Source organism: Aythya ferina, assembly GCF_964211825.1.
Source record: "Aythya ferina genome assembly, chromosome: 1".
Taxonomy (NCBI): domain Eukaryota; kingdom Metazoa; phylum Chordata; class Aves; order Anseriformes; family Anatidae; genus Aythya; species Aythya ferina.
In genome coordinates this window covers 70,691,426-70,834,609 of record NC_140296.1, presented here as the reverse complement: position 1 = coordinate 70,834,609, position 143,184 = coordinate 70,691,426, and the positions used below count along the sequence as shown (strand labels likewise).

The 143,184-nt window shown below is 44.1% G+C and overlaps 4 protein-coding genes across 6 annotated transcripts in view; 1 reads left to right on the top strand and 3 right to left on the bottom strand.

Annotated features, from left to right (window-relative positions):
- The window catches only part of JADE3 (jade family PHD finger 3), a 54,159-nt gene extending 28,481 nt beyond the window's left edge, over window positions 1-25,678 (bottom strand). Inside the window, exons 1-4 of one of the 2 annotated variants that reach the window (XM_084521635.1) lie at window positions 25,568-25,678; window positions 11,396-11,448; window positions 1,318-1,377; window positions 161-243 (exon numbers count right to left, since the gene is read on the bottom strand). In XM_084521635.1, coding sequence (XP_084377761.1) covers window positions 161-243; window positions 1,318-1,366 — 132 coding nt within the window. In that variant the 5' untranslated portion in view covers window positions 1,367-1,377; window positions 11,396-11,448; window positions 25,568-25,678. The remainder of the gene's footprint in view (window positions 1-160; window positions 244-1,317; window positions 1,378-11,395; window positions 11,449-25,567) is intronic. The other variant, XM_084521636.1, reaches the window with a different exon arrangement.
- A 3,766-nt stretch (window positions 25,679-29,444) lies between these two features.
- On the bottom strand, window positions 29,445-47,234 carry RP2 (RP2 activator of ARL3 GTPase). The gene is made up of 5 exons (XM_084498067.1): window positions 47,018-47,234; window positions 39,053-39,718; window positions 37,299-37,413; window positions 36,065-36,150; window positions 29,445-32,928 (listed from the first exon to the last, which is right to left on the bottom strand). Exons 1-5 carry the CDS (start codon window positions 47,159-47,161, stop codon window positions 32,845-32,847), a joined length of 1,095 nt encoding a protein of 364 aa, XP_084354193.1. The 5' UTR covers window positions 47,162-47,234; the 3' UTR covers window positions 29,445-32,844.
- Window positions 47,235-59,468: 12,234 nt separating this feature from the next.
- Window positions 59,469-121,935, top strand: SLC9A7 (solute carrier family 9 member A7). Of its 2 annotated transcripts, XM_084535288.1 has the most exons (17): window positions 59,469-59,822; window positions 86,398-86,597; window positions 87,860-87,937; window positions 88,594-88,670; window positions 89,655-89,767; window positions 91,085-91,190; window positions 91,478-91,619; window positions 94,479-94,584; window positions 94,970-95,058; window positions 95,189-95,302; window positions 98,464-98,575; window positions 99,836-99,989; window positions 105,981-106,040; window positions 109,388-109,451; window positions 112,077-112,159; window positions 115,154-115,259; window positions 120,192-121,935. In XM_084535288.1, the coding sequence occupies exons 1-17, from the start codon at window positions 59,543-59,545 to the stop codon at window positions 120,438-120,440; spliced, it is 2,133 nt and encodes a 710-aa protein (XP_084391414.1). In that variant the 5' UTR covers window positions 59,469-59,542; the 3' UTR covers window positions 120,441-121,935. The 2 variants fall into 2 exon arrangements, with proteins under 2 accessions (XP_084391414.1, XP_084391415.1); XM_084535289.1 differs by lacking the exon at window positions 105,981-106,040.
- A 12,614-nt stretch (window positions 121,936-134,549) lies between these two features.
- On the bottom strand, window positions 134,550-140,599 carry CHST7 (carbohydrate sulfotransferase 7). Its single transcript, XM_084535311.1, has one exon. It carries the CDS (start codon window positions 140,507-140,509, stop codon window positions 139,082-139,084), a length of 1,428 nt encoding a protein of 475 aa, XP_084391437.1. The 5' UTR covers window positions 140,510-140,599; the 3' UTR covers window positions 134,550-139,081.
- Between the last annotated feature and the right edge of the window lie 2,585 nt (window positions 140,600-143,184).

Below are 143,184 nucleotides of genomic sequence, written 5' to 3'. Positions count from 1 at the left end.
CATTACTCACAGGGTGAGGAAAAACAGTGTCACGGAGCATCTGACAGGTAACAAACTAACGCGCTGGCACCGGTTCAAAGCTCGCTATTTCAAGCCTTAGAAACTTGAAAAACACATGACAAAAACCTACCCGTAACCAATCTTTAACCCTGGCTCTTACCTCAGCAGGTTTCTTTTGTTCATTTGCTGGTGTTTTTGACTTGCTCCTGTATTTAGAACAAGACGAGAAGGAAGTGGAGGGACCTGTTAAGAAAAAGAAAAGAAATAAGAAACAGAACCATTACAGCTCGCTTCAATTCATTTAATTGCTCGGTGAAACACAAGGCACTCCAATCTCCTGAATTATGATCGTTCTTGACAAGATGTGGGCAAAAAGCTCTTCTGCAGTCTGTAGGCTTGATTACAGCTCCTCCTGTTCCACTTGTTCTTTGTAAAACCACAGCGCACCGCGTTTATGGGTACATTCTGCTCTGCCCGACACAAGTGTGAGTAAACAGAGACAAGCATGCAGACCACTCTCCCTCATTTCCTTCCTAGCAGAAGTGGAAGGAGGAGCACAACTGAGGACAGAGCTTGCAAGTGCTAGAAAAACAAAGTGAAAAAAAAAAATAGCAACGATACTAAAGGGTGCTGATGAGAGAGGCAGAAAAGTACAGCGTGATGCCTAGACGTTCCTGGGCACGGTGCTAGTTCAGTACATGGCTGAGTCGTAACGAATGTGGCAACCAATCCTGGGTGCACGCAGCATGGTCAGATGGGCACGGGCTCCTAGGAAGCAAACAGACCCTGCCACGCAGGGGTTCTCTGCGGGCACACGAGGAAGGTGCAACCTCAGCCAGACATGTGCCAAGGAACTCTTAAAACAGAACTTCACTGACTTGTCTACCAGGCCACAGTGTAGAAGGTGAAGAACCAGTGTCAGATACTGCAACACATAAAGGCTCGGACTAAAGGCTGAGGGTCTGTACCGCATGAGACAGCAGGACTTTTGTATGGCCCTAGCCATAGGAAAGCTTCCTCTGGGCAGCAAAACTTCTCTCGAATTACAGATTTATTTTTCGCAGCTCTGAAAGGGAAAGGCACACAAATTTCTCCTCAAAAGCTAAGCAGGCTTAACACCCCCCCAGATTTACAGGACCCTTCGCCTGCTTTTCCTCCCCTAACAGGGCTCAGAACACAGAAGACTGGGGAAGGCGAGAAGAAATCAAGCAAGAAACATTGTTTTAATTATGGGAGGTGAAACAGTTTGCCCTCAAACCACAGAAGGAAACCACAAGGGGGTGACAGACCAAAGAAAAACTAGCACAGGCTACTTACTCTCATTGTCTGAACTGTCACTGGTGCTCAGATGCCTGTGGCGTTTCATCCTGACGCATCCTACGGAGAGAAACAGAGTTGGTGGCGACCATCAGAAGAGGACAGGCTGCGTGGACCCCGACTCGCAGGACCCAGCACCCCAAAGGCAGGAGTCCCCCAAAAGGAGAGCTGGCGGGGGTGAAACTGCAGCAGCCAGCGCCCTCCAGCCCCTTGCTGAGCGGAGCTGCAGTGCGGCCAGGCGTGGGTGCAAAACGCAGCTCACCTGCAAGGGGAGGAAAACCAAGCCCAAAATGAAGTGAAAGGCAGACGTTAAAGGGGAGTAATTCCCCAAAATGGTGAGTGACGGCACTGAAATCACCCTGTCACAACTTGGGGGACCCAAGAGCTTGGCTCTGAGAGGCCTGACAAACTACGGAGGGTATCAGTGAGGATCTGCGCCTTTTTTTTTTGGGTTTTAAACAAAACCCAACCCCACGCTGCGTAAAGGGAAGAAAAAGGAAAGCGCAGCTAAATAGCCCGCTTGTTAAAGCCTGCACATTAGTTACTGTACAATGGGTCTTGAGATTATCCAAAGACCGGGGGATAAACAGGATTTCCGGATAAGAAAAGCCTATCCAAAGGCTTTGAAGAGATTGCGACCCAACTGTTTGCAGCAGAATTGTTTAATTTAGTGGAAATTTTCAGCAGCCTTTATACTTAAGAGCATGAGTTTGATCGGCGCGTTTAGATACAGTAATCAAAGTTTAAAACTATCCTTTGATCTCTCTTTTATAGAAAGCCATTGCCCACGCTGCTGGAAGCTGAAGAGGAAAACGACGCATGCATTTGTCGGCTGGGTCTACGCACAGCACCTCCGAGTCAGGTATTTAACCGGGGGGTCCGTGGGTAACGGGACAAGGCATCGCAAGGCGGCACGTGCAGCACTTTAATAGCCTTAAATCACCTACAGAGTCCCACCAGGAAACAGCTTAATTCACGTTAATTCCCCTTCTCAGCGCCCAAGCAGGCTGGGGAAGCAAGGCAGCCACAGCACACAGGAAGAGCCTGGGTTAAAAAGAGGACCCACAGCGCTGCGGGGTTTCGCTCCCACCGCTCACCGTTCAGCTAAGAGGCTGCAAAGCTCTCCGGGGCAAACGCTGCCTGACGTGGCCCAGAGGAGCTGTTCTTTGGATGTGCTTTGGTGGCACCGGGCTTGAAATTAAGCTCTAAGTAATGAGGGATGAAGACGGCCACTTCTGTCTTGCCAGCTCCAGCAGTTTAAAGGCTCCAGGCAGGAGCAGCTCAAATGGCATTGCCTGTGCCATCTCCTTCTCTGCCAGCAGCCTCCAGCTCTGAACAGCCTGGTTGCCAGATCTTCAGGCACATCACAGGACCTTGGGACGTGCCGAGAGGACGCAGGTAGGTGTGCACAGCCACCTCCCCATTGCCACTGCTGAGCAAGAAACGCAAGCACTCCGTTTTTACGTGCGGATGAATTTTTGAGCAGCTGTTAAAAGGTGCTGAAAGCTTATGGCAGGAGACTCATCTTTTATAGTCTACATAAACACACGCAGCAATAAAACCTCTTCACTCCATCTTAAAGACAGGCGGCGCCCAGTGAAAGCGGGGTTAGACACGGGGCCGAGACGTGGCTGGGAACACTTGGGCACCCCAGGGAGGAGAGCAGAGGCAGGAGGTGGCTGCTTTGGGGGCAGAAACAACCAACAAAGCCAACCTGAGAACAGAAAGCACACCTCTGCCAACCACTCCACGGCAATGGAAACACGTCTGGGGAAGTTGTACTTGGGCAGTGGATTTGTAGCAGCTCAGGCAGGAGATTTACACCTCCGCCAGAGCCGAGAGCGGCGGCACAAGCAGTCACCCGGGGTAAGAGCCCCGCGATCCAGCATGATTATTTTTGGGGCAGCATTAACCCCAGTAACTGCGAACACACAGAGCTACAGCACATCACGGGAGCTGCTCCCAGGACAGGTTATGAAGAGGATCCACATGCTCCGTGCTCTCTGTAGGTCCCCGCTGGGAGCAGGACTCGGCTTCCTCGTGCCTCGCCTCTGCTGCCCACGGGACAGCCTCCGTCACCGCACCCCGACCACGTGCCTCAGGAGTGAGTGAAGGAGGAAAGAGTGAATCACCGGGAGGGAAAGGATCAAATGTGGAGGTGAGCAGTAAGCTCAGCAGGGTGCCAGTGCCCTTTCCCAACCGCAGAACACCAGTTACAATGAATGGCACACCAAAAACAGAACAAAAAAATAATCTTTACATGCAAAATGAAAAATCATTTTAAATTTTTTTTCCATAGTGTATAAGAGATACCTTTTTTCACAGAATAGTTCAAAAATAATTTAGAAGACTGCCTCAAGTAGACGCTGCTATAAAGAAGAAAGAGATGAGAAGAGATGAGCTGTCATTAAGAACAGGATGGAAATCCTGTATGGTGAGCAGCAAAAGCCATCAGCCTCTCTCCAGATCGCTTTATCTTCTCTCTGGCATTTTGCACGTTTGCCTGTGGAACTTTTGGTCTGGCTCTTGAGAATTTACTTCCAGTAGTTCCCAGGCACAAGCTAAGAAACATGAGTGTAAAGCAACTGAGAAATTAAATTCTGTAGCACAAAGGAGGTAAGTGGCTCCAAAAAATCCCATCCCAACCATACACCTCATTTCTCAGCCACCAAGTAATAACTCTCACTACCCTGGAAGGAAGTAGGGGTGCTTTGGCGATGGACTCCAAATGTGACCAAGCCTTATGGCCAAGCATAGATCACCTTAGAAACGAGCACTAAAAGTGGGAAGATAACATGCCTAGATATAAAGCTTTTTTCTTTTTTTTTTTTTTTTTTTTTTTTAATATATATATATATCAACAGAAGGACTAACAGATGATGGATCACTTCTATGACAACAAATACAAATTCCAAAGATGCTCACCGTCAGGGATCTTTTGAATGAAAACTAAAACACAAGAGCGACGTTGAGAAACCACCACACAGCAAGCAAAGAGGTGCTCGACTCTCCAGGCAACTACTGCAGCGGAACATTTTCTGGAATCGTTTTTAATCCAGTTTCCAGGATGGTTCCTGGACTCGCACCACACTCCACAGCGGCCGAGCCTCTTCTCCCTTGTGCAGTCAGGGCTGGACACGCATCCCTAATCCATCCCCAACAGCTACGGAGAAGGGCCACGACTCCAGACAAGAGGAATTAGCAAAGCTGAAGACACCCTCCTCCCTGGCGTCACCTCACGACATGAACCCCAGTATTTCCCAAGACACAGCCGCTCGCTTCTGCCACCACTCTCTCAGGAGGAGAGGAAAATCAGCATGGCACTGACTAGCAGCACTTCCCCTTTCTGAAGAAGCGGGTTACTGCACAGCTCTCAAGGAAATCAGTCAAGCAGCAGATGTAAATGGCCGACAGTTACAATTTCAGCGCCCCAAGTACCTGCAGAAACACCAGCAGCAAACCCTTCTCCCTTTTCAGGTTGCGTCAGAGCAAACTGCATTCATTCACCAGATAAAGCACTGAGTTTATCCTCTTGTCCTGACATCTCCCGGCATCGCGCAGCAGAAAGCAGGATGAGGTATCACTGAGCCCAAACTCACACGGCGCATTACGCGAGAGACACCAGAGGCAAGCACACAAAATGAATCCTTCAATCCATACGGGATTTCTGAAATACACAGAACCTGCAGGGAATAACAGGGCTTCCTTCCTGGCTTCACTCTGTCGAACAGAAGGGTTCAGCACATAGGCGAGAGTTTCAGTACCTGTGGAGAGCCGTACGGAAGGAAGAGGAAACCGAGAAATTCAATGAGCTGCGACGTGAACACACACGAGAGCGGTGAGATTTTATTTCTTTGCATTTTAAAATAGACCGAGCAAAACGGAACTGGCCACGCTTCTAAGGAAACTTTCAAGTGGGATGAAAAACAACCTGCTTTCTCTGTCTTGTTAAAAAGAAAAACAGCCCCTATGTACGTACAACAAATGACAAGCTACGTGCAACTCTCAGACTCACCTTGTGGACTTAATCTGGCTCGTCTACGCACAAAAAAAATGCAGAGGCAGTAGGTAGAAGTCTTCAAGCCTCCAAAATGTGGTTTATGTAACTGTTAAATTTAGATTAGGAAGCAAATTATCTTGAAAGGTCTCCAGGAAATGTAGTACAGTAAAACCATTTAAATAGGTCAAATTTCACAGTCAACTGCCAAGGAAATTACGAAATATGAGTAGAGTTAATACAACCTTTCAAATAACTAGAGGAAGAGAGATCACTCGTGTTTGGGTTTTTTATTATTATTTTTTAATATCCTATCCAATCTCACAAAAAAGGCTATATAAACTGGAAGGAAAAAAAAAGCACCTACTCAGAACTTGGGCTGGCAATTATTTGCCGCAATGAGAAGGTTTGAAAGGTTAAACAATTCAGAGGGAAGCAAGTTCGGGAAAGAAGTAACGCTGCTTCTTTGTTTCTCTCTAACCTGAGAATTACACAGCTCAGTAACGTGCCCCTAGCCCTGATGGTCACCGAGCCGTGTGAGTACAGATGGAGGGCGAGTGGTGGCATCACCTCCTGCCACACGGCCAGCAAAGAGCTGAAACCATCCCCGGACAGATGTGTCCGTGCAAGGCACGCGGCCCTGAGACCACCCGTGCAGGAGCTCCCCAAGAGGTGGGGAAAAATCAAATCCTGCTCTCTTCTCTGCTTTCTTCACACATGGGAAGGAAAGCACAGCCTGATTTTCATCCCTCTGAAGAAAGCCACGTGCGTTGGCCTGCACACAGCCAGTCAGGTGGGCTGGGCAGGCACTGACATATTCCTGCCCATTGCACACTCACACCTTTAGCACTAACATCCTGAAGGCGACATGAATCCAACCAGAACCCGTTCCAAGGAACAGACAGCGTCAGATGGATGAAAATTCAAGCAAGTACATGAACGTGCACGTGGCTGCACTCCCCTCGGCTCCAGCCCCTGCTGCACACAGCACCACTTGTGCACCGACTTGCGAAACAGCAGAACTACTGTTTTCCCTAAAACATCAGCTGGGACTTGGGCGAAAAAGGCGATTTCCTCCAAAATAGTGTATTGAATTTGAGTTAAAACCTGTTTGCAAAATTAAAGAAAGAAGTAGTGCATTTTTTGCTGCCCCAGGGAAAGCTCCTCACCTCCCCCCCAGTGCTGCTCGTGGACAAAAATTTAGGGCACAGCCTCAGGTAGGAAACACAGGTAGGGGACTGGGTGCTATCAGCAAAGAATGCAGAAAGATATGCACTATTTGGGATTAAGAAAAACCTGTTTTTTCCATCGACATCATAGACAACAATTCTCACATGCTGCAAGATTCTTAAAATAATCCGGTAATTTTTTTGTACTTGCTAATAAAAAATTAAAGTAGGTTTCGCCGCTCTTGTTTTGTTTTTCTAAATCCCAAGCGATAAAAGCACTGACAGTAACCTGCATTAAATATTTTATCTGTTTTGACTCGTTTATTTCTTGCTATAATGCTTTAAAGAGGCTAACTGCTTTGCTGCAAAGTTTTGCATCGCTAACAAAACCTAATGGATTGCAAAGAAGGCAGAAAACATAAAGATGTGCCTTTATATCCTATTCAAAGGATGAGAGAAAGCAACGACACATTTTCCTATTAGGAAACATTAATTTGACCATTTCTTTCCTCATCTGACAAGCAACGGTTTTCATTTACAAGTTCAAAATAAACAATCTGGATGCTTAAGTTTTCCTAATAAAAAATGGCACCAAGGGGATCATTAGATACAATTACAGAGAACGTCCTGTCACAGCCAGCACTCAAAATATTTGGAATATTCCAGCTCTTTGGTTGAATACTGAAATCCTACTATATTTTCTACTATTTCACTTTATGACACGTTTATGTGCAGTTATTAGTTCTCTATGTCAAAACACGAAAACAAAAACTTAAAGGAGTTGTTAGTGCACTTTTTGGTGTTAAAAATGTTTATAAAGACAACAAACTTTGTCTTAATGTCCGCTAAACTCAAATTACTTTTAATGGCCAGACAACTAATTTAACGTTATGTGCTACAAGCTGTAATACGCAAGACACCAAAGACGTTTCAGTCAGATTTAAACAGATTTATGAAAACATGATTAGCCTTCTAGGCTCCTATAAATCACCCATCTCAAGTGGGAGACGACAGCAGGGAGATGTGCTGCCACATCTTTACTCACAGGTGAGAGCTCACATTCAGCCAGCTGCCAACCAGCACTCCCAGGTCCTTCTCTGCCAGGCAGCTCTCCAGCCACTCTTCCCCCGTCCTGTAGCGCTGCTTGGGGTTGTTGTGCCCCAGGTGCAGGACCCGGGGCTGAGCCTTGTTGAATGCCATGGAGTTGGACACAGACCGCAGATCCAGCCCAGGGAATGCCACTGGTGACAGGCCACCAACCGGACTGAGCTCCGTGCTTCATGACCCTGTGAGCCCAGACATCCAGCCAATTCTTCACCCAGCGAACAATGCACCTGGCTAAGCCCCCAGCAGCCAATTTCTCCAGAATCCCGGGGGAAAGCACCAAACTGCTTGCTTACTTTACTAAAATCCAGGTAAACAACATTCGCAGCCTTTCCCTCACCTGCTAAGCAGGTCACCTTGTCCTAGAAGGAGGTGAGGTTAGTCAGGCAGGACCTGCCCTTCACAAACCCACGCTGGCTGTTCCTGATCACTCGATTGTCCTTCATCTGCCACGTGATGGCACTCGGGATAATCTGCTGCATAACCTCCCCTGGCACCGGGGTCAGACTGACAGGCCTGTAACTGCCTGGGTTCTCCTTCCTGCCCTTCCTCTTGCTGTCTGGTTTCAACTGCTGCACCCACAGAGCCAGATGGAAAAGCCTTTGTGGATGAGCAACACTAATAGATCACTCATTTTTCCTAAGAGCTAGGGAGTGTCTCCTCCCTCCCTTTGGCACCGCTGGAGAAGAAGTATTTGCAGAACACAAAGCTCCAGCTGCACGGGGAGCGTGCCATGGCTTTAGGAGAAGGGATGGAAGAGAGAGGCTGTCAGGCTGAGAAAAGAGGGTGCAGAGCAGGAAAAAGCTGCCACAAGCGGTAAAGAACGGCAAGCAGGATGAGGAGACGACTGCTCCTCATGGCCCCAAAGGCCGGGGGCACACAGTTACGAGACAAACTTGAAACAGAAGTCATTAAAAGCAAAAAAAGTAATTTTTTACACAATTGCTATGGGATGCTGCAGGGGTTGAAGAGTAAACAGGCTGAAGAGAATTAGGCAAAGGGATGACAAGGGCTATAAAACACAATGTGTCAGCATCAACCTGCCATCCTCACAACCCCAAAGTCAAAAATTTACAAGAAACAGAGCACACTCTAGAGCTTTACAATGGTTTCCTTCCCTAGATGCCCACTGTTGACCATTATCAGGTATAGTAACTGGTCTAAATCCCTAATGGATCACCTCTGTGAGCTGGATTATTATTTGTTTTTAGCATTAAATGGACTGGTTCCCAACCTGATCTCTCTGGACTAGAGGCGAGATAAGTGGTCTATAGGACCATGGTAAATACTGAAATGAGTGTATTTGTCAGATAAAATTCTGACTACAAACAGCACTACAATACGATTCTGATAGCTGCTGCCCTAGCTGACTGTGTTAACCACTGCTCGCCGAAGAGAGCTACTTTGGTCAAAACGATTAAGTAAAAGTTTGGGTCACTTCGAGTATGTCAGTGTTTGTTTTTAAGGCAGATTTAATAAACATTTTATACAAATAGAGTCTATGTGCGCCTTAGTGTACTATCCATCCAGGACTTTCTTTTGGAGAACACAAAAGAATGGAAGGAAAAGCAAATAGCATCCTGGAATAACACAAAACCTATGTGTATACATGCATGGATATATATGCATGCACACACACACGTACACAAGTACGTATATGTGTGTAGCCATATAAACTGTTGTGCATCCCAAATCCATGCAAAGAACAGTCTCTGCCTTACCTTATTGCCTCTGGAGGTTCTGCCTTGTATACATTCAACACTTCAGCTTTAAAATCACCATCAGGAATTGTTAAATTCACTCGTGAAACCTGCACAACTTCCATATAGCTATCAAAGAATTCTTTTAGGAAAACAGCTGCTTTGAAATCTGTTACTCTGGTATTTCTTATCATTTTTAGTATCTGCCACGCAGTAACAGAGATGCACCTATTTATTTCTATTCTGAAAGTCACGAGTACCTGACAGAAATACCTACGGACACACGTAGTTGCAACAAGCCTTTACTCCATTTTCCAGGTTGTGCAGTGAAGCTTGTGCAGTTAAAGAGAACACTAAAAAGGATGTGCTGCAAGTAGTTAAAAATGGCTGGGTCAACTCTAAGCTGAAGGAGATGCACATAGAAGTCTGTTAATTATTCCTCTTCTCCCCCACTGCCAAGCTTTTACTCTACAGAGATGTGATCCCTTCACTAACAACATTTCCAATCCCACGTCTGAAGTTTAAGAACCCACTACACTTCAATTTCCTTCCATGTTTCCAAGTCTGGATAACTAGCACGGTGTTCTGTGAGTTCCTACAGGTTTATCAACTCAAACCTTTCCAAGATACACATCCAACGCTGTTATGCCTCTCTCCTCACTCTGAGGGAAGTAACCCAAAGCCAGAATTTTGTTGTCCTGTGTTTGAATTCTGTAAGATAACCTCTTAAAAATCAAATCTAACTGAAAATCTGAACTAGTCAGAAAAAAGTAGCCAAATTTAAAGATTTATTTGTTTAATAAAGGATTAAATAGTGATCTCATCTGAGTCATTAATTTAATTAGTTAAATCTGTTCAACATCACGTTGAACACGATTTTCAACTGCAAGGGCAAAACACACTACATTTTAGCCCTGCTAACAATATGGAATCAGGTGGGAGGAGAGAAGGAGTTTGCTTTTGTGTGTAGAAGAATTGCTAGCTCCTCACCCCTTGAAGACAAAGGGATGGTACAAGAGCAGTCAAGGCCAAAGCTCTATCTGCAGCAAATCAGTGGGTTATGCACAACAGCAGCCACACTCACGTGTTCAGAGCCCACCTGGAATCTGTAGATCTGGTCTCTGACCTTTGAAAACTAGAAAAAACTTTTTTTTTTTCTTTTTTAAACAGTCAAAGCAGAAGCAAGCTTTGAACTAAAAGTCTTGAAACTGAGATGACTGCATCATCTCTCTTTGCTCCTCCTTATAATCTTTGATAGCCAGCCAAATGGCTCAGCTTAGCTTCACTTTCCACATCAGTCCAAAAGTAGGATAAGTAATAAGACTTGCATCAGAAGAGGGGTTTATAATCACATTAGAGACATGCAACAGAGACCAGCTACCTCGGTTCACTGGGCAGCTTGAACAAGGCTTCATAATGAGGTACAGGTGTTGGCACTAATTAGGAATACCCAGCTCGCTGCTGACATCAGCCCTCAAAGCAGTGACTGCACTTTAATCCTTTCAGCCACATAAAAGAAAAGCAGAGAGTGGGCAGACAAAAAAAAAAGTCTCTGAAAAAGCCCATGCAGAGGATAGAAATATTTTTGCTTATTTAAGGGGAAAGAAAAAAAGGTGCCACAAAACTGCGGGAAGTCTACTGTGAAGTATCCAAGCACGTAAAAGAGCCTAAACCTTCCACATAACTGGACTTCCTGATTTTAGGAAGGGTATCACAGCATACACAATGTGTATTCAGCAAAACTATCAAAATTCATACCCAGAAAAAAAAAAAAAGCACGGAATAAAAAGCAGTAGAATCAGCACGTCACTCCAATATTTACACTTTTTTTCCCCGTAAGCCTACCAACTTCCAAGTATTACAGGGTACATCACAACAGATTTTAACTGAAATTATTACAAGGACTTCTGCAAGCTGGAATCTCATTGTTAACAGCTTCTTTTATGACTTCCTCTCTTTTAAAAGACTTAATATTCCTTTAAAATCCACAAAGCTTTCATTTAAAAGGTGGTATCTGAATGCTGAAGGTATATAGGCTCAATTTACACATTGTAAACACCAACACACACATTTTTTGTTTTTTAAATATCAGTTCCTCCTTCACTTACATGCCAGGTCACGAGGTAGATGTTTTCGCTTCAGCTGATGACATCACAAGCTCCTAAAAAATGAAAGGAGTGCTATTTAGGGAGTAGGAGTGACATCAGGCATTGCATGTTTGAGCTACAATTTCATTTTTGGCAAGTAAGTGAAGGGTATGTTATGTTTTTACTGCAATTAAAAAAAAAAAAAAAGTACTAACATAACATAAATCAAAGCCTTAAATTCCCTGATTCTCACTCAGTGTGTATATAGAAGAACACATCAACTGTATGTACACATCCTACAATATGAAAACACAAAGTGCTACAGCGAAAAGTAAATTCATAAACATGATCTTAAAAGTCAGCTTTGCCATTCTCTTAGCACAAAGGGGAATTGCTTTTACCAATACCAACAAAAAGTAGAGAATCCTCTATCCTGTTTCAGGGGTATGAAATGAAACGTTCAGGTAACTGCAAGGTTATTTGGCTGATCTGGGGGGCCTTCCTCCAACACACAGATGTTTGCTTTCTTCTAGAGGGTCTTGGATGAAGTGAGCACGCTTATAAATTCACACAAATTAAAAATAAATAAATAAATAAATAAGCCTGGAGAGATAGGCCTGTGTAGCTCCTGCCTGAATTCCTCACCACGTTCCTCCAGCCTCTCCATGACAATCCTGGGCAGCTCAGCCTCCCTGGCAGGGGCTCTGCTTACTTGCTCTTTTTAATCAAGTAACTCGCCTTGAGCAGTATTAGCTATGGGAAGAGAAGGCATTTTGTCCTCTACCAGCTGCCCGCATTCCCCTCTTGTGGGGCGATGCACATGTACGTTCTGTGGCCTATTGTAATGGACATGACAAAAACATTAAACTCGTTACACCCAGCAGATTTGTGACAATGCTCCTGGGGATGTCAGCTGGGAAGCGCAGTATTAGAGAGCAGAAACTCCAGCTAAAAAACGAGGAACCGATAACTACGCGTACTGCCAGAAGAAGAAGAATAAGGAGGAGGGGCTGGGGGGTGGGGATGGCAATGTCTTGCTGAAATAAGGCAGCCTCTGGCCCGCGTGTCAGCGCCACATTTCTGCTTCCCCACCCTCCCGTGGCAGAGGGCCGGGGTCCCAGTGCCCCACAGCCAGCAAGGAGTGGCAGGCGGCCTCTCCACAGCCAGCCTTGCTCAACTTCGCCTGCGCCATCACAGGGAAACATCGCCGTATAAGCTGGGAGGGGGGAAAAAAAAAAAACAAAAACAACAAAACAAAGCCCACACGCAATATATCACAGCGCCTCTATTGTGACTGACAGCAGTTTGAAGTTTCAGCTACACTCGTTTGCTTTTGACTTGAGGTTTGGGGTTTGTGCGTGAGGTTTTTATTTTTTTATTTATTTATTTTTCAGCCACCTCGGTTCCCTTTCCCCATCTCCTTGGCAGTCCCTGGCTCTAGGCACGCCGGGCGGGCGAAGCAGCTGGAGCTGAGGTGGCCGCCCGGTGATGGCCGCAGGCAGGCCGGGGCCTTGCCGCCAGCCCTGTCAGCGGTGGCCATGGCTGCCGGCCCGGCCGCCTCAGGCACTACCCTCGGCCTCCACCGAGGGGAATCTGGCCCCTAGACCCCAAAAATGAGCAAAAGTGGGTGGGGACCTGAGGGAGCTGCCTCAAAATCCCACCCAGGCTCTGCGGCAAAGCCCCGCAGCAGCGGCTGAGGAGGGCCGGCAGCATCGCCCCCAGCACAGGCTGGGGACGGGGTCGGGGGGAAAGGTGAAGCTAAAGGGAGCATTCAGATCCGTTTCTCAAACCTCATTTTTTCTTACGAGAAGTTTCATTACAGGGTTTCATGCCTTAATGTCCCCGCTGAACACCTCTAATGTAAATTTTCACAAGCAAAGCCCTGGTCACGGCAGCCCAAATGGCATCATTAAAATGCAGCAGAGCTTACAGCTTTTAAGTATGAATAAAACCACAGCTTTTGCCTCCCAGCTGAACCACAAGACTAATATATTTTTGAACTCTTCATTAAAAACACATTTGTTTGCTCAATTAAATGCCAGGATGAACTCCGAAATACCAAAAGGTTCAACTAAAAACCTTCCCCTCTTTCTTTAACCATTGTACTATATAGCCATAACCTTCAGTACCATCTTGTTTACTTCAGAAACATATACAAAATAGCATGAAAGATACAGCTGGCACCAATAATACTTTTTTTTCTTTGGGTTTTCATTTTTTTTTTTTTTGGAAAGCCAGTCCTAATACACCAGTCCAGAAACATGAGGCTGATTCACTCGAATTGAGGAGTAGGGGTAGCCCCCAGCAGAGTAAGGCACAATCCCCTCAGGAGCACATGGGGACGAGGGATAACACACAGGAGACACACACACCGTGCCAGTAGGGTCTGGGCTGATAAAAAAGCAACAGGGAAGCGACAGGAAACGCAATGTGGTGCAAAAGAAAAAGCGAAGAGATTTTATAGAAGCTAAACACAGCGTAGACATACAAAACAAAGCTCTGAAATTCATGGGAGCTTTCCATAAATACTGCTTGTGAAACCAAGCATCACCAGGGGAAGAAAAATCAATGATGATTTCTGTCTTAAAATCCAACTTTTAACCGCAGAAAGCCAAGTGGATTAAAGACCTAGGTTTGCACTTAACCGCTGTTGCCAGGCTGTAATTTACCATAATACTCACAGACAGCCAAGCCCCCAAACCAAGTCCCCAAACTGCACTGGGCAAAAGGAGCGCTTCACGTTTCTTTCCAGAAGCACCCCAGATACTCGCTGCCACTCTCAACAAAAGAGGAAAAATCTGCCAGGGGCCTGGAGAAGAGCACCGAGACAGGACCAAGAGCCTGCGACGTTGCCCAAAACGCCCATTCAGGTTGTGCTGAGCACAGACCCTGCCACCTCTCCAGGCAAGCAGAAGCTTGCTGGCAGCACAGCCAGCATCCTTCTTGGTGCAGCTCCAGCTCATCACCAGTCCTCTATCAGCACCGGATGCTGAAGGAGCTCATCCCTTCTTCTTTACACAGCTAGCATCCCGGACACTACTTTTACCACTTCTGTTATGCCTCAGTCCCTTTCCCAGGCCCAATACCATCTAGCTCTTTCACTCTCTGCTCACAGGCCACGTTCCCTGTATTTCTGAGCCTTCTGAGTTGCTCGACATTACCCTTCCCAGGGCTGGTCCACAAAAAAACAATAGGAAGTCACGATGCCCAAAGCTGGGTGAAGTATTCGGGCTGAACCCTTCCCTGCACAGAAAATGCTCTCCTTTTCTTACAGGAAATTGTTCTTTCCCATTATGCAAGCTCCAGGCACTGTGTACAAACCTGAGTGTGCTTGCTTTTTGCAACAACGTGGTCCTGCTGCCTCCTGTTCTGCTGGTGAACAGCCACTGTGGCTTTGACAGCCTCTTTGGCCCCTACTGCACTCCATCCAACTTCTTTTATCCAGACTGTTTCTCTAGTTGGTCAAGATACCTGTAAAATGCAAGGCATCTTCCCAAGCTCCAACCAGTTCTTCACCCAGTTTTAGCTGGATATTTAATGAGTATAATCCTTACTCCTCCACCCACACCATCAATTAGTTATTAGTTAATACTGGACCTAGGAGAGACCACTGTTAAACTTCGCTAAATTCACTTGTCTTGGTTAAAAATTAATTGGTAACCATCCTCCCAGCTTTCCAAGCAGCTGCAGGCATTCCTGTCAGCATTTTCATTTAATCCACGTCTTCTCAGCTGCTTCTGATAGCGTGCGTTGTCTGATAGCTTCCATCGCCTAACATGCAATTCCCACCTCACAAATGACTTGCAGGACTGCATATTAGAAAGTTGGTCCTGTGATGCTTCATTCACAATAAATAATCCCACAGATATAACAGCTGCTTAGCTGGGAAAGGTATTAGAAAACCATTTTATTATTTCCAATTTTTCAGACAGCCTCAGATATCTAACACATGTAACCAGCTCCCCATAGACTACCAATAGCATTACACAGACACCTTAGAAAAAAGGCAGATCGAGATTTTTATGCTACCAAGGTAGCACTGAAAATAAAGCCAGTTGTTTTCAAGGTTACAGATCAATTTTAATATGAAGCAGAAATGTAATAGTACTTTTCCCCTTATAACTACAAGGGGGAAAAAAAAAATCATAATAAGGACCCAGATATACACTGGATAATGTTTTGGGGTAACTGAGAAGATGCTTCCAGGTTTTATTTATCTTCCAGGGAATTTTCTACAGAACTAGAAAAGATAAAGTCACCAAGCTCTGACAAAAGCATTTTGAATCCTTACTCAGTATTCATAACAGAGTTGAACTTCTTATTGTTTTAAACTGCGATCTGATGCCTCTTCCTGAACTTCTTGCAGTCTAACTACAATGAATATTCAGAAGCTGCTCGATTTTTACCCCTTTTTCACATTGAAACCATGAAAATCACCTGGTATAAATCCACAACCTCATTGTAAGTACCTAAAGAGAGTCCACTTCACCTCAAGGAAGGTGAGAGATGCAGAAAGCATCTAACAAAGCCTGCAACTCCCTAGCACCTTCCCTTCCCTTCCCCACAGCCTCGCGGAAGCGTTTTGTTGCACCTTCACACAGCAGCAAGCCTACTGGTAATTACAACCAGCAACTCCCTAACTCGCAGCAACCAATGAGAACTTGCTGGGAAAACCATTTCCCACAGCGGCGTAGCCCATTTTGGGTGAACAATGCAACAGGATGTCTAGCATGATAGCTTTCATAAGACGACTAACCAGTACCATCAACCCCATTTATGAATTGCTCTGAAGCCCTGGGCCCCCAGGCGCTCGGCTGGTGACCCAGCGGAGCAGTTATTTGGCGTGTGTATAACGCCAGCCATTCTGCAAAACGCTCAAAACTTCCCATTTACTGCTTGAAATGACTTGTTTCACAATGTGATTAGCATATACAAGCCAAAAAAAAAAAAAAAAGATTCGGGGGCTGAAATGCCTGCCTCGCAGGGAAAGGCCACCACGATCAAAATACACACGGGATCCCACATCACGAGCACCCTAAGGTGGGCGTTCAAGTCATTTCCATCCTTCATACACTGCCAGGATGTTAACGCTGGTGAAACAAAGGAACGAGCCTGCGAGAGATCAGGCGCAACGGGATGAAACCAAAGAAAAAAAAATAATTTCGGCACAGCATTAAGGAAGCTTCTTGACAGTAAGAGCTATTGGCCTGCATCCCCAGGGGGAGCAATGGAAGCTGCTGCTCCTGACGCTGAAACAAAGATTGGACGAGAGCGCTGCTGCCTGCGCTGCCAACAGAGCATCCTCCAGCTCCGCATTTCTCAAATCGGCCCGAGGGCAAGGCAACTGAAAACGGGACCCGAGTACAACAAGGAGGGCTGCAGAGAGCAGCTTGCTTGGCCTGCGTGCACCAGCAATGGCACACTACCACGCAGAGCTGCTGCGGAGCCTCCCCAGGTCCCGTGCATCGGGTTCTCCGCAGTACAAGTGCGCACCGGTACCTGCTGGTGGAGGCAAAGCAGCCTGAAGCAGCTCATCCCTCCCTCACCTCTCCTCCCACCACCACAGAGGCTGACAAGCTGCTCCGCGGGATGCTACAGCTCTCAGCTGCCTCCAAGGACAGTCATCACGCACCAGCTCAGGTACCAGCTCCTCTTTTTCAGGACGAAATATGCCACGACAGCCTGGAACAGGATGCTCCTCTCCCTCCAAAGGGTGGGTGCTCCCCGCAGCAGGTCACACAGCAATTCAGAGTGCAGCAGAAAGGGCACAAACGCACAGGGCAGAAGACTTAAATTGGGATAAAAGTACTTGGAACTGGCGGGATGGGGTACAGGCACACGTGAGAAGTGTGTTTTGGTGCTACCAAAAGCTGGAGAATGGAGCTGTAAGCAAAAAATACAAAACAAAACAACAACAAAAAAAAAAACCACCATACATAGCAAAACCAAGCTATTTATGAGGATCTGGAGAATAATAAAAAAAATAATAATAAAACACCACACCCTAACTCCAGTTCTTAAGGAAAGGGAATACTGCATTTCCCAGTCAGCCAGAGCCCCTCGTTGGCAAGCTGGGCTTTAGCCATCAACTCGCCTCATTCAACTTGCTCATCCTGTGCTAAATAGATGGACTTTTACACACATTCCCTAAAGCAGGGCGCTGGCAGTGCTATTTCATCTCATGTTCTGAAAGGAGACAGGCAAACCCTGCGGAAGCAATAATCTAGATGACCTAGAAGCATCTTTTCCCATAGCTGATTTCCATTATTTAATGCAACTATATTTGCCCACAGTTATGGACATCTTTAGCGGAGATCTTAAAATAAGAAAATGTTACAGTTCACCAAGTGTGAGAACTTCTGAAACACGGTAACAGATGTTATGTTTTTGATGGCACAGCCACGCTGTTCTCATACACTCTGCAGAAAGTCTCATGACCCCACAACAAACACCAGAGAGTCACAAACGCTAAAAGCAGCATCACTGCTTCTCGCTGGATCCTCCAGACACTGGCGATGTAAGAGACCAAGGGCCAGATTTAGATTTAGGACTGCAGCGATACTGAACCGCGCCATTCAGTGCTCTCAAGTTCAATCTCTGGCTCCCTAACAAGAAAACAAACCCCTTCAGGCTCCAACCAACTCCCCACGAAGCAAACGAAGAGGCCTGACCAGCAGGACTCGACGTACCCAGCACGCTGAGGACAGCCAGTTCGTGCACCAAAGAGAGAAGCACATCAGACCTCTCTCCTCCTGCTCGGGTTCAAGTGCTGATTTGCAGCCCTGTAAACAGATACCTCCGGGGATCAGGTCTGCACCGGGACCTTTCTTCCTCCTCTCCGCACCTCACGCACCCAGTTCAGCATCACGAAAGGCCTGGGCAGCCACCACACCTGCAGAGGCCATCTCCTCCTGCAGCTCACCTGCCCACAGAGCCTCAGCCCCATCTGCAGCCACCAAACCCCAACCCCTCGCCCTCACAGGGCTCTGCCACTGCCTGTGCACATCGCCCACAGCCAGCCCCTGGAAGCCCATCCCATACAAGCCTCTCCTCATCGACTTCATGCCCGCTAGCTTCCACCACCTATGTGCAAGACGGTCACTGACTGCTGGCTGGATCCAGAATAATTTATTTCTGGATTACCCTAGGAAAGCTAACTCACAGCCAGCTGGCAGTTGTCAGGAAAGCATTTCTGGATAAGCTGAGCTGTAGCACTCACCCCTGCGTAACTCACGGGCGCGCAGAGACTGCAGCACGTATGCTGCCAAGTTTCTTCAAGAGCTCTGGGTGCAGGGACACTAGAGTCTGAGCGTGTAAAATAGTCTGGGTATGGTGAATACCTTTCATCTTACCAAGCTCCCAGGAACTAAGCTTGCACCAAAAGAAAGCTGTCAGCACCTGACTCTTACCAATTGCTGCCTGTTATTTTTATTGTTGGTCCACTGAGCCACTCACACCGAGCTAGATCTAACAGAGTGTATTAAATGCCTAGGAAAAAACAATTCCTCCTTCCTGGCCTTGAAGGTGGTCTCAGCACCCTCCGAAACATCATCCAGGCAAACAGCTCACCCCGCACCCAAAGGTTTAGCCGTATTTAACTGCATGACAGTCGGAGAGAAGGAAGGGTGAGAGACAAATAGCAGTGCTGACTTCACCACAGTGATTTAGAGTATTTCCCACACCCCTCATCAAACCCATGGCAGGGGCATTTGTGAGGTGCTATAAGGAAAGGCCCCCGCTCCCCCTCGGCATTCAGACCTCCTCCCCCCGCAAAGAAACCCCAGGAATAAATAGAGCGCCCAAGCTGTGCACCGGGACGGCACAGACAGGGCTGGAGCACAATCAAGAGACAATTACCGAAGCAGCAGAGCAGAAACCCTGCTAAACAAGGCTTAATCAACTTCATCCTTTGTGGCTGCAAATTCCAAAGCAGCGACCAAAAATTCATTCTTCCTTGAAGATGATCTTAAATCCTCAGAAAGGGTTGGGGGTTGTTTGCTTGTGTTTTTTGTTTTTTTTTTTGGTTAAAAATGCTATGAAAAAAGACTTGTTAGTCGACACAGGTTTCTTTTCCAAAGCCATTCCCGCTCAGTCAGACAAAATAAATGACAAGTTCTGAGAAACAAGCAGGGAAAACGTGGCCTCAGTGGAGTCGACAGGCATTAAAGCCGGTGCCAGAACGAAGCCAGCAATCAGCAAGACATTTATCTAATGAATTTGTTAGCAGAACTCCTGTGAGAGAAAACTGTATTTATTTCTTCTCAAAATCTCCAGATGCAGGCATGCTGGGGGGGAGGTGTCGAGATGGAGCTGTAATGCAAGAGGGCTGCTCCGCTTAAGCACCTGCTGCCAGGAGAGCTGACTGACAGAAGGAAGAACAGGGCCTTCAAGAAAACTATCAGAGAACGCTGAGATTTTTATGATTTATTGATTTTTATTTTTTTTTCATTTTCAGCAAGACTCCTGCTTTCTAAAGCTGTCACCTTCGCGGAGGCGAGGCTTTTGAGGTTTTTTAGGTCTCGAGGGGCCACGCCAGGAAGGCAGAGCGGCTGCCAGCCAAGCGGGCACAGCAGGGCCAAAGGCCACCCTCAGCCCCTGGCACCCCTGAGGTGCTGCACCCACCGGCAACCACCTCCAAAAGACCTGGAGATGTTTCATTACAGCCAAAGAAGCCAGGTAAGGGAGCAAAGCAAGCTCGCCTTGTGCAAATCAGATGTACATGGCCAGCTCGGCCACCATAACGTGGTTACTCTAGCTTGACGCCTCCAAATTGTTAGAAAATTGGTAACTTTCCTAGAAGGAGATTAAAATACGTTCCCTAAAACGATTTCAAAGAGGAAAGAAAGAAGCATTTTGACAAAAAACAAAAAACAAAAAAACACAGGGCAGAAAATTGGTAGAAAAGGCTGTGAGGACAAGCACATCTGAAGCCGCTTTGAAGTGTTTTGAAAGTTTCTCAACTAAGTCACTGCTTTCCCACTGTCTTGTTTTTCCCAGCGGCTCCTCTTGATACATTAAAAGTTTCTTTTTCCCTTTCAAAGGCTACATATTATCTGTGCAAAGTAAATGATGCTGATGGGTGTTTAAAGTGAAACACAGATTCAACTCCCTTAACCAAGCAAAACACACATATGTACAGGCATAAGAGCACAGAAGTTTGTGTGAAATACATTAACAAAATACTAATTAACACAAGCGTTCACTAAAAAAAAAAAAAAGCACGTTCTATAACGTGAATGTTTTACTTCATCTGAATATTAAAAAATACAACTTGATTTTTCAGTGGATGATCCTTTTATAAATCCGTATGTAAACACACACAGATACCTCCTCACATAAAAACACCGTCTCCTATCAGACCCACCAAACCTACATAGATCTTACCCAAGAAAATCCCCAGAGGTTTGCCAAAAATATTTTCAGGCTGACTGCAAATAATCTGGAAGCCCGTTCTGTCTGGAGTTTGGTAGAGGAGACAAATTTAACGTGACCTCGCTGATTTATAGGGTCCCAAAAAGACTGCGAGACACTCACGAGAAACGCCGGTTTGCTACAGCAACAAGGAAAAAGTTGGGGAAGTCAAGGCAAAGACAAGAGGGGCCAGCCAAAGACCGAGTACAAAGGCATCAAAGACATGGCTGGAAGAGATAAGGAGCAACTATAAATCACATTGGAGTTGTTGTGTGCGCTTGAGGCTTTTTTCCCCTTTTTAATTTACTTCAGACCCTTTTTCAACCCTTAACCCATTCATACCTCAAGTGGACTGTTTGAAACGCTGAAGTCAAGCATGCAGAAGCAAACACACAAAACAAATTGATTCCAATAACCTTAAAAAGAGGATGAAGCGGCACCTGCAAAAGCTATTAGCTGCCAGCCCGAGCTCACGCGCACCCATTTGCTGCTGCACCCGGCGGCTTCTGTTACATGCAGAGGCTCTGACCTAGAACAGGCACGCAGAAGACACCGGGCAAAGGACCCACGAGCACTTAAGCCAGATTAATCCCAGCAACGGGAGTCAGGGGCTCCGACTGATCCCACGCTGTTTGTCAGGAGGGAGAGCTTTCTGAAAACTTACATCCTGCCTTCTCCGAAGTTTTCTGACATTTGTAGAGGACGAAAAATGAAAACCCCGCACGTCAGATTTAGCGGAGAACCCTATACACTCAGCTATAAGCAACAGAAGAGAGTACTAAATACTTGTACGTAAACTAATTTTTAACCTCACCCTCCTTCACTGAGCTCAGACCAGAGGCTTTATATTTGACAACAGCTTTTCCAGTTATTTCACCTCTGTATAGCCGCGATTAGAGCGAGCCAGGTCTACATCAAAACCGCAGCACGGTACATAGATGTAACCTGACAGCCCCTGCCAAAGCCTCTCAACTCTCACTGCAAGTAAACTGCGCATTCTCTAGCTGTATATATATAAAAAAAAAAAATATTTTGATCAAAAATATCACGCTTACTACCAACTTCAACATACTCATATTTGGGTGTTTTTCATACTTCATCATGAAAAATGCCCAAATAAAGAAAAGCTTTGAAAATTTACATGAAATATTACTGGAAACGCATAGTATGAGATCTTAATAATTAAAAATAAAATAAAATAAAGAACAGATACCAGTTGCAAAGAACACCCTAAACCAGCTTCCCTTATTTTCATTCTTATCGGAAATTTGGAATTATTTCATCCCACAAGTTTTCACCTCTTTCATTTCTTTGCCCGAGAACAGCGAGGCAGCACTAACCAAAGAAAGCACAGAAAATTAATTTCTGCAACAAGGACAGAGCATTCAGCGAAAATAATTTCCAGAGAAGAATCAATACCATTAAGCAGGAGTGAATTTTCCTTCCCCTCCATGCCAATGGCCATTACAACACTGTTGTTCATAAATACGCACCTTGTATTAACATCAGCCTTTCAGTTCCTCCCTCGCTCTCTGCACATTCTGCTACAGAAGTGCAAGTCCAAATTTGTCTGGCAAAATGCTTCACTTACTTCTTAAGATTGCTCATTTCATGCTACGCTGGAAATGATTATGTTGTTAACATAAGGAAGACTGCAACTTCATTATCAGGTTTAAGTATCTGCCTTTCAGCTGCTTAAATGACAGCCAATTTGATTTTTTCAGAGGAGCACAGCCGCTCCTGAATTAAGCTGATGCTGAGGAGCTGCGGGGACTCCCCCGGACGAGGCAAAGCGCGGTGTGGCTGAGGACCGGCCGTCCTCCCCTCGTCACATCGCCGGCCAAACACGGGGAACTATTTTCCACGCTGGAGGCGAGCATCTCTCCTTGCTATCAAACAACATTTAACAAGGTTTACCTTTCACTGCAAATGATCACCTGCTCTCGCTGCTTCACTCCAGTCCATGAGCTGCAGCGAGAAGAGCCTGTCTGCATCAGGGCAGGCACGGGAGCGCAGATTTGTCACCCCCCTTCCTCTGCGAGTGCTAATGGGGGCAGGAGAGGCATCCTGCACCCTTCTGCAAGGGCCCCCTCGCCCCACAGTTGCCTAGCTGACCGCTTTCCCCTGCATTTCCACAACTCACACGCACACGGCGTGCTTTGGCTGCGCGAGGCTTTTTCCATTAGAGCCCGAACCTGCGTGGGATACGGCCCCACTTCAAACGACGAGTCCCCCCAGCCGCTTCAATACCAACGCCTGCACGTCAACACTTGAAGAATATTAAAGAAATGCAAGCAGTTAAAAGCAGAACAATGAAAAGAATTAAAAACCACAAGTAATCCCACTAGGGACATTTCTCTCCTCCCCTGTCAGGGTGCATGCTTCTCCTATACATTTCGCACACAGCGGCTCAAGACCTAAGACTTCCTGTGTGGCAGTAGGAAGAAAATACTGCCAATTCATCCTGCTACACATCAACAAGCCTTTCACATTTAGTGCGCTGCAAATACTAATTTTCTCAATATCTTAGCGGTCCTTAAAGCAAGCATTACTTAAAAATTGCCTGGCCTGTTCAAAACAAGTCGCAATTTCAGAGCAGTAGGAAGGAAAGCTCGGAGCTGGGCTGTGATTTTCAAGCGCTCGTGTCCCTGCGTCAACCTAACAGCCATGTCAATCTCTTTTTGTTAGGAAGGAAAAAAAAAAAAAAGCGTTTTGTCTAAGATTTGTAGAAGACGTGTCAGGTATTTTGCCTGCACGAGGAGCTCCTCTCGCCCAGCACGGTGCTGCAGGTAAAGGTGAGGTGGCTCGGGGCCTGGCGCTGTGCAGCCCTCCCCGGCCCCGTCCTCATAAGCACACACAACCACCTGAGATGGGACTCGCAGCAGATCAGGTGCTGCAGCTCCTCACCACACGCTTGGACCACGTTTTTAAGAGAGAAAGGAAGAAAAAGGGAGGAAAAAAAACAGGCCCGGACAGCAGTAGAGTAGCCAAATAACACACAACCCCCTCCAGACCGTGTGACGAGCTTACTCAGTTCAGCAACCAGTCGGGCATGTGCATAAACCTGTTCTTTAACATCTCCCTGCAGCTCTAATTAACGCACACGGAGGCATTAACGACACCAAGCACTACGTTCAGCCTGCAGTTCAATAAGCAAGTGCAGCATAGGAAACGAAAGCGCTCCCGAGTTTTACACGCAGCTGAAGAGGCGAAGGCGAGCACTTCAGTGCTCCCCATCCCCGCCAGAGCCGGTCCCAGGGCACGCCAGTCCCCAAATCCTCCATCTCCCACACGCTGCAACAGGACCCACAAGCACTGCAAGCTCAGATGCTGCCTGGAGAAGGGCGACTCGACAGTAAGCGAGCAGCCCAGGGCAGCAGGGAGGCTCTGGACAGTTACACCGGGGTGGAAGGGCGACGAGCAACGCACGTGGGCCTGGCATCGCTCTGCCTCCTGTCAAAGAGCAACACCAAGCTCCACGCAGCCTTGTGCCGAAACGCAGAGAGCCACCAGCTGCCTGGCTCCCCCACCTCGCTCCGCCCTGCCCCACCTTCCACCTGCACAGCACCTGACAGAGCCCCCGCGCAACGTCTCGGGATGCGAGCAGCATCTGCGGGCTCCCATTACATAAACACCTCCGATAAGAGCTATTATTAACTTGTTAGTTCCCATTTTAAGTAAAGCACGTCAACACTGCTTTTCTGCCTCCAATTACACGAAGCCTCCAGTGTCACAAGCACTTGAGATCTTCACAACACAAAGGGAAACGCCACGCAGGAGCTGTTCTCCCTCGCCAGGGATTCCCACGGCGCCGAATTCCCTTGCCCACAGCTCCCCCAAAAGCAGTGGGAGCGGGACGGGCGCACGTTTGCGTGGCTGAGCAGCGGGGTTTGCCTCAGCCCGCTTTGGCCTGCTCGGTCCGAGACGCGGGGTGCGCCAGGCAAGCAGCAGTGACACCGCTCATCTAGGTGGAAAGGCAAGGTTTTGGTTATTTAAAAAAATAAAGCAAAACAACATGAGGAAACGATAGCCACACGTAATAAAGCATTAGGTTTTCAACTTCGGTTCGATGTAGTATTGTTAATTAGCGAATTGGCTTGGGAAGTGGGGTGGAAACACCGCAGCATCAGAGCTGCTCGGGCAGCAGCCCCCGCACGCTGACACCCAGGGGTCTGCGCACCCGTGCCGTGTGTGTGTGTCCTTGTATCAGGCCGTGCCTTATATCAGGTGAGAGGCGACGCTCAGGTGCTGCCGAGCGGCGTGGCTGTGTTATTTTTAAGTCTCCTGGTGCTGTGGCTCCAGCACCAGGCACCCGCCGCCACCTCAGGCTGTCCCTGGGGCGCAGAGGCGGCCGCTCGCCGTGCTGCCGGGGCCGGGCCCTGCACCCCTGCGGTTTTGGGGAGCCCAGGGGCGGGCTGCGCCCCCTGCCCAGCCCCTGCAGGTGCCGGGCGCTGCTGCTGGGGGGCCGCCGGCCGCGCCTGGCCTCCCCTCAGGGCCGGGCCGAGTTCTAGCAAGTTCGGCGGCGGCGGCGCGGCTCTGCCCGCATCGGGCCCCGGCTCCATTTGGCGAACAAAAGGGCGCCCAGACCAGACGCAACTTTTCCCTGCGGGCTGCCCCCTCCTTCCTCCCCCCCCTCCTCCTCCTCCTCCTCCTCCTCCTGGGCCTTGGCGCCAAGCGCCTCCACCTCCCCCCCCTCCCTCCCCTCCCTCCCCTTCCCTTCCCCTCCCCTCCCCCGCGCCCGGGCCCCTCCGCTCGGCGCGGTGCCGCCGGGGCCGCGCTCACCTCCCCCTCCCCGCCGTCAGGGCCGCCGCTGCCGCTGCCGCTGCTCCCGCTCCCCGCGGTGCCGCCGGTGCTGCCGCATCGCCCCCGCCCGCCGGGCCCTGTGGCGGCGGCCGGCGGCGGCTCCCTGCCCGCCCTGCCCGGCCCTGCCCGGCCCCGCCGCTCCTCCCCCGGCCGCACAAGGGCCCTATTGTGGGCCCCGCGCCGCGCCACGCCTCTTCCCCTTCCTCTGCGCCCCGGCACGCACGGGCGGGGGGCGGCCGCCAAATGGCACACGGCAGGAGGAGGCGGCATCCCAGCCCCGGCCTCCAAAGCCGGGTGTTAAGGCGCCGATAAAACACAGCACCCACACAAAGCCCCCCCGCGGGAGGAACGCTCTGGCAGGCAGGGATACGCGAGCTGTGGTCAGGGTGAAACGAAGCGCACGCATTCGCCATACCCGGGTTGAAGCGAGTCATTATGCGGCTGCACGAAGGCTGCCCACAGCATCTCCGTGTGTTGAGGAAGTTAGACTGAAGTGATGTGTGACATCGGAGAAATTGGGGCACTCGGAGTTTAACGTGGACTGGAGCCACAAAAGCAGCACCTATAATTGAAATGCCTACAAGTATTTCAGTAAAATTCAACAGAAAATGTTGTGGTTTTTTTTGTTTTTCTTGCAAAAATCTGGCTTCTCTGATCCGATGCCAGAGCAGTGAGAAGCAAACGGGTCACAGCATCATGAAGGAGTTGTGGGGTGGGGGGGAAGCGAGGTTATTTAACCCATACCCCTTACCTCCAGGTCTGTGCAGCATCCCCAGCCCGCACGTGGAAGCCTCCCCGGACAGCAGTCCCCGGGAAGGAAGGGAAGACACCGACACCAGAGCCTGCCATTCCTCCTTGCTTTGAAGCCTGCAGATGCTGCATAAAACCTGATTCATCGGTAGATCAGATACCGCTGATGAAGCCTTGATAGCATGTCCTTGAAATGAGAGCGAGCACTGACAGCTACTGGCAAGAGCCAGAAAAAAAGCTCACCTCCCTTATTTTCTTTTCACAATGAGCAAAATTACTGAAGTGTTGCAGTAAAGCACAAACACCCACCTGCAAACAAGAGAGCTAATTATCGCTGTGGATTAACTTTCATTCTTCTGCATGAAGAAAAAAAAAAAAAAAAATGCAAAGCAGCGTCTCATCTAAGGATCATTAGCTGTCTCAAAATCCTCCTGTGACTAAAGGTGTTTCTTTCTGATAGGCACTATCAGAAAAAGGAGCAAAGAACACTCGGAGCTTCAAAAGATCCATCTTTGCCTCTAACACTGCGGCCAAGCCTTTAGCACCTGTTGGGGCAGCTATCAAAAGATGCCCTCGGGTCATAGCACAGCCCTGCCATTTAATTTGCAGGGCCCTTTTGAAAGAAGTACCTGAAGTGGTTTTTTAAGCAGGGACTTCAGAAACGGGGGGGAAAGGTCTCCCCACATAAAAAGGTATGACAAAAAGACTTTAAAAAGTACTACCACAACCGTGAAGCATCTACGCTCTTCAGAGCAAAATGTGCGCGCCAGCCTCACTTCTCAGGATCTGACAAGTTCAAAGTCTTGCGCGCAGGGAGGAGAAGTATTGCTCTTTCTCCTTCTGAGACAGTAGCACAGAATGGAGGGGACTGCCGGCAGCTTTCAAAATGCATCAGTAGTACGGGTCTGTACCTTAAATGCATGCCAGTACCTACCTGCCAAAAATGAATCAAAGAATGTAATGTATGGCTGCATTAGTGAGGAAAAGCACAGCATCTCTTACCCAGAAGAGCTGGAAAGCCTCGACGTTGCCATACATGCTAGCGCCTGGACAATCTGCCCACAGCGGTCAGCATCCATGGACAGAGGAGGAAGTAAGGCTGCCACTCCCCGTAGTGCTCAGAAATCACAAGCCAGCCAGCTCTGTCCACCCTTCCCCCCAAAAGCAAAAGGTTGTTTCAATTTTATTTTTGAGCCGCACGTTTAATGGCTTAAAAAAAAAAAAAAAAAACACCAACCAGAAAACTAGCTTTTTGAGTTTTCTTCACCATCACGGGAACAAAACTAGCTAAAAATGAAAGCACAGACTCTCACATGACTTTATCACCCCAATACTTACGAGAACGTTGGAAGAGCAGAGCGATGCGTACCGCTGTCATCCTCGGAGCTCCCAGTAGCGCAGAGGCGGTTAGCCTTAAGCTTAGGCTCAACGTTCTGGTAGAATCTGTAAGAGCCCCTTGCTTTTAGCCTTTGCAGTTTGGCAGCAGCAAACTCTTGTTTAAACAGTGCTCAAGAAGCCCTTTAGCTTAACCTTAAGTTTCTTCACCCACCAACTTTGCCTGATGCTTTAAGGATAAACATCCTACAGTGGTTTTTATCAGAATGGTTTGAGGGAAATCCACGTGTACTTGGAAGATCTCATTAGACAGACCCTTCACAGCACTGGCAGTTGTAGAGCCTTGTGCAATTGGAAAAAGGATGACTTGTGCTTGACAGATGCTGGTCACATTGAGCAATACCTTCTGGGAAGGACCTCAGATGCTCCAGCCGTGAAATTGTGCATAGCCAGAGATCAGCACTGGATGCATACAAAAATAAAGGAGTGAGCAGTTGCTTTTTTTTTGGTGTGCGCTCAGAAAACTTTAGAGCTTTTAAAAAAGTGTCTCACTTCCCCTCTTTTTTTCCCCCCTCTCTTACTCAGAACCAGCAATGATTACATATGCATCAGGAAGACTGCATGACCACAAACACGGCCAGCAACAGTCTTACAGCAACCGTGCACCCCAGCAAAGGTAGTAAAAGCATTCTGCTATCTAAATGGACACCGTGACCCCCAGCCATTCAGTGAAGCCACCTATACACACTGCTTTTACCAGGTTTGATACTCCTCAAGATTTTCATATCAAAACTTACCCCTGGCAAACTGCTACAGCTCCTATTGCAAGTTCTGAGACACCCAGGGAACTGCGTGGACCACCACAGAGCTGCTTTTCAATGTACACGGGAGCAAAAACGCAGTATTAGAGCACTCAGGGGAATGGTGCTGCTGCCCACGTGCACCGTCCTTCTCAAATACACGCTTACTGGAGGCAACGCTTAGGATCAGCACTTATTCATGGCTTTTAGTACAGTTAGACTGGAAGTTAGATGTTTGAGACCAGGTTTAAACGTGCCTTGGAGGAGCTATTCCTGCAGACCCCCAAAGACTTATGTCACTCACCATTATGGATTCAGAAGCACTTATCAACTGGGGGAAACGGCATAAAATACAAAAGAGCCAGCAAGGAGCTAAACGTGAATTAAGAGTTTAGGAACTACTCAGGCAGGCACTTGGGTTGCTTCTAGATCTTAAAAGATTCATTTTGCTCCAGCTTTTATTAAATCTTCAGGAAAAAAGCCTAAGAAATGGACAACTTCTACAAGATATTATCAGCAACGCTAATTTGAATATGCACAGAAAGTTGAATGCTGCATGAATAAAGCCTGAATGCTTAAAAGCCAGCATTTAAGACAAGGAGATACTCAGCTACAGTTCTCTCTCAAGCCTAAGTCAGTAAAACTCATTTTTGCCCCTATTAGTCAGGATGACTGAGGCACATATTTTGTAACACAGTTTCAAGCTCCTTTTTGGAATGGAAAAAATTTGTCCCAGTTATGTAAGTGCAGCCTGGTATGTGGATTACTCTTAAATACATGCATTTTATGCATGACTTATCTAGATAGGACAAAGGAAAGTGGGTGACTTCCTAGCAACTGGGCACAGATACAAAGCTTCTGCTGCTTAGTAGTTGAGGATGCGACTGGTAAAAATTATGAAAATATTTAAGTTTTACTATTACTTAGATACTACATTAAAAAAAAAAAAAGATTAGCAAGCAATTCAAATCTAATTGGGGTGTAAGATTTTATTTGAACTGTAAAATTGTACAACAGCCGAGTGCAAATCAGAAGCTTTTATTCTTTTAAGCTTCCCAGTTGAACCCAATCACTTTAACAGATTATATTGATACAGTACTTCATGTTCTTAGCGAACATTTATGCTTTGTGAAAGTTACCCTAGACTACCTCTAGCAGGAAAATTCTCATTTCTGACCAGTTTAAAGCTCAGACTGGGAATTTATTAAACATTTACCTGCTTTCAGAAGTCCTTAGATTTTAAGTAGAACACATAAAGGAATTAGTTTCTAAACAAGCAATGCTACTATTATAAACACCACTGGTTTTCATGTGCATACATTGCTAGCATCCATCCAGGACCCAAAGAGGTAAGCACAGTTAAAAAGGACAAAACTCCTACATGTTAAAAAAACAAACAAACAAACAAACAAACAAGCAAAACCAAAACAAACGTGCACACAGAGCAGGAAAAAGTGCTTTAACAGCCTCCATCCTTGAATCTCTGTACTTGTAACTCTACAACTTGATATAAGAATATTTTCCTGCATATTCTACTTGGAAAACTGCACTGTAAAGTTAATCAGATCTTCAGTGACTCTGGGGAAGAATCCCTGCTGTCAAAAATTTACTGGGTTGGAGGATGGATGACTGCACTGCTGTCAAAAATGCATCTTTTTTGGTGGATGGATGACTACAGAGTTTGATGCTTATTTTCAAGTAGCTGTGAGTATCTGACAAAGTCCCTGTTTAAACATGGAATTGTTTTAATATTTAATTATATTTTGCAATGGCTTGCAATTCAAGAAAGTCTTCTAGAACCCAGAGTTTAGATTTGCAATGTTTATTATGAATTACATTCATGGTGCAATGCAAATTACACAAAAAGATAGACATGAAACATAAAGACTACATGAAGCATGTACCATTCAGTAATGCATACAATACCTGATGAACTCTTATTTAGGCTAGAAGTGTTCTTAACAACTGTTAAAAAGAAATTGAAGTCAAAAAGATAAATAACTGGATTGAGAAACTCCTTCATTATTTAGGTTTTTAAAAATTAAAAACCCTTTATGTTGCTTAGCATACTAGCAACACAAAAAAAGCAATACCCTGCTCTTCCCCAGCATGTAAAAGAAGATTTTCACTATTTCAAGCCTTGATTAATTTTCAATTAATCATCTTGTCCTTCATCAAAAGTAGTCACAAAAATCAATTTAGCACTTTGCTTCCAGATCAGTTTGAAAATACAAAAAATAAACTGTAACATATACATAATTATGTGTCAGCATATAAGTTTAAAAATATGGTATGTAAAAGGTTAGAGATCGAGATGGTCCAGTACACGTACTGCTAAAAGAAATGACACAATGACAGCTTTGAAGTACATTACGCAACTCTGTCCATATCAGAAAAATGTATTTACAGTACATATCCAAAGTAATTCCAGCAGTATTCACTGACAAACCGTGCTAGTGCTTTGTGGACGGATCCAAAGATTTGCAGCTGACTTTACAGCCTCTCCTCACACATTATATAAAAAAAAAAAAAAAAAAAAAAAAAAAAATATCTAGCTGGCTAAGTGCAAATAAGCAGCAATTTCTTCCACCAGTCAGATTTAGGTGGCAGTTTAATTTTATTTCACTCTGTCAAATACAAACATTTCACTAAAGTGACGTTTTTCTGACCTTCAGTATGCGAATGGTTTAGTGACTTCAGGAGATATTCTTCCTTATTTAATCTATGCATAATGTTAGTAAGAGGTCCTAAGGACAGATTCTTGATATGTAGTTTAAACTAAGAGTATGCATTTGCCTAGCAGTGACAAAATGACAGCCCGGAACATCTCCTGGGCATGACAGAACTATGCACTTCAGGAGAACAGGTTCTTTCATGTGCTAATTCTAAAAAAAGGTTAGCAAGAGGTGTGTTCTCAGCCACCCACTTTGGGAACTCTAGAGCTGTGAAATGGATGCATTGTGCATCTGAACTGAAAATGAGTCTCAAGCTCTGATTTTTGGACAGATGACCATAATGAGGACATTACTGCTTTAGCACCTCAGCACAGCCAGCACGTGCTCAATGGGTTGTAAAGGCTACACATATTGGCAAACCACAATTTTAATTAATAAATTTGGTTTTGTGCATTTGTATGCACAGCCTGTTCAAGAATTACAGAGGGCTTGTAAACCTGGACGTAAGCTTTAAGTTCCTGTAGGAAACTCGGTGAGGATCAAATATGCCCAAAGGAATTAATCATGTATTTAATATCAGTATAGATATGCACTCTAATATGCACTATAAAGAAGCATCTTTATCGATTGCTATTCAAACACATCTTGTATGTTAGTAGCACTTCTTCAGTCTGTTTTTAGAATTAATCTGAAGTACAGCACAGTGTAGTACTTCACAGCCAATTTTTCAGTACTGCTACTGAACTTTTTTGTAAAACCCTGCTCTTGAGGCTTAGCAAAGAAAATACTCTTAATGCCTTCAGAGCCCTTCTCTGGCTCCAGGTTGCTGTACATCCCTTAGAGCAAACAACAATGGTGCCAGAAAGTCATTGCTCCAGAGCCCAGGAGAACCTCAGGTACATCCCACAGGTGACGTGGGACTACCAGAAGCAGTGGAATCTCCAAAGACCCTGAATGGACCTTAGACCTCTGCATCTTCAGATGGGCGCTCACACTCAGAACTCACCTCAGAGCAGAAGAGTCTAGCAAGTGCTCACTCACCAGCTTGCTGATGTGACAACTCTCAGTTTAAATGTTCCTGCAAGCAACTTTATTAAATAAAAATAATAATAAAAAAAAAAAGACGCCAAAGCAGAATAAAGCAGATAAACATTTTAAGTCAAGCACTGCTTCTGAAAGCATGATATAAAGGAAGAATCATTCCAGACTAAGCTTTCAGAAGAAAGTCATCAACTACAGCTTCCTCTCTGCCCCCCAGTGAAGGCAAATTTGCACGTGGGAAAGTTTTGAACAATGAGTGTCACAGAAATACACTTTCTAAACTGTGTCTGAGTTAAAGTTCACAATTATTAATGCATTAAATGTGTATCAGCATTGCACTTGTCAAATGTCTTCCTATTCAATGTTGACAAGAAACATTCAAACGTCAATAAGAGTTTAGAAATCACTATAAAAACAAGTTAGTACAAAAGTTCATGGTTTCTGGAGCTGGCTTCAAACATAATGCACACAAAGAGGTATGAAGTTTACTCCAGTTCTGGTAATGTGGTATTAAAACTTCCAAGAGCTTTAGAAAAGGAATATATGAGAAATACAAAATCAAATGACAAAAGTTCTCTGATACTACTGCAGTGTTCACACCAAGTGACATCCAAGTGTTGAGGCAAACCATACGTGAGCATCTGTGCGTTCCACTTCACATTCCCATCTGCATTTCAGCAAAGTTGTAGAAATTGTCTACGTCTTGAGATGCTGATGCCTTGCTCTCCGATACAAAAACCTATTTTATTAAACAAGGGAAGAGTTATGCATCACCACTAGCAAGTTCAGGTAGTTTTTGATCGTTCACAGCCAGTCACGATTTTTTATTTTTGCTTTTCACGAGAGGCACAAATCGCTTGGTTTCCACTATGTGTTCAAACAGCCTTTGAATCCTCTGAGCCCTGACGCACCCTTTGTTACTGTGACCTGTTCCTAGCAGTTACTGCAGCTCGTGTGACAGTAGCCTTACACTGACAGGAATCAAAAGTTTAGATAAAATTATTCAGGGGCCACAGCTTCAGCTAGTATATGGTTAGATGTATTTTGCTTGGTAAACTGTCTGCAGGGCTGGGAGTAGGGAGAGGGCGGACACGACAGGGATGACAAAACCTCAGGCTACCATTAAACTTCCATTCCACAGAACCAAAGTTTGTAAGAAAAACTCCCTTGCATTATATTCCCAAAAAACTTACAGCTGCTGCTCCTTCTTCAGGTTACTATTTTTTTTTTAAACAAATAGATTTTCATTTTGTAAAGAGTTATTCTGAAGTGCAGTGGAACTGTAGAAAGAGATAGTTACAGAAACGTAGAATTATTCCAGATAATCATGCTTGTATAGTCCTGTTTTTCTGCTTCAGCTCAGAGTACCCTACCAACATAGACTATGACAGTTCCTTAAATTGGTTTACTTTTAACATGTTCTAAGATGGATATCCTTTTGTCCAGCAAATTTCAGGTTTCAAAACAATAACTAAAAAATCCCTATTTCATCACAAAGCAAGCAGCTTCCTAAACTACTGCTCGGAGGTACAGTAGACTCCTGTTTGAAGGGATATGACAATATCTGTTAGTTATTTGGCAGTTTGCTGGTGCAACAGCAATTTGTACCACGGCCGTAACAAATGTCTTGTAAAATTAAGTTTATTAATGGATGAAGTCAGTAATTTTTAACCGTGGCTTTCAAATGCAAATGTAACTACCTGCTTAAAAATCAGACTAGCTTCCCACTAAGTCTTACAAGATAAATATCTTCCTAAGAGTTTTTGTCATTGCTTTGTGATGAAGGGTACCTACACTTCTTTCTGAGCGCTCTACCAACTCTCAAACTGCCCCAATGATAAAGGCAATGAGGTGAAAGCATTTTATAGAGCTTTCCTGAACCTTCTGGTAGTATTAAGTCTGAAGTTTGTTACTCCCTAAATTGCTTCTAAATTATGTCCTAAGAAAGAAATACATTTCCTATAAATACAGGTTGAGAGAGCTGGGGCTGCTCAGCCTACGGAAGAGAAGGCTCCGGGGTGACCTCATTGCAAACTTCCAATACCTGAAGGGTCTTAGAAAAAAGACGGAGACACTCTTTGCTCAATCAGATATTGACAGGACAAGGGGGAATGGTTTTACACTAAAAAAGGGGAGATTTAGATTAGATGTTAGAAGGAAATTCTTCAGGTGGTGAGGCCCTGGCACAGGTTGCCCAGAGAAGCTGTGGATGCCCCATCCTTGGAGGTGTTCAAGACCAGGTTGGATGGGGCCCTGGGTAACCTGATCTCGTGGGTGGCATCCCTGCCTACAGCAGGGGCGTTGGAGTTAGATAATTGAGGTCCCTTCTTCCAACCGAAGCCATTCTACGATTCTATGATTCCTAAAAACATGTAGTCATGATATTTAAGTATCTAGAGATCCATTAAAAAAATGCAGCTCTGATTGGATGTTTTGGGGTTAAGTTTTTATCTAAATAAAAGACAAATAGTTCCCAGGAAGCCCAAAGTCCTGATTCTTAATTCACTTAATGTTACTTAGTGTAACAAGTGTTTGGGAAGTAAGGTAGACTTTACTGTGGGGCCAGGCTGTAAAGAGAAATTTTGAATCCAAGAGCAAGAAGTAATTCCACATTTGTAACCTTCAAGAAAAATGATTACTTCACAGCAGGAAGTGCATAGCCTGAGTTTCCTGGATGCATGTCAGATCCGGGCATTCACTGCATTATGACAACAGATGCCAGTCATTTTAGTGAGGAAAGTATAAATTCTTATATGTTCTAATAATTAATATCACTTCAGCCTCTGAATAGAGAAACTGAGATCTAGAAGAATAAGTTAATTACCCACCCACTATCAGCCTTGTTCTGTATGAAAAGAATATGTTAACTATACCAAAAAAAAAAAAAAAGCCACTGTAAGCTCCCAGTCAAAAAGGTGAATTTTATGGTAAAAATTGCAGAGACTTGTGGGGAGCAAGGAACAATCAGTAATAGCACTGTCCAGACTGTAGTTCTTGTACTCTCCAGACTCAGAGATCTAATTTAAGGCCTGCAACACATCAGGGTTTTGCTGATGCAATAGTAAACCCAAAACAAAAGCATTAGCTGCATTTCAGGTGACAACGACTTATTAAAAGACTGTTTTCCAGAATCTGTGCAGTCTAGTTTCCTGAGCAATTCTTTTAAGAGGAACTGAAAGATAGCGAGGAGCTGTATGGACACTGTATGTCCCAAAGACATTCCAGTCTTCGCTGAGCAGCTTGAAAGCAAAGGGTTTGTCCCTTTCCTACTATTAGTAATGCTGCTTCCTTGCAGTGCTCTAATTCTTACCAGACACTTTTTCAAATCCACTGCCATTGAAAGAAATGGGGACGGCAACCAAAAAGCAAGTATGGTATAAAGAAACTACAGTAAAACAAGTTGACAGAAGAAAAAAGCAAAGTATATTTGAAGGAAGGCATTCTGCAATATCCTTCACAGCAAAAGTAAATCTTGAGAGAAGCTGAAATACCATCGTATCTTTGTCAGGGTTTAATAAAGTAGGACATGACAAAGCAGACTTCAGTGTAAGACCTGGAGGAGAGCTTTACCCTGCTACATTTATAAAATTTGTTTTTACTACTATGTGGAATAACAGTTTTAGGTGGAAATACTCTATTCTTTAGTAGGCATGGAGATTTAGTGCTCTTTCCTAGGGGCAATTTTTCTCCTCTCCTAGAGGCAAACTTGAGTTCTGTGTAAAACAAAGAAACAAAAACCCCACAACTGGGATACTTGGATTTTACTGTGCAGAAACATAAAAAGAACATTCAGTACGTCAAAACTACAGCTCGACCACAAAGTATCTTAGATGTCCTGTAACATTTTCTGCTAATAAATCAACACACCAGCTTACCTTGGTTCCATTAAAAACATCATTTACAGTGCTTTGACATGCTTCCACAGCACCATCTCCATTGAACTCCAAAGCAACTACTGGACCTAGAAGATAGGTTTATCTAAAATCAATGCCACTTTTAAGCACTAAAACATTAGATTTCTCATCCCTTCACAAATTGTGAAACTTGCAATAACCATTTGATTTTTTGTTGTTGTTGTTTGAGCAGCCATAACACAGGACAAAAAATAAAAACAAGCATAATTTCAAAGCACAGCGTTATCTGAAAAGAAAATATCTGCAGTTCCATGCTCATTTTGCAGAGGCTCTAGCAGGTTTCCAGTTTTATTTCTTGAAAGGCAGCAATGGCACAGAAATGCTAAAGAGTGGAGGGCATCATGGAAGTGAGTCAGACTATACTGCTCAAATAGTGAGGCATTGCACAGACATCTGGAGTAGGACTGAGTCATTCAGGCATTTTTACCTCAGTACCAAGATAGCAAACGGCCTGACTTTCAGACTTATTCTCACCCCCCTATTTCCAGATCCCCTTTCTCTTCTTTCATTTTGAGCATGTTATTTCTTCCCACATGGGTGCAAACTAGCCCTTAAACGAGTCTGTCATCTAGAAAGTGTAACTTTTGTCCTATTCTTGCAACGAGCACTATGGACCTCATATTATTCTGAAAAAAATGCATGTTGCTGCTATGTTTGGGAGCGTGTACTGAGCTTCAGCATATAACAGATGGCAGGATGTCAGCACTTCTACGGGAACAGACAAAAAGCAATTACAGACAAATCAACAAAAAAGCTTTTGAAGTACTCTGACAGTACACCGTTTATAAACAGGAATTTAACACTTGCCTGCTTTATAGACATCCACACTGATTTGCTTCAATGTGTGTACAGAAACACTGAACATCTAAGTTGCTCACCTCTACTGCAATAAGCCAAAATATTTTGATTATAGAAGCACAAGCTTTTGTTGCCCACCCCAAACAGATCTGCTGGCGCCCCAGCTCCTGAGCTATGCAGTTGGGCCACTAGAGGGGGGGCAGAGCCATGAAGTACACGTGGATTTGTTCATTTCTGATGCCTTCAGTTTTGACTGGATCAGGGCCTGTCTGAGGCTTCCAAAGTTCACCTCAGCTGGCTTTACACCGCAGATTTGTCCTTCCTTCGTCTCCAGAATGCTCCACGGCCAGCTAGCCTTCTGTATCAAGAAGAGAAACAAAGCAATGCATAATCTCACCTTTTTCAAGCAGTGGAATGAATTCTGATGCACACTGACGGAAAACTCTCTGAGCATCCTCTGCTTTCATTGGGACTTCTTTGGTCTGTACCAGCTGAAAGCCTTTGCCAGTCATCTATTAACAGATAAAGAATTCAGGTTAAAAATGTTTCTAAGGCACACAGTCCAGCTTGAGTATCCAAACTACACTGGAACAGACCCATATGCTTTAAGCCACAGAGCAAAGGGACCCTTTTTCCTCCTTTCAAAGAGGATTTTCTACAATTCTGTTTATTTTCATTCCATTCATCCAGATTTAGTCCTCTGCCTTAGTGCACCTAGAGTGGTAAATGTGAATTTGTGCTTTATGTTATGGCTCGGGTTGTGTATTTTTTTTTCCCCACAATCCCTGACAAGCTGAAACTAATAGGAGTTAAAAGCATTCAAGCATCTGGAGTCAAGCAGTTAGTTCTCATTAGTCTGCAATAGTTCAGACAAGCATTAGCTCAAACACTCATCTACCCACTGCTGCCGTTTTCCATTTTGGAAAAAAAAAAAAAAAAAAAAAAAAGTTACAAACTTTCAAACACACACAGCATTTTACTTCAGATTTAGTATGAAACTAAAGGCACGTGAAGAACAAACAACTATGTTTGTACTTCCAAATCATTCATTAGTCTACAGGGCAGTAAGATAGCCATAGCATTTGTCTAAACTAGTCTTTTAGAATCTCCACAACTATTACTTTCAAAGGGGACAAACACAGGAGAACACCTCTAATATCCTCTTTACTGCAGGTACTCCTTCTTCAGAAAAAATACCCCAAAATATCTCCCTTCACTCAAGTATCTTTTGGTAGCTCAGTTCCATCAAAATCCAACTGGGGGAGGCATGGAAACACCTTAGAGCTTTTTTTTTCTCCTCCCTTGTAGTTAAAAAAACAAACAAACAAACAAACAAAAAACAAACAAACAAAAAAAAAAAAACAAGGAGCTCCATCAGTTGTTTTGTTGCTCACCCACCACCGGGATCTGCAGCTTTTGCAGATATCTCTTTCAAGCTGTAGCTCAGTTACTGGCTCTGCTCTGTCATCCCTGGCACTCCAGAGCGCTAAAAGCAGCCAGCCACTCCCAGATTTTAGCCCAGCGAAGCCCAAACTCAGCCAAGCTTAGGAGCTCCTGCCTGACAGGAAAAGAGACAGCACCAGCTATTTAAGTAATCAAAGACAGCTGACCAGCTGTGACAAACACTCTCTGCCTTTTCCAGAAAAAACAAACAAACAAACAAAAACAATCCAACGCTGAGTTGGGGAAGGAATAGAGAGGGGGTTAAAATTTAACATGTTATTTTTAGCTCTGTTAGCACTGCCAAAGCTTTCAGGACAGATAGCCAATTAACTTTTTAGCTTATTGCCCCAGAAGTCACAGCTATCAAAGCTATCTGCCTTTCACAAGCATTGCCAATCGTTTACATTTGGCCAAGTTCATCGAATGAACTACACATTTTCCTCAGAGCGTAGGTTTGGTGTGCTGTGCTGAAAAAATACGTTGGGACTATTAAGGGACAGATATGCCAACCACAGCATGTAAAATAACTGTTCAATCAGATGAGCTCCATTCTCTTATCTCGCTATAAGGTTTTAAGAAGTGCAGTTGATTACTATGGTTAGTAGACATGCAGAATCTCACCATTCTCCCTTCAGTAAGCACCACGGCTATCCAGAGGAAAGTTCAATTAGAAATTCATAAAGTTGAACACAGAAGAAGGTCACTTACCTCATCAATTAACTTTCTGGCATTTGCAGTCGTATAGTCACCAGCAAAAAACACGGCCAAGCATGATTCCTCGCTGCTTTTCTGTCTCCGCCCTCGAGTTATTGGTATTATGCTCCTCATAGCATCCGTAGAAATTCTGACAGCTTTCAGCTCTTCAGAGCTGGGCAGAGGAACATAATCCTGAACCACAGCATTCTCGGGCAAAAGGCCCCAGTTATTTTCTCCTGACACAGGGGTAAAGTCATGGATGTTGCTCCATGTGTTATTGAAGATACTCAGTCCAGCATCTTTAAATTGCAAAGCAAGCTCAGGGTAATAGTACTGGAAGCAACCAAATTTCATACCTGTGGAGGACTCGATAATGGGCTGGGTAGCACAACACAAGAACACCTCCAACTTTCTGCAGTCCCGAGTGCGAAACTGTTGGCAGGCTACTATGCATTTGCAATCTTTGCAGTCACGGAAAAACACGCTGCCTTTTATTGGTCCTAAAAAGATTTGGCAGTTTACACAGTCATCAACAGTGATTGTAGCAGAATGGTCAAATATGTAGATGCTACAGTTCTCGCAGTCCTGAATGATGAACTGTTGCCCTGCTACTTTTCCAGGCAGTCGACCCACAGTTTCATCTTTAAGTCCAGAAAAAGTGTAATCTTTTGGGTCAATCTGAAGAAAGAAGGAAAAAAAAATAAAATGTGAAATTCTTCACATAGAGAATATTCTAATGCCAAATGTTAATTGGTTTGGATTAGCCGAGATATTACAGAACTGTACAGGATAACTGTTCTTTGAAGAATATTCTGGCAGGTTATCAGAGTGATGAAAGATCGGAGGAAGCTTTTTTAGCCAAGGTACTGGAACACATAGTATTGAGGTACAACAACAAACTGAAACAAAACTTGAGATATTCCAAAATAAATAAATAAAACCCACCACAACTCAGCTTGTTCTCTAATAAGGAAACTGGGGGAGGGAAAGGGGGGTGAAGTGAACTTTCTCTGAGAGATCTAAACCGTTCCAACAAGAACGATTGTCCTGGGTATTCCGGTAATAACAGCAATAAATGAATTGGCCAAGGTACTTAAAGATTCATAAAGCTAGGAAGAGATAGTATTTCGAGCAGCTCTCTTGGTCTTATGTTACCACGCCTCGACACATTGCAAGGAAACCTTGCTACCTCCAAGCAGCATCTCCTCTGTTATGTTTGCAAACAACAAAGCTTGCTTAGCCGTGCCACAGCAGTATCTTGTGCTAAGAGCCCTGGGCTTTTTGTGCTACCGACAGCTCCATGACTGTGTTAGCTGTGAGTAACAAGCGCGCGCTGGCAGTGCTGGTGTACAGGTCACGCTCGCAGACCTCTCCTCCTCCCCGCCCCAGCATTCTTCCGCCTGGGAGGGACGCTCCAGGGGAGCTGTGGCACTCCCCAGCGCGCTCGGCTCGGAGCGGTGCCCGAAGCTGCACAAGGGCTGGCATGTGATGCACGGGCACTACAGCAGCTGCTGCCATAACGATGAAGGAATCCGAGCCGGGTTATTTGACAGTCACAGCAATGATGCTTCCCAGAGCAGATTCTACTCTGCCCCCTGGTGCAAGATTATTAACATAGCAGTTGGAAGTATGTGAGTACCTGAACTAGTCTAACACCAACCAGATCACTTCACAAGCCTCCCACTTCATTCAGGCTGAACGCCTTAAAGCTTGTGCGCTGTAAGCAGGGTTAATGCATTGCAACAGCTCCCAGAGAGCTCAATTTGGATGAAATTCCTCCTCCCCAGTATCTCAAACTTGCACAAGATGAGACACCACAAAAAGGTCTCTAGTCTCTAAAACCACAAACCAGGATGGGCTTGCGTCAGACATTCAGTACAACAGCTCAGTCTATGTAAGTTTTGTCCAGAATAGCTACTGGAAGCTCTAAGTGTAGATTAACTGACCAACTGTGCTTTGATACACATCATATCTGACTTCCTGACACAAGACTACGCTTGCAGCTGATGAATCTGCTCCATGAACGCAACCCAGAAATCCCCCCCTCAGCCACATTCAGTATCACTAGCACACATCCAGGAAGCACACATACAGGACTGGGAGGCTCAGATGATAAGCAGCACAGCATGGAGACCCAGCTGTACGATTAGGAGTCAAACCCTTTCAGGTCATAAGCAAGTCTCACATAACGGTACTTACTTGATCCAGCAGGGACTCTCAAGACATTGAGACAATTTCAATATCAAAGCTGCCATTAGATTCTTCCCGTGCATCTCCTAGTACGTACATGCACACATCTGTGTTTATGAACTTGGGAAACAGACACACTGCCTTGGAAACAGGGTTTGGAGGAACAGTTACTTCTCTTAGGAAGGGGAAGTTCAAAGTTTCCGGAACTTGCAGCTTTTCTGAGCCTTAGCAACTACTTGTGTCCTTCTAAATCAGTCTCTTCTAAAAGCCTGTGGAGCAGCACTAGTTAGTCCTACACTGAGGTCTTTGCAGACGTGTGAAACTTCACCTTGTGATTTTATTTTGGCCTACGTGAAAAACACCGGTTAGTCAGCTAACCCACAGGTTACAGAGTCTCAGAGACTCTCGGAGAGAGAGCCCTTGAGAAAAAGAGCAGTATTTGAGTTTAACAATAATCTGTATTGATTCAGGAGCTCAATTTTATTCCCCTGATGTGAATTAAGAGTTGTGCAGTGATGCAACTCTTACTTCTCAGTTTGCTCACCACTCTAGGGAGTTTGCCAATTTCCTTTAATTTTGCCTTGAGTTTTCCTTGTATAGAGCAGGAGTGTTTATTGACTAACACAGCCACAGGCACTAGAGGGACCGAGCAAGATACATGTAGACCTCAGCACTCTCCCGGCCACACCAGGTTATTGGCCTTGAGAGCAGGCAGTAAGCCGAGCAGCTGTAGCTGCTCGAATATTGAAGTGAAGAATATTTCACTTCCCCTGCGTAACAGAAACACCTTAGAGAAACTAGCATCAAAGCAGAACTATAATTTTAAGGATGCACACACACTTAGCACCGAGGTTCACGCTTAACAGTACTGAAGTCTACAGACATCATCAACAGGTTACTGCCACATCGGTACATCCACCTTTCTTCCTCGGAGACGGGCAGCACTAATTGCTTCAGTAAACAAAGCAGACCAGGAAATACAAAGCAACAAAAGAGAACGTCTGAAGATTGACACACTGATAACCATGGCTACTTAGATCCTCTGCCTACTCATTTGGTGAATTTTTGTTGTAAAATCTTGAGCATGTGGCAGGTCAGCTACAGAAAAATCACCAGGTTGGTAACTCATCCACCTGTCATTCACGTTTGGACAAAGCTTCAGAGAACCCTGTCCAATGCTACCCACCTCACCCAGACACAAGTTTTATTCCCCATCCCTTAAGAGAGATATTTTTTAGCTCCTTTTTCCAACCTGGTGTAAATCCAAACAATGACAGTATTTATAGATGCAACTTTAAGACTACTTTCATCTGAATTTAGAGAGACAGTATGGCATTAATAGATACAGGCAGAGCTCAAGAGTTGAAACCTTCTAATCAAAATGCTACATGGAGGTTCAGGAATTACTTCATATAGTAACCTAAATAGCCAAATATGATGATCAAATAAAAAACAAATCCCTGCTAGTTTTTCCCCCTTAACAGAAAAGAAGGGGACATCTCATCTTTGGTTGTTGGAAACAACATCAGTGGTAAGTCCATTACAAAGGACTGGAGAATGAATTGTAAGAGTGAAGATTTTAAAGCACAAAGAAAGGAGAGAAACGAAGGCAAGCAAAAGTCTGTCAAGGTTGCTTTGAACTCTAGTAAGTTCTGCTACAACAAGTAAAAGATGTATTAAGCAGCTTTGCTTCCTGCAAACGCTTGTCTTGCGAAAAGGCCAGACATGAAGGCTGCAGATGAAGTACATCTCTTCAGCCACCATCACCCAGCTTACTGGCACCACAACCAGGCAGCTCCCATTTGGAAGAAGACCAAGAAGTCCTAGACCCTCACAGTTTCCCATGGTAGCTGTCCCTAGAATCACCAAGGTTCCTAACAGCTCCCTTCTGCTATGTGTTCATGTGCTAACAAGACTTTTTCACCCAGTCAATCAGGAAAGGTGTCTTAGTCAGCAATGATACACCACTGCAAATACAAGGAGGCACTGCAGTTCTTAATGGACTGTGGTTATCCCCTAGTTCCTTGTCTCTAGCCTGCAAAGCAAACAATAATTTTCAAGTCTTTAAAAACCACTGACAGAGGTGTGTTTTTTGCTAATATCATTCTCAAAAAAAAATCATTCCCTATCTCTCTAAATCATAACAGACAGTATTTCAGCTACAGACTTGCATGCACTTGAGTATGTATGAGTTGTAAGAGTTGGCTGCTGACATGGTGACATTAAAAACTGCCGGTACAGGGTGGGTACATGGACTTCAGAAGCTTTATGTACTAGTTTTGTCAGTAGGGGAATTAACAGAAAGGAAATAAGGGAAGTGCATCCCAGGCCTATATGCTTCTGCATATTCATACTTCTATGGGTTGGTGCCCTTCAGCACTATTGCAACATCCTCTGGAGAATGGGTTCGTTGAAGTTACTCACCTCTGGCTGATGTCTGGATTCTCAGGCAGCAAGAAAAGGTGGAAAGAAGTACAACACATGCAGAATCTAGTCACTAGCACACAGTTTTTCATCTTGGAGTATCTCCTGTACACCCTGACTTTAAATGCGACCAGTACAACGCCAAGCCACATTTCACTTTGTTCTTCATAATCTTCCCCCTTTTTCAGCATGCCAATAATAGCAGTAAATGGTCATTCTCATACTTTTCTGAACAACAAACTGTTACCAAATACTACACATAGAAAAATAGGAAGAAATAAAGAGCTCCTACACACTTGCATCAGACTTAACTGAAAATGTTGTTTAATATTAATCTGTTGGCTGTTTCTCAATTGGTAAGACTACAGTTTGAGAAATACAGTAGTTTTTCTGGTGCACTGAGAAGCTTAAGGGAGATGCATCAGATTTAAGGATAAAATCTCCCACTACCTAGAGGAAAAAAAAGCAAGAAAATATTAAAGATTTTGTATTTATTCAAAAATAAAGTAAAAAGGCTACGTGAAAGAGATAATGATATGGGTACATCAGCTCAGACCACTCCAGCAAAATCCTCATACATAAAGTAACTAACAGAAGACTATGATTTATGTAGAAAGTTAAAGTTCTGTTGTTTTGTTGTTGTTGTTGTTTAAGTTTGAACACAGCTATCACAGCCTGATAGTAATGATTGTTACATGTTCCCTATCAAGTACAGCAGTTTATCTGCAAATCAATTGACATGAAACAAAATCTTAACTTGTTCCTTCAAAAAGGGAAAAAAAATCTGGAAGGAAAGTCCCTCTAAACTTTGAACGTCACTGCAATCATAATTTATCTAATCCTACTTCTTTGAAGATGAAAAACAGGAAAAAAAAAAAAAACCAACACTATGCAGCTTTGTGTGTTTCTTCTCATGCAAAGAAGATCACAGCTCATGGCTTTATCAGCCACCTCAAGACACACAACCCCAGTTCCTCTCTCCGTGCACCCACGTTCTGTTAGTGCTGTGAGTTATCATTCTGGTCCTGCACGTAACACTGTTCACTCACACAAAATGCCATCGGGTAGGAGAGGAAGAGGGAGACTGAGAACAGAACTGCAATCTTATGTTCCAGGTGAAATCACAGCTGAACACTGAGTAGCTTCAAGCACCACCACTTTCTTTCCTTAACTTTAATTCATTTATCAGCATATTTCACATTTAGTGTTCTACGGTACGGTCCGTTTTCAGGACTATTACACGGGAGTCATACAGTCACAAAGACTTTATCTCAGTACTCTTTGGCTAGGTCTACACTACCAGTCAGTACCACCAGCGACCTTTTGACACAGAACACAATAAAGATGCTGTGCTTCAGATGCAGAAGGAGCAGTTTTGCTGGAGGAACGCCTCAAGTTCAGAGCTGCTGCCAGCATAGCTGCCAGCCAGTCATCACCTCTTTTCCCAGCCCTGAACGAAGAAGCATGCACACACGTGCCTGCACTGCTCTGCCTACCGTGAACACGCCAGCCTGGCATTCACCTACAGGAAGACAACTGGAGTGTCTGAGCAGCAAGACTTACCCTCTGTGTTCTTACAGATGGGTATCTTGTGAGAACCATAGGCTATTCCCAGCTCCACTTGCAGAACTGCACTTTGCAACCAAAACTGCATCATTGCGTATGATAGCCTGAAATTAGCACATCCCCTACCCAACACGTTATTAAAAGTAACAGGAAATGCACATTAAAAGACAACTCTGTCAACAGGTTTGCTAGTGGATGCGTTCAGGGTTCAGAACACAAATTTGATGCAGTTGATGTCCAAGAAGGAATCTTAATACCAGAAGTTTTCCAACTGACTTCAATCTAACCTTGCATACAAATGAGTAAGTGGGATATTTGTGATGCATCAAAAAACAAAGACAGCGATAGAAAACAGAAAACATACCAGAGAGAATACCTAAAACTAATACATTAACATCGACTTAGGATCACTGTATACCAAGTGGAATGAACAAATTAAGCGCAGTAAGCGCTTGGTATTCCTTTACCTAAGACCCAGTGTCTCAGCACTGCCCTCCTGCTCCCATGTGCACACTTAAAATCCCAACGGCTGCTGTGAGCTGCAGAGAGCAGGAGAAGCGGGCTGGGACATCCCGTAGCTGTTCTTGGGCTGCACTGTACCAAATTAAGCAGATAATTTGACGGCTTCCACAGTTCAGCAGAACAGCCCGAAATCAGATTCTTCCCGTTTCTCAGAGTCCTTTATACAAAGAGGAAGTTGTTGTATACACAATGCATTACATGCTTTTTCCCACCCCAGATCTAGCTTTTTCATGCTGTAATAGCCCAGTCTGTTAACTCGCACCTACTTCCAGCACATTAACAGTCACCTCCCTCGCCAGGAGGTTGGTTGTTCTCCAAATCAAGTGTTTCTAAGTCCCGATTTTCCTCCTGTTACAGTTTTAGAACTTAGTGCCACGTAAGCAGAGGAGGTAAAAGAAATCTCATACGAGCTGAGCTTTATCCGACCAAGTTGCTCTACGGTTAAATGACGCTGTTTTAAGCGCTCAGCTAGCAATATCCTTTTGCACAGGGATTCATTCTGCTCCCCATGTAAGAGCAGTCCAACAGCAACAAGCCCGGCACAGATCAACCTCCTCGATCCTCCAGGAGCTGATTCCGCTGGGGCACGCGCACGCTCCTGTGTGCATCTCCACCACAGCTTGTCTTAATCTACTTGGAAGGCTTAAGGGACACCCCGGAGCACCTAGCCAGGTTACAAAAACAAGCAAGCCGAGCATTCAAATAAGCTCACACGTTTTCTTTCCTATACTTGTAAAACATGGCCTAAAGGTCTGGGGATTCTGCCTGCTCAAAAACTCACGAATTAAGTTTAAGTTTTGCCCTGTTTTCTCCTTCCCTGCATAGAGGCGACCAGAGGAGGAGGAGGATTATGAGGGCAGGGCATTTCAGAAAGGAAACCTGGGATGAAGGGTGCTGAATGTGGGACTTGGGTGCTGAGGCTTCGAGGGGTCAGGAGCTGCCTCCACCCAGCCCTCCACAGCGGGCTGCCGGGACGCTTCGACAGCCCCAGCAGCATTTAAAAACCAAACAGCGCTAAGATAAAATAAAATAAAATAAATAAATAAATAAATAAATAAAAGAGGAAACAACCCCAAGCCCCTCAGGAAGAAGGCACCCGGCTGCCAGCCGCACCGCACGGCCAGGTTCACCCTCCAACAGGTGCCGGCAGGCGACCTACGCCTTGAGGGGACCCTGAGGGGATCCTGAGGGGACCCTGAGGGGGGACCGGGACCCAGGGGACCGGGACCGGGACCGGGACCGGCACCCTCCGAGCCGCGCCCCGCGGCCCCGCACCTTGGCCCGCTGCTCCCAGCTGTACTGCGGCGCCTTCTCCTCGCCGGCCGCCGGCTCCCCGTCAGCTCCGGCCGCCTGCTGCTGCTGCTGCTGCTGCTGCCCGCCCTGCGCCGCCTTCCTGCGCTTGGAGAAGAAGCAGCCCATGGCCGCCGCTGAGGGCAACCGCTAACGGCACCCGGTAACGGCCGCCGCCGCGCGCGCTCCAACCGCCCCGGCGCGCGCCCGCGGCCGCGGAGTGGGCGGGGAGGGGAGGGAGGGGAGGTGGGTGGGGGGGGGGGGGGGAGGATCGGGAGCGCGCGCGCCAGCGCAGCGCCGTGCCCCCGCCCCGCCCCGCTTCCGGGTGCCCCCGCGCGCGTGCCCGCGGCCCCTCAGGGGCTGGCGGGGGGCGGCGCTGCCCCGGCCCCTGGTGACAGCTCTGGGGAGCGGCTTTTAATCTGTTTGAGCGCAGGTGTTAGGCCTGCTGGGCATGGAGAAGACCTCGAAAATGTCGTCTGTACGACGCGAAAGTCAAGAAGAGAAAAATTAAAAACTTCCCTGCTGCTGCTGCTTCCTGAAAGCTCCGCTCGGGTCTTCTGTCAGCAAGGGTCACAAATCCTGCGCTTGAGAGGCTGGCAGCTTATCCGGGCGAAGCTTTGAAAGCATCCCCACTAAAGATTAGATTCACCTGCACTCATTTGAAACTGTGACTTATGGGAGAGAGAAATTACACCTGGCAGGGGCAATTCTTCATGTATTCAGCAGAAAGGAGGAGAAGGGCGTTTACTGCTGGGCTCATCCCCTGAGACTGTGTTTTGATGCACGGTGATGACAGGGCTGTTCCCAGAAAGCATCCCTTGCCTCCAGCTGCTTATCTCAATCCCCCACCACCTATGCACAAATGTTTGCGCAGACATGTGGTAAACTGTGTTGGGTGACTGATGAACGTGAGAAGCAACCATTTTAATTAGACATCTGTGCATTTGTGTCTAAACAGACCCTCTTTTTTTTTCTTTTTTTCCGCAGAAGCAGATGACGTATACTGAGTAATCTCACACAGAAATCATCACATACTCTGGGATCACATCACACTGGCCTTTCTTCGTTTCTCCTTGCAGGTTCCCTAATGCCAGGGGCTCTCGCCAGACTGAACACCAACCAACAGAAGCTGGTCTGGGACTTGAGACCAAGACGCACAAATAATATGGCTAATTTTGCAATGTCTTATAATCTATTTTTGCATTGTTACTGCTGATTTTGGACTGATTTTTGTAGCTGTCCTCAGCAGCAAGCCTGGTAGGTGTGGTACACAGCTTTAGCGCTGGGGTTAGTTAAGTAGGAACAATGGACCCATGTGGCTGTGTCCCAGGTCACTGTGAACTGACACACTACGACGAGGAAAAGCACAAATAACAGAACTGAATGGTTCATTTTTGCCAACTTGTTTGTTCAGAAATAACCTTTCTGATATTCCCAACCTCAATTAACTTCCTGGTAAGCAATTACACCCTGTCCACAACCCTTTTTCTAGTGCTGGTGTTTGGGACAAAGATGAGCAGAGTTGTGTGCAGTACATTAGACAAAAACAAGGAGTATGCTATTTAATATCACTCTTAAGAGACACTTCACAGAACTACAAGTCATTTCAGAAGGTTTTTTTTTTTTTTTTAACTGAAAATCTAAGTAGCCCCCCAAATTTAAAAGCCATAGATTAAATACTGTTGGCCAAAATGAAAGAATCATGTGTAAGTAAGGCCATCATTTAATATATCCTACACAGTCAAAGTATGCATCCTAATATTAGGACGGCGTAATGTATGACACAGAGAACACATTAATCTGAATTTTGCTGCAAGCTGTTTCTGTGGCAGAAACTCTGCAGCTGAGAGGGGTCACAGTCCGCTTCGGGGCTGCTCATGTTTTGACTGCACTTTCTCAAACAGAGCAAAATGAAGTTTTCGTCTGTAAAGCATATTCTTGTTTAGCAGTTGCAGTTTCACAGCTGTTACACAAGAGCCGAGATCCTAGATCCTTTTTTGTGATAAGAAGCCAGCCGCCACAACCTGGGAGTTGCCCAACCGACACGCCAGAGGAGCCTGTGCTCCAGCTGAGCACCTCGCTGAGGCAGGCAAGGCTCTTCAGTGTAATGCTACGTGCAGATGCAATGTAACGACAATAAAGTTTATGGAGAGTGCCTTGTGTGGTTTCTGGCTAATAGGGCAGCAATTCAGATAACAAGCTGCAGTGCTGATTCAGCAAGGCATGTATGCACGCGCCAAAACCTACAGATTGCAGTGGGATTTAAGCAAGAGCAAAAAGCTGGGCACACGGTTAAAATTAAGATGAGCCTTAACAGCTTGCTGAAGCATAGCCCAGCAGCCCTTGCTTTCTTCCCTAGGCTTATGTCGGGGACTTTTTTAGTTCTAGGTGCACCAGTGCCCTCTGCGTCCTAGTTAAAAATGACAAGATCATCCACCAGCATCAGTCTCCGGCTGCTTCTCTGTGTGCTTTATCCTGGCCTCCAGCTCCTAATCTTAGGGGTGCTCTGTGGAGCACTGCTCCAAAGGGAGGCTCCTGGGAAGTTTCACTCTGCCACAGTCCTAATGCAGAAAACAAAAGCCAGAAATACACTGAGTAAGGGTTGCTTGCTTTTACCACTTACTATCTTTTTTTTTCATCCTGGATGAGACAAGGCTCAGGGGCAACCTCGTCACAGCATAAGGGGCAGCTTTACGAGGAGGACAGAGGCTCGCTCTTCACAAGGAGACATGTGGACAAGACAAGGGGCAATGGGAGAGGTTTCACCTTGATATAATAATAAAATTTTTGTTTGTTTATTTTATTTTGTTGTTGTTGTTGTTTTGTACAGTGAGGACAAGCAATCACAGGAATAACCTCCCTGCAGATGTGGTAAAGTCCCCATCACTGGAGGTGTTCAGGGTGTGATTGGACAAGGTGCTCCATAGTCTCATCTAGGCTCCCTTTTCCCCCCAAAAAAGTAGGACCTGATGATCTTTGAGGTTTTTCTTGTCTAGGCTATTCCATGGTTCTGTGATGTTATCATTTAAGATAACATTTTAACTATAGAAGGATAGAAGTCCTATTTGTGGTCCTGGGTTGGTTTTTGTTTGTTTGTTTGTTCTGTTTTTTTTTTGGTGGTTTGGGGGTGTTGTTTGCTGTCTGACATCATATCAACCCTATTTCACTGTAGTTTCAAGCTGCTGCTATGGCACAGGAGAGGGATTGCTGAGGCCTGGTGTTCACGCTCATTCTCCTAATTCTGCTCCAGCAGACCATCAAAGGCGGGTGTTTAGAGGTACCAACACGTTCATTTGCTTTTGCACGGTTCATTAAAATTTGTCTAGCTGACGTCTTCTTTTACATTATTGCACGGCCTATAGATGCTCTTCCCATTTCAAACAGTTCATTTTATGGGGTGGCTTTATCTATGGTGCCCATTGTCTTTGTGGGTGAGAACAGTGGCTGGCTGATGTTCCCAGGGAGACTGGCAAAACGTGAGAAAAGTGGGATCTCCAACAAAAATGTACGAGACATCACTTATCTGCAACCATGGTGAAATCCTGGCAAAAGGTACTCAAGGGCTGTAGGTGTGCTCGACTCTGCCTACGTTAACTTTAGGGAATTACACAGGATCTGTATCCCTGAACATTCCCCACATGTTTTAGGGGATCAGGTCAAGGTTTTTATCAAACCTCATCAGCACCATACTGAGCCAGTGAATCAGATCTAAACTACACATTTTAATACTCTGTGTTAACTGTAAAAAATTCCTGCTGTTAAAGTCATCAAATACAGGATTCCGTTTGTTGCCCCTCTCTTTCTAGGCATTCAGAAGTCATTCAAACTGCAATAACTTCTGTAAAAAATTGTAAATGAGAGAGGCATGGGGAAAGGCCGAATAAATAAAAGAGTAACCAATAAGAATGGCTCACTTGGGGACCCAGTCTATTAATTGTCTTTGTTTTGCCTCAGTTGAGGAAAAATTTGTCCCTTCTCTATGTGTGTAAGAGACTGCATGTTTTCAGTACAGATGAACTACCAAAAAGCACCTTTCTTTTGGAGATTGCAGTACTTAACTGGGGTTCTCTGGTACCAGACTAGATCTGTGGGTTGGCTTCCTTGGCCCTAGGTCTACTAGTTAGATATGCAAGTCCGTCTGAGTTTGTCATCCAAAGCAATCTCCTTATAATAAAATCAGTGGAGGAAAACTTTGCTGATGGCAAATTCATCTCCTCGGATAGGCGATTTTTGGGGTAGTTAATGTGACCCGTCTCAACTACCCATTTTTCTGTGTTGACTATAAAGCCAAAGTAGGGTGAGGAACACAGACTTAGGCATCAAAGTTCAGCTGTCTGAAGCTGCTTCAGGTGAACCATGCTTTTATGCAGAACTGCTTATTGTTCCTTATTTCTATCAGTACCCCGTATGTTACAGGTGCTGTACATGAATGAATCTACAGTCCCTGCCAGCAGGAGCTTACATCTGAAAAGCAGCTGAGCCCAACCAGCTCACACGCATTAAAGAGGTGCTTGCTGTAACAACTGAGCTTCAAACAACTGGCTAAATTACACTTGCTTGTTAATTATGAAGGTGATAATATATAGAGAGCGATAAATATGCTAAGTAAATAACCCTGTATTGTACTTTGAAACAAGTCCATTAAAAGTTTTATTTAGGCAAATGAAAAGAGTTTGAATAGTTTTGTAAGATAAGGCAAACACGATGTTAATTTTCTGAATTAAACTGGTCTGTGATCAATTTTGTACATCTCCTATTTAAAATGATTTCCTTTAAAAACAATTTGCTTTGAAGTTCCTCTCTCTATTTCATTAGCTATTTGCACACCAAAGAACTACACAACAAATCACAGAAAATAACAAGCAAATAATTAGAAAACATCAATCAAACAGCCAATTGCCCTGAATGTAATAGCAGTGCACAAGAGAAAGGCTCCAAGCCCCAGAAGGGGAGTGACACCAAACTGAAGTGCAAATAAAACACCCCACATCTTCCAAAACGTGCACCTGCACCTCGCTGAGGTGTCTGCATCTCTCCCAGCTGTGGCAGAGCACCGGGACACCTTCTGCTGAGGGGCTGTTGGCGACTGACTCAGTGCACGTTCACCGTGACTCAGAGGCTGCAGAATATGAAGGATGAGAAGGAAAGCCACGGGAACCGGCCCAGCACTCTGCAGAACATAACTTGCCTGTCTCGGGCGTCCCGCAGTCTGCTCGCTGCCCTGCCGAGATTGCGCCAGCTACTGCCTCTGAAAAGGTTGATCTTCTCCTGGCAGTCCCATAAGAAAGTGTGGTTTCTTAATCACACAGTCATGTTCACTGATTTCTGCTGCCACGTTTGCTTCCATTTCCAACTTATCTTTGTGCCAGTGGCTTCTTTCTGGCAGCCCTGGTCCTACCTCTCCCTGCTGCCAATGTCCATATCCCAGGCAGGGAGCCATTCCTGACCTTCTGCTTTTGCTGTAGGGACTTTGGACCCTCCAAGTGGAAGTCCTGCTTTTCTTCCTTGAGGGAACAGGACCCCGATAGGACCCACAAAACCAGGGGAAATAGAACATTATTCTTCTGCCAGTGTTAAAAAAGAACGACACCTGCCCTTAACCTCCTGAGTCACTGCAGAAAAGATGCTGGAGGCTTTACCTCCAGGTACTCCTTGCCATTCCTTCTTGCACTGGTGTTGCTGGTTTCTTATTTCTCCACATGAAGACAACAGAAGGGAAGATCGATGACTGTGTGTAATTAGTTGACAACAAAAGCATCGCTGCAAGACATTTGCTCTGCTGAGTGTTTGGAATTTCTGCTGAATTAAAATCTTTTCTCAATCCTATCCTGGCCGTGGGACAACATTTGGGCCTGTGTAAGCCTGACAGTAAGGCAGGATACATCAGAATAAACTTACACGTAGTGCCTCTATAAGTGTGGCTTTTCCCCACTTATATCAGATTGCTGCGAGTGACTGTGACAGCACTTGGGCTTAATACCACTAGAGGTCATGCAATGTACTTACTATCTAAGCTGCTTTTGAAAAAAATGCTCTAATACTCCCCATTTAGTCGATGTATTTGTAGATGGTGTTTGCAGACACTGCTTTGGCCTGCTAGATGTCCCTGCTTTTGTATGGACATTATAACCAGGCCACAATAAATCATCCTACCTAATCTATTGCCCAAACTTGGAATTTATCGTCAACAGCACACAATTAGAGAAGGATGAGGAATGGGGAATATGCAAATAATATCAGCATGAAAGGCCTTCTTTATAGAATGAAATATGCTCCCCACGAAAATAACAAACACACAGGGAAAGGCAGTCCAGTATATTAAGAAACCCTTCGTTACAATAGTGCAAGTAGTGACTTGTGCCTGACCTGACTACTATGACGCTGATTCTGCTAGCATATCTGCCTTGGATTTTCCTATCGTGGGGGCACAGCTTGAGATAATCTTGAAGCAGGTGACAACTACTCCCGGTCTTTTGATTTCAAGCCTTTTGGAGTCTTTCTCCTCTTTGCCTTTGGCCAGCAGCCTAACAGTCAACCAGATAAGCACCCCTTTCCATATCATCCCCATCCAGCTCCTTCTTGAATAGGCATGCTTGTGAGCTGTCAGACTTCATGCTCTGCCACAATGTGGCCTGGCCCCACTGTAATCATTAATCTGGCAGATGCAGAGCTGTTGTGAGAGGGATCAACTGTTGGAGCCAGAATGCTTTCCCTTAGAGCTTCCCATTGTTACTAGCCAGGGTCCATGAGGCACTACAACTTGCCCAATGGCAAGTTTTGTCCTCACCAGCCTGAGTTTGCTTATTCTTGGAAGAAAGAACCAGCTCCCAGTATCGGCATTACCTGACCTCATTCTGCACTTACGGCTGAATCTCTTTCAGCTAGGCAGCCTTTTCTGCCTCCTTCACTCGGGTTTCCCCATGTTGTGGTGAATTACATAGCCTTTCGAAAAATATCTCCAGATTTCCTACACAATTTGTCCAACCCTGTGAAATGAGATCAGTAACAATCAGCTAGCTGTTTATTTTCCACAGCAATCAAAGTTTACAATGAAGTTGTTCTCGTCCTCTTGGAGGGCCGTTCACATAGACTTTTGCCAGTCTGGGAAACTCTGGAGACAAGTATTGTTACTAAGGTAGATGTTACATTCATAATCTCATCATTGATAAACATCGTGTCATACATTAATGATCTCATCAATTAGTATAAATATATGAAGGGGGGCATTAAAGAAGATGGAGCCAGGCTCTTTTCAATGGTGCCCAGTGCCAGGAGCAGAGGCCCTGGGCACAACCAGGCCCCCAGGAGGCTCCCCCTGAGCCCCAGGCAGCACTTCTGTGCTGTGCGGGTGAGGAGCCCTGGCACAGGCTGCCCAGAGAGGCTGTGGGGTCTCCTCCTTGGGGATCTCCAAAAGCCGCCTGGAGATGGGCCTGGGCAGCCTGCGCTGGGTGGCCCTGCTGGGGCAGGGCTGGGGCCTGGTGGCCTCCAGAGGGCCCTGACAGCCTCAGCCACACTGTGATTACCAGCCAGTTAGCTGACACTCTGCTAGTAAGCAATTTATTATCTATGTAGGAGGTTGTTCAGATTACACAAATTGGCTGTATTAGTATATTGTTAATAATTCATCACTTTCAGCATCAGGAGAGCCTAAGGAAATATGGCAAGCAAGTTAGACTTACTTGCCAAACTACTGGGCTTTCAAAATTGCAGAGCACAGTGTGCAGCATGATAGAGCCATTTATCACTCAAGCACATTTCTCAAGGGATGTTTTAGGATCGAATATTTATAGAAGAGCCTGTTTTCCTGGAGAAGAAACTAGAAGTCTCCTGATTTTTCCAGAACAAGACTAAAAATAAATACATTCAGGTATAGCTCCCTAAAACAGATCTATCCTTTCTCATTCATATGCCTAGCCATGCCTAATTCGTATTTGATATGTCTAGCTGCCTAATTCAGATGAAGCCAAGATACTTACCATATTTTTACTCACAAAGATCCACTTTCTAGCCTATCCAATGCCTACGGGCATAACGTATTGAGTGTAATCAAGATTTAATCAAACATAGTTTTGGCATTCTGTTTCTCTACCAAGAAGATAACAGAAAAAGAGCTTTGTCAAAAGATTTGGCATGATTGTACAAATCCAGAACAGAAATATTTTCTACCAAGCTTGAATGCCACAACACTGTACCCAGTCTTTCACCCTTTACACTTGAGAACCCTGCCTGAGGAAATCGTCCATAGGTAGTGTTTCCAGTAGTGGCCAACAGGCTGTTGACAGAATAGAGCATCCACTTGCATGTTTGTAGTTTCGATGGTCAAATAACTCCTCACAGGGCTAGACAAGATTAATTTTGCATGAGAGGAGGTCAAATTGCCTCAGGCAAGGCTTGCCTGCTATTCTCCAGAACTTTTTCAGGCTCTTCTGGCACAAGGTGAGCCCTGGCACCAGTATATTCGCTTGTTTAAGTATTTATGGGGATGTGATGGGGAGCGATGAGAACAGACCAGTGATCACTTTGCTACTTCAAGCAATTATAGGACTGAGAGTCATCACCATGATGTGCACCTGCAAAGAGTAATGAACTACCTTCTTACGAAGAATAAGGGGAAACCTGCTTAGTTCCTACTAGAATGGCACTTCCTTGTCTCATGAACAGCTAGAAGGGGAAAGCATCCTATTTGGATGTGAGGGCCATGACAAAGCCCCCCTCTTTGGATAAAATTCCTACTCTTATTCCTTTCTGACACTTTTAAAATGTACCATGCCCTAAAAGCCAAGATATGGCTGTATAGCAAGGAACAACTCCTGCACCCTGCAAGTGTCACGAAAGAGCTTTTACTCTTGCTACACTTTTGTCTGTTGGAAAGGGTAATGTTGATTTCTGCATTTGCACAATGAAAAGTGGCAGTTTTGACATTTTCTCTGATATACAACACCTCTGCAAAACTGGTACTAATAGACAAATGTGTCACAATTGTTAGCACCCCCAACAAAATGGAGATTCAAACAAGTTCCTTTTTGAGTCAAAATATGACACATTCTTCGGGATTTTGCTGCAGAACACTTAGTTGTCTTTTAGGTGATGTTGGCAACAAGGCACATTTTCTGGGATCCCAGGGTGTGGGGATGTTTTAATGCTGACACAGGTGGGCAGCCCACAAGGCAATCCGGCCACTGTCAGAAGCTGGCAATAGGCTCAGGATGGGTTGCCATTTTGAAAGCATGGTGATGGGAGGTTTAAACTTAGGTGGGAAGAAAGGAGAAAGAAAGGAAGGTGATGAGGACTGTTCTAGCTGCTGCAAGGTTATTCTGAATACTAATCAACTTGCTGCTGTGTTCTGGATTAATGTGGTAGAAAATTTGAGCATGCAAGGGAAGTTGTACAAAGACACCACATATTGAGATAAGGATTAGTTTGATTTTCCAGTTTGTTGTAAGCATAAGCGATTGTGAGGCATTTCTCTCTCAGAATCAGTCCAATAAGGGCATGTTAGATCAGTGAAAATCTCAAAATGCTGTTTTCAGCAACACAAAGAGCTACTGAAAGCAGAGCTGAACAACACAAAAAAAGGTCTGGACAGAGGGTAGAAGCTCTTCAGTGTTACTGATGAGGAGGGAACAATGCTAACACCAAGAACTCAGAGACAGAGCGAGGGGTGAAAATAACACTTGGCATTTGCCTAACATAACATTATTCAGTTCTGGGAATAAGAATAAACAAGAAGTGTGTGTCGTTTCACATGGTAACAATGGCTTACATAACAAAGGAAATTATAAAACTGCTGAATGGACAACTTAATGGTGCTTCTGGCAACATGAACTTGTCAATGAGAGAAGACCGCCTGGCAAAAGGAATGGAGCAGGCTGATCCGTATCAATCCTGTGAGTCACTGTGACTGTGTGTAAATGCACCTGTTTATTAGTATTTAATACCAAAAATCCTCCTGCATCCCTCCAGCTATGGCTGAACTCAGTAGAATGATTAGATTTTGTCTACTGCCATCCCATAGCTTTTGTGTTATGACCTTGATGCCTCTGTTGTGATCCCACCTGGCCATCACCTTGCACGTCATTGTTTCTGCCTCGAGCAGGGCCTCTCAGACAGCAATCAAATCTAAGGCCTCTGCATGGAACCAGATAAAAATATGGCAACTAGGAAGAAAGCAGGGATAGAACAAAGATAGTTTTGCTAAGTGAATAGGTTACAATGTATGCGGAGGCCTTGAAACAGAGGTAACATGCAGGTGCCACTTACAGAGAACGCAAAGGTTTAGTGCAGAATGGCATGGGAAGGCAGGCAGAGACCTGCCAAAAAGTCTGGAGCACAGCTGCAACCACAGGATTACTGTGGTGATGAAGCTTACCTAGAGGTGATGTTGCTGATGTTCCTAATGGACTAAAACCATCACAGCAGTCCACTAGAGACATTGCTGTAAGGTACTGAGGTGTATGAACACAGCTCTCACAGAAGGATGCTGTAAATCCTGGTTCACGGTGCTACGTAGACAAGCTAAGGCTGATACCTTTATTTTATTTGATGCTATACTCACCAAATGATCCTGTTTAAATCAGATGAACTATTCAAGCACCATCATACCAATCCATGAGTGTAAGAACAACAAACTTTGGTCTGTAGGAGCCACATATACCACATGTGGGAACATGTGCGTCAAATTTCCTGGCAACAACCTATTAGACAATGCACAGAACGGAGGAGACCTTAATTACATCGCTATTAAAAGTTGACTGAACTCCTAAACAGATGGAAACGATCATATTCTTGTCACCAATTTGTGTATGTGATTTAGTCACGTCCCCATTGTCCAACACAAGGATGAGTTTTACTGGATTTTATGCACAACAGTGGCAAAAATAAATTTTATGTGCAATAAAAATATTTTGGGACAGTGCCCACTGAGGTGCTGATTTTAGTGGAGGTGTCCCTAGGATGAGGGGATACCTGGGCAGAGGCTACAAGGGCAATGCAGCAGTCAAAACACATAAATTTGAGTGTGGAGATTTAAAAGTTGTGCTTATGGTAACCGACATGCCAAACTATAGATAATGTTTTCCTCCACAAACAATAGTTCAGCTGAAAGAAAAAAAAAAAAAAAAGAGTAAGTCCAGGCTATTACACTTCAGCATTGAAAGAATTGCCTTGATATTACTCACTGTTGCCTGGAGAGCAGGAGGCATAATGCATCTGACCTGCAGGAATGCTGGAAGATAAAATACAAATTACTGATGGAAGATTTTGCAGAATGCAATTTAAGATGCTGACTGCAGCTCATCTACGAGGTAGATGAGGTAGATAAAGCATAGATGTAAATTGCTTTCTTAAGACCCACCATACACTCAGGGACTGACTCTACTTGGCACAACACAGTGCACAGCAAAGAACAAAACAGAAGAGAGCCAAAAAGGTTGGATGCGGTGCTTAGGGACATGATTTAGTGGGTGATATTGGTGGCAGGAGGATGGTTGGACCGGATGATCTTGGAGGGCTTTTCCAACCTTAGTGATTCTGTTACTATGGTCGTATAGCTTTTTATTTTTTATTTTACATTATTTATTTATTTTTTATTTTACAACTGTATCATTAGCATTACACATACCTAGCACTGTATTGCACACCTGTAGGCTGCTGTGAGGCCTATAGGTTGTTAAGTCCTAAAGATTTGGAGGTACAACGCTATCTTTGCAAGAGAAACACTAACCTGAATGTGAGATTTAACATGAGACAGTCTGAAGGCGGCAATTTTTCACGGTTCATGTAGGTTTAAGAGCCAGGTCTTTAAGGCAAATGAGCATCTTTCATTTCCTCGAGGAACACTTTCACTGCAGTACAAAACAACCTTTACAGATAACTGTACCAGGTTTTGAAGGTTGCTGAGGAGCTTGTATAAATGGCATGTTTAAAGGGACTATGTGTAAATAAAGATGTGAATGTACATAGTTACCATCTTGAAAAGTTTCTAGAAGGGACTCCTATGAATGAAAGTGAATGTGGTAAGAGGCAATCCCGAGTCCACTAGCAGGAAAGTTTGGGACAGACTCTTGAAAACCCCAGAGCACACCCAGAGGACCAGCTGTGCATTAACATTGAGGCAGAGGGCAGCACTGCCCCTGGGGCACCTGCTGTACAGCCAGCTGGACGTCTCCACAGCCTTTTCAGCTGCCTTTCCCCCCGAGCAGCGAGCCCAGCCCCTGCAGGCGCAGCGAGCCGCGCCGCCCCATTTCCCCCCTCCTTCCCAGACACGGCCAGCCCCTGCCTCTCGTCACAGCACCGAGTCGGGGCAGAAAGTTGAGATTTTGGCCCCACCAGCCCCAGCTTTCCCCCCACGGCCCTCGCTGCCCGCCCCTGCGGCCCAGGAGCCGCCCCGGCTCCGCCCCGCGGCCGCCGCCTGTCAGGGGCCGGGGGCCGGCGCCTCGCTCTGTGCCGGGCCGGGGCCGGGGCTGGGGCTGGGGCCGCCTCCCCCGGCTCGGGGCCCGGGCAGCCGCGGCCATGTCGCTGCCGCCGCTCTTCCTCCTCCTCCTCTTCCTCCTGCTGGGGGCCGGCGGGCTGCGGGCGGCCGAGCCCGGCGCTGCTGCTGCTGCTGGTGGTGGTAGCAGCAGCGCCATGGAGGAGCTCGCCACCGAGCAGGAGGCGGAGGAGAGCCACCGGCAGGACAGCGTGAGCCTGCTCACCTTCATCCTGCTGCTCACCCTCACCATCCTCACCATCTGGCTCTTCAAGCACCGCCGTGTCCGCTTCCTCCACGAGACCGGCCTGGCCATGATCTACGGTGAGCTGGGCTGGGCTGGGCTGGGCTTGGGGGGCTGCTTGTAGCAGGGTGCGGGTCCTGCCTGCATCGCAAAGCAGGTAGCCTGCAAAGCGCCCCCAGCTCGTCCTGAACCCATCCTGTTCAATGCGTGCAGTGCTGGGGTGGCTTTGTCTGCTCCTGCTCCCAGGGAGCGCCAGGAAAGTGGCAGTGAGTGCCTGCACAGAGCCTGTGCGTGTCCTCGCCCGCTTCCCGTGGCGCTGGTGGTTGGGGTAAGCCGGGCTCCCAGCTGTTTCCACGAGCCACTGGTGCAGGGAGCTGCAGGTGAGCCCGTGCTGGGGCGTAGCGCCCTGCTGCGAACTTATGCAATTGGGATTCGGGCACTACAGGGGACGTGACGGTCCCGAGGAGAAGCAGTCACCCATTTGGAAACTGATTTGTCCTGCCCTAGCGCTGCGGGCCTTTCTGATTTCTTAGTTGGCGTTCCCGCTGAGCAGTGCGAAACACCTGCCTGCTGCGGGTTGGGACGCCACGGGTGAGAAATGCAGCATGCCAGGGGGCGAGCAGGGAAGGGGGTCCTCCCCGCCGAGTACTACTGCTCTCAGGATGGACGTGGTTGCTTGCCAAGCAGTGGAATTTTCCTCTGCTGAAGCATCTCTCAAACCACCCCGCTTTGCTCTTAGTCACTGATATCTTTGCTGCATTGCTGTGTATTTCACATATGCTCCTTGTTGAAAACTGGCAAATTAAAGACCGGGCATACAAGTAAATTATGCACGAGCATCGTAATCCTTAACATATCGTAATCCTTAACAGTTGAATAGCACCCGGGAGGTGGTAGATTAACTGTACGAATGCTGATTGGAAGTGACAGAGTAAGGTTGCATTGAGGACGTTATTTAAATATCACCCTGGTGCTGTCACCTTCAGAAACTGCTTTAAGACCATTACAGTGCTCCAGGTGGTTGGCTGTATGGTAGAAATTCTGCGTACATGGGCGTGCTGATGTGTGCAATACGAATAACAGGGCATCAAGGGCGTTTGCATTTTGATGAGCTGTGGTGGCAACAAGAAATTGTTCACCCACAGAGCTTCTGCCTCTCGTTAAACTCAAATTAGTTTACGATAGCTTGCAGTTGCTGATCCATGAAATGGGCACTAGATTCCTGATTTGATGTACAAATGGTGAAATTGTGTGGTGGAAAAAGTGCCATGCTATGGCCCTTTCTGCACCATAGGCAACACTGCCAAAATAATGATTGGCTCGAGCTGCCGCATGTTCTTGGCACTCCCTCACCTAAATCTTTTTGTTTTCATAGACGGTGAATATCTTGGGGAAACATCCCAATGAACCCCTCTGGTACCCCAAAACACACACTTTCCTACCTCCCAAGCAAAATGACTCTTGCCATGTCACAGCAAATGTCTGAGGAAACATACTCAGCAAGTGCAGTTCTGTTTTACGCTGTTAGCCTTCAGTGCCTGTGAAGCTCTTCTGAGGCCTGGCTTCGTTTAAATGTTTTGTAGACTTCCTTTAGAGCAAAGAAAAAAAAAAACATAGTAAGTATCATAGTAACTGTCTGCTGCACTTCTGATAACCAAGCTTTATTCTTCACATGGGAGTGTTTTCCTCTTCTTTCTGTTATTTAACAGACAGTGGTTAAGCTGAGAAACGTTTATGCTTTGCTGATAACTTGGGATCTGAGAAATGCACACGTCTCAAACTGGATGTTTATGACACATTTAATGTTTGACATAAAATCGTGTGGCGATATTCTAACCGAAGTTTGTAGTCCTAAAAGCAGAAGCACCTGGCATGAAGCAGTTCTGATTATGATAACAGGTGTCTAGGTGCTCTCAAGATGTATTGATCAGCATGGTATTGATGTAGGTAACTTTCGCAGGGTTTTAAGCTCCAGTCGACAGCTCCTGTACCGTTTTGCATTCCATTTCTTTAACAGCGGCTTTTAGCGGTGAGTAAAAGGCTTTCAAGTACAGGAGAAAAGTAGGCTGGCAGTTAAATGCCGATTACTTTTTATCGTGGAGACAATGACCCAGAAAAACTGGTCTTGTTGCACCTAAAAGCCCTCTGAAATGGTTGGTTCCAGTGACTGAATCTTGGGGTGATTGCAGCAGATGAAAACCTGGCAGCATGATGCGTTTGAGGTAGTTAGAGCTGGAGGTCCTGATGGTTGCTTGCTTCTTCCCTTCTTTAGGAAGAGGGGATGGAGCTCTTCTTATTTCTGGTCTAGCCGCACAGCAGCGTGCCATCCGACCTCTTTCCTCGAGCACAGCAGGAATCAGGTGGCATGACAGCGGCTTGAGGTGGTGGGCGGCGAGAGCAGAAGCTGCCTGCAGCCAGACCTTTAACCAGCATTTCTCACTTATCTTTTCTCAGAACCCAGCTACAAGCACATCCTGTTCTACTTTCGCCATGTTTTGGCTGCTGATCTGATCGCGTTTCTGATACAGAAAGCACGCGCTTTATCCAGCTGAAGGGGCCTGTGGCCCAAATGCTGCTGGTGCTGCTGAAGTTTGCATTTCTTCTGGGCTTTAAGTAGCGCCTTTCCTGTTGAGTAGGAGGCATCTGTCATGCCGGTCAGTTTTAGTGTGGTAGTCTAACAGTTACCCAGCCCTCAGCAGAGCAAAGGCTCCTGCCCTGTCCAGATTTGCAGGGTGTTGTGGAACTTCACCATGTGAGCTGCTTTGGTTCAGAAGCCATTGGGACCATAACAGGGTCTTGCCATGTTTCTTGTTTCCTGTGCTGTCACCATCTCTTCAGGGACAGTCACTGTTTTCCTGTCTATTATTCTGATGTGCTAAATGGCCTCCTGGAAGTGTCTGTTAAGATGTAAAATAACGTGAAGTTTACACGACTGCTTAATGACTTACAGTGCTGCTTTCTTGTGTGGTGCACAGCTTAAAGTCTTAGAAATAAGATCAAGAAATATGAAAGTCACAGAGCTCAGGTGCACGTGCTAGCTCTGACAGCTGCGTATGTGAAAGGGAAAGAGATCTTTTGGATGTCTTAAAATACTGTTCACCAAGAGCTGCAGGTTCAGGTGCAGTGCTGACTGGTTCTGCACCATGGCACTGCACGGTGTCTGTGCCCAGGTGGTTCCAGAAGAGGCTTGTGAATAGGGTTGAAGCCTGGTCTTCACACTTTAACAGGGAGTGCTGCTCTTCTGCAGCTGCTCCACCAATGGTATTGCTAATGAGAGTCATTACGGAGCAATTAGAGGGAGGAGGAGGGGGGAGAAAAAAGTAGATTGAGGGCAATGAAGGAAATGAGGTGCATGCCAACTTGTGGTGGCCGTGACACTGGCATTGTGCCTCCTGAGTCCTGAGGGCACAGTGCCCAGAGCTGTGCCCTCCCTGAAGGGGCTTGGTGGTGCGGGGCTGCCTTGGCTCCTCCTGGGAGCCCTCCTGGGCTTTAAGGAAACACAGGATGCCAGAGGAGAGCACGTCAGCACGGGTCCCAGCTGAAGCTGGGGCCTCCCTGACTGCAGCGCAGGTCCGAGCCACCTGTGGGCCGCACCTCGTGGTGCTGCGGCCTGGCTGCCTGCCCTGGTTTTCACCGCTGCTGCCTTTGTTGCGTGCCGCTCTCCTTTATCAGCCACGTTACTCCCAAAGGTCACGCTGCCCGAACAATTCCATCAAAGTCTGGCCTCGTGTGACGTAGGGAGCAAGCCTAGGTAGCCGGATCGTTTGTTAGGCTCTTCTATTCAAAGCTGCACTCCCTGCAGGTGGAAATGAAAGCCAAACTGGACTCGAGTACTAAGAAAAACAATGTATGATGAGTCACTGGAAACTTCTGTTACTCTTTGTAAATCAGAAATGAGAGGTGAGGTTAATGTTCAGGATAAAAAATACTAAATTTGTTCTGAAATACTCAGTTTTAGATGAGGTTCTTGTATCTGGAGAGTAAGTACAGAAAGCCTGTCCTTGTCTCATCTCGCTGCAGTGTTATCTGTTACAATTCTAGGCTGGAGACATGCAAGAGAGGACCTGATGCATCTCTGTGGCTGTCAAAATAATGGCAGAGTTGATGTTTAATAAACCACTTTTATGTGAGCATTTCACTATTAGATTTAGGAGCAAAACTCCAAGCGCTCAATTTCAAGAGCGTTATCTTCTCTTTGGCAGCCTGCATGTTCTTTCTAAATCACTGAGTTGCAAACTTTCAAAATGAGTCTTGCTCCATCCTTTGGGTGCTCTGGACACTTCAGTTGTACCGCAAATCTTGTTTCTAAGCTTACTTTGTGGGCTCTGCCTACATAGTTGTAAAAATCTTTGTCTTGTGAGAGATTTCAGAAACGTTGTATCTCTGCCATTAACCTACCTCTATTTCAACTCTGCTTTTCAGGTGGGATAGCTGGGTGGCCTAAATATTTCTGAAGTGTCTCTGGGATACAATTCAGTTATAGTCCTCAGGACAGTAGGGTGATTTTTTGTTTGTTTGTTTGTTTTTGTTGTTGTTTGTGTTTTTTTTTTTTTTTTTTTGAAGTGTTTTCAATAGCAATTAATATAAATTAGTTCTTTTTTGTTAATCTTAGCTTCTCAATGCTCTATCAAATCAGTGTCAAAATACCCTTCTGATCAATTGTAGGAGAGGAGAGAAATGACAACCCCAGATTTATGAGGAGAGAAATGACAACCCCGGATTTCCTCTGTCTGAGCAGCCTTTTGGTAATGTAACTGGCTTTTGAAGCTAGTGCTGCTCTACAACATCAAACTGTCGTGGTAGGAAGGAAAGTGTTCCCTCTGCATATACTTCAATTCTCATCTGATTTAGAAAGTTGCTGTAAACAAGTGCTAGTAATGCTGCAGAGCTCTCACACGTGCTTGTCTTGTGCTCGTGTGTGTCTGTACAGTGAATGGTCTTCTTGGTAAGAGTGTGCTGAACTGAGGGCAGGTAACCCAATGTCTAGTGCACAGCTTTGTTATTAGACGGTGATATTCTTCTACAGCATGTTACACATTACCTAGCTTGAGATTTTCATTAGTCCATTTCAGATTTTTTTTTGTTAATTTCTGGTTTCTTTGCCACCTTGCAACAGAAGTGGCTCTCAACAGGTTGTCCAAGGAATTTCCCTAAAACAACACAAGGGCTGAATTCCCCTAGAGATGCCTGCAGCTATTCCAGTACCCTCAGCCCTTACTGCAGATAAGACTGAAAAGGGGATGATGAGGGAGTGTATAAAAGCTGTCAAGCCCTACAGGGATACCCCCGAATGCTTCTTGGGTGCTGATGGTATCCCCACCTCAGTGCTTCTCTACTTAGGAATTGGGCTCCGTGTTTTTTGGGAGAAGGTGGTTGGGACAGAACAGGTCTGGGTTTTCAGCTGTTTTCTTTCCCTTTGTTGTGTGTTTTCTTTATGGATAACAAAAAGATAATAGGAAATATTTCCTAGGTCATGCTATCAAAAATCTGAATAGCAACCATCACAATCTCATTTCTGGATTTTGCAATACAATATTACCTTATTCAAAATAGAATGATCAATTTTGACACTGTTTTACCTGATTTTTTTTAATTTTTTTTTTAATATTGTGCTGGATTGAAGTAATTTTTGTTGTGGACTCTGTTGCAGCATCTCTTACATTTCTTTCTCACCTTTTGTGCTAAGGAAAAACCAGAGCATCATAACACTGAAGTCACTGTCATGCAAAGCAATTAGGTGCGCAGCAGGGTGCTTTCAGAAGTGCTACAGGTTCATTTGTACAGCCAGTCCTGGGCAGCATTTGAGTGCAGGAGTGCGACCTACAAAACTCCTTCCTAAGTGACTGTGTCAGGCTCACTGACAGAGGTGGGAACTGAAGGCTTCTGCTGTATGTGCTCCTGGCTCCTGCTGTTGGCAGAGCTGGTGCAACTGGAAACAAGCTGACACCTCGCCTCTGACTCGATAGGGCCCGAGCTCTCACTTCTGTGGGGGGCCTGGCCTTGCCTCCAAGCTGTGATGGATTCCTGCAGCATACAGAGATGGCTCTGAGAGCAGCTATGGGAAGGCTAGAGTCTCCGACAGATGTCTTGATTCAGCTAGCTATGTTCCTGCTTGTGTCGCCACAAACCTCGCATTGCAGGTGCATAGTAAGTCTTTTGCCCCCTTCCTTCCTAATGGACATTGGCTTTCCCTTCCAAACCTATTCTATGTAGCAGTTCAAGACAACACCTTAAAGTGTGTGTGAAACCTTTCCCTCCCTTCTGATAGGGAGATACTTCCACCCCAACCCTACTATCTGAGCAACTAAGCATCTTTGTTATTTAGATAGAGGTGATAGTATCCGTTGCCTGCAAGAGGTGATCTAGGAACCAGAAATCTGAAGCAGGAACTGCAAGTCAGCCATTTAAAATAATAACACAAATAGGTAAGATTCAGAGCTATGGATGCTAAGGACACTTCCTGCAGGTGTTGCAGTTCCTATCTAGCCCTTTGAAGCTTGCTGCGTGCTGTGGATGTGCTTTTCTTGCTGACTGCTGTGAGTCCTGCACTGAACTGTTCCTCGGTGACAGCCTCAGTATCTCACTCAGGGCTGTTACTTTCACTCTGACAGCCAGAAACAGCAGCTTGCAGATTGAAGAAAAAAAAAAAAAGTTTTAGAGTGCTCTTATTTGTGATTTAGGATTAATACTTCATCCCCATTTAAGACTGAATGTAGCCTTTCTCCCCCTGCTTTAGACTAAGTGGTATCTATATTGAAAGGAGTGCGATACAAGCAATTATTTTTTAGAAGGGTATTTATCTTGAACACTTCCACTAGTGCTGTAAAAATACACAGTTGTTCTCAGCAGATCAGATCTCTTCTGTGTCTACGGAAGATGGGTGATTTAGCTCAAAAGTACTGCTTTTTTCCCTCCTATTAAAAAGCACTTCAGCCTGCAATTAACAGAGTGTGAAGGAATAAAAGGGAAATGATTTAAAAAAAAAAAAAAAAAAAAAACACACAAAAAAAAAAACACACACAAAAAAATAAACACTGCTTTTTATCATGCCCTGAAATCAGACAATTCACTTCAGTTTAGAAGTGCCTAAAGGCCCCTGAAAGCTATGGCGAGGGAGTTGGTTTTTATCAGGGCGAGAGAGTTGGAGGCTCCCCTTCAATTAGCCTGGAGGAAGGTGAACTGTGCTCCTGGCCGAGGGAGGGGTGTGCTTTCTTCCTGGCTTCGACATTTCACATTCGGTTTCAAAGGCAGGGTTTAAGTTCCAAATTCCTCTTGATACAGCTGTGAGCATGTGAGCAAGGCATGGAGGAAGACTGAGGGACCCGGCCTGGCAGCGCCCCATGGGCCCAACATGGCTGCCCCACACGAGGGCTCACAGGGAAGCCCTGCTGTGGCCTGCGCTGCTTCTCCCTGCCTGCCGCTGTCACAGCTCACAGGTTTTGTGACGTGTCCCCTGCTGAAAGAGCTCTGGAGCAATTCTCCTCAGTAGTTTCTTTAGTTGTTCTTCTGCTCTTTCCTTACAAAGGTGGGTGGACTATTCTTAACACAAAATAAAAAGCGTAAAAACAAAAGAGCACAGTGTAAGTGTGTCCCAAAGTGCAATTAACTTGTCTGTGCATAAGATGACAGTCTTCATCATGTTGGCACTGTGTCACTGTGTGATGTGTGCACCTGTGACTCCTAACATCGGTGGCTACCTTTGGTTAAAGTGTCCTGTGCAGTTGGATGTCCTGCAAGCATGAGACTTGATAAAAGTATTGTGTCCTGCAAGGGTATGGATAGCTTTTGATTAGTATTCTTTAAATCCAGTAAGATGGATATTACCTCTTTCCACACTGATTTGGTGAGATAATTGTTATTCCCCCCACTTCTTAGCACTTTATAATCAAGTCTTTCAGTAGTGAAAGGGGGCCTGCATTTAAAGTGTCATATACATCTCAGCTGTTTTACTGCTGCGTGATCCCTCCTATTTGTTCTTCCTTTCATGTCAGTCTTCACTGTGCATACTGGTTGGGTGTTGGTCTCTCTCCTTCCCCTTATCCATGAGACAACATGAATGTTCTTCCTTAATTTGCCCTCTTCATGAGCAAACTGATAGGATTCGGCCCCAGCATCCACCCTTTTCTGTGGCTGGAGAACTTGCTTTGCAGACTTGGCTGCACATACAAGTCTTCTGCTACGGAGCTGAATACTTCCTCCATCCAGGACTCTGCTGACGCTGCAGGTCATGTCCTTGCATTACCTGAATACCAAGGAAGAACCCCAAAGTCATAAAAATAAATAATAGCTGTTATTGCAGTCTCAGGACCTGGTTGTTTCTGCGGGTGAATTGCAAACTCTTCTGTACTGTTAAGTATTTTAAAAAGTATATAGATGTTTGGAGATTAGTTACTTGTAGAGGCTTCATCAGGACATGTTTGAAAATGATCTGGGTTGGCTTGTTTTGTATAACAGCAGTAATCAAAGACCTAGGTAGGTACCTGCTTGTCTGTGTGTGGCTGAAAAACAGGGAATAAAATTCATGCTATATTTATATTTGCTAATGGATACTGTATTTGAACTTGTTATTCTTGGCCTGAAATACCAATTTATTCCAGCTGGCTCTTAGCTTTACTATTTAAGTGACTCTAAGTAGTCTTTAAAAGTTGGACTTAATGGAGTTTGAACTGGCAAAAGTAGAGAGCTCCTTGGCTGGTCAGGAGGGATGTGCCCCACGGGGTGGAAGCAGGCACTTGGGCTGGTTTCGCTTGACTGCCAGAGCACAAAGCTTCAAGGCACGAGTGTGGCACAGCAGTTTGCTGCAGCTACTGGGAATCTTGCAGGGAGCTTATTTGCACTGTTCAGCGGGAGTATGCTGAAGAAGGAGAGTATCTGGCAGACATGATGGTGTAAGTGAATTAGCCTTAACTCTGGGATAGACTTTCATGTGGGTAACTGAGTATTGCTGCAATATTTTAGCCTGACCATTACTGTTTTTTCATCTCTGCACAGCAGTGTATGTAACTTGGCAAATACTTCATGAAGTTGATTTTTATCTCTAAATACTTTTAACCTTTAAACCCCTCAAACCACATTCATCTATGTTAGAGCGGTGTGTTTATGTGCCTAGTCCCAGACATATTCTTCAGACTTAAGGAGCTTAAATGGGAAGATTCTGTTTCCATACCAGCTTTAATTTTTCTCTGGAGTTTGGACTTATTAAGTTGTCAGGGCATTGGCTGCTCCCAAATTGCTCTCTCCCTCTCTGAGAAGGAGTCTGTTCAGAACACACAGATCTCTTGGGCTTCCAAAAGTCCAGTGGGTGACCATCCTCCTAATGATTTTTTACAGAGCTTCATGAACACAAAATTAATCTTTTCCTTAGCACAACATAACTGAAGTTGGTGAGTGGTTTCCTGTTGAGAATGCTTGTTAAGCTGCATTAACTAAATATAATTACAGCATACTCAGTTTTTACATATGTGCACATGAAACAGAGAAAAAATAACTTGGATAACTTGGTGATACCTAGTACTTAATATGTTGATTTCTTACTTGCCTTTCCCATATATTAGCTTCAGAGAAGCATAAAAAAGGAGTTTATTGCTATTGCTGGCAAATATTTGAGTGTATTTATTTCAACATTTTCAGTTTCAAATCCTAATGGTTCTGGGATCTTTTCCAAAGTGTAAAACGTAGGACAGTTATGTTTCTCTGTACTTCAGACACAAATACCTAAGCTGCTTAGCTGACATCAGAAGCACCTGATGCAATATGTGTTTTGTCAACCCTAATTAGGGATGGAGAACATTTTTCATTAGCTGTTGAGTGTGGCCCTATGCTACAGGCTGGAAAGTCAAGGCAGGAAGTGCAAATGCAATCTACTCTATATCTATTAACATGTTCACCCAAGATTGTTGAAGTTAAGGCCCTGGATCAGGGCCTCAGTTTCTTCAGTTGTGCTTAAACTTGCAGCTATGTTCTTTTTATAAAACAAACAAAAAACACATGAGGGGGAAAAAACACATCTGAAGTGTTTGGTTTGCTACCCTCGCTGCCCAAAGTCACAGTTTCTCTGCTACCAGAGCACAAGCCATTTTTTAGCATTAGGTTCTACCTCTACCATAGCTCCAAGAAAAAAGAGGGGGTCACATAATGAATAATAATTGAAGAATAATGTCCGTATGGATTTTGGTAGTCTCCTGTCTGCCTTTCCCCTGCTTTTGTCATACAAGAGGTGCTGACGTGGGTACAGATACGTGTTGCCCTGCAATGGCTCCTCTGGGTTTTCCTGTTGTTTTTGGTCATGTTCAGCTCCCCTAGGAGTACTGTCCTCATTCTGTCCTACAGCTTTTTGTGCAAAGCACCTTCAACTCTTTCTTCATCTCTTCTCTGTTTCTTACCCAAGGTGCATTCAGTAGCTTAATGCTGGCAACTTGGATTCCTCATCGTATATTGGGCCTGTTTTTTCAGTCAAAACTAAACGTTTTTGCTCTTCATTTCTTTTGAGAACAGGTAACAGGCTCAAGTCCAAAATGACTGAAATAACTTCTTCCCCCTGCCGCCACAAACTTCTCTGTCATGCAGGCCTGTTCCCTGAGCATTGCTGAAATGATCTAGACCTGTGTTCGCCTGTAAGCTATTTAAGTGTACTGCTTACTGTTCTTTACTACCAAGGTTATGTTATGGAATTCTCTTGGACCGGTGAGCGAGGAAGTGAATCCAACTTGGCTTAATTCCAACTGTGTTATTATGAGTTGGGTAAAAATAGGCTTTTAGTGGATCTGATCTGCTGAGATCTTCAGGACCCTTAGCTGCAGAAAAGGGCAATTCTTAAGAACAAGAATGGGCAGATTTGGCAGTGATGGCAACTGCCAGGATCCAAGTTATGCAATATCTGTATCATGTTTTCCGGACACTGAGATCTGTGAACTGGTCACATTCCTGACCCACGTGCGAGTGCCCACATACTACATGCATGCCACAGAGCTGACTGACTTGCTTGCCAGAATAGCCTGTTCTTGGGCAATACTGTGTATCCAAACACAGAAACAGTCTTCTGACACTTCCCTAAATCAGTGACATTATTTTCTTTGCATTTGATTTGGTGTAGTATGTACATCACTTTAAATGTCAAGACAATATTTTATTTTCTAATGACAACAAGGAAAAAAAAACAAACACCATTGACTAAAGAAACACAACTATATTGCTCAGCCCATATATTTTTTTAATCACCTGTTAACACCACTCCTATTTTCTTCATACTCCTACCCTGCTTGGCACACCTAGCGCACCTGAAGGGGTGGTGTGATAGCAGAGAACAAGGGAATGGCTGGGCAGCTTCTACTCATCAGCTTAAATCTACACGAGCCTAAAGTTAGTATCTATATATTACTCACAAGATCTGCTCAGATCTCTTTATTACTGTTTAATTCAATGCAAGATTTCAGTTACCATTGTGATGGGAGAAATTTGGCACACCTTGTTAACTTTTAGTTATATTTCGTGTTCTTTCCCTTAAACTGCTGAGGAAAGAAAAAAGATACTTTTCTCAGAGAATAACTATAGCTGAGCCTAGTGCTCAAAGCAAGCTTTTCGGTTGTGCCCAGTCATTGTGCTGGTTTCTAAATGCGTGGGTTTTATACACTCAGTCATAATACCTGCTGGTTTTTTAGTGTTACATTTGTGGTCTAAAATGTGTCTGACTGCGATCTGGTAATGCTTTCCCGATGCTCTTGCAGTGCAGCCTGTCAGTATTTGCTATGAGCAACTGGTTTTGCTGTTAGAACAATCCAGTGGAGTCCAACAAGGACAGCACTGTACTCTTCACAGGCACACAGAATTTCTAGGTTGGAAGAGACCTCAAGATCATCGAGTCCAACCTCTGACCTAACGCTAGCAGTCCCCACTAAACCATATCCCTAAGCTCTACATCTAAACGTCTTTTAAAGGCCTCCAGGGATGGTGACTCCCCACTTCCCTGGGCAGCCTGTTCAAAGTTCTTCTTCAAAGTTCTGCTGTTGCTTCTGAAATGTTTTCTTCCAGCATAAATAATTGGTATGGCCCAATAAATAAATTGGGCTAATTAGTCCAATTGCTTCTTTATGATAATGAGCTCTGATCTGGAAACCGAGCCTTTATCCTAGCAGCCAGGTAACGCCTTCCTTTCAGGAGCAGTTCTCCAACTTGGTCTCCTATTTATTATTGCTTAACCAGTTCGTGTTTCATAACAAGTTTTCATGCTTAAGTTGATACAGTCTCGTTAAAAGCTATGCAAAAAATCTGGTGAATGTGTATTTACTGGTCTACTGTGCAATTTATTCTTAGAATTTGAGAGGCAATTTTTTTATTCGCATTGTTATAGCAAGAGTACTGTAACAGCTGGTACGCCTGCCACAGAGCGAAGGCTCTCTAAAGCGGTAATTCTCTTGAGCTCCTTGGCATGAATAGGCATTGCAGCAGTGTTTTTTTCTCTTAAGAGCTACTTTAATGTCACTGCTTCGGAACAGAGCAGTGTCAGGAGCTGATGCGAATTTGCTGGCTGCACAGAAGCAGGAGGATGCTCCGCAGTGCCCTGTAATTTCTGCACACTGGTAACCTTGTTCGATTTTTGTCATTCCTTCTTTCTGCGAGTTATTGATCCCTAGGTACCAAGGTGTGGGGAAAGGCCATCTCGTTGTGTGTTTGGGATGGAGGATGGGAAGCAACTCTGTTTATACAGAAGCGTATTGCAGCTTTTGAAATATAACATCTGAATGGTCTAGCGCTTTGTAAACCCCCTTTGACTTAATTTCTACAATTTTCCTGTTTTGTTGGAGAGCATGTACCTTTGTTGGCTGATCAATGTGCAGATCAGCAAGTCTTCAGCGGATGCTTTGAAAGCCTGAATTTCTTTGGATGGATTTTCATTATGGCCCCCGCTGCTGCTGTTTGCAATCCAAAGAAAGCCCGCATTCATGAGGGCTACTGCATCTGTGAAGGATGAAGAGCAAGTAGGAATGATGAACTCCAGTGGTCGTGAATGGATGGATTGTCCCGGGCGTTTGGTCGTTTGGCAGTATATTGTGATGTATTTGGGCTGGCAAAAAACATTCGCTGTGGGTAGCATACAGGTTTTACTAAAAGCATAAAGGAGTACTCAGAGGGAATGTATTCGGAGACAGCACGTGATGTACCAGTGTGGATCTCAAGTATGACTTGATTTTGTTTATTTCTCAGGAAAAGCTTGCAACTTCAGAGTTTAATTCTGCCCTCCATTGTTAGCTGTGCTTGTCCTGTCAGACAGGTCTTATAAAGCTGCCTGCACTTTGGCGTGGGATGTTATACCAGGACTACTGAAGAAGGGAAATCTTACCACCTTGGTTAGGATCTGAGTTGATTCAGAAGGCTGAATCGTCCTCTGTTTGCAGGTAGACTGCAGGTCAGAGTGGACTTGTCTTCATCACCTGGGCTTCCAGTTCCATCAGTACTAGTTCACCTGGGGACTGCACAAACAAAATACAACCCTCGTGCTGATGTTAGTCTTATTTACTGCACACAGAGTTAATATTCTGATCTGAAGAATGTGGTGGGTTTTTTTGCTTTGTTTTGTGTGTTTGTTTTCACAGTAGAATCTGGCACTTCAGGTATTTTGGTTGGGTCAACGAGCAAATCTGGGGCTTTTTGGAGACATCTACGGTTAGACATAGCCATTCTTCAATAGTGTGTGGCTTGTGACAGCTTGTCACTAACAGCAAGTCTTGCATAAACAGTTTTTGAACAGCGAACTAAGAGCTTGAAAATGGTCACTAACTGAGATACGTAGTTGGAGGAAGGACGTTAGAGGGTAAAGATTTGCTCCATTGATGAGGATACTGTATTTAAATGTGCATTTTGAATATTGCTCTCATTCAGACTTCTGGTGGCGTTGCTTTGCATGCAGTTGCCATCTTTAGGACCTTCACCAATAGAGGCGTTGAGCGCACAGGTTTTTTTCTTTTTTTTTTGCAGATCTCTGCTAACGCATGTGTGTTCCCTGACTGGGCATGAATTCATGGCTGCATTTCCTGACATCAGGGCATCTACCATTATTGCTGATAGAAGTTGCTAATTGAATATTTGTCTTTCTGTAGGCATCAGTTGCTCAGCTGTTACCTGTGGGGCTTGATTTGCATTGCTGTATTCATGTCAGATATTTTTTTCATGTTATTCTGATATTTTTGATAGGTCACAGTGAAGAACTTGCCTGTATAGAAGTACATTTGTACAAACTGGCTTCCATACTGCTTCTGGCACAAAAAAAATCAATCTGTGATGTCCAATGTTGCTATACCCTGGTCACCTGGACTCCTGGGGTATTTTACCAGGCCTTTGGAAACTGCAAAAGCCACAAATGTCACATGCAAAGCATGTTCTGGACCAACCTGTGCTCTGCATGTGTCAGTCCTAAGGAAAGGCGCCATGTGCCTGTCAGTGTGCCTAGCTCACATGTCAGCTCCTAACCATGCTGGTCAGGTTGTGTTTCGCCTTGGTCTCAGGAAACGTTGCTTCTAGCAGCAGTGAAGATGAGTTCCTACATGTGTGAGAGAGGGGGGTCCTCAGAACAGCAAACGTCTGCATCTTGAGAGCTCTGCCTCACTTGCACAGTAGTCTCTTAGCTTCAAGAAAAGAGCTTGTATGTGGTATGTAGAAGTCTCATCATGTCACACATCCTTCCTGAAGTTTTCCTTGCTCCTTCTCCTGTTTTATGGGAATCCAAACACTGGAGACTGACCAAGCCATCTGTTAAATCCCCTGATGTGTTTGCAGAGGAGTGCTGTTACTCCATCTCCCTGCTAGGGAACTGTGACAAGGAACAAGATCAAGAGCATTCACCGAACCTCTTACGATGCCTGTGACGGATTTTTTCCTCAGCGTAATCCCAGGTATGATTTCATGTACCAGTGAAGCTTGGAAAGCCCGGTACTCTTGCAGGCAGACCTCTAAATGCTTACTGGTGTAAGAATGCAAACACACACCCCTTGTGGAAAGCCCCTTGTGGTTGTCAGCATCACCCGGAACCTCTCGGGCACAAGCCTTGAATCCAGCTCTGCAGACAGCGTGATGTCACTCTTAGAAAAAGACCCATCTTCAGGTGATATCCTTTCCAAATTTTACCAAACAGGATGAGGGACAAGTGTGCAGCAGCCTCACGTGAGTTGTAACTTGTCTGATCTCAGAGTAAATCCCAGCAGAAGTGTTAGATGAAGGCTGGATGTCATTTTTAAGCTGACTTGGTGCAATGTTCTTGTGGTCTGCCTGCTCTTGGAGCAGAGGGGGGATTCACCAAAGCAAACTGAGGTGCAGATTATTGCCCTGCGTATGCAGAGTAGGAAACGCTGAGTGCTCGGCACAACAATGGCTATTGGAGTTGAGATAAAGTTACAGCAGTTGTAACAGAGGGAAGACACAAGTATGGGATTGCAGCTCTGTGCAGTTTTGGTTGCAGCTTCTTTGCATTTTGGTGACTGTTCTTGTCTCAGCTTCCACGGCTCATTGCAGCCTGCTCCTTCCTCCTCCCTCTTGGAGCTGTCCCTGTGCTCTCCCTGCTCCAAGATCTGTGGCTCTTGTGGCATCCCATGAGCTTCTGTGCTGGGGCAGCCTAAGTAGATACAGTTTTTGTTATTAATCTTTCCTAACCAGTGACAAAACCATGATGGGAGCCTCCTTGGAGATACTGATTGATAAGCTAGCTCAAAGTTTTTCTAGTGTAGTAAGTGATGTCTTAAGAGCTGCAACAGCCTCTTCTGTCTGCTGTCACTTTATGCTCAGTCTGGACATTTTTTGAATCCCTTTTTTTAAAAAAAAAAGAAACACATGGAGGTTTTTAGTTAAGTTTTTACAGCAAATTTAATTTAAATCATAGGCCTTAACAAGGATATGACTTCAGCCTAGCAAAATCTCTCATACAGTTTTATTTGAGAGAACTTGCCTTAGTTTTAAGAAACACTTTCTCAAACTGGAACTGTGAAGTGTCATTTTTTTTGATATAAATATTTTCTACTCTTTTTCTGCAAAAAATCCAAAGTTACTTTCATACAAGCATGCCTTTCACAGAATCCACAACAGCGTCAGGTAAGGACATCCTAGAGACACTCAGGCTGTCAGTGCTGGATTGTGAAGTCTTAAGTCTTGTTGGCATCTCTGCAATTTGTCGGGCCTTAATGTTTTATAAACCTGACGCTCAGGAATCTCACGGATGAGAGCAGTTCCTTAAAAATTGCCTTGTGACTTTGTTGAAGCTCTTTGCAGACTCCTTAAATTCAGAGGTGTGCTTGTAGCACTGTGTCTGAAGGCTAAACCAGTAATAATCAATGTTGTGGCTCCATACTTCTATTGTATTCAAGTCTTAAGCTGTTTGCAGGAAGAATGCTTTATGTAGCACCTCGTATCCCAAATCTGCAAGCTCAAGTTCGAGATTGCGTTTGGAACAGCTGCCCTTTCTGATTTTGAGGCTGCTTAAGCAAAGGATCCATCTTTCTGCAAATCCTCAGCCAGTAAGTTGTTTTGTCTCAGTTCCAGGAAGTTGTGCACGTTTATTATATAATAAATACAATAAATAAAAAATAAAATCAAATCTTGTGACACTGGCATGTTTCAACAAGGAAATCTATGCTAAATGTCATAACACCTTTGAATTAGTTGTGTGTGTGTGTGTAGGAAACTGCCTAGCTGAATTGAGAAAGCACTGCTCTGAGTTGCATGGTTTGGGAGTTAGCAGTTCTGGAAAACCGAACTCTTCCAGGGAAAAATAGTTGCAGTTTTGTGGGTTGAAAAGGGACCTTTTTTAGGTTTCAAAAGTGATTTATTACCTGAAGTATAAAGGAAGAATGTTGTTGTTGTTTTTCCTCCTGTTTTCTTTTTCTGGAGGGTTGAGTAAAGCAAAGAAAATAAAAAGTTTGTTATAGATGGAAGTCACAACTGGTTTGTAAGATCACCTCATTTTTCTCCTAATATGTCCTTAGAATTTGAACTTGAGCTTGAACTTCTAGTTTTTTAGACTGAAGTCAGCGCTTATGCTTCAACACTGTAATTTTTGTTTGCAGTTGATTACTGTTCTTTTCCCCCACCTTTCTTGATGAACAACCTGGAAGAGGAATGTGTGGGAGCTCTTGCAAGCTGCTAATGACTTCTTCTAAAAGGCAAATCATTAAATAAAACCTCTTCTCTTTCAGTGCACCATGGATTTTCAATCTCTGAAAGAAAGGAACTTCATTTATAGTACTCCTGTGGCTTTTTTTTTTTTGACGTGAATTGTGCAGGGGAGATCCAGTGTCCGTGGGGTGTAACTGAACTCAACTTTACAGCATATTAAAACTGCATTTTTCTGGGGGGTAGGGAGTAACCTGTTGGGCTGAAAATGCTCCTGTGCTGGTGGGCTGGAAACCTGTCAGTGGGATTAAGGGAGAAGTGAACTTAAGGTTTTGGAGTTGCAGTGGAAGGCACTGGCAAGCCTGGGGGTTGACTGTTTTCTGTTAGCAAGCAAGCTTGAGCCCTTGGAAAGGGATGAGAGAACAGGACTGTGTCCTGCTGGCTACGAGCAGGGGCTATTTGTTGGTCCTGTGGCTTCCCTGAGCTTCGGGGTATATGTGCGTGATGGTTGTACCACCACCATGGCTGCTGGAGGCAAAACAGAAGCTTACAGCAAGTTGCCCTTGATAAATTACCTCCAGTGAAGCAAATCTGTGGTCTTTGTGTGTTAATTACTGATCAAACTTGTCTGCTGAGAGTATTAATAAGGTGCACATGTGTGCATGGCCATCGACCCACAAATTCATATGGTCACCGACCTCGGAGTAAGTACTTAACATAAATAAATAAATACAGAAAGTTTCAAGAGATGTTTTTCCAAGTGTCCAAATAACCACCTCTTAACCACGCTGCCCAAAAGCAGTAGTGCCAGCATGTGATTTTATAAATAAGCAGCTTCTGGCAAGGACTCGACTGCTCTCTGAGAGCTCTCCCTATGAGCAGCATGGGCAGATCCGGATATGCTCAGCCAGGTGGTGTAACCGGTTATCTCCACAAACTGGCATTTTGGGGAGTTTTGTGTTACTTTCAGCTGTTTGTCTGATACAGGAGTCCTAACAGCCACGGTGCTGTTAAATAAGGTGCTTTTTTTGTGGTTTGGGATGGCAGCTGTAGGCTAGACACGGTGTTTTATATGGTATTGCACGTTGTGACTGGCACTCGTGTTATTCCGTCAAGCATTTCTAGTCTCAGAAAAGAGTGTATTTGGAGAAGTGAAAGTGACGCGAAGCCAGAATTAGCTGATGCTGTGTTTTGCTTAAACCTGAATGGAAAAGTTACAAAGTCAGGTGGCCGATTATTTAAAGAAGTCTCACGTATGGTGGAGGGCATCCTGCTGTGGTGAGCAGCAGCGCCGGGTTTCACGGCCTGCTCATCCTGTGTGGGCGCGAGCCAGGCCCTCGGCCTTCACTCCCACAGGAGGTGTTCACGTTCCTCATGGCAAATGTGTACGTTGCCAGGTTTTTATACATATGGTATGTGGTTAATTCTTCTTTTGAAAGCAGCTTTGGTGTTTTTTATAAGCAAACTGCTTACAAGTTGTTAACCCCTTGTGGTTGTCTTGATGGAAACCGTGTCATGAGAAGCAAGATAAAGTTCGGAGGGTATGTTGGTGACAATTTGCTGAAACGGTCCCAAGAGTAGTGTAAAGGGAATGAAATAGATCTTTCTGGTCTTGGTATTTTTGTGAAAGGGCATTTTTCCACCTTGGGATGCACGAGTTGCTTTATGGTGATTACTTTGTACGTGTCTAAACTCAAGATCTTACTGTTTAGGTTTTTGTTGCTGTTAAAATAGATTTTGTGGAAAACCTACTGGCTCAATCTGAGAATCTTACTATTTTCTCTTCAGGTTGTATCTTTTGAGAAGGCCTGCAGAGAGGAATGGATGGCCAGAAGACAGCATAAATAGCTATATGCATGCAAAAATGGTTAAGATAAAAGCAGTCTCATGAGATGTACTGTGGTTCTGATCATGTAGGTGAGATCAGCCTTTGGAAGAATGTTTTACTCCTTATTTTTCCGCTGTTGTAATGCCAAGGGGTCTTGCAGCAAGCCCTCGCAGTTTCAGGCGGTGCCCTGGATGTCAGTGGGTCCTATTTTTCCACATAGCAGGGACTGACTGCTGTTCAGCTGAAATAAGTCTGATCCTACTGGATCTCAGCTGGCACCTTGTGGGCTACAAGGGGATGTGAGCTCATCAGTTCCCAACCACCTCTGTCACTCTAGTGAGATGTGCTGGGGTTAGGGTTGAGGTGGGATGCAGATGAGACACAGCAGATGCTGCTCGGGCATCATGCTGACACCACTGGTGCAAAAAAGATGGAAGGGATGGCAAAAATGTCAGGTGAGAACAGCATTTAAGATCTGTCAGGAACAGGCAGGGAGACATCAGTCTGCAGTGGGAGCAGAGACGGTGAGTGGGAACTGTAGGGTGATCTTGGTTAGAGGAAGGTGAATCTTGTACCAGTTCTGGAGGGAGCACTGTAAGAGGCTGGGAACGGCTCCTGGGGAATGGTACAGGCGTGGAAAGATGGAATAGGTCTCCTGTTGAGGCTGTGGGTGGGTGTTGCAGTAACAGGACTTCGCTGATCACACACCGTCACCACAGGAAGTCACAGGGTTGTCATCTTCCCCCCTTCTCTGGCATCTGGATCACTGCATTTCCCTGGAAGCCGTGACCTGTCTCACGTACAAGCACCAGTTGCCTCAGCAGAAAGGATTTCCTTGAAAATTCAGTCAACTTTAAAACTTCCTGTTCCGCAGGTAGGAGGATGTCTTGTTAGTAAATGAATGTGGCTTGGAGCAAAAAGACATTGCAGGGAGTATTGGGAAGTACTCCTTAAAACCTTTGAACGCCTTTTTGATGCAGGCTGTAGCCTGTTCACCTTGCTCATATGTCTTCAGTCAGTCTTCTTAAGGCTTTGCTTGGGCCACTGTCCTAATCAGAAGATCCCAGAAACAGTTTCCAGGATGAAGGCTTCTGTACGCTCCTGTAAACTTGCAAATATTTTTCAGATGACCAAAGGCTGGTGGCTGGGATGTGGTTTGTTGTTTTTAGCAAGAAAACAGGCTTATCTGTAGTTCACAGCTCTCCTCGTAGCCGTTGTGGAGTCTTTGAAACCAAAGCCGCGCAGAGATGGATATATTTCCTGCCTCTTCCCTTTCCACCCTCTCCCTGTGTCAAACCCTGAAATGATAGTGTCAGCAAAGAGATTGCTGCTGCTGCTTAATGAGTTTCTGTTGGGTTTCGGATTGAAGCCAGACTTCTACAATGACAGATTAATAACTCCTTCTGCTAAGCATTATGGCATATGTTTTGGGGTGGTTGGGGCAGTAATTGTTGTCTGGGCTTTTTTCTCTTACATAGGAAAGCTGCTTTCCTGGCTAGTGTCTCAGCCAGGTGATGATACTGGCATAAAGGTTTGTTGTACCAAACAGCTTGACGTTATTCTTTTTTGACCTCTGAGGAGCTCATGGGCTCCAGTTTGAGGTATACCAAGTGTTCCTAGTGTGTATACATATGCAAATGGAGAGAAAAGCAGTAACAAAACACGAGAGAATAGGAGGTTTTATGTTATATAACACAGAGCTGCTCCCCCTGCTTATTTTTCTCAAGGAGCCTGCTAGTGTGCCTAGGGAGAAAATAAAAAATAAATCTGTGTTTGGGTTTTTCTAAACTCTTCTCTGGTTTACAGGTCTCTGTTGAAAGAGATGCTTGGATCCTGCCCCTGCAGCAGGGGATGGGACTGGTCGCAGCTGGTGCTGGGTTACGAAGCCACAGCTGCATGGGGAAGGAGAGAAGGAAAGAAGTGCCCTGAGGTTGGAGTCAGGGTTTTCGTGGTTGCCCATTGCTGCTCATGCCTCCAGGAGTACGTGTGGCTTTAGTACGTGTATGGTTTTCATTGCTCTGGGCTTGATTGCTAAGAAGGAATACTTATTTCTGGAAGTACAAAGAATCTTTTAAAATATGTATAAAACGCTTGACAGTAAATGCTTTAAGAACGTTGCCTGAGATGGTAATTGTGCTATAATTGAATTTGAAGGCACACAGACAGTGTACTTGCAGACTGTTACCTGTAATCTCTGACAAACACTTAAAAGTTGCCTTTTATAACTGCAGTATTTATTTGTGAGGGTGTTTCTTGAAATTGTCCTCCATGGCTTGTCCAGGCTGTTCCACTGCGTCACTGCTGAAGCTGGGAGCTGCCAGGAGCCTTGACTCACTGTCCCATGCTTGGGCCAGAGGCCACATGCCCTTACCACAGGACAGCAATTTCTTCCAGGAAAGTTGTTGAATATGTGGATTTTGTTCTACTCTTCTCTGAATGTTAGATTCCAGGGACAAGAAGGGTGGGGGAATACAAGGAACAATTTCTCTTGCTGGTCAGCAGTTTGCTACACACTTGTGGTCACATTTGTGGTCAGCACCTTGCTAACAGTGTCTGCTCATCCCTCCCAATTACTAGGAACGCACTGATGTTTCTGGGGTTATCACTGCCCTGTGTAAATGTGCAGCTCTGTGAAGCAGTAATTTTTCACATCACTGACTGCCAAAGCAGCCCTCTGTCTTTTGGTAGTTATATTTTTAGATGCCTTTTTCCTCTCTTAAAGCTGTTCTTTAACCCCATTGTCATTAAAGAGTAAAGTACATCTGCTGCCTTCTGTACTTTGTGCTCTTTTGACCGTGTCACTTCACGTGAGTATGTAGATGGCACTAATATGACATGACCTGAAGAAGAATTAAATCTCCGAAGACAAAAGCGACCCATCAGACTTAACAGTTAGTCAGAAGGGCTTTTTGGCCATCAGACACTCCTGTGGCCTTCCTGGAAACCGAGGTTTTAGAGAAGGCAGCGGCATGCATGGTGTGTGTGTGTCTGGCAGCATCAAGTCAACAAGTTAATTTGATATTTGGGTACTGTGCAGCATCTCTAACCGTTTTTGAGTAATCTGTTTGTTTAAATACAGAGCAATGCCTAGTTTGGTTCACTGATTTTTTTATTAATATATTTTTTTAAGTGAATAAAGTACTTCTTACAAAAATGCCCTTGATAGCGTAACCACTCGCTGTGCCTACAGGGAAGAATTAGTGCAGTGACATTAATCCACACCTTGTTTGCAGTCTTTTAATGTCCTTATCTAAAATAGTCCTAAGGCAATGACAAAGCATGACCTTGAATCTGTTATTCAACACTTCAGCTCCTGGATATCCCCAAAGTTTCCTTCAGACTTAAGACCTGGCACCGCCTGCCTCCATTTCCCCTCAGAAAAAAAATGCTCTTTCACTGAAATGTGGTGAGGGCTCATCCTGTAGTTATGCTGCTGAACCTAGACTGCCAAAGACGAGGATTATTCTCAAAACAAGTCTCATCTTTTTGCAGAGATCTGATGAGCTCATGAATCCTGCACTGCAAGCATTGCACCCTTAGGAAAGTAATTAATGGTAGGTGGTGCTGAGTGCAAGACACTAACAGAGGGCTGAAGCTCAGCGATGTCTGGCTTGCACCTCACCTTCTTGGAGAAGTTGTACTGCAGTACGTGGAAAGGACAGTGAATAGCAAGTGCTCGGTACAGAGAGAGTGTGTTGCAAGCTGGTCTGCAGGTGGGACCTAACATTTGATCTGATTATTTTAGGTGCAGCACTGCTGGCTCAGTTCTGGATCAGAAACAATACTTGAATTCTTTCCTTTGTAAGAAGTGTTGACACTTCCTGATGATAAATCACTGAAAGGTGAAGGTGTGGGCTGTCACGTTCAGAGGCTGACCCTCTGTTAGGAAAAACACTTCCTGGTTTTTTAAAACTGTGGCATCTCAATGCACACAAACATCCTATAGTAAAATAAGCTGTGTGATAAATACTGTGTATTATTATTAGTCTTCTGCCTTGAAAATATTTGAGCAGGGCTTTCTCTCATCAGTCTTGCTTTTTTTTTTTTTTTTTTTTAATCTTTTGTTTCTTGGTCCACAAGTTGGTAAAAAGTTCAATTTGGGTGTATGTAGGAAAAATCTAGGCTCTCAAAAGTTACAAAATCCTGTTCTATTTACTTGCTTTTGGGGAGAGAAAAAAATATTTCACTTGCCATCACCTTGGACCACTGGGAGGCCAGAGCCCCACAAGTACCCAGAAAATGCTCTGTGCCTCTCGGGCTGTGCACCAGCAGCGCTGTCTCATTGAAACAAAGCTCCAAAGCCACAGAAATCCCCAAGGCTGACCAAGGAAGCAGCAAAGTTGCTTTTAAAGAAACCTTTGCAATATAAATTACCTGTCTGGGGTTCTAAATGTTTGCAGGAAAGAGTCTGAATCGCAGAATTAACCCAGGGGGAAGGACCTCTGGAGGTGGCCTCATCCAGCCCTCTGCTCAGAGCAGGCTGCAGGGCCGCGTTCGTGTGAGTTTTGACTGTATGCAAGGATGGAGATTATGCAGCCGGTCCTGGGACTTGACTGGAAAACCACACGACACTCAGCCCTGACCTGGGACAGGCGTTAGTTAGTGGTTGAGCTTAGTGCCTGAGCTCAGTCTCACAGCAGTGATTTCTGTGCTCAAACAAAAGCAAAAGTAAATATGCTGCTTAAAGTGGTGTTTTGTTGGATTGGTGTTAACTGCCTGTGAAGTTTTTATCATCACTAGAGATTCCTTTTTTTAAAAAAGGAAAGAAGTCCTAGCTTTTTAATGCTTTATGTGCAATAAGATGCTCTTTGTGTAGCAGCTGCATGACTGGCATTGTACAGGCAGCGCAGTGGCAGAAATGCTTTCTCTGCTAGAAGTGAGAGCACAAGTCATGCGTAGGCAAGACATAAAGTATTAATTTTTGAATTTATCTTTCCTGAGTCTTTATGAGCAGTGATGTAAATCTACAACCATTACCACAAACAAATTTTGAAAGTAAGGCTCTTCTAAAGTTTTGCAGTGTTTATAGTCCGCTTCTAGCTCTCTCTTGTGACAGCCTTGCAGTAAAAGGCAGTGCTGGTTTAGTGGCCCTTGAGGTTTCTTTTTAAAGAGCTAAAATGCTCAAGTGTTCAGACAAATATTTGCTCCATTGATCCAAGTTCTCTATAAACTCTTCATCAGTGAACCTGTGCAGGATGAAAGTAGCATGGGGACTGCGTTATTCCTTGCTGCCATCCCTCCTCTTGCCTCCAGATGAGCAGTAGTGCTGTACCAAATCTGTGTTTGTATTAGTGTCCTAGCAATTGTTGCTAAAGTAAGTCTGGAGCATCCCACTAAGCCTGGCCATCGGGCAGCTCCATGTCTTTTTCTTTTACGGCCTTTTTCTGCAGCCGTGACTCTGTTGCTCTGGAAATGGTTGAAGTCAAGGATCTAGAGAGAGTTCATAAAGGATGAACTTGCTCCCTCTATAACACGTGATGATGGGCAGCTTAGAAAGGCATCGCTTGTGAAGCTGTAAATTAGGCTGTTTGGTCTGCCTGAAAGCTGCTTAGGTCTTCAGATGTTTGGGACCTTGGGGGGATGAGTAGGTATGGCTGCATCCTGCTGGTGGTGGTTTTCCCAAGGTTGCTGGGGGTAGAGCTGCAAGGCAGCCTGACAGCAGGGATCAGAGCTTCCCAAACTGCATGGTCCTGGGTGTGAGGGTCATCCAGCTTGGTGTTTTGTCACTGGAAAGTGTATGAAAGCAGGATATATCCTGGTAGCAGGGCCATGGGATGCTGAGGGTTAAAGTATGTTTAACCTCAAACAGTGAGTACGAGTTACAGCTATAATTGTCATGTCTTCAAAACCAGATTTAAAATAACCGATGTATTTTATTACAGGGGAAAATGTATGAGTGGCTTACATCCAGTCCTGTAATAGAATCACATCCTGCTCCCTCTGGTGCATCCTCCTAATACAATAGCAACAAAGGTTTCCCTATTTGCTTTTGAAATGAATTCACTGAATGATGCTCCCTGAGCCTAAGAAGCTATTATGTCAGCCTAGCAGTAGTACGGAGCTGGTTTTGTGCCACTGCTATGAGTACAAGCTAATCTGTGGAGTTTTTATTCTTGCTCCTGATTTACTACAGGGTTTTGGCTGAACCTGGTTAGATCAATATTTAAGACTGAAAGCCTTCTGGGGGTATTGTGTGAGTTCGGTTCTCTCTGTCTAGGGATGAGGAGAGTGGGAACAGCAAAAAGTTTTGGGAGTTTGGCTGGTAGGGTTTGTAGAAAGCGTCTGTAGCCATCACTGGCAGTGCAAATGGCTTGAAGCTGGCTGGCCGTAGCCTGTCACTTTGTGCATAGCTGCGCTTTCATCGCAGCCATTATGTGCAGCCGAAAAATACTCGGGGGTCATGAGAACGCATGCTCCGTAACTCTGCCTTTCAGTTGTCAGCAGCTGAAATTTCAGGAGGTAGTCTTGTCTTGCCCAAGTCTTCGTCCCGTGTGTTCTCTTTGAGCATACACATCTCGTTTCTAAACAAAATAAATGCTAATCTTTCAATTAGGTTTTAATGATCATGCTGCCGTTATGGTGTGCTGATGGCAGAGAAGGGGGACACATGGGTAGCCGCCCACCGGAGTGTCACAGCTATGGTTGTACCTCCTTTTCCATTAAAACCATTTTTCCACTCTGAACCTGAGGAGAATGAGGAGGCTTATTTTGGTTGGAGGTTGTTCTATTTTTTAAAATTGTTTTATTACAGTTTGATTACTCTTTAATCCATGCCATAAAGATAAGGTTTTTTTGGTGCTGTGTATTTTTTTCTTGTTACACCTCATTTATGCTCTGGCTAACACCTGTCAATTTTATTTACCATCTGGGGGGAAAAAAATCTATGGGTGCAGATTGGTCGCAGACAGCAAAGCCAGCATTAACTACTGACCTGTCCACAAAAGGATCATTTCTCTACTGACAAATACCCATCATCACCTTGCAGCTGTCTGCAACAAGGATTAAATCACAGGTTGTTTTAAGGTGGCGTGGCGGGGAGACTTTAAGAGGGCATCCATTTGTGTACTTAGCAGACCAAAGCCACTCTGACTATTCTTATCCATCTTTCTGTGGAGTCTCGTTCATTCCACAGTACCTTTAAAAAGAAATGGTGCTCAGTTAAATGTTATACTTCCCCAGATTTCTGGCATTGTCCTTCTATCAGGTTACCTTTGTTATTTACAAGTATGCAGGAGATCCTGCATCTGCTGTTGTTAGCTGGCTTAAAATTGACAGGCAAAAAAAAAAGGCTGCATCCTCACTGCAGCTGTATTCCAATATTTTACAGCAAATGGTTTCAGTTAAGTTACGGTCTCACGTTTTCAGCAGTTACTCATCAGCAGTGGTATATCTACTCAGTTCTGCCCGTAAGAAGGTGAAATCCATTTGTTGTGTCCCAGTGCTTGGCCTCAAGCACAACTCGGCGTTTACACATCAGAGGTGTGAATGAGGAAGAAGAGACTTGAAAGTGAGTATTTTTGTCACTTTGGGCAGAAGCCAGATTTGACAAACTCATCAGGAGTTTCAGTGTGCTTGGGGCATCTCTTCCTTTGCAGGAAACTGAAAGTAGCAATTCACTGCTGTGTGCCTGATGCTTGTGAGGTTCCTGCTTTATACTTCAGCTGATACTCAAAACTCAGCAGCGAGATAAAGAAGTGGCAGATCAGCCTCATGGATTTTTAACTCTGTTCTTCCAGGACTCATCGTTGGGGTGATCCTGAGGTACGGGACTCCCTCTACCAGTGGGCACGATAAACCCTTCAGCTGCTCGCAGGAGGACAGGCCGTTTACAACCCTGCTGGTCAACGTCAGTGGGAAGTTCTTCGAATATACGCTCAAAGGGGAGATAAGCCCCGGGAAAATCCACAACGTGGAGCAAAATGACATGTTACGAAAGGTGAGGCTAGGCCATTTCTTGTGAGTGTGTGCTGCTTGGCTGTGTGGGGATTTTTTCTGCAGCTCCCTCCTTCCCCTGCCATTTGGATGTTAGGTAGTCTCAAATGTCTGCATATCTGGTGGTAACAACACTTCAATGCTGAATTCAAAAGCACCTTCTGTGCTCTAGCGCTGCTGGCAAAGCTGTGTTCTGCTGCCAGCATGTAGTTCTCCCCGAAGCCCTTGCTTGCTGCTGGAGGCTTAATGTACACTGCTAACATCTGTACAACTCATGAAAGCTAGCTGAGCAAAAAAGGCCTTCGTTCTGATCTCTGATGCTGCCTTCTATAATACAATATATGGGAGAAAACGAATTGTGATTGTTTCTTTGTTTTGTCCTTGGGTTTTTGACTGTTTATTTTCAGGAGATAGTTGCTGCTTACATCCCTGTAACCTGCCAAACAAGACAATCTGGTGTTGGAGATGAAATTCACGTATCAACTGTTGCTTGCATCTGCTATGTCACTGCTTCTATTCAGTAGCTGGAAATAAACACCCTTTCTGTGTAGCAAAGCTAGACTTTGAGGTATAGGATTGCCGCTTTAGGCCTGTAACCTAAAAATACTTTTCTGTGATTATGAAGAGAATGTAGGTGACTGTTCATATGTACCTGTCTGCTACAGATTAATGAAATGAATCCCATGCTGGGAGTGCACACTTGTGTTTATATTCTAGTCTGTGTTTAGATACTAAATGAAGCGGTAGACAGCCTCATGTGTGAGGGTCTTGTTTTAATTCTAAATGTTTGGGTTAGTTCCTTAGTCTAGTGCAGTCTCTCATGGATATCTGCAGTATCCACTGAAATATTTGGAAGTGATGAGTGATCCCAGCTCCTGAAAACCCGACTTGACTGGCGGGGGGGGGGGGAGAGGAACACACACAACAACAGAAAGTACAAATACGTGACTGTCATGTATCACAATAAGAGATACTTTCTCCAGTATCCTTTCTATTAGAGTATTTTTTATTCAAAAAGGGGACTGTAAGACTGTCATTACTGATGAATGCAATGTTTATTTTCCTAGATGCTCTTCAATATGAATAGCTGCAGCTTTTTGCTGCTGCATCTATATAGAGCTGGCCAATATTTTGGAAGGTCAACTTGGCCAAAAGTTTATTTCAACACCTACAAATATTTGTCAGAAAAATAAAAGAGGAAAAAGACTTATTTTTTTTGGGGGGGGGGGTTTGTTTCTAATTCATTTCACACTTTATTTTTTTTAGGTAACATTTGACCCAGAAGTCTTTTTCAACATTCTGTTGCCTCCTATTATCTTTCACGCTGGTTATAGCCTGAAGAAAGTAAGTGTAATCATTTCCTGAGGAAAATAGCCTTTTCTTAATGAGAGACTGCTGATCTGGTCAGGATCAGGATTTGTTCAGGAACACGTGTGACAATAAGAAAAATCCGTTTTCCTGCATAGATGGTTAGGTCATACTGTTTTAAGAGACAAACGTATTAAATTGCTGATCTGTTTTCCTTTGAGTATTACCAGAGGTTAATGTCAGTTACATTTAAAGTAGATGTCCTGCTATGAGTCATGTTGGTCCTTCTCTAGTGTCCAAAATGCAGTAAATTACCCTGAGAAGTGGACCCAAACTTGAATCCCAGTGGAGTTGTTCTAGATTCTGGGTGACGGAAGGTCTGGGTTATGACATCTTCAAGTGGTGCTTGTGTTTATTATTATAGCTATGTCTTATATCTATATATTATATCTAGATATTTGTTATAAAAATATTATTGGAAAGTTTCCTGTTAGTGAGCTCCATATAAGATTCAATACTTGGTTCAGATTTGATATATTCAATTTATTGAAGTTGGACAGAACTTACATTGCAGTAATCATTTGATTTCTCTAGAAAGCACCAATAAAGGCAGGTGTAATAATGCACTGTATGTTTTTGAACAAGTGATGTAACTTCTTTAAATGAGTAAGTAAACCTGTTTTCTTATGCAGAGACACTTTTTCAGGAATTTGGGGTCAATTTTGGCTTATGCCTTCTTAGGAACAGCAGTCTCTTGTTTTATCATTGGGTAAGTGAAATCTGTACTATCTGTTGCTATTTTTACTAAAGCTAAATTTGAAAAGTTATCTAGATTGTCTTAATTTTGTGATTTGTTTGATTTTTATTTTTAAATCTTCCAGACAGAATTAAAATAAACTTCTGCTGAGATATGGTTTTTAAACAATGCTGCTCCTTCAAACAATATTGTTAAGGTCAATTGGCAACAATATTTACAATAGAGAGCAGCGTTCTGTTTTTAATGTCATGTTACAGTACAAAGTGAAAGCTTGTTAGGCTCCTATTAGAATTAACTTTATCTTGAGTTGTAGGCACTACTTGTAATAGAATTTTAGCTGTCAGACTTCTAGAGATGTTCCTTCCATTGTGCATGCACACTTTCTCCCCCTTCACCCCTGATGGATGTGTATGCATAATTTTATATGTATATGTACACGTTTGGTTAAAGATAATCACATTGGTTTACTTGCATACAATCACTTCTGCAGCTAGTATTGCTATGTTCTTGGCAATTCTCAAATACAGAAATTGCAGAGAGAGAATTACAGAGTTGCATATGCGACTTTGGTTCGTGTCTCTCAATTTCACCAAAGAGAAATATGTTAAAAGCTATTCTTAGTTCAGAGCTTTTTCTGTGTCTTTGTGTACTGTGGCAGAACCAACACTGAGGGGAATTCTGAGCACAGAAATGTTCCCTGCGGTGGAAAAAGGAAGCAGCCTGTGGAGTTTGTGCTAGTTGTATGAACAGATCTTCTGCTGTTTGCTGATTTTAACTGTTAAATGTTGGATCATATCTCACTCTTTGCTCAGTTTGCTCAGAAAGAGAGGGAACTTAATTTTGAGAGCATGGTGTTAAACTGCAGCAGTGTTTCATGGAGCTCTAGAATAACAAAGCCCACCTGAAATTCTGTTGCTTGTGTGTTTTTGTTTTTTTTTTTCCTGTCTGAAATGTGCCAGCTTGTTTGACTTGGACTGTTTTATCTTCTCTTTACAGGAATCTCATGTATGGGGTTGTGAAACTAATGAAGTTGGTGGGACAGCTCTCTGGTAAATTCTATTATACAGACTGCCTCCTCTTTGGAGCAATAATATCTGCCACTGATCCAGGTAGCTTGCTGAACAACTTTTAATAATCTTCTTAAAAGATCCTGTTGCTAGATTGTTGGCTGTACAGCACAAAGTTATTAATTGCATTTTATTTTCAGTTGTGTTGTGTTAGTATCTCTGATTTTCTGTGAAATGCATACAAATGCTGGGTGCTGTGAAAGCTGTTCTGTCAGTTTGTTGATGTGATAATATGTTTGGGGACAAATCAAACTTTCCTGTTCATTATGTTATTTTAAATATTTTTCCCTAATAGATTTTTGTTTAGTGTACCTCAAATTTAAGGCTGAAAATTAATGAAATTATTATACTGTCTGGATAGCAAGACTTCTGTAGTTATGTTGCTTGGGACAATGGATATTTTAAGGGCTGTACTTGAGGAGGCTTTGTGTTTTTTCTCATTCCAATGATGCTATACAAATTCAAGCAGAAGAACGCTCTTCTGCAGATTAACTTTATCTTTTGGCAAAAAAATTTAGTCATTCCTTGGAAGTCCAGCATATTCACAAAGGTGTCCACACTTGACAGGTGAGTCTGGAGAGCTGGTGTGCGTGAAGGGCTAGGGGAGGGAGTGTTGAAGTGTGAAGCCTGATGTTTAAAACAGATTGTGTGATGTCGTATGTGTTAGTTGGTGTAAAAATGGGAAGTAGCTCCTGTGATTGAGCTGAGCTCTGAACAGCTCGTGGTTGCACATGATTTTGGCCTTTATGCAAAAAAGAAGTACCATGTGATTTTTTTGAAGCTGATATATGGGAACATCTTCAGAGTCATTCTCTCATGCCAGACTGAAGTGTTTGTGAAAACACTGATTGAAATGGGCAAGACTGCTAAATATTTCTAATCTTACACAATTTTACACTGCTGTGGCATAGTGCGTGCTTTGGGGAACACTTACAGCTATTAGCACTATGACTGAACTAATAAAGCCATGTCAACAAGCCATGCAGCCTTTAAAAGTAGCAAGGGCTGCAGAATGTTTTGCTGAAGGTGTTTAGGTGCTGAAGGTGTTTTTTTTGTTTTGTTTGTTTTTTTTTTTGGTAGAAGTTTCATTTGCACTGTGCCCTGTGATCATTGGGGACTTTGCAGATGGGAGGACTGCAGAGCCCCCGTCCTAATGGAGCTGCCTTAAAACTGATGGTGAAGCTGCTTACCTGTAGATAAATGTGGCTGGTCTATTTCCCAGTTTGATTCTGAGCCTGTACTTCAATTTTGGGTTTTGTTGCTTAAGGCAAACTGGAAAGTCTACTCTGTCACAACTCACAGTTTTTCTTGAAGTCAGCCAGTCTTGTCTTTTTTTTTTTTTTTTCCCTCTTTCTGTAGTTACCGTGCTAGCAATATTTAATGAGCTGCATGCTGATGTTGATCTCTATGCCCTTCTGTTTGGGGAGAGCGTGTTGAATGACGCTGTTGCCATTGTATTATCTTCGTAAGTAACTACCTGAAATTCTGTTCTGAAATTAATTAATCGTTTTAGGTATTTTTCTCAGAAAAAGCATTTATTTTAGACGTGCTATTTTAAATTTAAGTGGATCATCTTGAGCTGAATTAGTAAATATTACAAGCATTTGCCAAGATATCTCATGCATAACAGGCACCAGAAATGAAAGTTTGCCTTCTGTATGGGTTTGTCTTTTCTGCTGTTCAGGTGATGCTGTTGGAGTAAAGCCTTGCTGATGCCACATCTAACTTGTCACTGTGTTACTCTGTTCCTAGATCGATAGTTGCCTACCAGCCAACAGGTGAAAATACCCATGCTTTTGATGCAGCAGCATTTTTCAAGTCGGTTGGTGTTTTCCTGGGAATATTCAGTGGTTCTTTCATGATGGGAGCAGTGACAGGAGTAGTGACAGCTCTGATATCCTTTTTCATGTTTAGCTTTTCCAGATAAGATGCTACATTCATGTGCTAATGGAGCTCACCTATTTCCAGCAGTAGCAACGGTGACTTAAGCCGGTTTTAATCTGATTGTGAAGACGTGACCAGCATTCGTGTGACCTCTGCCTATAGAAAGGCATATAGGTATCCATAAAATCCCCTTTTTCTGGTGTAACTGTGGCCACACTAGAAGTTTTAGTGATGTTGCTGTGTGCATTGTACTGCCAAAAGATTTAAAGCCAAGGGGGAGCCCTAAATAGACACGTCCTAATGTTCAGTTTCTTTTTAGGAATTATAAAAAAGTTTTTATTATATAGGCTTGAAAGACATCTCATAGGATAATTGGTGTTTTGCTCTTCTTCAGCAAAATCCTTAATAGCTATTTCTGACCCTAATGGGTTCTTTCTGAGTTCTGCGTTTAACCTTTCTGCTGGAAATCTTGTATCATGCGGCTTGGATAAGAGTATCTCTACCAGAGTTAACATCATAACATTACGTGCTTTGCTTGACCTGTCCTGCTCTCTTAAAGCTTTGTCTATTTGATGAGGGCTCTGAGGCACTCAGGGAGCAATCTGTGTGGGTTTTGCTTTAGGCTTGGGCAATAAATCTTAAGCCTGATCTGCACCAGAAATTGTGATGTTTCCCCAGGAAAGGGAAAAAAAAAAATCAAACTCTGCTTTTGGACTGGCTAGGATAATGATACTTTTACACATCCCAGCTTGCTCTGATCTGCCTAGACTTCTGAAAACTGGTAGAATGTGATATTTTTTACAATAATCATGAACCTGCAACTCTTGATCTTCACCAATAATGTCTGAACTGTATCTTGTTATATATATGCACTGCTCAGGTTTGCTTCATTGTATCCTGCAGAATGGAAACCCTTCAGATGTGGGGGGAAGATGTGCTGTGATGCTTTAACGTTTGGTCTTCAAGCTCCACTGTTCTGCAATCGATGTGACCCAGAATGATGATTCTTAGCCTGGCTTTTAAGCTACCAGCCATCTATAGCTCTAGCCGATCGAGTGCTGTTGCTGTGGTTTTTGGCTTTCTGGCTAGCTTCTAATTACAGCCTGAATACATTCGGATCCATTTTTTAAAATCATGATCTAAAAGCAGCAGTTGGTTCTTGCTGTTTCTAATGCTTGTGCTCAGGACAGTGCTATGAAACTGTTCACAAGACAGCCTCCGGTTTAAAAATAAATACATAAAAATACATAAACTTTTGCTCTAATTATACCATTTAAACTATTTTTGGCGATGGAATACTTAACATCTTGTAATAGTCTACAAGCAAATGGTAAATGCGCATTTTACTACTCTCAGCTAATTAGAGCCCATAACTTAAGCCGTGAGTGAAGTTAATAGGACCTGATTCCCAATGTTTTGTAGCACTGCCACAGCTGTGGAGTACCTACAGCTGTACCTGTACCAGCAAAGGGGGTTCCTGTGGTCATGCATTGTCCTTTGAAAGCAGGCAGAACGCTTGGTTTGCAAATATGATGCAGATAATATATGATGACTTTTGGCCTTCTAAAATGTTTTGGTATGGTTACTTACAGCATAACAACCAGGGGAATAGAGTTTGATTCCCAAAGGTGCCAGAAGAGACTAGAAATGAGGCATCAGCTCCAATGAGGGCTCTTTTCTAGCTTCAGAAGGCCACCAAGAAGTAGTGGCATGGGTGGGGAGCAGGTAGCTGGGCTCAGCAGTGCTTTGTGCTAACCAGACTTACCCTGAAATTAGGTTTTGGTTGTGTAATGCTGCAGAGCCCTGGCTGCAGCTGTGCTGTGCGTGGAGAGGAGCCGTGGGTGGTGGTGCAGCCTCCGTGTGTCTGTCAAGGTACTGGCTTCCTACGTAGGGGCAGGGGGTGCTACCACCTTGTCGCTGTTTCAGGTGTCCTTGCTGGTCTCGTGCTCTCCTTCTGCTTGGATTTCAGAGACGACTGCTAGTTGTCAGACCAAGGACTTCTCCACCACTCTTACTAGCACATGGTTTCTCTCTGTAACGTGTTTGCGTGCTGCCAGAGTAGTGATTGTAGGGTAAAAAGGTCCATAGACAGGTGAACAAACATTCTGTATTATGTAGAAAGCTATATTTAAGACTACTGAAATCTGTCCCACTCTTTCAGTAGCTATCTGAACTGTTAATTCAGTGTGTGTTTGACGTTATTCAAGTTTTGCCCTCATCTGGAAGATAAACTTACTCCCATTGAAAGGCTGAGCTGCTGTGGTTGAGCTGGCTTGTCCTCTAAAGCACATTAACACAAGAAGCAATGCGTTTTGTTGTAGGCAGGATATCTGCTTTGCCTCAAAAGTACAGAAGTAGCCCAACTTGCTGAAAGACCTTGTCAACAAATCTGAGCAGAAAAATTCTGACAGATCTACTTCATCCTAGGATTCCTGTAGTCAAGAACAGCCCTGTAATGAAGCACTTCTCAATGTATTTTATGACTTATTTAAAGGTGACCTGTGTACATGTGTTTATTTAAAAATAAAATGAAAGAACAGTAAAAGGAACACCAAGTACACATGCCTTCCCTGCTGGTGCTTTGCAGGGAAACATGGTATTGAATAAGCTCTTAGTTCATGGAGGTGGAGCCGTAGTTATGCTGTGGATATGCAGCACAAATACGTAAAATTAATGGCTTGTAAGGGGAGACCTTGATTCTGAAATTTGTCTTGATGTAATGGAATTGATGTTTTTCAGCAAAAAGTGTTTTGTTCTCAGAGTAGCGTTGGTTGTTAGTACGTAATAGCTCTTTTCACAAATATTGGGTACAGAGAAGCCAAAGGACTGGTGAATTTCTTATTTTTGATCCCTTAACAAATGACTTAACGTGACGAAGTTTACCAAGCTGCACTGCTTCCCCCTGCTGGAAACGGCTCTCTTCTTCTTGATGTCGTGGAGCACCTTCCTGCTAGCAGAAGCTTGTGGATTTACTGGTGAGTTGTGGCTTCGAGTACGCTAAGAGAAATCCTGTCTGTCTAAGCTACCATGTTTCCACTTTCTCATTGAAACCTTCCTATAAGGAACATGATTCTAGCAGTTATATATATATATATATATAAATATATATATATATTTATTTATTTCCTGCACAATACCACTGATGGTGCAACTCACTGTGTGGCAAAAGCTTTTAGGAACAGCTTGGATTTGTTTCCAATGCTTCTGCCCCCCTGTGCCTTGCCTAATCCTTGACTTGAAAATGAGTTTCATAAAATCCCAGGGTTAAGGATGTTGTCTAAGTTTAATAGAACTTGAAAAGGGAGAAGTCTTGTGCAATGCAGGAAACAGACTGATACTTACATGTAGTTCTGTTCACAGGTGTGGTGGCTGTCCTGTTTTGTGGAATTACCCAGGCACATTATACATACAATAACTTGTCAGTCGAATCAAGAAGTCGCACCAAGCAGGCAAGATTCTTTTTCCTCTTATACATTCTATTGCTCTAGAATTGTGTACTTTTTTTTTTCTTTCAAAAAGTGTCTTTATTGCTTGGCCTTTAATATGTTATTGTGTTGTTTGTCTGTTTTTTCCCCTTAGCTATTTGAGGTATTGCACTTCCTGGCTGAGAACTTCATATTTTCTTATATGGGTTTGGCACTGTTTACTTTCCAGAAACACATATTCAGCCCGGTTTTCATCATTGGAGCTTTTGTATCCTTTTTCAGTTTGAGGCTTTGGTGTATTATCCTGTGTGCCTGAAGGCTGTTGGTGTCTGGCTTTACTAAATAAATGATGGTGGTTGACTTGGAGTTCTCCTGATGTCTTGTAGGAGCAAAAATTCTGAGAAAGGCTTTCATTAACCCTTACACCAAAGTCCTAAGGACTCTGTGCCACAAAGTTGTTGGCTTTGCACCTGAGCAAGTACTAAAAGTCGTGTAAATTCAAAATATAAATGAACTAATATGCTTTGCTGCATGTAGTCATAGCAGTGGAGCTTTTAACATTGGATTTGGAAACTTCTTTCCTAGCTCAGAAACCTCGGTGTCAGCAGGAAGGGAAAACAGCATGCTGCCTATGTTTGTCAGCATAGGCAAACTGAGTCAGTTTCTTAAGAAGCGTGAGCACCTGCTTTTCAGATATGGAGAAACATTTAATCTAAAGGTAAACTGATGGATGATGATACCAGGGAATTCTTGGAGAAGAGGAGTGGTTCTCCAATGCAGTGTTTTTTCCAGATGACATTCAGGAGTCTAACTTTTACCCGCTCCCTTCTCGTCCCAGATGTACACCTTGCTCACCTAGAAAAAGTACGCTAGATTGAATCTAATACTCTGTGGAGTGGAAGAGAGCAGAGAAATGACGGGTAGAGTAGTATTGGAGAGGGAATGGGTCTGAGTTAGACTGTTGTTCAGAGAACCTATGTCAAGTATCTGTGCCTTTTGGGGACAGAAGACTTGAAGCTTTTATTCTTCTCCAGACCTTACAACTGAAGAAATTATATTGCATCATGCAGGTTAAACATGTGTGGTGGTGTGAGCTGAAACACATCTACGTCTTTCTGGACTTGTAAATTCCTGAAGTGTAGTCTGTTTTCTCATTCCTCCAGTTGATTTGAAGTGCTTAATGCTAGAAAGCTTAATGAAAGCAAAGCATAGTGCCTTCAAGGAGGATTTGCATGGTATAACTTCAGTTGTCTTTGATAGAAAGACATTTAGAAGACTACCACTCACTGACACTGAATTAATATATATTAACACAAAATCTCTGATTCTTGACAATAATCTGAAAAAAAAAAGTGAAATAATAGCTGGTTATCCTTCTGCTCTTTCCCAATCTTTGCTGTGGAGATGTTGACAACTTAAGTGGAAGCACTGTGTGGTTTTCAGTCCATATAAATGGAATAATAGCTTTGTGAATCAGATTCCAAAAGATATCAGGACAAATAAGGTAGAGATGAGGTTATGACCACCTAAGCTTCTTTCTTATTACTGTTTTTTTTACTGTTTTTTTGTACAGTCTCATACAAAAGAAAAACTGTTCTTGTTGCTTCTTGTCAAGTTCTGTTGGGATGGGGAGGGAGGACAGCAAAAAAACAATTCTTTATCATATGCCTTGGCTATTGATGCCAAATAGTGCTTCTAATGCTGTTGTATTCAAACTTTTGGGACCTGAGAAAGACTTTTTTCCTCTTCACTTCCAGCTGTCCCTTGAACAAAGCGAATGAACTTCAAGTAAATAAAAGGGACTGTGGGCAAATTGTTTAAGCAATATTCTAAAGGTGGAGGTAGGTTCTCGGGTGATGGAGGAGGCAGGCACTGAGCTGTGGTGCAGACCATAAAGGGAACACAGTGCTGAGAGATGCTGATGTTGGAGGTGGGTATCCAGTTCCCCTCATCCCTGGCTGACTTGTTGGCTGGTTCTCAGCTGCCTCAGAGCAGAGCACTTTGCTGGTAGTATCACTCAAATTACTTGGGAGTCATTAGATACTTTTCTCCCCCTGTCCAACTTGAAATAGCCTATATACCTATTCCTTTGTGGTTTACTGGGTGCTTAAAAAAAAAACAGAGCAATTATGTGAATCAAACAATGGGGACGGATCTTCCTGTCTTGTTTCCTCCTTACCTGCTGCAGGAGTAGGGCTATCTGCCATGGAGATAAAACCCAGTTAAAAAAAAATAATTAAAAAAATAATAATAAAAAAAGGCCTAATATAGAATATACTTTTTTTTCTTACTCTTTATCTCATCTGTTTTATCACATAAGTCTTTATTTGGCCATTTTCATTGCTTCAGAGAAGTGAAGAGTTTTCCTCTGTCTTCCTATCTGTTCTTCTGAACTAAAAAGTGTCCCAGAGCCCTATGGCCATTGGATGAAGATGTGGATAGAATAGCTGTCTGTTTGGTGTGCTGTGTTGCAATTTTTCATTTCTGATATAGCCTTCTGTTCTCTGTTCAGGCTATGCTATCTATGCTTCTTTTCATGTAACAATTACATGAACTTTTTTGTAGAAAGTAATTATAAAAATCTTAGTTTCTTGTAGACATAACTTTCTGCAAGCTGTGTTGTTTTAAATCCATATTTAGGTATGACAACAACCCAGACATATCTAGAGTTCTTCTCTACTTCACATTTCTGTAAGAGAGCTGTTTCACTTTTCTAATGTTGTTATCCCAGCAGCAAATGAACAGTGCTCAGTTCATTTCTAATTATGTTGGTGTGTTACAGGATTTTAGAGCTTATCACTCTATTTTGTACCAAAGTGTTTCTGAGTTGCTGGAGCATGTATTCAGCTCTCTGATATTCACTGGAACCACGGTACAGCATGGAAAGAGCTTACCACTTATTGTCATGAATTTCTGCAGTACTTTTTTAAAAATACTTTTTGAACCTCATTATAGTGCTGGCAATTGTTTTTGAATTCATCTTTGTAGTTTCTCTGAACTCTTAAGTGCCTGCCAGCCCGTAGGAGATCGTGCCTCTGCAGGAGCAATAATGGAGTGGCCACTTGCTGGTCTCCTATGTTGGCTTTCCTTCTGCACTGGGGCTGCATTTCTGTTGGGCTAAAATACGCCCTCTAATGTCGGTGGTAGTTGTTTAACATGTGATACTAAGTCTTCATTTGTACTGGTAGCCTTAATACTAGGTGTAATTTCACTGTGCCTTAAAAAAAAGTGGGTATATTAGTTAAAGGTTGTAATCTGTGAAGTGAATTCTCTATGCAAGTAATTGGTGGAAGTCTGTTTTACATAGACAGGGCTAACGTGAGCACTTTATGTAAACTTCCTATTAAAGCAGAAGGTTTGTATTAGAGACAGGTATCTGAGTATGCACACCCCAGGAAAGTGAAATCCTTAACCCTCAGCTGTGAACAGGTTGCGATCTTTTTGGGCAGAGCTGCGCACATCTACCCTCTGTCTTTCTTGCTGAATCTGGGCAGAAGGCATAAGATCAGCTGGAACTTTCAGCACATGATGATGTTCTCAGGTAAAAGAGCAAAAATGTTTGGTAAAGCAGTAATACTCTTTAAATCATAAGATGTTTATAGATCCATTGTCTGCTTTTATAATTCACATGTAGGTTTTTTAAACGGAAGAATTAACAATTGCAGCATGCCCTCATATGTATCTTTAAACTTTTACATGAAGTGTCGTGTCTGAGAAGGGTGACACCTTGAATTGCCAGCTGCTGGCAGCCTGCAGTCACCTTATGTTGGGCATGGAGTATTTTCATTTGAAATGTTGAGCATCTGAAGGCAATGCGGGGAATCGAGATGTATTTCTTCCAGAAAGTTAGTTCTAGGTGAGATGATCTGCATGTTGTGCAGAAATAGGTATCTTCTGAGAGAATTGACACATTTATGGGTGACTTCTCCTGCTTAATTGAAAAAAAAAAAAAAAATGTATTAAACTCCTTTACTTGACATGATGGAGTCAGGCTATTTCCAGCAGTGCCCAGTGCCAGGACCAGAGGCAATGGGCACAAAGGGAAACATTGGAGGTTCCCTCTGAATACCAGGAAGCACTTCTTTGCTCTGCAGGTGACAAAACACTGGCACAGGTTGTCCAGAGGCTGCAGGGTCTCCTTCCTTTCAGATCTTCAAGAGCTGTCTGAACGTGGGCAACCAGCAATAGGTAGCCCCTCATGAACAGAGGGTTGGACCAGATGACCTCTAGAGCCCCCTTCTCTCTAGAGCTGTTTGGTGACTCCCCTCCTAAACAAGTTTGCAGGTGACCAGTTGCTTGCCCTTGATAGGGGAGCTTCATAATCTGTAGGAGAGGGGAAGCAATGTGTTCTGCCTGTGAGCATGTTCTTAACTAACATTTTTTTCAGGAGATAACAATTCCATATCAAGAAGTTTTGGTTATGGAATCAAATGGAAAAGTGTCTTTTTTCATTTAGATTCAGGGAGCTCCTTGATTTCCAAAATATATTTTGCTATTGTCCACAACTTGTTTGTTTCTGCATTCCTTTCCTGTTAATTTCTGGAAATAGTTACTCCTTATCACTGTGTTTTCTGTAAGCCACATAAAACCACCAGGGCAAATCATGCTTTAAAACATGCCAGAGTATAATTTACCAGGGAAAATGAGATAACTGAAACTCACCTGAGAACAGGCTGAGCCCCATGCTTTCTGCCTGTCACTGTGAGCCTGTGTGGCAGGGAGGGAGCAAGGAAAGATTCCATATTATGAATAGGCATGGTTGCACACTTCTGAAGCTCTGCTATTTCATTCTTTTGCATAGGTCTCAGGGGAGCCATGGCCTTCGCTCTGGCCATACGAGATACTGCTACCTACTCACACCAAATGATGTTCTCAACAACCCTCCTCATCGTCTTTTTCACTGTGTGGATTGTCGGTGGAGGTACAACTCCCATGCTGTCATGGCTGAACATCAGGTCAGTATGCAAACGTATGCTGGGGAAAACTCTTTTGAGGTGGCAACTTGAAGTCCTACAGAACTTGTTTGATGCTTCCTAGAGCTGTTCTGGATGTTTAGAATGCTCTCTTATATAGAGGAAGGTGTTAGTGCAGGCAGGTAAAGGAAATGCACAGGCTGCTGCTGGGATTCAGCTCCCTGATGCTCTGTGATTAGGTACCTGATCCTTCTCAGCCCTGTAGGATATGGGATAGCATTGCAGGATAGTAACCCCTGTACTGAAAAGAAAAAAATGATCTTATCCAGTACCGTATTGACTTCTTGTCCTATTAGACATTTCCCTGTCTTCTGGTAATGACCCTATTCTCTTCATTAAGTTAGATGGAACCTTCAGTGCTAAAAATGCACTTAAGTTTGTTTGGGTAAATGTTTTGATGTTACCTCTACAACTGTGATAAATGGGAACCTGCTAGTCTTTTCAGTGTGTTTCTTCTGTTTTTGACGAGACCTATGAAAATGGTGAGCAGCATGAGTATAGCCACTTGGCTTTAAATCTGGGCCAATACTTAGTACTGTAGGGCTGCAAGTATATTCATGTTTGAGGCTGCTTACCAACAGAAGTCCTAGAGAATCAAGAATCCATCATTGTTAAAGACTACGTATGTTTTTCATTCTGTGAAAGCTTTGGCTGTTGTTTTGAGGAGGGAGGGTAAATAGAGTGGAATTAATGCAAGCACGCTGTACAAATACTCCAGTGCATTTTTTCATATGTAAATTATGCATGCTGTTTGGTCCTTGAAAGCGTACTTTGTCTCACATTCTAGTTGTGCTAATCAGAATTTGTCTACTATTGTTTTTTCCTATCCTAGCATGATACAATCTTGGGTAAAGAAAACAGTTTCAGTCTTTGGAAGAATTAACCATTCTCAAGGTGTATTGCTGTTTTTTGGAAGTCTTCAGTAAATTTCTTGTGGCAATAGGTAGCAGGTGCTTTCTAGGTTGGGGGGAAAAAAAGGATGGTTAGGATGCTCAGAAATGCCTGAAACTCCTACTATTGAAAGTAGCTAAAGCTAAAATGTCTGATAAAACAATGTCAACAGCAAATTTTGGAGTTACAGGATGAGCTTACCAAAACTGTGTTGTCAGACTGACTGGCTGACATCCTGTCAATATGGATATGCACTTGAGCAGAGCTGAACCACTCTGTGCCAAGAACATAGCACGTGTATCTGATGTCAAATGCTTCCAGCCCGAGAGAGGCACTAGAGCTGAAATATGGTAAATCACTGCTGTAACAGCACACATTGGAAAATCCTGCTTTCTTTTTTTTTTGTGCCACACAAATCAATTTTTGTCCTTTACAACTGTGTTTAAATGCAAGTTCCAGAGATATAGAGATATAGAGTGATATATAAGGAACAACTGTACTTATACACCTCACCAAGCCAAGCAGCCAGAGTGTCTGTATAACCAGCAGCGTACGTATTCTTTCTGGAGAATGGGGTATGAAGGAGCAGGGGATGAGTTCTGGCATGTGCTGTACAGGTAAGAAGTCTGCCAAGATCTGCCTGCAGCTTTTCGTTGGCTGAGGTGAAATTCAACCATTACTTCTGCCACGAGGCTCCTTCAGTCATCCGCAGTAGGACAGGACTGAATTCTGGCGTGTCCTAGCTCCTGGCCAACTGGAAACTAGTTGAAGTAACTTGCTGTTTTTGTTTTATTTTTATTTTTATTTTTAGTGCAGTCTAGCCCAGTAAACAGTTTGTGGAAGCATCTAAGAAGCTGCACTTACTCCTTTAACAGGTCTAGTTGGGCTCAATAATGAGATTCCACGAACCTGGTTCATGAGCTGTCCCTGAAGGTAGAAAAAGCTAATGCCATATCTGTTCCAGGCTTGCCCTTTAGGTAAGATGCACTTGCAAAATCACTGCCATGGCCAACAAGGCAGAACAGCTGGAAACAGCGAGAGGTGCCTGTGATACTGTCTCTGGGGAGCAGCTGCCAACAGTGAGCTGAACCACAGTCTTGAGTGTTTAGCTGTTTTGTTTTGGAAGACCTACACATGCTTGCTAGTAAGTAGGAATTTTAAGTGTCAGTTGACAGAAAAAGCATGGTTGACAGAAAACAAATAGTTAGTATCCCCATTAAGAGAAAGTTACCATGTAGAAAAGGGCACTCTATGTAAGTATACAGTTGCCCTGATGAGCACTGCTGTGTTGGTCATCGAGGCTGCACTTTTTAGGGTCGAATTCAGATTTGTACCAGGAGGTGGCAGCCGTGTGCAGCTGATGAATTAGGAACTTGTTTCTGGTAAAGTAGAGTTTGAGACAAAACCCTTTCTGCAGGAAATCAAGACCTGTCTGACCTTACAGAGAGAAGACAGGGGCAGATTAGTTTCCAGCTGAATTTTGGAAGCGTGCTGCTTTCCTCCATTCCTTTCCAGGCAGTGGAGGAGTTCGGCAGGAGGAGATGAAGATGCTCCTCTGTCTCGGTGCCTCAGGCAGCTGCAGTGCACGCTGCTGACACAGCATTTTTTTTGGATGCTTTGTGAGCCCTGGCACTTACCCATTAGATTGCACCGCAAGAGGCTGGAAATAAGTGCTGCTTCTGTATAGCGCCATTTAGCAGAAGGGAGAATAAAAGATAGAAGGCTGGTTGTTTCCTGGAGTAAGTAACTGAAGGGAAATAGGAAACTAATGCCATTTGTGTGTTGGATTTAAACGTTAGGGCTTGTGTGGACTCACAAGTCCAGCTCTCATGTGAAGCTTACAGCAGTTATTGGGGAGCGAAGGAAGGCATAAACAGGAAGGGATCTTATTTAAGGTTAGTCTGCACAATTTAAGTAGAACAGTACCGGAGAGCTGACTCCAGCCACGACTTTCAGCCTGGCTTGGTACTCCTACATCCACAGTGTGCGTACGTGGAGCAGTGCCTTTGCAAGGACCCCGAATTGCTTTGGGGCTCAGAGGCAAAGGCAAGTGCCTGTTATTTTAATAGCAGTTGTATGCATGCTTGGTTCTTCTGGCCAGTGTCCAGTGCTCAGGATGAAAAGGTACAACCAAGCAAAGGACCTACAGTTTGCAGTGGAGACTTAGTTTGAGTTTACTGCTGAACTGGTTGGGAAAGTGACACCATGGCATCAAAATCCAAGCAAAAGGAACGAGATCTTCAGATGCTGTTGGTTTCTGCCACTTAATGCTAAGCAAGCTTAAAAGTTGACACCAGAAATTAGTGTTAAAGCCATGATGTCATATATTTGAACTTGCTGGCTGTCTTGGCTGTGAAACATTCATGTATGTGAATCATAAATGGTAATTTTTTCTAGCAGTAGATTTGCTTTTTTTGTAGATATTAAAGCATTACTTGAATTTTACAAATGAAAGTGTCTTCCTTTGAGACTAAAATGATGAAACAATTTCCTGCATGAAGCTTTAATGCTTTCAGCAAATTAGCCCTATAAATCAGAACTACTGGCAAAGTTCCTCTTTTCTGAAAAGTAGCTGACTTGTTTCATTTATTTGTCACAGGAAGGAAAACAAAAAAAAAGAGGAGCTTCTAGCATTTGCATTGAAAAATATTTGCCACTTTTCATTAGGGTTTGACATGTTTTTTTTTTTTTTTTTTTCATTTTGAATGAAGCAGCAGGTAAATTAGTGCCTGCTTCTCCATCATAAGCTGCTTCAAATGTTTGTGTATTTTAATAAAGTAATTTCAATTATACTAATCAGTCTTTCTAAATCTTAAACGTGAGAATAGTATCTTTTGATTTAATATAGTTTTGTTATCTTTCTGGAGAAAAGTTAAAGGTTGCCTGAATGATGATAACTTAAATTTTTATCGCCTTCTATATGACTTTGCAATTATAATCTTCATAGCTTTTTATCTAGTGTTTTTTCCTCATTAAGCAAACTGAAAAAAAAAAAATCTGGAAATACTGAAACTCATACAGGTAGACAGTTCACATAGCAGCTCTCTGGGGTGGTGGTAAAACAGCTTGATGTCAGTCTCAGGTTATATTATATTAAATCATCCAGGGTGGTCCAGCTATTAGTTGCTGGGTTAAATGTGCATTCCTTAAATACTGTGCCTGCATGTGCTGCAATGACAAGAAGTGAGTGTTGATGCCAGAATCCAACCTTGTTATATCCAGGGCTGGTGTGGGGAATGTTTGATCAGAGGTCATATCCTTCTCTTTTGCTGCCTGTTTCCACTTTTTCTGCAATTTACATCTTTCATTTGGCTTATCATTTTCTAAGCCTGACTTCTAGCTGCTTTCTTCTGCCCACGCAGCAGGCACTGTGCCTTTCCCTCCATTGTGGGCTTTTTTATTTTGCCATATCTTTCTGCACTGTTCTCTCCAGTCTTCTTCTCACATTTGGTTTCTCCTCTCCTCTTGCCTCCAACCTCTAATTTCTTGTCATGAATCTCTTAATGGAGGTGCAGGACAGCCTTCAGTTCTCCACCCTTGCTGAACTGGTCCCCAGTATCTCCTTGGTGGGAGAGGAATTGCTTCCTCTTTTGGATGTCTGGGTGTAAGCATGGGAGAAGCTTTCTTATGTCAGTTCTTGTGCTCTTAAACATGGCAATTCCTTACACAGAGAGAAAGAGAGTATGGGAAAGACCCACAGGAGCTGTGCTGATGTATCTAGAGCAAATGGGGTGATATGGGTTTAACTGCTGAGCTCTAACAAGCCTCTGTGGGCAGTTTCAGGAGCCATTATCTTGGTTAGGTCAAGTAAAGGAATCCCTGAAGGTACCCTAAAAACAACATCTGTAGCAGCTTACCTAGTTCTAGGGTTTTTTAGTGATCAGTGCTTTCATATTTTTTTAATATTGGGGTGGGAATTGCCTTCTTCCTCAGCCACCTTCTGAGAAACAGTTGAACTCTTCCAAAATAGTTAAAATTTTCCAAAAATGCTATACTCATTATAGACATCTGGGAAAACTTCAGTATATGAGCTTGGCAAAGACACAACAAAGAGAAAAGTCATAAAGGGAAGCTATCAGACAGTTCTCATTTTAGTTTTTGCTACATATACAGAGCTTTCTCAGCGCTGGCCTTTCATGCAGAGTGTTCTGACCTGTGGCGTGTGTTGGCATGAGAGCGAGCTATTGAACCGAGAGTCCAAAAAATAAATCTAACCCAAGTTCGGTATTTGCATCAGCCTTCAAGGATTGCATTAGTGCATGTTCTTTGTAGTGCAGGCTATGGCCTTAAATGTTTGGTTCTTAAACACGTAAGCTTGCAATCAGGAAGCATATACTTGTTCTTCGTAAAGTGAAGCCACTGTGGATTTGAGGTAATCTGGGCATTTATTTCATGTGGGCAGTGTGTCACTCACATAGCACACCTTAATGGAAGAATAGGGGAAAAAAAAAAGCACAAACTGCTAAGGAATTTATATTGAAAGTACTAGAAACCAAGCATGCTTTCACTTGTTTTTAAGTACAGTAGAAAAAAAGTAAAGGAAGGAGTAAGAACAGCGTCTGAAGTATTATGTTGAAGATTTAGTTAACTGTTAATTAAACCAATTGAGTGATTTATGCATGTATTACCGGTTGTATTTGACTCAAACTAGGAAGTGATGATAGCCTCTTTCATATATGCATAGTTTTCAGTCTTGACTTCATATTATTACTTTCTTTTAAAAAATGCACAGGTCCCAAGGCACTGGGAGCATGTCTTTGAGTTCTGTCTACACGTAGCAATTCTCTTAAGAGCTGTTGAATATAACTTATACAGACTGATGGCCTGTCATGAATGTGGGTGTCTTTCCTAGCCTGAATCTGAAAAAAATGAAGACTATTATTTGACATCTCAATCACTAAGGGCTGCTTTTGTTAATTTCCATGATTTTTGTCACTTTGTCATTGTTCTGCCATTCTTATTTTTGTATGTCGTGTCTTCTTTGGTTGGGTAGGTTTTTGTTTTGTTTTTGCTAGGCAGCTTTGTCAAGCTACCATCTCATGAGCGTTTTGTTACTCACTTTCCATTCTTGTGCTGTACCAGAGTTGGTGACCGTGTTCCATCGGTGGAAGAGATGAGTGAAAGCCGCTGGCTGTATTTCAGGTGACACTGAGCTGCTTTCCCTGATGCCGAACTAACCTGGTGCTTGGCTTTCTTCATCTTTATAACACCATGTGCTCTTTTTCTGTTCTATGGCATGCCGTTGCTGCATCTCCTCTTTTGCAGTGCCGTAGATACTCCTCACTTCTGAATTAGTTCTCTTCTTGTGAGCTGGGAGAGTGTGGATCATTCATTGTCTTCAGCTTAAAGACAAAACCAACCAAACAAAAAGTACCTTTAACTCTTGTGTATGTGTAAAAAATAAAACAAAACTAGTGTCTCTGGCCTGTGAGGACTTGAAAGCTGAGAAGTTATGGATGTGATCCTTAATCACACAGATGGTCTTAGGCACTCCATGGGATTATGTCATACAACTGTTCAGGTAAGAAGGACTTCTGTGGGTGATTCAGCCCACAGAATCTATTGGGATCTATTTTTAAAAGCAAGGGTTGTCGGAATGCTTTGCATGAAGATGCTGATAAGGGTGGAGAAGACACAGAATCCTAGACTTCTCCAGCTGGTGGCTTCTAGAACTGCTACAAACACCCCACGCTCCACTTCCCACATTGACTGGCCACACTGCTTTTGGTGCAGCCCAGGATATGGTTGGCTTTCTGGGCTGCAAACACACACTGCTGGCTCATGTTGAACTCCTTATCCACCAGTGCTGGGGGGTGCAGGGCCTACAAAAACCATGCTTGTCATTAGAGCTGGGTGTATGTCTCTTTAAACTTGATTAGACAGACTTGTTATGAATAATAAATGTTTTCTATCTAGTGCATCAGATAGAAGATACTCTACGCTGGTTGGAAGATACAAAAAGTAGCTGTGGGAATTCCAAATAGTAATGCATTTGGTGTTAAACTGAACTGAGGGACAAGCTTTGAAACAGCAAAATTTTTTTTAAGGTGTCTTGAAGGAAAGAAATTCCTTAGAAATACTCAAATTACCTTGAAGAATAACTTTGGAAACTGTTAAGAATAGGAGCCTGTGTCTTTGTATTATTTCAGTGTTGAAAGAAACTTATGTAGTAAGAATTTATTTTATTTTTATTTCTTGAAAGCTGAAATGTTTTAATATAGAAAGGTGTTTTTCTTATTCAGGAAGTCAGTGAACCTGACCTGTCGTGTATTATGACTTTTCACTGAGCAGTACGGTCATCCTGCTCTGGTCCCTGAAGCCCCATTCCACTGCCCTGGGGAAGCTAAGAAGTCTGCAAAATCAAACGCACAACCTTATCAAATAAAACCTGCGATGTTCTGAATTGTTTATGCTTTTATATAATATGAAGTGAATGTGTAGCACAGGGAATTAAAACTATTTGGGGTATTCGAGATATGTTTGTCTTCTGGAAGAAGTTCTGTGAACTCCCCGTTTATACGGCCAATCACAAGGCTAAGTCGAGCATGGTGGCTGTTCGTAGTGCATTGAGCCTCCCTGATGTGTAGTTGGAGTGAGAAAAGCCACAAATCTTTAATTATTTGTATTTATGAAGGAATGTGCAATCTTGTATATGGCCATATTGAGCCTGTATCCTGATGTTGCTTGTCAGCTTCGAGTGAGGCCTCATCAGATAACTGATTTGTTTGTCTGTAGAAAATCCTTCTTATCTCTTCACTGCTTAGCAGGAGCCTAAGCAGTAACGTGTAAGCCCTTGTAACCTTTCCAAGCTCTTGTGTGTGGCATTTCATTCTGGCATGTGTTACAATCCAGTGCTCAATCTATCTGACCAGTACTCCCATCTGTCTAGTGTTAAATTTGCAAAGCTTTTTAGTCGTTGAGGCTGGTCAGTGCCAAAGTGTTAAGATGATTCTCTTTGTGTTTCTTTGCTATGAAAGGAAAAATAAAGGGATGAAGAAAGAAAAGACGGGAAAAGTCAAAGCAGAGGAGTTGGATTAGCAGTAGCTAGTTCAATGTGAGGATGCTGCAGGCTGTCTTAGAGCGACCTCCTGGATTTTCTCTGAACTGCATTAAGTTCTGTGAAGCCTTGAGTCCACAAGGATGATTTAAACATTGAGTTCAATGCCTACCTTTTTTTTTCTTAAAAAAAAAAAAAAAAAATCCTATTAGAAAGTTCTGCCCTGTATGCTGTTTAATGGTGTTCTGTTTTAGTTTAATCAATGCAGTCTTCTGTGTCTGATGGTAAGTCATGTGTGGATCCCTGTGTGCCTCACACAAGCATGCATCCCCTGGATGCACAAATGATATGGTCTTTCCTACAGTATTCTGTCGGTTTCTGGTTATCCTGTCTCAGAAGGGAGGTTGCATAGACACTGTGGCTAGAAATAGCTGACACAAAGCCGAGGTGGAAATAAATGACACTAAACCAGCTCAGTCCCTTCCTAGAGAAGGAAAATAAATGTGAGCTGTTTAAGGCAGTGTTTTTGTTAGTTCTTGCGTTTTTCTACACTAATTATATAACTCCATAGAACTCAAACACAACAGTTTGACACTGACAGTCTTGCCTTACAGGTGAGGTTGTACTTCATTGCAGAACTTAAACCACCAGAGATTGAGACATGAATGGGATTTGAGGCTAGACAAGTCTAATCTGAACAACGGATCAGAAAACCGTGAACATACTTAAAAGGGTCAGATTAAATACCTGTCTTGGATAGGAAGGCTGTGTGAAAGGATGGTCCAGTAGTAAGATGCCTGCTAACTATGCAAAAGACAGTAGTCATACACCATCTTACTACAATGACCCTTCCTGAGATGAGAGGCTGGACTAGATAGACTGCCTGCTAATGCGTTGTGGCTGTTATGTGTAAGGTGAACAAAATTTGCAAGAACTAATGTTACAAACCCTCATGAAGTATTTTTGATGATTTGTACTGTCAGTGCCTTAAAGTGGTGCGTGTATATGGGTTTTGTGTTTTCATTTTCTTAATAGTATGTTAGCTGAGAGACAGGCCTGAGAATAGCTCAAAGTTATTTGCCATGTCAAATATTTAGGCTGGATTTATCCTTAGTCTCTGGTTTCCTGCTGCTGGACATGAGGAATCTTCACTGAAGAGGAGCTCACCTACGATTCACCTGTTTAGGCCCAAAGTAGTATTTGCCAGTGTCCTAAAAGAGTTGGCAACAAAGGTAAGCAGTTAAAGCTAATGCTGAGGTAGAGTTAAAGCTGTTATCTACAGGTAGTAGTAGCTGCTTAAGTGAAAAAGCATCGTGTTTGTTCCTATGTAACTGCACGGGAATAATAGACAGCTCTTCCTTGAACTATTCTCATCTCTCTGAATGCAGCTTTGCTGGATGCTTAAGGTGCTTTTAAAACACGTTCTGCCAAACTCACAGCATTTGCAATCCTCAGTAACACCACTTGCTTTGTTTTCCTAATGTTTCTGTAGGGTTGGGGTTGACCCAGATCAGGATCCTCCACCTACTAATGACAGCTTTCAAGTCTTACAAGGAGTAAGTAATTACATAACTTCTCTATTAGGCTGACCTTTTTTTTATAACTTAGGATGATAAAGAACTGCAGAAGCTACATGCATGGGTAAAACCTTTCTCTTAGCTGGCAAATCAATAATGCATTTTACTTTATAGTATTCAAGTAATGCCCACAAAAAACATTGTGTTGTTGCATATAACACTGCAGTGTCTCTCTGCATTTCAAATTTTGGCGTGTGTGTAAATATAAGGCATCAAAACTCTTCCCAAAGCTACTAACACAGTCTATAACAATGTGCTTTCCTCTTCCCTCACCCACCACCCAACGTGCTTTTCAACATTTTACAGCATGAACGGTCCTCCCTTAGACTGACACATAGATAATCGTCGTGGTTTATGTCCAGTAGTTGATAGCAAATTTTGGCCTTTGGACTTGATTTGAATCAAAGATTAAGTTTGCTATTCAGACTTCAACTCCTGTATGCCATACTATTGCCTGGCTTGATCTTGCTTTAGCTACCTACCTTGCTTGAGGCAAAAGAAAAGCTGGAAAGTTGTCATCTTCAGCAAACGTGCTGTGAAATGTGCAGCATTCTGTGCATCAGTAACAGTCTGAGTTGCTTTTTTTTTTTTTGTGATGCAAAGTGTTATGTGCAAATAAGACTCCTGAAAGAATGTTGTCTGTACCAGAAGCTTCAGTTTTCCTCGTCTATAAATTGAGTGAATTCACAGGAGGAGTGAATAGTCTGGAAGGAAAACAATTCCTGAGGTCTGACTGGGAGCTTCCTCTGTGCAAGGACACTTTCATCACAGGTTTCTCTGTCCAGACCTTAGTTTACACTCTCCCAGACAGTGTACTGCTTGACAGTAATCGTTCAGTGGTGTGACTGATTGGTTATGTAGGCATCTGCTGGAGGAAAGTGAGGTTGAATGGCAGGAAACAGGATGACTGAAGCCAGAGGATGAACAGAGCACAAGCATGTGAGCTCTGCCTTGTAAACCCCAAGTTGTATGATGCTGGTGTTCAGGCTGGCTGTTACTCCATTTGGGATCATCTTTTATTAGTGGTCTCCTGTCTCGTGTAGGTGTGCTGGTTTTCTTTGGTGTTTTTTTTTTTTTTATTATTATTTTTATTTTTTATTTTTTGGTTTTTGGTTTTTTGTTTTCCTTTTTGTGACAGGTTCTGCAGATGCTTACCTGCTCAGGAAGCATTTATTTCATTGCAGAAACTGAATTAGGCATCTCTGAGTTCTTTTTATGAAGCCTGGGTCCAGCACATAATAGATTCTTGTAGATTTTGTGTGTGTCCGGATGCAACCAGAAGGCCAGGCTTCCAAACACCATCTACAATGAAGGCCACAGTTCTGGCATAAAACCAAGGTTAGGAAGCGGTATCAGGGTAAGATGACTTTCAGACTGAGCTTGTCAGTATTTGAGAAGTTGTTTTAACAGGAAATAGCCACAGCCAGAACATGAGTATTCTGTTCTCATTCAGTGTCGGGGTGGAAATCACTTGTTTGCTTTTTTCCCATGTAAACATAAAGCACTTACCCATTTGTTTCCCTCTTTAGCTGTGTATTACATTCCTACTGGAATCCATTAGTCAGTTCCCTTTGGACTCCTCTGTCTCTCACAAAGCCAAGACTGGCTGCGAGTCACAGTTAAAGAAAATACAAAGTTAGGGATAAGGCAGGGGGGAAAAGGAGTTTGTACTGAGGTTTAACTCTTGGTGAATCATAGGGTTTTCTGCAGATGGGAAGTACACAGGGCAATTCTAGCAAAACTGCTGGAGAAGAACACCGCTGGAAGATGATTCACGCAGGGCGTTCTCGCATCATCTGTTTTCCTGGGTTTAACTTTGGTCTCTGTCCAAGAAAAAAAAAGTAACAAAAGTGTAAAAAAAAAAAAAAAAAAAAAAAAAAAAAAAGGAAAGAAAAACCACAAATGCAGCTGCAGACCAGCTGGTGTGACGACATGTAGCACAGCTAGTGAAGGGACTATATTTAACTGTTAGCACTTCTGAGGGCTGCTGTGATCTAGCACTTAGGAAATTTGCATAACCTTCCTCAATTGTGATTTTTATGTGGATTCCCTATTAAGCATGTTTCTTTTAGGCCTGATGTGTTTATTCAGGTTTGCAAGAATTTATCAGGTATAGTAAATTCTCTTGTTCTTTCAAGGGTGTAGTAGGCTTTAGGAGTATTTTATGTTTTCCCTTGAGTTAAGGAAGCCAGCTGAGTAATGAAAATGAATCAGACTGGACTGTCTCAGTGCATTTATTTGACAGGTGGGTGGAGGACAGGGTATCAGTGAGGCTTATTTCTCAGTTTTGAACTTCTTTCCTTATCACATAGTGAGTGCAGTGACAGGTGAAATTTAAGGCTTAAGGTAACTTGGTGGTAGGGAGTTTATTAAGGTAACTTGAGGATAATGAAGAGAGCCTGCTTGTTCTCTGCACAGTCATTTCTGGTCTTTCTAGGGAAAGTAACATCAGTACAAGTCTCTAAATAGTTTTCTCCTGCGGTCTCTGTACAGCACTGAAGTCATTTGGCTTTGCATAGGCCATTATAATGTGAATGACTGGAATGTATGACTTCTTTTTTTTCCCTCCCCATAATAATGAATATGCTTTTATCTTATTTTTAGGATGGCCCAGATTCTGAAAGAAGGAACAGAACGAAGCAGGAAAGTGCTTGGCTCTTCAGGCTGTGGTATAGCTTTGACCATAAGTATCCTTCTGAAAACACAGCTTCACTTCAAGACGTGAAATATTCAGACTTTTTTCCTTGCCATATACCCATATGCAGCTTTAAGCACTTGAGAGAGTCAGGCATGATTAAAGATCAAGTATTTAACAAGGCACAACTGAAACTTCACCTTGCTGACTCAGAAAATGGACATTGCTGTTTCATGCATGCTATCTCACATTTGCCAGATGACCAAAAAAAGAAGTCAGTCAGTGAACTGAGGTTTTGCTTAACAGTAAGACAGACAATTAACTCTTCCTATGAGTATGAACGTAGAGAGTGTCTTTTTCTGTCTATATAGTATTCTACAACCTTTCTGAAGCTGTTATTATGCTGTTTAGATAGCCTTGCTTGAACTTCATAATAACTTTTATGTACCTGTCCCATCCTTCATGCTAGTTTGTTGGCTTTTTCCTTTTTAAACTAGTTGGTGTATTCCTCATCAATATATCGTACAGGTGTCCCTCCTCAATGTCTTATATTCACTTAGTAGAAAATGGGAAAGCTAATCTTGTGGCCATGCCAAGTCCCTTTTAACTAAAAACTTAGACATTTCTGTACTTGATTCCTAGTAATTCGTGGGGTATTAAAGATACCTGTGATAGGGTCTTAATCTTGTTGCAGCTTGCACCTGAGAAGTGAATAGATGGCCTGGGGTCTTGTCCATTGGTGGCTGAGATGTTGCTGGCCTGTTTCCTTCCTTGCTTTGTACATCAAGATCAGCCATCCATGGAAACCAAGGTGTAGTGTTGGAAGCATTTGGATCCAAATAGCACTTTCCTGTTCAGGGTAAAACCTGTGAGTGATGCTTTCAGATAGCACGGTAGTGGGACAAAGCCCAGAAGGGTGTGTGTATAGTTTAAATATTCATAGCTATTAATGATTTCAAGTAAACAGTTTGAACATAGTGGCTGGTGTCCAAGTGCATCAAGGTCAATTTTTTGTTCAAATACCATATTTGTATTAAAAAAAAAAAAAAAAAAAAAGACTCGTGTGGTAAGAGCAGGACCTGGCTGTGGCTGACTGCCTTCCGCTCACCCCCCAAGGAAGCAGAAGCAGAGCTGTCCTCTTCCCCTGCCTTTGCAAAGGGGATGTGCCTTATGAATAACAGGAGTAGCTGGCAATGCTGACTTCCCTCCAGCTGACACCAGCACAAGTGCAGTCCCCAACAGCCACAGCAAGGGGGGAGTGCTAAGTGGAAATTACAGCTTAATGAGCCGTTTCACAAAACTTTTATTTAAAGGATGCTGATAGTGCACTTGCTTTTTCAGTAGCAACTAGCAAGCTTTAGTGAAGCTTTCTGTCAAGTTTGTGCTGAGGAAACTGCCATGCAGAGGCAGAGCTGTCTTGCTGTATCTTAAGTTAAATTCTGTTACTTCTCTTCTAAGGAAGCATTCAGATAAACATCTGCTGGGCTGGTTTTAGTTGCACATAAAGGACGATCCACAGAGTTGTTAGCTCTATATTTACATGTAAATATCAAAATATTTTTTGCTGATGTATTCACTTGGTTTTGAGTAGAAAGGCAGTTTGTCTCAAAAATCACTCTTCGCAAGAATGAAATTTGACTTGAAAAAGATGCAAGGTGTATTTGGCAGTGTGCTGTAATGCTGGCTATTTTCTGCAGAGCACTGTGCAGAGGAGTAACTGGGAACTTCATTCCTGTGGAACATGGAGTTCATTCAGTGCCATGGGCTTTTCTCTGGGTTCAGCCACAACCGTTAAATATGAAGGAAACAACAACTGGGTGATGAAGTACTGGGTGTCTTTTAGTGGGTTTGCTTTTTTTTTATCGTGGATTTGCTGCTTGCCTGTCCAACACAGGGAAACATGTAGGCAGGTAGGTTAGTGCAAGGGCTGGGGGGAGAGTTTTTCCTTCCAGGACTGGATGTAGCCACACTGTTAGCAGAGAAGGTACGGAGGGAATATAACCCTGCAGTGGCATAATCACACCACTGTGTGTTCAAGTAAATGCACTATGCCAGGCTTTGCCAAAGGAGAGGGATACCCCTTGGCTAAAACAATAATTTATTTATTTTTTAGTTCTCCTGACCTTCCCCAAACGGTCATCTGTTGAGTAAGAATCAGGAAAACTATTAATTCACAAGTGGAATAAATTCTCGCTGTGTATAGAGGCTTAAAGTAGCTAGAATACCTGTATCATGTTTGCATTTAAAATAAGCCCTAAGGAAAAAGGAAACGAACAAACAAAAAAACAAAACAAAAAAAAAACACTCGCCCTGATTTCAGACAACATTTGGACATCTTAGCACTCTCCCCCAGCTCTGTTCTGGAGCCTGGAGCCAGGCAGGATTAGCATGCTGCTCTGTAGCTGGGACACCCTTATTGATTCATGAGTAATTTTTTTGACTTCTCAGGCATATCAGCAGCCTAGAGTAATGGTATAAACAAACATGGATTTATTTGGAAGATTCCAGGTCTACTCCTGGCTGCATCTGTGGCTCACTGGCCAGCTAATAGTGGACCAGTTCAGGTGACTGCAGTATGCATGCAACATCCTCAGAACAATATTTCATCACTGGTATGTGTTAAGCCACATAGGTATCTTGTTATCTCTAGCGTGCAACCTCAACACTGTGCTCCCACCTGCAGAGCAGAAATACCCTTGGACCAACATTAAAGCACTTGTACCTCTGCTTGCTCCCCTTGACTTCAGCAAGCGCAAAAGCTTGAAGTGTTGCAACTACATGAAACTACAGTAAGGGAGTTAGCTAGTTGCCCTTGCAGAAAACATGTGGGTAAAGAAGCTGCCCTTAAAAGGATCAAGGGAAAATTGGGGTGGGGAAGGGAGATGGTTTTAATTTATTTCTTCACAAATGCAGGTTTTTCGACGGATGTTACATGTAATTAGTGAGCAACACATAGATCAAAGGCAGAACCATGTTTATGTACAACTGTCTTTTTATTTTAAATAGTGGTTTTCAAGCACTGTTCTGCTTTCCTTAACTACTAAAGTTATTTAAAGCCAATTCTCACTCACAGCGGCCCTCCGTTAACCACAACTCTACCCAGCTGGTGTGGCCTCATAGCCCGCTGCCTGACGAGTCCCCAGGTTTATGATGTAAGTAGAGCAACTCAATACTTGTGTTTTGTTTTTTATGTGTTTAACTTCACCAAAGCATTATTTTAAGAAAAGGTGGTCTGATTTACTTATTGTATGTAAGTGCTGGTAAGTGATCTTAGTAAATTGCTTCCAAATATGATGTCTGTTCTTAACATTTCTGGACAAGATTGTTTTCTTGTTACTGCTAAGGCTGTGTTGAGGTCTCCTTCAGAAAAGACACTGACATGTTTACCAATGCCAGAAAGAAATCTGGTAGAATGTCCCTTCGTTGTTTCCACAGTGAAATTCGAGATCTGATTTCAGAAACTGTTAATCAGCTACTTATCTCAGTCTAGCAGGGCAGTACACTGTGTTTGCAGCCGTGTCTTGCAATAATTAATGCTTCGTTCTCCTGTTACTCTTGCAGGATCCTGATACATGTCATTCCTATCTGTAAAGTGCTCCTTAAATCTACAACTTTTTATGAACTTCTTGTAAATAAAATCTTAGTACTGTGTGATCATTCCAGTTTGCAGGTTCTCCAGAACCTGGAGATGGTAACATCTTTGTTATGTTCAAGTAGCACAGCCAGTTCTCTATTAATTTAGGACCAGATTTCTACTATTTTCCCCAGAAAGTTACAAATTCCACATGCAACTTTTGATATATTTCCCTTAATTTCTTTTTGTATTATTAGAATCTTGCTTTTATCTGACAGTAAAACTTCAAAGAAACTTTCCTCTTCCACTGCTTATTTAGAGCTATTAGTAATGCAAGAAATTGGCCTTGTTCCCATCTTTGCAATGCCATTGGAGATCTTAAAGCAGATCTAGGCTGGAAAGCATCCATCAGAGCAATTAGCCTACCTGTGTGTTGCACATTTGGCTATCTGTGTATGATCTTATGAGATTACTTTTCCAGTAACTGAGGATCTAACCAGAATGAGCATGTAGTTTTGGCTTTTATTTTCTCTAACAATTTGGCTCTTTCTTTACTCATTATTAACTACTGCCATTAGCCACTGCTAATTTATTTAATTGCATTGGTTCTGTGACATACCTCACCATCCCGTGTCTTGAGGTGTTAGCTTCATCACTGCATAATTCGCTATTTATATAAAAAAATGTTAAAAGCCTGCATACTTTTTTTTTTTCTTTAACACATATAATGTGGAACTTCCATGTTGTAGTCTTTCTTATTGTTCCGATTTTGGTGCATTTCTACATTAGGTTTAGGAATATTAATTTGAGATGCAATTTCTAGTTTCCTTTCCAGATATCTTAACTCTGCAATTGCTTTTCATTTCTTTGCATGGCTGCCCTTGCTGCAATGGCGTGACTACACCATTTTATTACTAGCTAGAAGGATAAGGAAGCTTCTTGCCTTCTTAAGTGCAGATGAAGCAACTCAGAGCCATGTCTTCTGGAGAACAGGAACTGCTTGGAGTAGTTTTGCTTTTGTGAGGTATTTTCAGGAAAATTGCATGGTACATCTGAGAGGCTTAAAGACCAAAGACCTATTCTACCAGCCATTCTTCCTGTTTGGAAGAAGCGCCTGTATTCTCATCTGCTTTTCCTGATGAAGCACTGCTGGCTACTTTGTTTTTGCTTGGTTGCTCAGGGCTGTATTTTGTGTCCTACACATGTCCCCACCCATTTTTTGAATGTTTAGCTCTTGCACCATACACGGTGTGACACTTGGTATGGCAGTAGAGAGAAGTGGTTTTCTAAATATGTAAATCCAATAAAGAAACTTCATTTGCAGTATGTCTGAGTCTCGGGGAAAGTAACTCTCAAAACTGGTGAGAATTGTTATTTCCTCACCTCGCCCCCTTTTCCTAGTGGATCTAGCTTTATAGCAGAAATTTAGTTTCCTTCATGGGTTTGAACTCAGCAGAGAACTAAAGAAATTCTAAGCAGAGCATCAGATTTAATTTGTAATATATTTTGCATGCATAGTACATGATGCTTTTATTTTGGAGCCACAAGATAAGTAACTTGTGATGTAAGTTTTGTCGCTTGTGATGCTTGTGCTTTCCACTACTAGCAGTGGAAATAGTGCCTACCCGTGTTTTGCACATGTAGCATGCTTCATGCTTATTTTCATACTGCCTTAAGAGGCAATAAAGACCAATATTGTGAGCAGTAACTCTAAATAGGCTTTAGCAGCGTGAACATCTCCAGCATGTGGTCATAGGCATGTGACCTCTCAAACAAATTTTACGACCAGTTGGACAGAGTGCTGTAAAGTCCGTGGGTTACAGTGCCGAAGTTGAAACAAGATTCAGTCTTTTGTAGGATGTTGGATTTAGGTACTTAGACATGATAGTTTTTAAGTAGTGAAGTTCAGACCTGTATTTCTTGAGCGAATTGAAGTTACTCTTAACAGCATTGTAGGGGATTGTAGAGGCCAGTTTAGGGTTATTCTTGGAAGAATTTCAAGTCTCGAGGGACTGACTTGGATACATTTCCTGTCTTTCTTGAAAGAATTGTTCATGCTGCATGAAGCACAGTAGGTTTATTCATGCATCCTCTGTGCTTGTAAACGTAGCATCAAATCTGTATACTACATGGGTTTGTTCATGTATGTTCTCTGGGGAAGCGTGTGAAATGAATTGCCTGCTGTTTGCAGCGTACTTCAGAAGGGAAACAAGTAAGAAGAGCTTGCCTCACACAAGGCAATGTTTGTTCACTATATTGAGAGAAAGCTCAGTGCTTTCTCTGGAACTGATTGTGTTTATGTACGTGCACGTACAACCTGGGAAAACCAGAAAAGATTTAGTTAGGAATTGCCATATAGTATAAGGCTTGTGGCCCCTATCTCTACTCAACATTTTTCTTCCAAGAGCTGTTCAGCCTTTTGGGGAAGCTCAGGTGTAATGTGTGTTCTTGCTAGTTTCACATCTGGTATGCCCTTGCTGCCAGGACTCGCTGTGAAGTGGCGTTGTGGAGTCAGGAGGTGACTCTGGAGCTTGCTGAGCTGCTCCACATATTGCCCTGGGATTGATCGCAGTACCTCCAAGTGCACTGCTTACCCTTCCTTGATGCTATTCCAAGGGCAAACACCATGACAGGCAACTTGTGATACATCTTTGCAGCCTCTTGGGCTTTTTAGAATATAATCGGTCACAACTACTTTTTTTTTTTTTTTAATTCGTATTAGTGTTTCTGCTTGTCATCTTAATTTGAGTGTCTCTTCAAAAATGGAATATAGAAGGATATCAGACTTTCTTAAACAGCTGGTTGTTTTCTGTACCTTTTTTGTTCCTCTTGGTTTTACTCGCCAGACTTGCTTATTTTTTGCCATGTAAAGCTTATAAAGGCAGTTCTGTTCACTGTATCTGAACCTTTTAATTTTTACTTTTGTTCTCATTAAGACAGTTCAGTAGTTTGGTGGGTTTTTTTTTGTAATCAAAGAAAGGAAGAATCCCAAACTCTGTTTGCTCTCTGAGAACAGTGCTCTTTATCACAGTAATACTACCTGTAAATCTGTGATGATAAACTTGGATGCCACAAAGGTGCTGAGAAATTAGCGTTCAGTCTAAGTAGGACTTGTCTTGTACCTGACACTGAACTGCATCACTTTTTTTTGTTGGTTTTGGTAAACTCCTGACACCTCTTTGAGTCCTGCCTAGTTGACATTCTGTATCATCCAGAGGGTTATGCTGCTTTATTTTGAGTGGTTGTCATCCTGAAATAAGGACAGGCAGTTTTCCCAGGAAGTTTTATTTAGCTAGGCACAGAGATTTTCATCGCAGACAGATTAATCAAAATTGTCAGTCTCAAGTGTACTGAAATCCTGTTCTGCAATAGAAGTAGGGTTTTCTGGTCAGGCTGATCTCACACAGCCTGTGCCCTGTCCCCTCCTTCCTTTGCTGTAGTGGAAGAAAATGATGCATTATGAGAACATAGCCTGATCAGCATCCAGCTTACCAGGGAGAGCAGCAATACATGCACCTAAATTTCATTTTCTTTAAGCAATATGGAGCCATTCACATGGAGAAATGCTTTCAGTTGTAGGACAGCAAGGTTATAGTATTGATAGAATTTTCTTCGAACGTGAGGAAAAGCCGTTTTCTGACCAATTCAGCCTTTTGTGAAGACCATGCTGAACAGCAGTGAATTATGGTGTAATGGCTTGCTGTTGTACTATGCTGCGTAGGACAACTAAATTCAAGTGTTTTATTATACTTCACTGATTTCTAGTCCTTGACAATGTATTTCATCCCATCTCTATCAAAACAAATTCATAGGGCTTGATGAGCCACTTGCCTGAATGACGTTGAAAAGAGAACACTTCAGAACTAGTCACAAATTTATGAAGGAAGCATTTTCTTTTATCAGCCTTTCCTACTGCCAGGGCTCAGGAGTGTTCCTAAGAACTAGGTCAAGTAATTCTCAGTTTAGTATCAGGTAAACAGAGTAAGCAGATATTTGAAATGTTTAGTTCAAGAACTAAACACAATTTGTTGAGGAAACCTTGAATATAAAGAACTTGGACTTAATGAATTCTTAGCAGCTTACATGAATCTTCTGCTTCTGAACTTGTCTAATGAATGAAAGATGCAACTCAGACTTTATCTGGAATTACTTAATTGTGCTTGGTCTCAAGTCTTTCTTTTTTCTATACAGCCTTCTAAATTGTCATGCAAAAACCACCATAGACTGCTTCTCTCTTGTACTTCTGGTGAACTTACAGTGCTATTAAATTGCTAAATCTGTTCTTGGATTCAGCTCCCCCTCATCTATCCACAAGAGCAGTAGTTATTCAGAGAACAGTAATCTGATTTGCAAACACTGGGTTCAAGGTTATTTTTAACACCTTCTTAAGGTGGAATTCTACCTCTTGTTGCTTCTGTATTGACATGTAGGTAAACTTTCCTGTTCCATTATCTCTCTGGCAAAGACCTAATGTTGTGCACTGTACAAAGACTTTTCTCCTTTATTCCAGAATCAAGAACAGCTTAGAGAAGAGGATTCTGATTTTATTCTCAACGACGGTGACCTCACTGTGACATATGGTGACACAACAATAACTGCAAACGGTTCCTCAGGCCCCCATACAGCTACCACTAGCCTTGATGGCAGGAGAACAAAGAGTAATTCAGAGGAGGCGCTGGAACATGACTTGGGAGCAGCAGACCATGAAGTTACGAGCAGGGGTACCCGGCTAGTTTTTCCTCTGGAAGACAATGCATGATTACTGACTCAGTAAAAACAACTCTTGCTCTGTGGATGGATCAAGGAAGACTGCAGGCCACTGTGTCACTTGAGGTGGGATGCTTATTTGAACAAGTTAATGTGTTTGAGTGGTTTTACTAAGGTCTGAAGATGTCCCCTATTTTTTACTCAAGATGCTGACAGTGGGGGTTTTCTAAATGTCTGAAAACAGACAAATGAAAACTGGTCACGCTCTGCTTTTAAACCACACATTGAATCTCGGTATAATTAAGATGCTGCAGTTGTCGTGTTCAGCTGCAGCAGCTCTCTCTGAGAAGAGGTATGTGGCAAAATTGTCATAGAACTGAGCTTGTCTTGGCTTAGCTTGTGAATGTGGAAGAAGAAATATAAACAAGATGATTATGAGACAAAAAGGAATGTGTGTGTATCTGAATGTGGAGAGATCCATTGTTAACTTCTCTAGTGAGGATGAGGAATCCAGAGGTAAAATGGGACAGTGTACCTTAGGAGCACAGGCGCGTGAATGCAGCACTGTGGCAAATCTGTTACTACAAGCTGTACTTAATGTGTTTCAGGGGAAAAAAAAAAAGGGAAAATTTCTTCACTGGACATGTATTTAAATAGGAAGACAATGAGCTGTTTGTCCCCTTAGCTTTGGGCAACTTGACTACTAGCCTACGTCTAGTGCCTCAAAAGAGTAACGTCCAACTTCTTGTGGTCCAAGACATGCCTGGAGCCAGGCTCTTGAGCAGAAGTCATGAGGAAAAACCTTCTCTCCCTTAAGGCTATTAAAATCAGTTGAAGAGAGGTGGAAATATGTCTTGGGCTGGGGAAAACAGCTGATAGGAGGAAAAAGAAGGGAAGGAAAAAAAAAAAGAAAGCAGTATTGAAGTTGCATGGAACCGTGAGGTTTCATATTTCTCAGAAGAATCCATAGACTCTGCTTGCAGTTCCTGTGCGACAAACAGCAAACATTTAACTATAAGGACAGACAAACATTGCGGGCTTTACCATTTGTGTCTATCCTAAAAGGAAGGTGTTTACTGCTCTTCTTTTTTGCAGAGTAGATGTGAAACTTCAGTGGGGCATTGCACAACAATATATAAACTACAGAAGTGACAAACTGTAGTATCATCTTAAATGTGAAAAGGGAAAATAAAATCTTTGCCTAGTATTTAGCCCATTTACATGTAGGCTAGCTTTAACGTATTGCTTAATGCTTTTTACTTTCAAAGTGAGGCGATATCATTGTCTTTGCCAGTAGCTGAAAACTGTTATGCTTTGAAGAGCAGTTCAGCTGTTTAAAGCATGCTAAAATGTCATTTCTCATGTCTCGAAAGGTTTATTTTTCAAACCATTCTGTGGCCCACTAATGTGATGTAATATCAGTTTGTCTAAAAATTGTGGTTTTATCTTGCTGCCATTTCAGTTGTTCGTCATAAAATTGTGTGTGAGTTAATACCCACTCTGTTTTTCCTCAACTATTAAACTTAATGATGGGCTAACAATGACAACTTGCTGCTACAGAGAAACATTGCAGTTGTATCGTCTAAGTCTGCTTTCTTTCAAATGTGTTTGAGTGATCTACCTCCTTGTGTGTCCCTCCAAGATGAAATTTTTAAAGGGCATTGATCTGTAATGACTATCTGACATTAAAGAAGAAAGACTCAAGGAAACAAAGAAGCTTTTTTTGTGGGGAAAACTGGAGGTCTGAGCTCTGATCTTACATGGTGAAGAGTAACAAACCCTGATGAAGATCTCTGAGAAGAACAAATTCAAGAAAGACAAAGATGGCAATGATTCACACTCTATTTATACTGTTTGTGGCTTGTTTCATTTTTTTTTTTTTCTTTTTAAGTGCTGACAGTATAAAAGTAGCTTAAAAACTATGGAAACAAGAGTCTTGAGGACCCACTCTGAGTGAGGACTTGAGGCTTCAACAACAGTTAATTGAGTTATCAGCGAGTTGTATGAACTAAATTTTGGCTTGAGACGGTGAAATTTATCCAAAATAAATGTACATAATACAGTAAGGCAAACCTTTACAGGCAGCTTGAAGCTGAAATGTACCGAATTACTTTGACTGAAAAACAGGGGTGTATGCAGAGATCTGTTCCTTAGAAGAAAGATCATGTACAGATTGTAAAAATAAAAAATCTATTTCATTAGATTTCTTAGGAAGACTAAAGTCTTTTGAAAGCATCCGTAAATCATCTGTAGTAGATTTATTTGTCTATGTTTATAATTTCTATGGCAAAGATAAATGGCCAAGAGTGACTTTTTACACAGGCAGATAGTGACAAGACAGAGGGGAATGGCTTTAAACTAAAAAAGGGTAGGTTTAGGTTAGGTGTAAGGAATAAATTCTTCACTCAGAGGGTGGTGAGGCCCTGGCACAGGCTGCCCAGAGAGGCTGTGGCTGCCCCATCCCTGGAGGTGTTCAAGGCCAGGCTGGATGGGGCTTTGGGCAACCTGGGCTGGTGGGAGGTGTCCCTGCCCATGGTGGGGGGGTGGAACTGAGTGATATTTAAGGTCCCTTCTGAGCCAAGTCATTCTATAATTTTATGAATTAAGTTTGCCAGTAAGCCCAAAATGTGGTTGTGAAAGGGCAACGAAAGTAGACTGATCACTGATGAGAAGTGATGAATAAAGTAGTCTAACTTTTGTTTTCGAGAATTACTTGAAACACTTCTCCAACATAATGAGGAGAGACCTGTATATACAACCCTAGTTTTATTCCTCAATTTTTTTGTTTATTTTTAAAAATCTTTTAATTCTTTATTTTAAATCTTCCAAAATGTCAACTGAAATCTTCCACTGTCAGCTGAAGGTAAGCTGCACTATCTAGCCTGTTCTTACTACATTGATCCTTGTACAAAATTCCCAATTTTCCTTTACTGAAAAAGTGCAGGGGGGGGGGGGGGGAGGGAGGGACAAAAGCAAGAAACAAAATAAAAAAAAATATAATAAAGCTGCTTGCCCTGAAACAACACCCAGTCCTGAAAAGCTGCGTACTTCACCAACTAGTGCTCTCCTAAAGATCCTTTCAGTTCCTTTCCAATAAGATGCTGAGCTGGCAAGAACTTGACCTACTGCACAGCAGATGTGTAAGTTCTTAGGACTTGTGCGTGAGGTTTTGCACAGAGAAAACAGCCTAAGATTGGGATGAATGGCGATTGATGCATACTAGTGTCCTTTTCAGATAGGAAGAGGAAAGCATGTAAGATGATGGTCTTCATTGAAAAAGGTACTGCTATACTAACGTGGGGTGTTGCAGCCTGTGTGGCTGCCCTTGTGCTTGGGGCTGAGCGATTCCTCCTTGTAGGTTTTTGCTTACTGCATCGTCAACTTACTGCTGGAAATCTTCACCTGAAATTTCCAAGGTATCTCCTGATATGAGTGGTGGAGACGGGCAAAGTGGAGTCCCTGGTCTTCTTTCAGTACTTCATAGAAGACTTCATAGAAGCTAACACTGATTTAATTGCACAACAGGCCACAGCAATATACAAGTGATACATTAACATGATATTCAGACACTAAGAAGTTACCTAAACCTCTCTGTATGTTCATCTATAATGTTTGGGGGAAGAATTGCGAAGGCTTCCATTTACAGAACTCGGGAGAACACTGAAAATACCTAGATGAGGTGTTTTTGTGCTTAGCCTGCTGTTAATTGTGTGAGCGTGAGACGAATGACTTGTACACACCGCGTGTTTTGTGCAAAAAGGCTGGTTCCCATAATGTCTGCAGGGCTATAGGCGGTTTATCAGTTAAAGCTGAGAAGTAGTATGGTGGTTTTTTTTTCCACATGGAAGGAATTGCCTTTGGGGAAAGGACTGCAGAAATGTTGAGTGCAGGAAAAAAATACAAATGTGTTTGGCTGAACTTCCAGTGAGCTGATCCGAGACAAATACACTGCAAAGGTTAACGTGCCTGCTGTTAAGATAGCTACTCTGTTTTGCTCCTGGGGCGGCCAGAAGGCCTCGTAGGAAGAAGTCTAGCAACCTTAATAGACAGGGTAAGCAACTTACACTAATGAAGAGGCCCCACCCCGTGATTTTAATCATTCAGCAAGACGATTTGTAGATTGCTGTGGGAAGGATGGTCTGTCTTGTGTAACTTGCCTTGCAGTCGCTCTTCTCACAGTATTGATCAGATTATTATTATTTTTTTAAATTCTGAACAGTAAAAGAGGGGAAACTAATATGTTTCACATGCCTTTCAAGGAGACTTCCAGTGTTTCTTTTAACTCTGTTTGAAGTAGCTCACAGGAATAACATGCTTGACCTCAGTCTTGGCAGACGTGGTCTCTGCTTCTGCACAAGTGTGGGAATGGAATTTGAGCGCTCGGAAGTCCCGGCGTGGTGAGCTTCTCCTCCAGATGAGGGTGAGGGGAGGACCTTCGCGGGGAGGACTCTCAAACGCATCATCAGCAGGGACTGTTCCTCTCCCAAACATTGAACTCGCGACCCTCTGAAGCTTATAAGCAAGGGAGGGTGCAGGAAAAAAGGCAGTAAATATCCCCAAATGGCCCCGGTGTCATCTTGGTTGTGACTAGAGTCACAGAAAGCAGGACAGAGCTGCTTAGTACCATGAATATGTTCCTAAGCAAAAAACAGGCCCAGTAACAATTTCAGATGTTCCTATATTGAAAACTCCTCTTTATAAGAAGCAGCTCCCACAAACCCTATCTGCAGTGTAGTTAGGAGGGTCCTGCTCCCCAGGTCTGGGGAGGAGATGTTCACGTGCTGCAGGGAGGAACCACAGGCACTTTTTGGCCTGTAATGCTGGGAGTGCCCTTCCAAAAAATAACTTCCAGTAGAAAGGAGCCTGCGAAGTGAAAGAGAAGGAAAGTGGGGAGGAAACAGTGAATTTCAGAGCCAGGAAATGGCTTTAACAGGCAGCTTTACTGTGGGAACAGCATTGTAAACAACTGTTACTCTTAATCCTGCACTCCTAAATGCTGAAAAGTTTTGGGGGACTTCTGCATAACTTACCCTAAAGTAAGGCTGCTAGGATAACACAACAGTAATTAAACTACCCCCATCCTAATTCATCATAGATTCAAAGTCTTTCACAGAGACACCCTGATTTTCTTCTAGTCCAGGGCAAGGAAAGGAACTTGGAACAATCGTTTAAAAATAATTTTTCATCACTGCTCTGCTTTCTTGAATTTAAAAGTCTTTAGTGACTTTGAAAGTCATTTTTAGGGTAGTATTAGTCTGATATATGTGAAAGTGCCTTATACATGCAAGATGTAAACGTAGACCAATTGTTTGCATCTGTGTCGCAGACTCAAATGACATTTCACATCTTAGTTTGATACAGGATGTGCACAAGCTTTTGCTATGGAACTTAGTACTAGATTAAGTACTCAAATCAAGTCAGATTTTTGGGTAATAAAATGATACATCTGGTTTGGATGCTTTAGCCAATACACCTTTATCCTGTACTACTTTCTTAATCATGGTCTAGGTTCAAAGCTTTATCTAGGGACTGAAACTGAACAGAGACAGCTCATGACAATGTGTACTGGAATAAAGGACTTTCTCGATTGCCTGTGCTCTGTGTCATGGAGCTTGATGCTGTAGAAAAGTGTCAGCGTGGAGGGAAATACTGTGTACTGATGTGGAGAAAGCCTGTGCTCCTCCCACGTTCATGCTCCGCAGCATAGAGCCAGAAAGGACTTAGGTTGGTGCGTACAAATGGGCAGCAATCTTCATTCTGGGAAAAAAAAAAAACATCTGGGTTAGCTCTAGCTTTTGTTAACATAATGCTTTTTCATTTAATTTTCGATGCTCCTTGTTTTCTGCACCTCACAACCTTTCAAAACTTGAAAGCATCCCATATAAGCACATTTAATATGCAAGATTAAAAAAAAAAAAAAAGGAGCAAAATAGACATAGTTTTTATGCCTGAGAGCAATGTCAAAGCTATGCTACATTGTTAGCATTAAAAAAAATAATCTGGTCAATTAGATAGCAATATTTTGAAATACTGCGCTTATAGGGCCACTTTGATGTGGTTATTTGGAAGAAAAATATGTTCCCTCAGAGAAAGTGAATGCTCGACTTAAAAGGGTTTTGCTGCAGTGTTTACATATTTGGTTTTAGCCTATGAGAAAGAGATTGGATTTATTTTTTAACTAAGTCTTTGCTGCTATTGCAGGGCAAGGGAGAAGTAGGTCACGCAGTTCCATGTTGTAATGCATTCATGAACTTCATTTCCAGATCTTAGTTTAATCAAGGAGGTCATCGTCCCCTGTCGGATTCTGAATTGCAGCCCTAGGTTGCCTTACTGAGTGTCTTGATGCTGACACAGATTAATACCAGAAAGCAGCGTGCCAGGAGACATTCTTCTAGATCATACCAGCATATCAGGAATAGCCATTGTGAAATAACAGCTTCTAGCACAAGGGGTCACTTAAGGTAAGTTCGTCTGGTTTTCGTTTGGGAAATCAGAAGTAAAGAAAGGGATATCACCAGAGCTGGCTTAAGGGGGACAGGGAGAAGGTAAACCAGCCAAGGATGGCTTAAATTTTTTCTTCCTTTAAGGGAGATTAGCCTTCTGTGCATTTCCTTAACATTAACACTATATCCTGTAACTGCAGGGTTGTTTCTTTTTTTTTGTTGTTTTGTTTTGTTTGTTTTTGTTTGTTTGTTGTTTTTTTTGTGTGTGTGCATTAGTTGTGATCTGTCCATAGAGCACAAAATCAGCAGCAGCATTTTACCTAACTTTTATCAGTCTGCCATTTGCAGAACTCGCAACCTGTTGCTACTTAAGATAACACAGCGGCAAAGTTGCAGGAGCTGTCTGAAGGTTACTTCAAACATAAATAGGCACTAGATAACCAAAGTAGCTAATGCTGTCCTGACTAACACTGCTGTGGTAGATGTCCTCTCCAAAATTTTTGGTAACTTCTGTTCCTTTGCTCTCAAAGCACCTACACCCTGCATTACCTGACAGGTTCAAGCTGGGGCTGTGGCAAGTGCTGTATCAGGGAGGTCTGTACCACACGGAGTCAGTATCCTTCCCGGAGACAGCATTCATCTCTCATGTGCATTTTTAATGCCACTGAAGTAACTGTGGTAAGCACAGGGTTGGTAAAATGGGAATATAACACTCCACCTGCTGATACGTCCTCTTCGTAGTGGTGATAGCTGCAGCAACTGCAAGCCTTCCACTATTTACACCTGAAGCTGTGAGGATAGAAGGGCAGTAATAACTCTGCACTTTCAAGGTTTGTTTTGGTCTTAGGCTGCTCGTGCACTGAAAAAATGCAGGTGTTTTGGACCTCTGGCTTGGGAGCTCAGTATCTTAATGATGTCAAATAGCAATGGATTATTGTTTAACTATATTGTTTAACTAAAAAAAAGGGGGTTGGGGCAGAGATAAAAAACAAAAATATTGTGAAAGCTCTGTTCTAGGGTGCTAGTAGTGGAGGAGGGGGAACAGAAACACCTGCTGGGCTTTCTGCCACTGGCTGATGTGTGCACATAGGTAGCTAAACATTCAGTTGTGTGGGCAGGCATCGCTGTGCTTTCAGCTGTGTTTGAACATGCTGATGAAGGCCTTGTCCATGCAGCCCTTTGTAAAAAAAAAAAAAAAAAATTTTTAAAATAAGAGAACCCAGTGCTGCAATGAGCTGCTGTGCTGCTAACAAGTTTCGGGTTAGGTATGAACACAGACACCTGCTCTAGGTCAGCAAAGTGCTGTCTTGACATTTTTATTTATTTATTTTTTTTACTGTTGAAGTCCACCACATGTCCCTGTCATCAGCGTCCCCTGCAGCCTTTGTTGTCTTTGAATGGACACAAAACTGAAAAGGCAGAGCCAGGTAAGGTGACCAGAAATCCAGTGTAATTTTCACGTAATGAGTAAATAGCTGAGTTGTTTTGGTTTGGTAAAGGAGATGGCAAAGGGAGATCCGGTATGGCTTTGTAAAATTAAAATGTGGTGTGGCAAAGGAGACCAGGGAGCGATTCACTAAAACAAATGAAAGGCTGCCTGTTGACATGAAGGGACAAATTAAACCCAAAGGCGGTGTTTTTACTCTAAACAAATAGTGAAACTTGCTGTCACAGCCTTTGCACCCAGTGATATGCTTTCGAACAAAAGTCAGCACTTCTGATAAGAGCAGTGCCCCTGACACTGCTCGGACACAACCCAAACGTGGCCCCTGCCTCAGGCAGTCCCTGAGCCGCTGAAAAATGGGGAGGGGGGCGAGCACCACACAGCTGCATTGCTGTCCCCTAGGCAGGCCGAGTGCCACTGTTGGGATGTATTTTCTTTTGTCTTCATATACAGGGAGCTGCTCTCTGTTATTTCAATAAAACAGATGAATGCTGGAAACGGCTGCCTTGTGTTAACCCCTGTGCTGTACCTGTGCAGGCTGTGGGGCAGGGGAATTCAGGGCCCAGTGCAGCAGTTGCTCATACAGGTCTGCTCCAAGCAGCAGTGCACGAGTTGCTTTGGATGGTCTTCCTCTTCCCATGGACATAGTCTGAGGCTTTGCATGAAGTGAGTGACTGTGTTTTTTGATGGCAGGGTGATCCCCAGTCAGCAGATCCGAGCACGAGGTATTACAGTTCCAGTCAATGGAGGCGAGGCCTAGCGCAGGTCCTCCTCGTCTCAGCTCCCTACACGTAGCTGAAGGAGCGTTTTCAGTCATTAGAAGTGCTGCATTTTGTCTGTGCTTGTCCATTCTGGTCCACGACGAGGTTATAAAAGTGACTGAACGTGTTGTGGAAGTTGTTCTTGAGCCTCCCCAGCTTCAGTTTGGCTGAGGTAGGTGTGTGCTCCAAGTTTGGGACTGTGACTGCTGGTGCCCTGTCCCTTTGTACACACAAAGCGGGATCTTGCTGACCAGGTGGCACAGGTCCTTCTGTGCCCCGTCCCTGGAGGGGCCCTGCAGCCAGGAAGGGAAGCTCTGCATTAAATCCAAAGGCGAGAAGCCTGTCGAGGCTTCCTGCAGTGAAGTAGGTTTTAGCGTTTGTGAGAACGTGCGAAAGCTTGTAATCGGGTAAGTTATGAAGTTCAGATCCGGTATTTAAAGAGAAAGGAACTCTTCTTCAACATTACCACGTCACCTCTTGGAAAACTAAGACCTGAGAAGATCACAGTGCTTCCTGCCTGCAGCTACACAGCCTCGTTGTTTGGGAGACTGAAGATCTGATGCTTTTAATGCTACTTGTTTGCAACTTTTTTTTTTTTTTCAATCCAAATAAACCATTCTTTTGCAATATGCTTTCCTCAGATGTTTGGGGACTTCCTTTTCAAGTTCTGAATAAAAACAAGCTTTTTAAGGATACTCAGTAAATTCTCGGGATGCTAGCATCAGCTGAATATTTGAACTAGATCAAACAAGGGAGGAGTAGAAATAATGCTGTGAAATGGTGGTAAGAATGAAATTGTGCTTGACAAACTGTGGAAGATCTGCACGCTGCCTTTCCCCCAGGCAGTCTGTGCATCCCTTAATATCATCAATTTGTGTTTATCAACCTAATACTGTTTGCATTGCAAGACATCATAGGTATTTAGACTGAGTTCAGTATTTGCAAAGAAACTGAATTTTGTTCATCTATTCTACCTCCTGTTTTCCCCAACCAAGACTGGAATCACTAAGTAGAAACTATTTACTCCTGTTAGACTAACCCTACTCTCAGACCAAGTGATTTCTGCAACACACTTGAAATAACATAAGTCATGTGTTTGTGAAGTTAGGAGCAAAGAGGTTTTTGTTTGCTGTTTTTGTTTGTTTGTTTAAAAAAATGTTCAGTTTTGTGCAGTGTAATGCTTGAAAATGTGACTTTTTTTCTAAACACACTGTTTAAGTGTTCTGAGCCATCTGATTAATGAAATAAAATGATCAAACCCGTGTCTATTTAAAATCTTAAAATCCAGTCTGCTCTCTTGTTATGGAACAAGAATTGTGTCTAAATGCTAAATGATAACATACGCTCTGAAAAAGGGAAGCATAATCAGCTGTAATCTTCAGAAAACATGCTTTGTTCTAGAGAGGCTGAGTAATTGCACACATGCCCCAGTTACAGTCAGAAACTGGGGTTATGACACGAAATTTTAAACACCAAGCTGAAACGCCCCCGTTTCTAAACAGGAGCCCCAGCCTTGTCTCTCCAACAGAGCTTTTAGTCATTGTGCTAAAAGAGGAGACAGCTCTCGTGTGCTTAGTCATACCCTCCATCTTTTGCTGTACGCTCTTTAGTCTGCGCAGAAAATTGCTTCTCTTGTCTTTGGTTTCTGAAATGGTCGCAAGAAGCAGAGCTCCCCTGGTGAGTTTTGCTCCTGGAGGGGTACTGGAGCAACCACCTGGGGCAGGAGCATGGCTGCACCCCCACAGGTGGGGATCAACAACCTTCTCCTTCCAGACGGGTCCATCGCTACCCAAAAGGCGCGTTGCCACCTCCCTTGTATGAACAACTGGGTCTCGACTGTGTTTTTCTTTTCTGTTTCAACCAGAGGTAGCTGTTCAGGTTCAGAGCCCACGTAAATAGTAGCGCTGAGCAATTTAAAGCAGCTGCAGGGAGGAGATCCCAGGGGATTTAGGCGCAGCTTTGTTTAGTCAATGGGTACGCGAGGGAGTCTCCTAACACGAGCAACAAGCACGTTGATAAAACCCTGCAGACAAAACATGATTTACACGGGGGATTGGTATTTAGGAAGGGGGAGTGGGAAATAACACCAACAAACTTCTGTGCTTCTCCCTTTGCTAGGAAGGAGCCATCTGTCATAACGTTATGGGCAAATGTGAACAACCCTACCCTCGGGTTACTGAAAGCCATTGCTTAGCTGCAGGCTTCAACAAAGCTACTGCTATAGCCAGGCAAGGCAAAGGCAGCAGCGTGGAAAAAAAATGGCACAACCATTTAAAAAAACGTGGTGGTCCATTCTGGGCATTTATCCAACACAATTTGTGACAATGGATATGGATTTTTTTTTTCCTGTAGATGTTCAAGCTTTCTTCATACAGAGAGTAACGCAATGAAAGTATGAAAAAGCTTGATTGCAGCAATCAGCCCAATTTTTACCTTCTGGCAGTTCCTGCAAAACCTAACTGTCCGAAGGATGCAAACATTGCTCTGTGCAAATTGCAGCTATGCCATTACAGGTGCTCAAATTATGGCTCAAACTTAAAAGATGCTTCTAGTCCTACGGCTGGTTTAGTGCAAAGAGGAGCTATCAACTTCCCCAGAAAATTTTTACCCTCACTGGTTTAAAACCACTAAATATGGAATTATCTTTTCATATGTAGATGAAGCCCTGCAGAAATTCAAAAATCAGTCTTGGGAATTATTCCGCAGGGCCTTACGCTGCTTCTGCATTCAGCAGAGCATCGTTAGAAGAGGAAAATGTTCCATTAATTAACTGCCGGTCTCTAAATTATTCTGTCGGGTTTGTGGCATCACAGGAGACTCCCCTCCCACCTCACCCACTGCCATGCAGTATTTAAGATTTTAATAATAAACTTTATCAGAGCACAGCCTAGCTCCTCTATCAAGAAACATTTTAAGTAATGCTGGCTAGATGCTCCCAATGTGAATGTAACTGCTTTGACTGTAAGTTCCTAGAAGAGCCAGCTAACAAATATTTTAGCAAGAATTTAGTGAGAATTAATAGCAAGCTATGGCACCCAATTTACAATTCATGATGCAAAGTGAAATTCATGTAAAATGATTCCTCATTTGTTGCTGATATTATTACAGTCACTTGATCAGAAAGAAGGAACTTGAGGCTGGAGCCTGTTTTGTATCAGTTTCCACCTCTTATATCAAAACAACAACAAAACAAAACCCACTTGGAACAGGCAAGACCAGTAAGCAAAAGCACCTCTATTCATGTGAGAATTTGGTGTTATATAAGCAGCTGAAATATTTATCTGGTTATCTGATACGGTGGCATTAAGGCAGGCCTTGGAGTGGTTCTGCAGCTTGAGTGTGGAATAGGGAAATTGCTCAATATGAAAGGATAAATGACCCCAAATTGCTCTATAAGAACAAGAATTACCAAGTTGAGGCCTGAACTGGAAACTAATAGGCTTGAAAGCTGATTAATGCTTTGTTGTTGCTGCTGTTGTATAAAAAAAAAATAAAATCATATAATTGTGTGCTTCTGATAAGATTAGTTAACAAAGTTGGTACAGGCAAGTGGTGGCAGACTGTTTTCTGCACCCAGTAAGAGAAGTAAAAGGCTTCAGCTGAAGGAGGAATGATTCAGGTAGACAGTAGAGAGAACTTAACGGTGGGCATGCTGCTGGGGCTATGAAGTCTCCATCCTTAATGAACAGCTTGGGACAGGTGACAGATGTCACATCCTATTGCCCTCAAAACACCTGAGATGAAGCTAGGTATCACTGCCTATTCTTACACTGGTTTTAGGAAAAAAAAAGAAAAAAGAGGAGAGACAGTTCTCCGAAGTCGTCTTTTCACAAGCAGTAGCAACAATGATTATGGTAAGCTGAGGAAAGGTTTCCAAAACTTCCACCAGTGAGGCTTCTTCTGTACTTAGGCTGATCTCGTACAGTCCTCTCATTATTTTAACAACTGCACTCACCTCTTTCACCTCTTTCCTGTGATTTAAATGCTTGCTAAAACATAGCTGAAAGTACCTGTTTCACGCATGTGCATAAATTAGCAAGAGGAGAATAATTTATCAAATTCCTAGCAAAGCATTAAGGGCAGCTCATCCACTATTAGGGCAGCATTAGGGCTGCATGGCCGCACACTTGGGTACACAGCTGGATTTTTACCCATCGCAAGTAAACACGCACGTGGCTTGTGTTTACACAAACACAGAGCATTTTCCCTTCCCCCTCGGTTCCTCTCTTCTCCGCAAGCAGGGCAAACGAATTTATGATATTAGTTTTGCTCATTGTGATTTATGGTACAGCTGAGCTCTAATACGTTTTGCTCAAATCCTGGCAAAGACAAAGTCACCAGGCTTCTTCCTAGGAAGCTTTGTGTGACGACAGCCCACTGCAGGGTACTCCAGAGCAAACTGTTTTGCAGCCTTTCCATGGAGGTCAGCGTTACCTCCTTTTCACAGAGCACAAACAAAACGCACAAAGCATCTGCGAGCCACGGGCTTGGCTCTTTTTGTAACATGACAGCCCATTTTTCAGGTTTCAGCGTTCGGTGTGGAACTTTCCACAGGCCACAGGGCTCCTGGATCACACAGCTTCACCTGTTGCCTCCACGTGGCTGTCTACCCTAGCAATCCCTTTCCATTTCTAAATTAGTGGAGTTGTCTCCTAAAAGGAGCTGTCTTTTTTTCCCTCCCTTCCTGCCCCATTCAGAAGCCTCCTTCAGAGCCACACCTCAGGGTCACCCTGCGAGCCACCGGCACCCCTGTCACATGCTGGCTCCTGCTGTGGCCCTTCTGCAAGTGCCAGGCTTCATGTGGGATCGGTTCCTCCCCAGACAGGTCCACCCTGTGGAAAAAAACACCTGCGATATGCATACAGCTGTTGAGGAGCATGGAAAGGAACTCAATGGTCCTTGGGCTCGATGATCCTTGTGTGTCCCTCCCAGCCGAGGATCCTGTATATTCTTTGGAAGCAATAGATGTCAGTGACACGCACATGAGTCACTGCCAGCACTGGCGCTTCTCAATCCGAAGTGCAAACATCTGTTACTGGGGCCAAGGACACAGCCAAGGGCCTCCTCCAGACACATCTGTTCTGTCTGCGGGTATTAATGACCGATGCACACAGGATCGCAAAGGCGCTCCCAAATCCCAGCTGGACCAGGCAGCTCCCACATCACCCCTTTTCCTCACAAGCCAAGCTTGACAGTACTGAGGGGCAATGGGGGGGAAGAACCTTGTAAAAGCTAAGCAGGAGGGTGCTGCTCCCACCTCAGATCTGCTAGGGGCAATTAAGCTGTGGGGCAATTAAGAAATTTCTTGGGCAGCATGGGGCTGGAGGAGAAGGCATCAGCGGCAGTGCAGGGATGGCAGCTCCTGGTGGTATTTACGTGGCTTTGGTACCCACTGCCGTGTGCCTTACGCCACACCGAGCTTTCCTGTGGGGAAGGCAGAGGTCTCAGCATGCGTGCTGAAGAGAAAAGCAAGGCAGGTTTTGTTTGGTACAAAATAAAGACAGACACACATATACCAAAACCACTTTTACTGAGCACATGCTGGTTTTTTTGCAAACATTAATATATTTGGCCAACTTGGAATGGCAACAGAACACGCATCCCTCACACAGAGGTCAGCTCCCCTGCCTGAACAGGAGTGCTCGTCCCAAAGCACTGACGTGACAGAAGATTTCACAGACATCTTGGAGAGCATCTGGAACACAGGCAAAAGACTGCCGCATCCTAACCCTGGTTTCGAAAGAAGATGGACTGAACTTCCCAAAGAGAACTGAGCCTTAAGCCCAACACGAAACATTTCAGCCTAGATACAGTTAAAGTTTGGCAAAGTTATATGATTAGAAATGAGGAGAGAAATTTGGGAGCACCAGGGAAAGGTCTGATTCCCATTTACCAACACAAGAAATGGTGCCATGGGTCAGCAGCAGAGCTTAACAGCTCAGTGCTGGAAGCTGTAATCTGCTGGTGCTAAATGCCTGCACAGGGTGTAAGCTCTACAGAGCCAGCCAGCTTCCAGCCAGCCTGCTGTCCGGAGCCGAGACCGCTGGAGGTACACCTCAACAGCCAGAAACAGGGCCCTTAGCCACAGAAAACCTCAACCTCAATGCCTTTGGATCTAAAAATCCAAGTTGGATTTAAAAGCCTGAGTTTGGATTTTAAAAAGTCTCTCTCCCATGGCCAGTGTGGCCTTGAAAATTTCTGCTAGCACAAGACTTGCTCTGACAATCCTGTTTTTGCCATATTCGTCTCCACGGCGGTAGGTGCCACGTCCAGTTAAATAGGGATGGCGAAATAAGTTCAGAGAGTCCCAGTGCCGGCTGGATTGCAGGGTGGTTCTCAGAAAGCACAAGCACCATACTCGCTGTCCCTGTACCCCAAATACCACCGGGGAGGCTGAGTGACAGTTCTGCAGGCTGAGGAAAAGGACGGCACGTGCTGCCAGGCGTGCTGGCTCCTTGCTGCCTTCCGAGAGCTCAGCTCTCCACGGGGGTGTTGCTTAATTGCGTTACCATAAGAAACCCCAAAGTTCTGTGCTGATTTTTATGCTCTTACTGAAATCTGTGGTATCAATGCCTGAAGAGAACTTAACGTATAAACTCACAGCTTTTCTTGAAGGACAGGCAGTGAGCGGGGGAACAGGACAGAAATGACCGGAGTGATGCCGAAGCTGTTAAATAAGGAACTTTGCTGCCATTCTCCATGCCTGCTCTAATGCTTCTCAGGGGATGCTGCACCGGGAGAGCTTTGTGCTGCCAAAAAGAAACCAAAGAAATAAACACTTCTGAGCAATGAAAACATTTCTGTTATATCTGAAGCATGTGAGTCGGTACCACGGGGATGTACAAGTGATGCTCTAGCACTACAAGCAACGCAGGGGCTCGGTAGTTTTTGACTCCGACCTCCAGCGTTTCTCACAGTTGTCGCCCAACAATTTAAATTTAACAATTTAAACACAGGCACAGTGCTGTGACAGAGCAATTAGCAATTCCAGCGTGGAAACGCCGCATCTAGAACACAGGGCTTTACGTACAGTTACGGTGCTCAAGTTTCGACCTCCCTTAAGGCGAACGCATGACGACCTTTAAGTTAAGTAAAACCAGATGACAGAAATAAGTTGTATAAGCGTTCGTCAGTTTTGTTTCCATTTCCCACCAAGGCTCAATGTATTAAAGTTGTTCATTCATTACAAGCAGTGTAACACAAGCATACACTTTCCCCAAATCTCAGCCTAAACTACTCAAACTTGCCATTAGGCAACTGCTGCCCAGTCCTGGATGCTCTTGCACATCCTGCCTGAAGATCCTGCTCTGTGCTACTCCATTTTTCCACTTCATGTACTCCCCGTTGATCATTTAGCGGAGTCTTCTAATAAACTCTCGTGCCCTGAATGCAAAACGGAAATTGCACTTGCTGTATTTTTGTACATTTTGCAGAACAGAGCCCTTTTCACAGTACTCAGAAACCTGCAGGAACCACGCTGGGTCTTAGGAGAACAGCTTGGGGTGAGAAAAAAATCGAATGAATCACTAGCAGAAAGAAGAAAGTGCATAAGGGAGCACCTTCCATTGAGAAAAATAAATATGGGTACAGAAAATGCGTCTCTGTCAAGTGTAAAAACTATTTCAGAAGACACTATACGCTGTACAGGTAGTGGATATTTTCAGCTATAAGCACCTCTTGTCTTACCACGACGAACTGAGGCTAAGCATGCGCTTCCAACAACCTCTTTTACAAAAGACCATCACAACCCGCAGTGGCAAGAAGAGATTCCTGGCCAAGGTGAAGCGAATGCTCAACAACTGCACAGTGCAACCCCGTGACTGCAGTGTGCTGAGAAACAAATCGGCAAGCTACCCTGCATTTTGATCTCCCATCTGACGTAAGGAAATAAGTACCGTACTGTCTTTTGGCATGCGATTAAATCGTATTTTCTTCCCAAACCTGTTTGCACAAGCCAGGCTGGGTGTCTGCCAGCTTAGGCTACCTGACACAGGTGATCAAGGCATCAGGACAGGTACTGTTCATCTAAACAAATCCCACTGCTAAACAGCACCACAACATCCAGAGACCGAATCTGCTCTCATGCTTACCTACAGCAGGACACAGAAACATCCCTTAGATAATACAAAGGTGGTTTCCATACAAAATGGGCCCCTGCAATTTTTACCTCAAGCAGAAACCAAATGATGCACAACTGTATGGTGCATGCTACCATGAAGTTAATTGATTTACTCAAAAACACTTTTATGCCTGCCCTTTTCCTCAGACAATGACAGCAGCAATGCTTCTACTGCTAATGTACCCTTGGGTGGGAAGGCTGAGGAAGGAAAAGAGCTCAAATAAATTAAGGCTCACCCTAACACCCTGGCATGTTTTACAGTGCAATATGCAAAGCATGAACAACTACAGTGCAATGCAAATGTTTCTTGTAAGAGAGCGTAACCCCTTTGAACTGCCTTTATTTCCAGCACTTTATATAAATATAGCTTTGTTCTTGAGCCTGGATTATCCTCAGTTTGAAGTTCGTGTTCTCACTTTGTGTTGGAGGACTGTATGTAAGCGTCCCCACAGCCTCGTATACTCCTGCAGTGCCACTGAGACGCTGTCAGGTTGGAACGGGCTCAAAAGTCGTCCGTAACGAGTTACAGCGCTGTGTCCTCACATTACATTTAAACCTCCTATCCCCAAATTGAGAAACAGAACGAAGACACTTGCAGACACACACACACACACCCTTCTCATACAAGCTCCAGGAAGTCTGCAGGAAAATATCATCTGAAAACCCAAAATGAAACTTAGAGTGTTTTTTTTTTTCTTCTCGTTTTTCTTCCCCCTCCCCCCACTTAAATACAAACTTTTATTTGGGAGCTTCTTACGCCAAGATGAATTTGCTCAGCCCTGTTAGGAAGCATTTGCTTTTGTCTAAGCACACGCGTTACCAGCTGAGAGGATGTTATTGTTCGGAAGGGATGTGAGCAGGGGAACCTGCGCACAGCACAATGTATCAGTCAGGAAGTTAGGGAAGAAAAGTGATTCACTCATCCAGTTGAGGAAACAAAATGGAAATACCAAGAGTTCACCTTCCAGCTACAGTTATCTCTACGGGTGTCCGCAAAAAACATGTTAGCCACCTGTATTGCACGTGAATATCACCATGAAGCTACAGGAATGTATTAAAATATCCAACTTTACAAAAGGGTTACAGATTTCCTTAGAAAAGTTACGATTTAAGAAACAAACATCTCCAAAACACTTAAGCATCCAAACACTTTCCCTGCTCCTACAACCAAATACCCAAGCTCTCCAAGGGACAAAGGGGAACTGCAACTAGGAACGGGAAAGAGACGAAGCCACCCACACAGACAGAGCTCACACGGGCTCAGCAAGCGCCAACACCAAGGCTTCCTCCCTCGGCGGGACGTCCTCCCGTGGCATGAGACTCTGGCAGTCGGGCCGTGCATAAACGCCATGAATTTCACAGAAGCCTCCTTTAAGTGTTTTAATAGCAATACAGTGGAACACAACGTGTTTTCATGCTCTGGAAGGGGTGATCCTCTTACGTAAATAACTTTTGAGTCCTCGGATTCCTTACCGAGAGTTGTTGTCCAGGGGATTTTTAAAATTTAACACAGCATTCTTGTTTTCTTTTTACACAACCCCCATTCTTGGCATGGGGTCGCAGTTTCACATCTAGTGGACCTCAGAGTCTGGCACTGTGCCCCGAGGGCATCTCTCACCAAACACCTCAAGAACGTGTCCCCTCCATCGTCACCTCGGCAGCTGTGCTCCCTGGCCTCTTGGCACCCAGCGGGTGCTCAAACCTCCCTCCCTCTGTGTGCCAACGCCAAGGCCAATGCCAATGTGTTCACCAATGCCAATGTGTCCGTCAACGCCAATGTCCACGCCAACATGTCCACCAATGTCAACATGTCCGCCAATGCCAACATGTCCACCAACGCCAAGGCGGAGGCCCATGAGGCCACTGCTCCCCTGTCTCAGACAGGCCCCCATGCCACGGGGTGTCCTGGCGTCGGTCCCGGGGCCGCTACCGCCTGTCATCGGTGCTGAGCGGGTAGGCCAGCAGGCTCATGGCCTCGCTGCACGCCGCCTCCACCTGCCGCACCTGCTGGCGGCTGAGGCGCTCCCGCCATGCGTGGACGGCCTCTCGGGCGTCGCGGGCGGAGATGAGGAAGGGCCGCTCGGAGGAGTACGCCTCGCCGCGGGTCATGTTGACCACGAAGGCCTCCATGGCAGGGGACACGGGCAGCCCGGCGAAGCGCAGCAGGCGCCGCAGCTGGGCGCGGGGCTCCCGCACCAGGTCCTCGTAGCGCAGCTGCGTGTAGCGGTGCCGCAGCCCCGACGGGGCGCGTCGTGCCAGCAGCAGGTCGCGCAGCCAGGCCTGGCAGATCACCTCCAGCGCTCCACCGAGGAAGAACTCGGCTCGGTGCTGCGGCGGCGGTGCCCGACCCGCGCCCAGCAGCCCGGGGGGCAGCGGGCCGGGGGGTCCCCTTGGCCGAGGTGGTCCCCGAGGCTCGGCGCGGTGCCGGCTGCGCAGCACCTGGATGCTCTCCCGCAGCAGCGCCTGCTTGGCCTTCAGGCGCGAGTTGTGGACGGCGCGGGGGTCTCGGAAGAGCTGCACCACGCGCAGGTTGAGGCCGGGCTCGCTGAGCAGCGGCAGCAGGGCGCCCAGCTCCAGCAGCCGCACGTCCTTGATGACCACCACCGGGTACTTGCGGCACTCGGCCTCCAGCTCCCGCAGCGCCCGCGGCGGGCAGCGCTGCTCGCAGGCGGCGCCGTCGATCAGCCCCACCTCGGCGCGGGGCCGCGGGGCGGCGGGGCAGAGCGGGGCCGAGCAGATCACCTTGTTGGTGCGCCAGCCGAAGATGCCGGCCGTGGTCAGGTTGGGGGAGCCGGGGGCCAGCGGGTCGCGGGGGCCGGCCGGGGCGGCGTAGAGGCGCAGCACGGAGAAGTCGCAGCGGAAGAGGGAGCGCAGCATGTCGCGCAGGGCGCCCTGCAGGCTGAGCGCGTCCCCCGGGTACAGCGCCTGCCACAGGTGCCACATGGGCTCGTAGAGGTAGAAGACGTCGGGGTGCTGGTTGAACAGCTCCCCCACGAAGGACGAGCCCGTGCGCCAGGTGGCGTGCAGGTAGATGTGCCGCTTGCCCGCCGCCGCCGCCCCGGTGCCGTTCCCCGCCGCCCCTCCGCCGCCTTCCTCCTCCTCCTCCTCCTCCTCGTCCTCCTCGTCGCCCGTGGGCGCCGGGCGCTGCTCCCAGCCCCACTCGCTCAGCGCCTCCTCCAGGCTGGGGCAGCGCCGCAGCAGCGGCTCCTCGTCCCCCCGCGCCCTCCTGGCCCCGTAGTCCAGCGCGTAGGGCACCAGCAGCAGCAGCAGCAGCGTGTAGAGCCCCAGCACCACGGCCAGGCGCCGCGGCTCCCCCCGCCAGCACCAGCACCACCGCCGCCGCCGGCCCTTCATGGCTGGGGGCGGCCCCGGCCCGGCTCGGCTCGGCTCGGCTCGGCGGGGAGGGCGGCGAAGTTAGCGGCGGGGGTGTGGGCTGCGGGCGGCCCTCCCCGCCGGGAGCACGCCCACGGGCACCGCCGCCTCCTCCTCCTCCTCCTCCTCCTCCTCCTCCTCCTGCTGCTGCTCTTCCTCCTCCTCCTCCTCCTCGCGGAAGCGGCCGCACCTGCCCCGCCGCGGGGCCGGGGGCTCCGGGGGTGCGGGGCCGGGTCCCGACGTCTCCGGGCTCTGCGGGGAATGAAGGCGGCGAGGAGAGGTGCGGGTGTGTTTTCAGGCTGCGGTGGGTTTGGGGCGGGCTGCAGGAGGGGAGCTGCTGGGGCTGTCCCCCAGGGTTTGCGTTTGGGTTTGGGTTTGGGTTTGGGGGCTGGGGGTGGGCAGCCCGCGAGTGAGGCGGGTCCTGCAGCCCGCACGCCCAGCACCTGATCCCCTTCTGACAGCCGCTCTCCTTGCTTATACCATGAACATTAACATCACCGACTCGGTCTTCAGCATCCGCTTTTTTAGGCTTCCCAGAATAAGTTAAATAAATCTCTTCATCCGAGCTGCGCAGCCAACAGGAGGTCGACCGCAGGTGCTTAAATACGAAAACACAGACCCAAAATCCAGCGCAGCCCCTGCCTGCCCTGGGGAGATGCTGACGGGACCGACACGGTGGGTCACGACCCCCTGTGCACCTGACAGAGGTGATGTCCCCGTCCTGCTGGCTGTGCTGCTGACCGTCCTAACCTCGAGGCAGCACAGAAATCAACAACTAAGCACAGCACTCAGAGAGAAATTCAGCCGGGATGACATGGTCCTCACCCGCAGCCTGTGCTGTCTTCGCCTGCAGAGCAGTCTGTGTGCTGTGTACCCACCCACCTGTGCCATCACCTTCACCAACGATACCACGTGTAACAGCAGGCAGAAATGACCCCCTAGTTATACAGCTTCCAAAAATGCTCCTATAGTGTAAGTATATAGCTACAGAGTCTGCAACTGCCGTTGCATTTTTCTGCCTGAGTGAGTAGACGATAACCAATACCCTTATTTCGGATTTATTTGGTAGCAGAAGAGAAACACAGAGCGCCGGGAGAGAAAAAGAGCGGTCCTACTCTGTCCAGGTGGTGAGCCAGCAGCCTGCCTGCTAACACTTTCTTTGACCTCTGTTAAGTACGTGTTAAAGACTTGGCTTCCTGCGGTTTATGGCGTGCTGAGTGAGGAGGTGAAGCCAAACAAGACTCCTGGACTCCTGAGCAGGAGAATGTAAAAATGATGGCATCTGAAAGGAACTCCCGTCCCAACATACATTTCCCTGTGTACAGTCATTGTGGCTTTGGGCATTTTAAACAGTCAGATAAATCAGCCTGAGCTTCAGCTCCACCTTTGGTAAGGCCAGGATTTCATCTCAACCCTCCCACAACTAACGGAGGAGGACAGAATAAAAACACACTTGCCAAAAATGGGCCATGGGCTTGCCAAAAAAACTTGACCTATACAAAGTAGATGCTTATCTAGTAGTTTGAGGAGGTACCTCCAGCATGGTTGTCATCATGGATGAGAATAATTTTGGAGGATTTACCAACTTATGCTTTCCGGGACGGGATCCTGAGAAGTACAGAGGAGTGTGGTTATATGTGAGTTACTGGGGTTTTCCCTTTATATGACATTTCACAGGGTAAGACAAATGAGAAACCAATGAAATAAATATACGCATTTTTGTTTTGTTTTGTTTTTTTTCAGAGAATGAGGCTACAAACTTCTATGGCTACTGTTCTGGAAAAGGCAGAAAACACAAATCAGTTTACCACAGGCTGTTTTTACTGATAGCAAAACATGGGAAGTTCTCGAAAGATTATCAAACCAAACAAGAACCACAGTAAATGTTTTGTTCTGCGCCTTCGCAGCGAGGCTCCTGTGCTGAAGTGGGATTAGCCTGTAAATGGTTGCTTTGGTTCTTTTGGGGTTGTTTTTTTTTAATGTTTATTTGGTTTTGGTTTTTTTTTTGTTTTTGGAGTGGGGAGAGAGCACAAATCCCAACAAAGCTGGTATTCATGCTGCAGCTGATGGGGCGCTTTCACAAACCTGAAATCACCTCTTTCCAGCCTTGTGATGGGTCATGAGAAGTATCAGATCTGAACACTCAGGAGCTGATTGCAGGTCCTAAAATAGCAGGGAGATCAGCCATGGCTTGTCTTGTTTTTCAGTTCGATATGACTCTGTGCTATCTGCCACTAACAGTGGCGATAAGGGGGGCAATGTCCCCCACCTAGGCTTTTCTATGAATCATAAAGTCACTGCTTAAATAGACTGATGATCTTCATCTCCTTCCAAGAAGAGCATGATAATTCAGTGCGGGAGAGAGGCAGGCAGACAGGTTCTTTGTTCATACGCGAAGCAGCCCGACTGTTTGGCATCTAGCTTCTGCCATTTCTTGGTGATAATTCTGTGCTTTATACTATTATATAAAGAAAAAAAAAGTATGTACATTTAGCACGTTCGGCATAATTTAGTGTAGCAGTGTTTCCATTCTAGTTTCCAAGTTTGTCACCGAAAGCACTGGCTGCTTTCAATCTAACACAGCACTGGCTTCCTGTGTGTTATCTCTTTTAGCTTAATTTTTGCTCTTCCGTCTCCCACAGCTCTGTGACTGACAA

Coding starts and splice junctions, on each gene's coding strand:
- RP2 (XM_084498067.1), bottom strand. CDS start 47,161: ATGGGCTGCTTCTTCTCCAAGCGCAGGAAGGCGGCGCAGGGCGGGCAG. Junction 37,414..39,052: donor CCAGAAAGTTAATTGATGAG/GTAAGTGACCTT, acceptor ATCTGTTAATAG/ATGACTGGCAAAGGCTTTCA. Junction 32,929..36,064: donor ATGTTTTTAATGGAACCAAG/GTAAGCTGGTGT, acceptor TTAATAAAATAG/GTTTTTGTATCGGAGAGCAA.
- SLC9A7 (XM_084535288.1), top strand. CDS start 59,543: ATGTCGCTGCCGCCGCTCTTCCTCCTCCTCCTCTTCCTCCTGCTGGGG. Junction 91,620..94,478: donor CAGGAGTAGTGACAGCTCTG/ATATCCTTTTTC, acceptor AAATGACTTAAC/GTGACGAAGTTTACCAAGCT. Junction 106,041..109,387: donor AGCCGCTGGCTGTATTTCAG/GTGACACTGAGC, acceptor ATGTTTCTGTAG/GGTTGGGGTTGACCCAGATC.
- CHST7 (XM_084535311.1), bottom strand. CDS start 140,509: ATGAAGGGCCGGCGGCGGCGGTGGTGCTGGTGCTGGCGGGGGGAGCCG.